At 41.2% G+C, this 144179-nt stretch overlaps 1 protein-coding gene across 5 annotated transcripts; it reads left to right on the top strand.

Annotated features, from left to right (window-relative positions):
• Positions 1-34524: 34524 nt before the first annotated feature.
• On the top strand, positions 34525-137289 carry LOC108885655 (chemokine-like protein TAFA-1). Of its 5 annotated transcripts, none has more exons than XR_007814330.1 (6): positions 34568-35549; positions 38054-38190; positions 119249-119389; positions 129540-129664; positions 130965-131056; positions 132220-133347. XR_007814330.1 is itself a non-coding variant. In XM_018680099.2 (5 exons), the coding sequence occupies exons 2-5, from the start codon at positions 38067-38069 to the stop codon at positions 135927-135929; spliced, it is 408 nt and encodes a 135-aa protein (XP_018535615.1). In that variant the 5' UTR covers positions 34565-35549; positions 38054-38066; the 3' UTR covers positions 135930-137289. The 5 variants fall into 5 exon arrangements, 3 of the variants coding, with proteins under 3 accessions (XP_018535611.1, XP_018535615.1, XP_018535612.1); XR_007814329.1 differs by lacking the exon at positions 132220-133347 and adding an exon at positions 135912-137289 and having other exon boundaries at positions 34569-35549; XM_018680099.2 differs by lacking the exons at positions 130965-131056; positions 132220-133347 and adding an exon at positions 135912-137289 and having other exon boundaries at positions 34565-35549.
• The last annotated feature ends 6890 nt before the right edge of the window (positions 137290-144179 follow it).

Genomic DNA, 144179 nt, shown 5'->3' with positions numbered 1-144179 from the left:
CACTGTGAAATATGTAATGTATGTTAATCCATCTGGGACTGGGGAGAGGAGAGCCAGGTTCTGAAGGGACAAAATGCTGGTGTTAGGAGAGAAGGAGACAGAAAAGAAGAGAAGGGAGGCAAATCGGTTCAAATAGGACACTGAAGGAGACCAGACGAGGGAGAAAGAGACATTGAGGAAATGATAGAAAGGTGACAGGCACATTCAGAAACAGGCAGACAGACACAGCCAACAGAGGGAACAGACATGGAGAGCCAGAATAGACAGATGGAAAGACAAGGGCACATTCACACTGCAGCTGAAAAGCCTTCCATTTTGATTTTTTCAGATCTGATATTTTCTAGTCAATGTGATGCAAAGAGCAGGCTGACGTCTGATGTTTTTTCCTTGTTTGAACCCATGAATCAGGCAAAATCAGGCTCTGATACATGTGACAGGCATTCGACATGACAGCACTGCCATGACGATATCAGTAAAGCATTTGTAATTCACCTGAGAGGGCTGACATAATGTTGTTGTCCATCTTGTTTGGTTGAGATAGATTTAAAGCAAGAACTTTCAAAAGAATAAATAGAACATTCATACTTTTACATGAAAAGCTGAGCAGACAAGCAATAGAAAGCACCCTTGCTCAGTTCAATCAGTTCTTTCCAATGGAATGAACAAAATAAGTGGTGACGAACGTTGCATCACATATTTGTACCACTGACCAACAACTGTCCTGTCCACAGTAGGGAAAACTATTGTAGCCTATTAGCTATGTTGCATGATCCATTTTTATTTCATGTCTTTTGTTAGCATATAAAAAGGGGGGTTGTTGTCTTTTCCAAATTTTAAAGAGAGAGATTTTTTTATTTTTTTTTTACCAAGTAGTGTGTTCCTGGCTGGCCAGTGGTTTAGTGTTTGGGTTGCCTACCATACTTTACCTACGAACACTGCAAACAGTCCCCAAATCACCAAGCTATAGAAAAATATTTTGGCAAGAAATAATGTATACATTATTTTTCATGCTTATGGCATAGTTAAGGTGCCTATGCATATAGTGGCCATACGTGGTGTTTGCCTCCACAGAACAGAAAAGGGCTAAGTGGAGACAGCAAGTGGAGACAGCAGAACCTGATATTGGTAATCCTGGACAGCTTGGGTTTTCAACCACAGTTAGTACAAGATTCTGATGCCAGTTGAGCACTTCATGAAGAACACAATACTAATACTGGGTAGGGCCTCCTTTTGTTGTTGATACAGCCTCAACTCTCTGTGGCATGGACTCCACAAGATGTTGGAAACATTCTTTGGAGATTCATGGTCCAAGGTGGCATGATTCCGCCTCAAGGTTTGAAATGCTGTGCATTCTGAGTTGCTTTTCAGCTCATCACACACAGAGCAGTTATCTGAGTTACCATTGCTGTCAGCTCCAACCAGTCTTGCCACTCTCCTCTGACCTCTGTCATCAACTGTTTCAAAAATACTCAAACCAGCCCATCTGGACCAAAAATCATACTGCAGTTAAAGACTGATCTTTTTTTTTTTTCTCTATTCTGATATTTGACATGGACATTAGATGAAGCTGCTGACCTATGGTTAAACACACATGCTCTGCTGCAACATGACTGGCTGAATGAATAATTGCATGAATAAGCAGGTGTTCCTAATAAAGTGCTTAGGTGAGTGTATATCACAAAGTAAAAGGCTAAATATTAATACATTTACTATGGGGACCATAGTTAAAACATGATGCTACCAGGTTCATATATGATGCATACAGGACAGTAAGTGTTGCTGGGACTCTATCATCAAAACTTACATTACATTGTAAATATCTATGATGAGACTCCAGCTATATCCTGCAAACTTAGATATTCCTGATGATGCTGTGAAATTGATATAACTCAGTTAGTTAACTGACATAATGTCTGGTCTGTATTTTTACTGCTACTACATGTTTTAGCATTTACAGTTATCCTTAAATTGTTCATTGCGACAGGGGAGACTGGGGTTTAGTGATGATTAAATTGGCTTGCTCTAAAGTGGAGGAACATGAGACAGAGCTAAAAATCACATAGCTGACCCAATAAGTAAGGAGCTTTCAGTTCATTAAAGGCTCAAAGTCAAATACTGCAACTGATTGAGTAGGAAAGTAGGATTAATATAATGTATGTGATGATTTTTTTTTTAGCAGTGATACTGTATATCCTTAGAATTGATGTGAGCAGCTATTCCAGAAACAACCAGATATGAGCAGCCTATGGTGTGAACACAGACACAAAGCGCTGATGGAAACACAGCTCTAAGGCTCCAGTCACATCACTCAGCCAACACCAGCCCTTCCTGTCTCCACCTATTGAGTGGGCGCGTGAGAGGCGCCTGGACTGCACCAGTAGCTGTGGCATCAGGTGGCCTTTTCTTCCCAGGGCCCGGGCCATACGATCCTTTCCTGCCGTCCTTCCTCCCTCATCTCTCCCACAACTGATCAGCATGCATGCTGTCGCGCACTGTCCGCCTGCCAAGAAGAGTGAGGGAGAGGATACTCTGTAATCTACGGCTGCCATGATGACTTTGAGGAGCCCAGTCGTTACCTCCCATTCCCTCTCACCTCACCCTCATCCCCACACTCGTAATCCTGGAGCTGTCAGTGGGCGGAGAGTTATGCTCTGACCAGGGAGAGGGCATTTTGTCATAGAGATGAAAAGTGGGGAAAAAGAATGTGGGCAGCAGAGGCCTATAAACTTGTTTTATTGCATTGCAGCAAGGCGCTTCCGTGGAGCACATGCTTTTAATTAATGATACCCCCACCTGACCCTTCGCTACTCGGTGCTGTACCTACAACAGCTGGAGTGCATCGAGCCTCAAACAGAGAACTGCCATGGCACTGCATGAACTTAGTGCATCCATCCTTAAACTGAACAAATGAAGCATAATTTACGCCTGCAATATTTGCCTATTATTCGCAGTATGATCATCCCTTCAGTTGTAATAAGTTATCAAAACTTTAAGGGCAGAATCATTATCGTGCTGGGAAAATTGCTCTTTATTCTAATCTGCATGTGCTGTAAAACTGAAGCTTTTGACCTTGATTTATCTCATTAATCTGACAGAACTCAACATTGTTTTTCTCATTTTAACTGTAACCTGTTTAATTCCCTGGATGTTATCATTCTATATATGAATAGTGCTTTATTATCATAAACGAGTACCTTTGACAATACAATGTGGAATTGTGAATGCATAGCTGCTTGTCAGACAGGATATGAAAAATACATGGGATCCAGGTAGGGAAAGTGCAGGCTAACATCAAAGCCATCACACAAAAGACAGGAAGACTGGCCGCATGAAAGATTGATGAGGCACTTAAAACTAAGATTAAAAAAGTATAGAAGAAAACAAAAAGGCATTTTTAAAACTTATCATGAAGAACAGAGGGGCTTCTCTTTCACAAGATAACTCCTGAAATATAGATTATTGGATTTGCGACCTGAAATGACCTGGTGTGTTGTATCAAGACTGTCGCTCTCAGCTGTGATGGTCCTTGATAGAGGGTCATGTATTATGTATGCTAGAGCACAAGGAAGTGGGAAGAGTTCTATGCCCTTCATTGTTTCATTAATCCTTCAGCATTTGATCTTAGACCTTTGGCCTGGGATCTTTGGTTCTATAGAGCGAGTATAAACGATCGAAAATGATATGATGACTAGGAGAGGGGGTGAGGGTGGGGTGGGGGTTTTGCTTTCAGTCGATGATAGTTCTGTCCCTCACAGCGGTGCAGCAAAAGCTTTTCAAACAATTAGAAAAGTCTGTCATTGATTGGACACATATGAGTCTCTGTTGGCATAAGATAGAGGCTTATTGCTGCAAGGGGCTTCTTTTAAAGTGTTCAGACAGTTTGGTGCCTGGTGTGTGAAATCTGCTATATCAATACTGAAATCTGAGTCTCTCGCTCTCACTCTCGCGCTCCTTCTTTCTCTCACACACAAACACTCACTGGGAGATGTAGGTAGGGCTAGATCAGTACCTGGAGCTTGAAATGTTGCTTAATTTTACTCGAGCTCTATTTGAACCTAATTGTTGTAACTGTGAAATAGAGAAGCAAATATTTTCCAGTTAAAGAATTTTTTAGCCAACCCCACAAAATGGTTCTAGGGATGGCAATGAATGCATGTTGGTCAGTCAGTCCACCTCTTTGGCCCAGACTGACATATCTCTGGATTGCCATGAACTTTAGAACAGACACATGGTCCCCCAGAGGTTGAATTCTAGTGACTTTGGTGATTGTCTGTCTTTTCCTCTTGTGCCAAAAGCATGTTGACGTTTTTGTTTTTTAGTGTTTAATGTCTGCAAGGATTGAATTGATTGTGATGAAATTTGGTACAGTTATCCATGGTGCTCAGAAGCCCCACCACGTTTTTTTTTTTTTTCTCAGAATAAATATATCCTCAACTCTTAGATGGCTTGCCGTTAAATTTGGTACACACATTCAGTCTGCCTGAAAGTAAATTGTAATTTTGTACTTTGTGATTCCTTGTCTTTTTTTTCTAGCACCATTATCAAATATGACAAATTTTAGATTTGTCCACTACTTTGGGTTGTGTCCAATTACCTGCAAAACTAACAACATTCCCGTTAGCTTCTATTGTACTTTGCCTGTAGTTCTGATTAGCACATGCTAACATGCTAAACTGAGATAGTGAACATGGCAAACATTGCACTTGCTACACATCAGCAGCTTACTAGTTATCACTGTGAACATGTGATCATTTTGGACATTAACATTTAGCTCAAAGCACTGCTGTGCCTAATAACAGTCCTGGTCTCTTGGTTTTGTCTATTGCTGTCCCCAGTTAATCCCCCACTGGCAGGTCCTCCCCATCTATTACTATTAAAATCCTGTCTGAGATTCATCTTTTCACAAGTGCTTTTAATTCCCAATGATTAATGTAACTACATAATTGCTTTTGATTTTGTCTATAATATTTCTTTTTAGCTATTTAGCCACTTATTTTATTTATTATATATTTTTAAATGTATTTAATTTCTCTGTGAAGCACTTTGGCCAACATTGGTTGTATTTAAATGTGTTCTATAAATAGATAAAATGGCTGACTTTAAATCAGCTTTGAATTATTAACTGTAACGAATTCATTCCGAGAGCCAAACATACAGAGAAGATCTATACTAACTATTTATATGCATGGTATTAATGAAATTGCATTTTTGAAATGCCCCGCTTTAAGTTCTTGGAGCATTTCACATGACATCACGCTGCTGGAAATATGCTGCTGTGCATACACAGTACATACAGTGGCCTGTGTGTGTGTGTGTGTGTGTGTGTGTGTGTGTGTCCACGCTGCCATCATGCTATGTGTATGTAAATCCCCTTGAGAGTGGAATTAGTCATATTAATAACAACTTTTTAATTGCATCAGATGGCAGAGAGAGGGAGATAAAAAAAAAGCAGTTATCCAACAGCCAAAGCTGGAATGCAGATCATGTATCTTTAATGAGCTCATGGTAAGATCAGACATCGAAAAGGGCTAAACATCTCTGGGATATTTAGTTCCTCTAAAAGCCACAAATGTTTTGGGTTATGAAGTAAACAGCAGTGGTGGCAACATCAGCGCACAGTGGTGACTCTGGAGGCAGGGAGGTTTGGCTGACTGTGACCTTTAGATGGCTTTTATATCACACAACAGGGGCTCCACTCATGGGGCTATTTCCAAAGGCTGAGTTTTACAACAGAAAGTATTTGAAAGGATACAAGAACACAAAACACACGTATGTGTTTTTTAATCTTGTTCTTTTGGAACACACACACACACCACACACATCAACAATTCTGCAGGTCCCGAGAGAAATAAAAGGCCATTCATTCTATTTTCAATATAAACATTATTTGAACTCACAGCAAGTATTCAGAGAACCTAAAAAAAGAGGAAATATGTAGAGGTTGTACAAAGATGTAGTCCTATAACTTGAAGGTTGTGTGTACAGGAAGATGTCCATGAATAATAAGCAATCCTGAATTGAACTGTACTTCCATTTCCTTTCATTCATGTTCTTTTAAATGTCAACAGTGTGTGTATGTGTGTGTGTGTGTGTGTGTGTGTAAGACCAAAGAACAGTGTTCTCAAGATTAAAAGTAAAATATGGCTATGTTTAATATTTAAAATACTGAAAACTAGGACTGGCTGCCTGATGGCACAATAAAGACAAAGATAATACAATGTTTTTTCTTCTTCAAACATTTTCTTGGACTTGAAGTCTTAGTAACTGCTGCAGTTATTCCCCCATTTATGAATATATTAATGCTTAAGCTTCAGTATACTGTACTGTACATGGAATATAATCATGGGTTGTAACTTATAGTAATTGTTGTCTTTAAGTGATATTCCACTTAAAATGTATATTTTGAGTAAACACTCACTACCCTGTAAATTTGAAAGGTGGATCTAAAGACTCTTTTGTTTGTGTCTTAAAAGAAAACTGTGGCTGTGATCAGTGTTGATCATTGAAGAAAACTGATCAAAACATCCATTAAAATTCTCTTCTCGCTTCTACTGAGTAATCCACCTTTCCTTTGTGCATCCATTCACTCAGTATGTCCCAGACATTTCACCAAAATATGAGCTGAGCTCATGAGAGGGAATGTGTGTTAGTTTGTGCATGTTCAAAGTCGTGAGAACTGCTCTATTCCAGCTTCTCTGTTTGGACCATACTGGATGCATAGATGGAGAATGGAAGTAGATTATACTGAAGTTTAATTAAAGGTTTCAATATGAAAACGTTGATATATGTTGTAATATCCCTTTAATTCTTATGTTTGAATAAATTTAATGTATAAACAGGGATTATATTTCAATGCCAAATATCAGTCAAATATTATGGTACATCAGTGTATTTATGGTTTTGTTGCTGTTCATGTACAGTTTGTAAACATGCATGTGTGCATGCATGGCCATGGATGTATAGTAGGTGCATCTGCATGTGTCCTTGAATATGTGTATTTATGATTACAATTGTGAGACTTTCTTTGGATTAAAAAGAATTATATAATCTTAGTGATAAAGTTGTTCCATAGGCAACAAAAACATCTCCAGGATATAATGCCACTGCTTTCTTTGGTATAATCAGAAACATATGTGATCACTTTGACCTAGATGAAACAATTTCAAACAGCTGCTAAGCCAGTGGGTTTGTAAGTTCTCTATCAGCACGAGCACAAATGTATAACCTTTTAAACAAAGGCTCACTTGCTCTGCCTCAGGCTACACTTGCCAGTTTGCTTTCTTGTCAAGGCAGAAAGGAAATGTACATAAGAGACAAGTGTGCCTAGATGAAGAAGAAGAACATTGGTGACAAGTCAAAACTCTGACAGACAGATGCTGAGAAGCTGATAGCATTCTATTTACATGTCTGGAATACACATTTACACATCAAACACTTGCTCAGTTTATTTAAAAGCTATGTGCTCTCATAAGAAGTCTTCTGTTTCCAGGAGAAAGGGAAATAAAAACAGGAATAGTGTCTTGTAAGCATACTTGCACGCAGGAGCAAAATGTGCCCAGTAATATGCATAGAAAGCTACGCACACAAACACAATGAGCTTGACTTGACAACAACAGACAAGCAAATATTTAGCTTTTATACCAGATCTTCACACCAACTTCGAGCCAAAGTCAGGCCATCTCATTGCTTCATATCCACCAACTGGCGCTGGCTGAAGACTGACAAATAGACTGAAGCTTTAGTTGCTCACAAATATAGCCAGTGCTATATAGGACTTTGTGGCTGTGGGATAAAAACCTCAATCAAATAAGTTTTTCTGTAGAATGTAGGGATTCTTTTAATCCAACTGTTTTTCATGAATATAATGTAAAAAATTAAAGATCAATTTTGAACAATGTACATTTTTTTTTATTAATGGAAGAGGAACAGATCATTAGATAAAATTCTTTAATGTGCTTTAGGTGTGCACTTGTCAGTCATTAAGGAAAAAGTTTCACTCTGAGAATTTTTTTTTTTTCTTCTGTGATTTAATCTCACTGTAGTGATATAGACAAGTTTACACACTTCTGACACACCCCGTGGTCAGAGGTGAAACAAACTTTCAAACAAACATTCACCCAGGGAGGGGAATGAAATTACACTTTAAACACATGAATACTTTTCTCGGGTGTTTGTTAAATACTTAGTTTGCATGAAGGCCATTTATCTATGCCACTTTTGTTCATTAATTAATGCATTATGTCATGTTAATTAATACAACCACACAAGTGTTACTAATGAAGCCAGCTATGAATTTTCTCAAATTAAAATGAACTGCACGGTGGGACAAATTGTTACAGCTGAGCTGATTTGGTGGGTTAACTTGGTTTTTACAGCACTTTCTGGGGCTGGAGAGTGTTGAGTATAATGCATCATTACCATTCGCCTCTTATACAGAAATACAGCGATTTATTTACTCAACTGGTCAAATTGCATTTCTTATGCCATTCTATAACACACTTGGGGTTTGTAAAAACACACCTTTTTTTATCATCCAGTACATTACAAAGGCAATAAGTTTGGAAGCTTTGTGTATCTTTCTGCCATATGTCTCTGCTCTGATATTGATTTCACTCCTGAGGCAAAATTGTTTTGGCACAGCATTCTTCAGCCACGGACTAGGGTGTACAAGTGTGAAAGCTTATTTTGTGGCCTGATGTTTTGCTTTTTAAGAAAAAAAATATATAACTCCATTTAATATTTGACGGTATAATGTAGTCAGAATTGCTGGCATTTAAAGACATCTTGGCATAGTACTTATAAAAAACATCATAGAAGGCATGACAGGACTATACATTCAAGTCCCATAGGATGCAAAATAGGTGAAAGTAACCATGTTTAAACACCTGAATGCCTGATTTAGCTGGAGGGAATAAGTACTGGCTCTCATTGTTTGTGTGCATGGGCTTATATTCACTCTGTTATAGAAAGATCAATAGGTTTTTCGTGGAGCTGAGCTGCAGATATCATTGCATGGGCTCCTATAGCAGACAAAAATAATCAAATGTAATGTGTGAGTCAATGTAAACAATCATCTCTCTGACATTTCTGCAGAAGATGCCCTTAATCTACAGCCTTAACCGTAAGGAGGACAATAAAGCTCGGTTAGGTAATGTTCCCCTCATGCATGAATGCTCTGACATGATAGGAGAAAAAACCTTTGTGACTAACTACAGATCCATCTTCTAATGGTATTCATGTATGTTAGTTACAGGAAAACATGCCTGGCGGCCATCGATCCTAAGCCAATGAACCCGGAGGCAGAAATGTCTTTATTGTATTTCACCTGAACAGGCCTTTCATCTTGCTTACAGTATTGACAGCACAGAGGGAGGGAGAATGAGACGTAGAAAGAGAAAGCCAGAGAACCACTTACTCTACCCCAATTTTTTTCTTATCACTTTATCCACATTCTTCTTAAGCACATCTGCATGCAAGAGGATATTACGTGTGACAGTCCCCGAGTAAACAATGGGAATATTAAGAAGTTGTTACAGTACAATTCATTTGCACAAAGAGATAAAACATCTTACTTGTCTTATATAAAACACAGATCGAGAGAGTGGGAGACAGAGAGAGAGAGCAAATAGAGGTTTTATTGCAACACATCCAAATATATCCAGGCGATGTGTTACCAAATATGCAGGACCTATTTATGTCAGTGAGCATCAGTGCATCCCACTTACAGACAGAAAGTGCTGCTTCGACTCCTCAGCACAGCCAGGCGTATGTGTGGCAATGCATGTCACATACATACGGGAGACAGCCTTATTGTTTGGAGAGCTGCAGCCACCTTTTAACCCGGATTATGTGGCTAGATTACACCCCTAAACAGAATCTCCACTTCCAAGGCCAGAAGACACTAATGCGTAATGACCAACTCAAATGACCCATGACTGAACTGAGAGGAAACAAGCCTCCAGGCCAGACAAGAATCTACTGAATAGTTCTTATAGTTTGAGGCATTCAATTATTTTCCACTTAGTACAGTGATGACTATGGGAAAGTGGAAGCAAAGTTTAGTAAGACTTCCAACTTCTATGTGTAGTATGGTCGGAAAGTTTGGTGTTATCACATTGTGCTTAAAGATAGTGAGGTGTTTGCAAAGGAAGAGGGGGCGGGAGGGAGAGATAGCGAGATTGGGTGATTGAGGATGGGGAAGAAGGAGATTGTGTCGCATACAAACTCTCTCTGGTTCCTCGCAGGTGTGAAAGAGAATAGCAGCAGAAGGAGCACAACGCAGAGACGTCAGGCTGTGCTGCTCGATGCTAACCACTGTTGGCAATGAAGGGGCCTGACTCCTCCCACCCAGGCTCTGGGGCCGGGGGCCTCCCAGGAGGCTGCTGCTGATTGAAATGGAAATTCAGGAAGTAATGCTTCAGAGGGAGGAAGTGTCTCGCTCTCCCTGCCAGTCAGTCTGTCTGTTCATCCTGCGGTGCTTTATTACTGTCACTATCTCTTCGTATTAACCCATAATCATTCATGGCACATAATCACTTTCAGCATGTTCGGCTTCGAAACCCACGTGCAAGCGCCAAAATTTAAATGAAAGGTAGTTTTCTGCAGATTTCTTTTTAATTAAATCAAAACAGGCTAGAGCTTGTCGCCTTTGTCAAACTCAAAGACTGAAATACTGAAATTGATGACAAGAGCAAAATGTGTCATGACTGCCAAGATTAATTAAAATAATCAATTATTTTTTTGTATAGAGCTTAATAAGAATACAGTTTGAGACAGTTCCTGTTGATCCAAAATAACAACTATAATCATTCTTTAGCCAGCCTCATTGAAAGCCCATAAATGTTTACAACATACTATTAAGTCATTTACTGAAGTCTATAAACTTGTAAATATATTGTTGCTGCTAATAAATAATGACTCACTGCCTCTCAAGCTACTCAGGAAAAATCTGTTTATATATTTATCTTTATGTTTGTTTATGGCTCCTGGCAGATTACACATGCAAAATATCAGAAACAGCACAATAGTTTTTTTTTTCTATTCACGCCTACTTCTGTCATTTCTATGTTGCTGTTAAAAGGCAAGATATCAAAATCTTTAAATCTTTGATTTATGCAGCCCTAAACACTTTAGAGAATAAAGCAACCATGGGCTAGCAAGAGGTTTGACAGTGCAGCCTCAATACAATGTATTCAGTCTGTGTGTTTGAAAAGGTCATTAATGATGGGCACGGACCCCTCTGGTCGAAATGCCGATATCTCTTCATAGGGCAAACAGGCCTGAGCCAGTCCCTGCTGTGCCTCTCTGTCAAACCCCAGTGTGTGTCACTTTTCAAACAATACCAAACAAAATCACACACGTCATCCCTCATCTGTTTTGTTATAAAAGACCAGAGGCCCACAAGCACTAAAGAGGAGAGGAAAAGGGTAAATTATATGCAAAGTGAGTGGAGTAGGGGGCGGTGGGTTCAGTAAGCTGCAGCCTTGTTTCCATAGTGAACAATATGACTCTCTGTTTGAAGAGAGGTAGTGGACAAAGAGAGCAGGTGAAGTGAGGAGAGGAGGCGGGAGCAGATTGGTGCTACCCAGTAAGTGGAGTTTTGGTAATTTAAAGGTGAAACAAGAGGCTACAGCCATGCTAGCACCTCTGTGAGGCTGTACTTATGCACCATGGTACTTTGAGCTAAATGCAAAAATGAGCATACTAACATGCTCACACTGAAAATGCTAATGTGCTGATATTAAGTAGGTATAATGTTTGCCATGTCATGTTTGTTATGTGAATTGGCATGCTAATATTTGCTAATTATAGCACTAAACACAAAGTACAGCTGAGGCTCGTGGGAGTGTATTTACATTTGCAGTTATTTAGACATAAACCAAAGTATTGGACAAACACAAATTTTGAATCATAGTTTTGGATTGCATGTTATACCTTTATTAGATGGCACCATTAGAGAGATGACAGGAAACGTGGGATAAAGATGCAACAGAGACTCCCAGTCATAATGCTATGGCTCCTCACAAATGAAAATTCTTACCTAATGGTGCTAGATAATGACAAGGGAGATATGAATGTATGTAGGTTACTAAATTTTATGACAATCCAGAGTTTTCACGCAGAACCATAAATGACGACCTCATGATGGCACTAGAATATAAATTATTGGATCTCCGAAGACTTTAGGATTCATCCTCATAGAACAATGAATGTCTGTGCCTGTACCTGTTGTTTGTGAAAGTCATATAGTTTTGCCATTTCAAAGGCAATATATTTGTGTATCTTTTAGCCATATGTCTCTGTTCTGATGTTCTGATACTGATTTCACTCTTAAGGGTTTTTTTTTTTTGCACAGCATTCTTCAGCCATGGACTAGAGTGTAAAAATGTGAAAGCTTATTTTGTAATAGAAGTAAAGAAGATATTTCACAGGTTAAGTGAAAACTCTAAGGACCCAAGATCACTCAAATCAATGTGACTTATCCTCTGGGGACCATGAATGTCTGTACAAAATTCTAAGGCAACCCATCCAACAGTTTGAGTCAGTATCAAAATGTTGGACTGGCCTACATTGCTATTCCCAGAACGACACCACTAGCATGGCTAAAAAGCATCTCTGGAACATTAAAACAGAACTAAATTTGTCCTGTTGTTTCAACAGCAGTCCTCTGACTATACTTAAATATTTGGTTGGGTCCTGCTACTAAAATACAGTCATTTAAATGCTGTTATATTTACGGTGATATGTAAACTACAAGCCAAAAAAAAAGGTATTTTGTTGACCTGCAAATCCACAGATGAAAAATACTAGTAATTTGAATTCCGTGAAACTTTTTTAACATGAAAGGAGAAGAAAGTGTTGTGTGCAGTGTCCTTGAATACAGCTCCATTGATATTTACAGCTCTGTCAGTAAGCTTTTTCTAATGTGTGTTTAAGGTCCAGGACATACTGTTCACGCTGTCTTATTGGATCAATGTTTGACTAGATTCCCTGGTTTCCCTGGTGACATTTCATTATGAAAAGCCAGCTGTTAACATCAGATATCATGTTTCTGTTGCACTTATTCCTGCTGTTGTTCATTATTGAGATGATAATAATAATAATAATAATAATAATAATAATAATAATTTGTGATGGAATTGCTGGCTGTGGTGGTGATGGGTGACAATAATAGTGACAATAGTAACTTTTGATTGTACATGATTTAACACATTGTTGTAACAATCTGCAACCTTCTCCTATCAGGAAATGTTTTGCTTGCCGATCTATGGCAAACAAAATGGTAACTGATCATGTAGCTACATAAGGAAAACATTGGTATTTGCATTTAAACACTGTCATCTATCTCTAAGAGAAACAAACTATGCAGGAATTATACATTTCAGGATTATAGTACCAATAATACTAATTTATTTAATTAAAAATAGGAACTGCTTGAACAGTGATCAAAAAAAGAAAAAAAAAAAGGATATCATCTGCAGACACTCAAGCTGTTAAAAAAACTGTAACTGAAGAAATAAAAATAAGATTTGCCAGATGATACCTCCTAGCATCAAGGAGCACTGCGGAGAGTTTTGGGGTTTGCACAAGTCTTGTCATGACTGAGGGTGCTTTACCCTGCTTTCTTTTTTTCATGAACTTGTACCTGATATTGTGAGTTGATTAGCACTCACTAATAAACAGTTGCAGTTTAGTTTTTGAAGCTGCCAAGATCACAGAATAGAATGTGACACCCCCAAAAATAAGCACTCACACACGGGAGCAATTTTCACAGAAGCTCATAAAACTGATGAGGTGTTAGTGTATAACGAAATTAATTAGCAAAAAGGCTAAGAGAGGGGTGATGGTGAGATCGACCTAAAGTACAGAGGCGGAGAGGATGGGTCGGGGTACAGATATAGCATCCAGAGAAGAATGAAACAAGGCAGCGGTGAGGGGAGAGAGCTGAGGGATAGGAAAATCAGCATTTCAATTACATGAAAGCAATTGTTTTTTATCTTGAGTGCAAGTTAATGAAACTAATTAGTCTTTGCGGCATGAACCCTCTGGCACGTCAGATAATCGCCAGAGGCTTAGATAGTGCCAGTCAATTTTTAGCTTACTGCAGTGGGGTGGGGGGGGGGAAAGCAAACAAGGTCTTATCGCTGCAGCAGGCATTACACCTGGGGTTTACATCAACTTCAAGACCTCTTTTCACCTTTCCAGGTTACTTGCTGGCCATTTACATGAGGTATCCACAACATAATACTTCTCTCAACTTCAAGCCTTAGAGTACGTAAAACAGTTTAATTAGCATTTGATTGAGAACTCACCAGGAAATTTGAATATCTATCTGAAAGAGTATGTAGCAGCCCTCAGGAAGCCAAAGCCTCTATCTGCTTTACAAAAGTGCATGTATTGCTATGCAGCACAGGTAGACAAAGAACTGCACATTGCTATATCACAATAAGTGTATTAAAAAATTCACCAAAAGCCTGATCTACCCAGGAGAGCAGACACCTGCAGTGGGCTTGTTTGTGTGAGTCACAGTGTCTACGGAGACGGTGAATCAGAATGAGACAAGGTTTTAGTGCCGTGAAGGAGACCAACAGACTAACACAACACACAAGGATAGACATATTATGTTGAGGTTTTATCTTGGAATGCTCTCAAATGTCTCATAAGACAGCTGTCAATTTCACATCTTACAAGGGTTCAGACGCAGCCCATCAAACAGGTGTTATTTTCATAGAGGGAAGGTCATAATAAAAGAGACACAAAAACTATGCACAAGGCCAAAGTGTTCCAGCTTAACAAGGATCTAAGCAGAAAACTAAAGGTTAGCCACAAGGTCTCTAATGATGGTGTTTAGTCATAGAATAGGCCATGAGAGTAACACAGAGAAGAGAGAGCACAGGCCACTTCTCACATCAGACATACTGAGTGGTGGGAGCTGTCCATGGTCCTGAACTCAGACTGAAACATGAATAGCAGTTGGTGGAGAGCTGTCAATTGACTGAAATGAACCGTCATGCACAGAGGCCATCTTTTAATGGCAACAAAAATAAAACCAGCTGAAACAATAAACCTTTCCTTTGACATCCAACATGAACTTCAGTTTATACCATATTCATAAAACAGCTACATGCAAGATTCATGAACAGTTAATCTCTACTGTTGTAACCCAAGTTCATCTGGAATGTTGAACCATGTTAAATATGCTTCCAGCAAATATTTTATGCATTCAGTTTAATTTTAAAATTGATGCTCACAGTGAACTTGTTCAAAGCTAAAACAGGCAACAAGAAAAAGCACTGGGTGATCCGAGGAGATTTAGAATTTAACTGAAAAGGTCAGAACTTTGTGGAGTTACAGCGATAGATTGCTCGCACATTGATCTGACAAAGCATCACCTTGTGTTTCTTGTTTTAATACCAACTATTGATTGACTGACCTTCATGTATATAAATGGACACTACCCTCAATGTGGCCAGCATGGATTATTTCCACTTATATCTGTTTGTCAAAGCTCTCAGAACCCCCAGCTTGTCAATCAATAGTCAGAACTGCATGGGGATATTTCGATCCACATAAGAAAGTAATGAAAAACAGTATTAAGTGAATTGGCTTCAGTCATATTTTAGAGTGCATGGGAGAAACAGCTGTGCTTTTCAAGGCCTTTTATATAACAATTTTAAAATATTTTAAAAGTTCCAGTTCTTTCTTATCAACAGAGGCTTATAGCAGGTAGCATCTATATTAAATTATAATCAGTTTCAAAACACTAAGCAATAGTTTAAACGTGTTAAATCTGACTGTCTTCGAATTTGAAGTTGATTCATGTAACCTACAGTGCAGTTGCCTAAAATGCCCTGCTTTGATTGGACATGTCTATGGAAGCTGAAGTATAGCTTGTGAAACGAGTGCTTTTTCAAGAGAACTACATAAAAACTTACAGAGAAAAGTTACTGAAGATATTTGGCTGTAGAACCCGGTGCATGGGATCCCAGAATCTAGAGGGAGAGAGAAGTTTGATGGTGAAGTACAGAAGCTCCAACTAGGTCAGAACTATTCCTGGTCTGCCACCATATGCTAAAAGGTGCTCCAGTATGCTGGCGGTTCTGAGTGGAAGAATATCAATGTGGCTGCAAATTCATCAGCTGGCACTATGGGTATACAAACCTCGGGGTGTTTGCTGCATGCTCAGTGCAGCCAGTGTCCAGCAGCTGGTCAGCAATCCAGCTCTCTGATACTGGATACTGGCTATGTCTGGCTAAAACCCAGTCTCACAAAAAAGAGAAAGATAGCCAGAATTCATATACCAGAGGCTAGCTGATTTATCAATTCTTTGAAGCTGCTATTTAACAATGCGGTGCTAGCTGACTCAGAGCTTATTCCACATCATTACATCAGGGAGAAAGTATCAGAAACATGTACTAAAATCTCTGAAAAGCTAATTTCAACTTTATCTCTGGGCTCGATTCATGTTTAAATCTGACATTAACCTAAAACCCCTGCTGCTGCTCCATCTCTCCTTGCCCTCAGCTTTGAAACACACACACACACACACACACACACACACACACACACAAAAGGATTGGATCGGATGAGACTCGATGAGTCAATAAATGATATTCTGGAGCCTGGGGCTGCAATGTGAACCACAACCTGGTTGTGTACAGAAGGCATGAAGAGGCGGCTTAATACCAGGCAGCAACTTTGTATGACAGCTTACAACTGTGTAGGTACATCTCATGAATACATTGTGGTTCTCTACCATTAGTTATTAGTACTGAAAAGCATGCATGGTATATAATGTACTGCACATTGCATTTTCTCTCTTGAACATGAACAACAACATAAACTGAAGCATCTGTGTCCCGGAGATACCATTAACGATACATTGAACACATCACTACACAACAGCCATGTGACAGAGGAACATGCCACCATCACAGCACCTAAACATCCTCATCAGCCCATTGTTTTTCCTCTAGGTATCTCTGAGATGTGTCCAGGATCTTTAATTAAGTCAGTAGTGTCAGGAGGGGATGTCCATATTACTCCTCTGACATTTCAGCTCCACTGATATGGAAACCAGAAGTGCACAGATTCCATTACGTGTGCAGGGTGCGTGGCGGCAGAACACGGGGCACCCGCGGGATTCCTAAAGTGGCATTTCCTCGGCCTGTCATATCCTCTCTGCAAGTAATGAAATCACTTTGGCTCCCTCACTCCTAACTCAGCACTGTCTGATATATTGTAGCATTGTAGATCAAAAAAAGAAGGAAAAAAAAATCAAATCGTTTAATGTGCAGCAGGGGTAGTGAAAAAAGTTCAAATTTAGACTTATGTTGCTGTTTTTGAATGAAACAGCTTTCACTACCATCATACAGGCTATGATTAGATGGGAGATATAGCAATTGCTTAATTAATGAGGTGTTTCCACCAAAGAGATCTATCTGTCTCATATTTTACAGTCTTGTTTATTTCCATGTGAGATTATATTCAAAGCACTACTTCTAGCTAGACTCCCACAAAGTGCAGCACACCTGACTGAGTTCTCCATCATTCCCTTTTCCAGCTCAACTGCCTCATTAGAGAAATGCTCTCCTCACGGCTTCCATTAAAGGATAACATCGCCCGATTTCAGCTCCATTAGAAATCATTAGATCCTCACAGCCAGGGTTTTTAATATTTCCAGTGGAGATTGTTTCACAAGTACGATTATAGAATGGCTAAAACCTGTATCGTGTTCCTGAGGAGGAAAGGTCTGATGCACTGTAATATAAAAAAACCCCTGGTTCCACAAAGACCTGCTTAAGGTTTCTGAGTGGAGTCTTGTCTTTGTGTGTAAAGTCCCGACCAATAAATGAACCCTAACAACACCCTCCTCAGACGAGAGAGGCTGTGTCAGCCAAGCTGTCAGAGGAGCAGCTGGATTCTTTCTGAGCTGAATCTCTTGAAGACAATTGAACACTTTGTGTGCTACCTCACAGGAATGAAGCTTGAAGTGGGATTATCTGGTTATCTGCTTATGCCCTTGATATCTGCTATGACTGACTCTACTGCCAAAAAAAAGGAAGGAAAAAAAAAACTGAACTGATGATGGCACAGAAAAGTACAGGAGAAAGATTTCTGTGCTGCCACTGAAGCAAAGGCTAAAGATTGGGTGCTATATGGGGTGTAAAGAAAAAATTCCTTCAAATCCTTCTCCTGGAAATAAAACAAAAAAGCTGGTGCTAACTCCTCAAAGGCAGCAACAGCACAAGATAATATGCACTCTTCAAGGCCACAAGTCCTTGTCAGAATACAATAACAAAACCCTTAATTTACACCAAGTACAGACATATTTTAGAACTATGGCTGCAATTTGCAACACACTGTTTTACATCTTTGCAGTGTACCTACAAGACGTTACTAACAAGTCAATAAAGGATGTCAGCCTCCTGAACCTGCTGCTCAGTACCTCAAATATTCTCTACAAGGTGAGTATAAATCTATCATTCTGTCCCGTTTTTACATGGAAAAGCTCCGTCTAGGTTAAAAAATGGGCTGTCGCCTCAGCGTCCTAAATTTCACTGGGCCTCTGCCATATTTACTGTGTGAAATATAATGCAATGAGATGTGGCTATTAGAATGGCTGTAGCTCTTTTTGATCAGAGCCCTCTGCAGCACAGAGCTGTCAGCGGAGCTCCATGAGTTTTTTATTGGGTCGGAGATGCACAGCTCATCGGGGAGCCGGAGTAGCAGATAGATGGATCCTATGGGGATCATGTACACAAGTCCGACACAGACAAGCTCAATAGGTCTGGATGCTTCTGCAGTGTTGCTTTAGTTATTGTTTAACAACCCGTCACAGTGTGAAAATGGTGATGAACATGCACTAAACTTTGTTCCCTCCTGTCTGATCAGAAAAGATCAGACAGGAGGGAACAAGGCACCCTGAAGGCACTTAAATATATTATCAAACACTAACGTTTTAAATCGGCTGTTTTCGGAACAGGGTTTTGCACATAGAACTTTCTAATAGTGAGAACTACTTTTCTATTTGGAATTATGAGGCTCTATCTGCCTAAGCAGGATGAAAAGCAAGTATTTTCTTTAGTCTAGTTTTCACTTAGTCTTACTTCATTTTAACATGCGTAAACAATTCATCAATTACTGCTCTCTGCATGAGCAGTGTCATCACAATCTTTCATGCATCTTTCATGATAGCTAATATCAAAATCAACTTTTCACTGAGGTCAAACGAGAGTTTTACTAAATGAATTTGTTGTTATTTAGCTTCAGTAACAGTCTTACAATATCTGTAAAAGACTCACCTGTTGTGAGGTTTCAAAATATCAGATTTTGCACAATTGTATGATCTTGTATAAAAGATGCTCCTGTGTACAATGCAGACACTGACTGGTGCAAAATGTTAACTTGTCAATGCACAGTTTCATGTGAATAAATAATTTTTGATAAAAATGTCAAAACCTCACAATTCTAAGGCCACAAGTGTAAAAACGCCTGGAGACACAACCTCTATGTTAACATACTGCATTTTGTGCGGCTCATTGCATGACAGACATGTCTGTGACAACACAGCAGCACCTTCCATTTCTTTGGGGATATTAACAGGAGAAGAATAAGAACACAGGCTGAACCGAATAACAGTGAAATAACTGGCGAGTTCTCCAGCCCAGATCCAGCTCCATTGTGCCAAGCTGACATTGACGGAAGCCTCGAGCCTTCCTATAAGAGGAGCTTCTAATATCTCGCAGCCTGCTGATGACTGTGCCCTTTCTTCCCCTTTTCCCCATTGTGTCCAATCCACAGATTCGATTTACAGGCCTTTAAAAATGATTCAAACTTTTATTGCACTGCTCACTGAACAGAACAGCGCTGAAATGAAATATAGTAGGAACAAGGCAGACATATTTTATTTGAAAGTTTTACTCACTTCTAATGTCACAGCTGGTACACAGTGCCAGGTCGGACTTTCATTGTTTTAGCTTTTAAGCTCTATTTTACTAGGGCTGTTAGAATACATTTTACTATTTTTACAGGCAAAATGGGCAGGCTGACTTTAAAAGGACACTGATATATAGTAGACAGTTGGGAAAAGTTTTGAATAAAGAAAGTGCTTTGATCATTTCCCTGTGTTCTCCCCTATCGCCTATCTCCTTTCTCCAGATTAATTGGATGAAAAAAACCAAGGCCACACAGTTGCTTTGTCTCAGCAGGAAATAGAGTAAGGCTCGATATAGATTCATTTGAGACCAGATGCCCAATAATGCACAGTTATGATGCATTTACTTACTGCACTGGAGGTGGGGGAAGTGGAGGAAAGCGGTTTGAAAGTTACCTCTAATGGCATGCTACCTTATGTATATTAAGATAATTATTCAGACCTCACATTGTGCAAATATGCACAAATTATTCTAGGGACAGCATATGATATGCAGCCTTGCCCAGGGGCACTGCATTATATATACAGTAAGTTAGCTATGCATAAATGTATAGGGAGAAAGAGGTGGGAATTGGTTGGTAAATGGCAGGTAGTGAGCAATAAACACATTTCATCACCCCTCATCATGGTGCAGCACTGAACTCACTGATCTGCTCACATGTAGAGGACACTAAACCACACTTGGGAAATCATCTTTGAGCTAAAATGTCACCAATGGATTTCTACATGTGAAATGGGCAGGGGGAAATGAATGTTAAGGGAAGAGGACAGTCTTGAGAGGATTGTCAGCATGGATTTCCTGGATTAGTATTTAGGGGCACTGGTGCGGAGTGACTGAAGCTGTGTTTGTGGCTACACGTAGATAATTAATTAAAAATGCTTGTAATACACCCCGCTCTGTTTCATAATGCCTACGGTGATGTGATGTTGTGAAGGAGGAGGTTATCTGAGCAGACCATGCCTGGAAACTCATTTCATTAGGGTCGGCATAGTCTTGGGCCTTTGTATCGTTTCTCCACATCTCTCTTACTGTTACCATCTGCCTCCCCTAAAGATGCCAGACCACGTTTCTTAACAGTCTCCAACCTCCACCACTTAAGATTCATCCCATTAAAGTCTAGAGCAGTCAATTTACCAGCATGCTTTAATAGATGAGTCAGGAGGCAGGACTTAGCAGGAGATTGGAGCTGATTACGCCATTGTTCTGTTCATTTGCACAGACCCCAGTTAATTGACTCCTGAGCAGCGATCCATTGGACACACACTATCTGCTGCCAACCTGCTCCTGACCCCACTCACAGCAGGGAACAAAAGAGCAGCGCTTGTTTAAACAAACAGTTTGTTTTTGTCCGTGACACGTGTGCAGGTAGTTGTTTGTGTGAGTAAAATGGAGAAAGATGGAGAAAGAAAGAGGAGGAGAGGCAGTGATATGTATTTATCTGTTGCAGAGATAATATGTGAGACGAGTAACGGGAAGATGAGAACAGCAGCAGAAAAGTGAGAGATGAGATTAATGCAGAGATATGAATGTGCTTCATATAAGTCAGCATTTGATTCATAATGCTATGAAAGGAGAAAATATGTGATGAAAATGTCTAATTCTCTGATGATGCATGGACAGCTGCAGCCTCTTATCTTACCAGTTGTTGCTCAAGATGTGATGGATACGGAGATTAAACAGCAGAACTATCACATCGTATTTTGCCGCAGTAAGGTGCTTTCCTGCCTGTAGACTTTTTGTTCTGGTCCAGTTTGTGTTCACACTGGCTTTTTCCAAACTAACCAAGAGGGGTCCTGCATCGTCACTGCTACAAAGACCCATGTGGGGAGACTCTGTGGCTTATGCGATATGTATCCCCCCTTTCGCAGTTGGTCCTGGTCCTGTTTAGTCTGCACAGTCTGAGTTCAATTGTCAGTTTTCATACCAGTCTGATAACTTTCTGCTCATTCAAATTATGTCATCCACTGCTAAAAACTACTGATTTGTTCAGTGACAATGGATGATTTGGAATAGTCAGCTCACTTTAAAGATTTGTTGTTATAGAATCCCTCATACATGTACTTATTACCTCTACAGTTTAAATTAACTGTACACAAAGCACAAACGTATCAGAGTTGATTTTAATTCAATCAGACAGATTAGGTATGACAGCATTTTTTTTTTTCTTCAACCCAACAAGCAGAGGTGTTTATCAATTCACAAGTGATTAGAAATTCTTGCTGACTGCAGCTCTGCCAAGTATTGTGTTTTTCACTCTTGCTTTCAATCTGAAAACATATCATGCAGTGCTGACAATGTTGCATGATTGTGTGGGATTTCAGACTGAGCTCAGGAGCCCCTCACCTGAATTTCTGCCAGGGGTCAAAGGTGACAGATGAGCTTGTGACAGGTGAAGCAGGCACTTGTCAGCAGCTGTGCCCCAGAAATAGACGTAACCATGGTTAATTCCAAAATGAACATGTCAGCTCTGGAAACCTGGAATTACCCTGCTATAGATATGCCATCTGGAGAAAAACTGCCGCACAGTAGACTGCAACAACAACCAAAACAATAACACATCTCGTAGAGTGATACTGAACGATGTTGGAATCGATGTAGTTGTGCTGAGTCCAAATATTTTCCACAACTTTTTTAACATGAAGCATATATCTAGGATCAGCGCCGCTGCTTAGTGACTCAGTTTTAGAAGCAGGGCATTGTGTTTCACTCATAAATGTTTTAAATCCAGCAATATTTATGATCATCCACTTTTATAGCTAATCTATAGTAGAACCATTAGGCATGCATTAGTGAGTGAAGTATATTTGACCTAATCCTGGTCCTCATAGAGAAGTCAATAGCCTGCATTAAGCCTGCCTAAATAAAACTATGGCCTGGCAATGTTTTTGCACCAGTCACTTGAGTACCACTTTCAAGACTGTGCCTCCACCTCCTGCTAATTGGGACATTCATAACTCGAACATGATCCCTCTGTGACTATTTTAAACCTCAGGGACACAGAGGAAGAGGCAGGAGAGGAGGAACGAGAGACAGACAGAGATAGAGAAAGAGAAAGATGAAGAGAGATAAAAAAAAACAAAAAACAAAAACAGGGACAGACTTATTGCTACATGTTGAGTAAAAGGAAAAGTGACCATGCTTCTAGAGCCAGTCCACTTCACAGTGGTCCCAAGAGTACAAGCATCCATCTAATTACCTCTCCTTCAAATGACCTTTATATTTATGACTTTAAATATTGTTTCAGCTACTGCTGGATTCTTAAAATACTCTGAATGGGTTTATCAAATTTGTATTTCGATAATTACATCAAAGCAAGGAGTAAATGCATAAAAAACTGGATTAGTGGCGCCATGGCAGCTTCTATGAAAACAGCCTAATAGGCAATTTGGCGTCCTACTGAGTACACTTCTAAGGTACAGACTAAAATATGAATACAAGTGTTTCATATACCACAGTGTCCCTGTTTTGCTAGTTACTTCTGAGCCATACACAACTGCTGGATATAACAAAAGGTCCAATCCAAGCATTCACAAAGGATGAAATCTTCTCTCCTGATTTTCACCCTTGAGAAGAAAGAGAGGTCTGTCAGCGTGGTCCCACCATCTCTGCTTTGACAGCTGTGCTGGTGCAAACCAAGGCTGCTGCAATATTGTAGCTTTGGGCGTATGTGCTGTGTTTGTGAGATAAATGGCAACACGTGGATGACTCTCCACAACACTCCACCTTCTTTGTCACCTAGTCAAACTCTCGGGCTGCTCTGTCTGGCTGAGGTGAATGGAGACACGAGGGGTGGGGAAGGCTGTCGGGAACCGTTCCCAGCAGCCCTCGGCCACTGTGGCTTATCATACCCTCAAGTGTGTTATATCTCCGCTGCTCTCATCATGCCCAGGGATCTACTAAGAAGTACAAAGAAAAACCTTCAGTAAAATGATAGCTTCAGTTCAACTAAAATGTGTCACTTAGCTTCCTTCCAAGAAAATGCACCGGATAGGTTTTCGGTTATGGCAACATTGTCGAGGCAGGCTAATGAGAAGAGACATGTTAAACTGTTTAAGATGCAAATGTCCTTTGCATTTTCCCCAGTTTTTAAATGGTTTTTCCCAGTGCTTTTAAGTGGTTTGAGACGTTACATGTCTACAATTTGAATCCAATTTATAGACATATTGACCCATGAAAATCACATGCAAATGGGATCAGTTACGTCCAGGTTAAGTGAGCGATTTTGGCAGCGGGTAAGAACTTTATGGTTCACAAATAGCAAATGGATGGCTGGACGAGGCTCGCTTCAGTCCCCCTTTCTCTCTCGTTCACTCTTCTTCCTCAATAACTCAGCCTTGGCATGAATATAAATGGAGACTGGTGAGGAGCAGGGACTGGGTGCCGGTGAATGGCTTTCTGCTCGGCCTCCGACAGCAGTGCTACCCTAATGGGTTCAGCCTGACTGGATTCAATCATGTCCCCTGATACCCTCTGAAGAGGATGCAAATTGTCAATCAGACCTCTTTCTCCCCTTTCTCCCCTCATGCTTCCCCCATCTCTTGTTGCTGTCTTCACCTCGTTCCCTGTGATCATCTTGCCATCATTCACCTTGCTCTTACTTCCAATTTTCTCCTCTTACAGCCTTTTACATGTTAGCCCCGCCTCCTGTTTTCCTGTTAGTTACTGACATGAACTTCGTCCAGGGTGAATGAAATAATGGAGAGTGGAGAAGGTCACGTACAAACAAAACTCATCAATTCATAGTAATGTGCACTATAATGGAAAACACTGCTTGTCCAGAGTGCAGTTTTGAGTGTTTGTTCTACATGTAAGAGTCCAGTGGCATTTTAAATGAAAGGCATCCTTCCATTCTAATAATGGGGAGATAAACAAAAGATTTTACATGAGCATTTCAATTATTTTGATTTAGAGAAGAGGGGTAGCAGGTCCACTGACTGAATAAACACTGGACTGCCCAGTAAAAATGAACGATTATAATTATGTTTTTATTTAATCTACCCATTTTTGGTAAACAGCAACAACTAGGAGGAGATGACATGTTTTGATTTGTAAAGGTTAATATATTTATTGGATTGCCTCATAATGCAATCATGTTGCATTAGCTTCATGTAAAAGCAATCAGACTGTGAAAGCTGTTGCTGGGGGGCAGGCACAATGAGAAGAAAATTAAACATATTTTCACACTGAATGACAACTTAATCCACCCTGTGGGCTACAGGTGCACCCAGCTTCCAACTGAATGCAAAGAACTTCCTGATGGGTCTCATTAGTTTGAACTACTCAAGCCACAAGACAAAAGGGAGAGGCATGCTGGGCCTTATGGCCTAATGGTTTATGAAAAGTATGTGACTGGTCATACCTAAAGAACAAAATAGGTCATTTCTCACTGCCTTTCAAAACAGCGTAAATGTGTGTTTTCTGATCTAACACCCCTTGAGTTAAGGCTAACATAATTTTAAGCAGCTGATAAGTGGTCTCTGGTGTCACAGTCAACCATGTGGCATGCATCATCTACACCATCCATGTATTCCAACCTCTTCCCTAAAGGCAAAAACAGATCTTAGATGTGGCACAATTGCATACAAAGTCCTTGGAGAGACAGAAGTGGGTGCAAACATATGCAAATGTATACTCTAGGTGGCGCCAATTGAGGTGAAATGTGTGTGTTAGTCGAAAACAGTTTCAGCTTGGGAGATTTTGATTATCTTGAGGCTTTCTGTTTCTACTTCATTAACAAACAGACGAAAGGAAAAGGAGAAAGACTGAAGAAAACTAAAGTTCCTGGGAGCAGTCAGAGTTGTCACACAAACAAACAACAACATTTGTTGTCTGTGTTGCTTGCTAACTATAGCTGACATCTAACTGCTAACTGCTAGAATCATACAGATATTCAGTTTAGTTTGTTTTTATTTTGTTTGATTTGATTTACATAAAATAAATTCAGTTAATAATTTATTGGTGTGGCAAATATTACAAAATGATAATGCCAAAGCAATTTTATCAGTGTAAAACCAGTAACTATGATTTGTCATCTGTTAATAACTGGCAGATTTTTTTTTTTTTTTCATGGCTAATGAGGTTCAGGCTGATGAAAGGTAAATTGCTTAACTCACTTTCTACCATTCCACTCCTCACACTGTCAGAAACATTCATTAACATTCCTCCGACCATTTAAAACAGAGTTGAAAGAGAGCAAGATGGTGCTGACATGATCGATGGAAGGGGTGATGCACTGCAATTAGCCGTGATGAATTGCAAGACTCTTTAGATACTCTGTAAATAATTGATTTTAAAAAGAAACATCAGATGTAGGCATTCCAAAACTACAAGCATCAGTGTCAGTAGGTGATGTATGGAAACCCAGTTAAGAGCCCATTTCCCTCCCATTCCACCAGGAGAGGAGAGGCCGCAGTAAATAACCACTACATCGCCAGAGGGGGAAAAGTAAGAGAGTACAGAGGAGTGGAGGGGAGAAAATCCCCTGTACTCCACCTCTGCTTCCTGCTTACGCTATTTCATGCATTCATGTTTTGCCTGCTTCCCTCTCCCTCTCCCTCTCCCCTTCCATCTCTCTTCTCTGTGTCTCAATCTCCTTTGCTTTCTTGCCCTCTCAATCCTGCTTCTTTCATTCCTGCTTGCCTGGCGGACGATTGCTGAAAAGGAAGGTGGAATTGGATGCCTCCCTCATAGCGCTTTCCTTTGAGACTCTTAGGAGATTTTGTTTTGTTGGAGAGAGTTGCTATAGCTCACTGGCTCGTCGTCATCCAAAACATCAACTGTCTGTCATGATCAGCTATGACCCTTTAGAGTTCTGAGCATTCAGATAACATGCTTCTATTACCCCATTCACCTATACACCTGTGATACGACACATGATGATTCATCTGTGGCATACTACAGTAAATATGTTTTCACTGATGCTTTTCATTTCCTGTTCTGATTGAACTGATGAGAGAAAATATGTTTCTGCCATTACATGCTCCTCATGGCTGTACTTAGCTCCTGGATTAAATTGTAGTCGTTATTATCCAGATTTGGTGAGTCAGTCCAACAGATGTGTGCTCCGTAATGCTGCTTTCAAGTGTGGCTGAGTCATCCCTAGTACCTCTCAGTGAGAAGTTGGAAGTCCCTCTCAAACTCCACTGAACTGTGATAGAAAATGCAATCCTTTGTGGGTGGAACTCTGGGTGTTTGGCATTCAGTGGCTGAATTTTTCCGCAGGGCTTCACCGCCACTTTTGACAGATCATAATTGTCAGCAGAGGGAAAACGCTGAACACCCTTGTCTCATGGCTGATGAAAAAGGTCACCTCAGTTCCTCCATATTACCCTGACCTGCCGAGTCACGCGGCGGCAGCTGCTGCTGTGGCTGTAACGGCTGACAACTCAGTTGAGTTCCGACCCCCCCCCCCCCTTTTCGTCTACAGCAAAGCAACGGAGGGTTTAATCCTTTCCCACAGGTTGAAACCATCTCTTCTCTTATCTCCCTCTCTTTCTGCTTCTCTTTGAGTGACGGACAGGCAGCTTGAGCCGTTATGGAAGGCAGCCAGACAGGTCAAAGGTGACTGAGCAGAATAATCCCTTTATGAAACTCTTCTCCCCTGCTGAAGTAAAGCTGGCGTAGGGAAGGTCAGTGTGTAGGCTCTGTCCCTCCTCAGCATCAGCCAAAGATTGTACCGCTCTATTCACTCTCTTACCTTGAGAAGCACACAGCTGGCTTATCGCCCTGGAATTGGCTGTGCGGCATGAATGCAGCAGAAGAGAGAAGCCAGATGAATGTTTGAATGGAGCTCGAGTGTGAATGCCTTACCTGTTTCGCTCTATCTGCCGCCAGCTTCTCTCTATCCTCTATCTCTTGTTTCCCCCTCTCTTACTTTTATCTCGGCCTGTTCTTCCACAAATTCGCTAACCCTACGTGCGAGAAATCGAATCTGTCTCTTGTCTGTGATCTGTGTGTTTTTAAGATGACGAGTGTGAAGAGTGGGTCTTGTTGAAAGGGATTGAGTCCTTTTGTACAGGTTGGGATATGACCACACTTCTTTTCTTCTTTTCTACATCAGCTTTCAGTCGGTTTGAGTTTTGTTTTGCAGATAAAAAAACACAATAACAATTTTGTTGCTTTAAAGCTGTGCTAATCAATATTTTTTATGAGTAATGTGAAAGGGGTCGCTTGTAATGATGAACCCACGGAGAATTATTACACAACTCTGCAGTCTCTCTCAGCTCTACAGAGCAATTTAGCCTCTTTCTGCTCATTATTTTGGTTTTTAGGGCCCAACTTCACTGTTTTGATTCACTCCTGCTGGGCTGATCTACCCTGTGTCCAGCAGTATTCAGCTGTTTTCAACAATAAATCTCTGATAAAACAACCATATGCTTCCTGCTCAGCACCAAATGACTATATAATAATATTAGTGAAGCATTTAGAGTATAGAGTATGATATTTATTGCTACTCCAGCACATTTGTATTTGTATTAACAGCAAAGGTTAAATGTGTAGTTTGGCTTTGGAAACTAAGGTTAGGTAACTGAAAAATGAGAATAAAGTTTTGGTGTTGGTTAAAAAAAAGAAAACTTTATGGCAAAAATAATAATAATAGTAGTAGTAGAAAATGTCTTAAGATGTAAGTCTAGTCACAAAATACATTTCTTTTACTTTTCACAACTTTTTACTGCAACTTTGCTGTTTTGGTTCACTGTGTTGTTTCCAGACACAGCAGGATGTCAGGCGACTGTTTTCTGTGGAAAAGTCAGTACCAAACATCAGACATACAAAGTTAGCGAACTCGATGGTGAACACCACAGAGGAGGATTTAGTTGCTAAAGAGCCGTATATATATTTCCTCCAGGAGTTGTCAAATGAATGGTAATGCTGCTCCATGTGTGCTGGTGCTTTATGAGGTAAAAATACATCAATGTCTGCTTGTTCCAAGGCCACCCAGGTGACCAAAACAAACCAAAAAAATGAATACATTTAAACTTATGATTATGAATGTTTACAATGTATAGAGAATTCATCCAATGTTTTGTCACAGTTCATTGTTAACTTTTGACATTTGACTCAGGTGATCAGTATTATCAGTTTTTCCTCACTCTGACTTCTAGATTAATGTTGCGTTGAGGAGCATTGGCAGCTGTCATTCTGAGGAAGCCTTGAGCATTTACGTATCTGCTACCTTTCCAATTTGAAAAGTGAAAGGCAGCAGCTGCAGTTTTTTTGTCTCCTTGTTCTCATCAGCATCACTCTTTTTATCAGACTTTTTTTTCTCTGTCTCAGCAGCTCCCCTGTCTCATCAGTTTAATAGTGGTGTATTGAGCAAAGCATTTCCACAGGTGGTCTCCTCGGGCCAGAGCCCAACCCCACTGTCCCCAGTCCAATTACAGAAAGAAGGAGAGGACATTTTTATTGGTCTGTGAGGGGACATTTCCATGGCTGCCATCGTCTCCTGGAGTAGAGTCGTCTAGCGCTCAATTACTCCTCCATCCTGAACCGGCAAGGGAAAGAAAACGTCCCCTGCTGAGACCTGGTGAGTCCCAGCGCATTACCAGCACAGAATTTCTGACCTACTTCAAACACAAAAAGCCCACAACTTATTTTCACTGCTACCTACAGTATATGATTGAATATGTGGTGAGTAATATTCCCTAGGAGTTTGGGTGGAGAGGCACAAACGCGCAGACTCTTTAATAACATACAATACATAAAAAAGCACTTAAAGCTATTTCAATGAGTTTGAGTGCAAAAATGCCATAAGTAATAAATTAGCTCAAAGGTACACATTAATAAACAAGTGAAAGCAAATATGATAACAGTAATAACTATTGTTTGTGTAGCGCCTTACAAAACATAGGCCTCCTCAAGTGCTTTAAATTCAAATACACAAAAAACTGAACTCATGCCAGACTGGAACTGTGGTACTGTATGCATATGATTTGGTTATATTTTCTCCCTAAAGTGCTCTTTCTTGACAACATGTATGAATATACAGCATGTATAGAAAAATGGCACTGACTTTGATTTAGTCACCAAAACAGTAATGAAATAACTAGATGTAAAAAGAATTGAAAAATCACGTTTTCCTGATTTCTACTTAAACTGAGCTAGTCTTAAAGTGAGCAGTGAAGTCTCATGTCGTTGGGTCAGCAGTTTACGAATGATTTACCAGGATGACAAGGACAACATCAAAAATAAACTGCTCAGTGGTTCACTTGTGAATTTTAATGTTGTCATTTGATGTGAAAGCCTGGCTTCTTGGGGCTTAGTAGATGCCGCTAGGTATAAAATGAGTAGTAGACTGACAGTCACTTACAATAAAACCACGGGGATGCTTTGCTGTGTGCCAAGTTTTACAGAGCTAGCTTACAGAGCTAGTCATATGTTCATCAGCATAAATATGCCTGCATGCCAGGCAGTGATAAGGAACCTGCTATATATAAATCTATATGCAGATAGAGAACAGCAAAATTATGGAAACAGCACATAGCACTTAAAGCTACACACATTATACATCTTAGATGTGGTGATCCTGGTGCAGGAGTGCATTTCTACATTTTAAGAATGAGCAACAGAATTTCTTACATTTGATTTTTTAGTTTGAAGTGTTTTTGATTTAGAGTACACCCTGAGCACCTGCCCAAAAAAAGTCTTTAGCAGAAGGCAGTGGCAGACCACATGCCATCAGCCATCAACAAGAAGAAGCATACTGCTTTCACACAAGCAGGTGAGAAGTCTCAACCACAGTCCAAGGTGCCAACAGGTGTAGTCACTGCAGTGACCCAGCAACAGCTGTGTCTGGACTCGGACAGGTAGCTGGGGTGTCCTGACACAATTACTTTGGCAACGCTGGTGCCTGGATGAGGGCATACTGTCAGAAGGCTCAAAGCAGGTGATCATGCTCTGATGATGACTGTGCCCTAGGAAGATTGGATTTCAGGAGGCCCACATATTAAAGGAAGATGGCCAAATATCAGGGACTGGTGGACCAATGTCAGAGGCAGGAATTGGTATCCACAATGGAGCCTCCAGATGACTATGGAATACATGATTTGTGGAGTAGGACTGTTGGGACACAAGTCTGGGTCTGATTGCCTTTGATTACTTGGCTCTGGTGAGCCTCAAACCACCTTATGACCCCAGGTTACACTTGGAAATAGCTGGATTGTTGTTGTTGATGTACAGTTCAACAGTCCAAATTATTGTTTTTTTTTGTTTTTTTTTTAAATGGTTAAGGTACAAAAAGCACTCAGTCAAGGCAGAGCAGGTGTAGTAAAAACTATAATTTCCTTGAAGAGAGACAGGCATACAGTCTACAGTCACACTGCTGTGTGGGGGTAGTCAGATCTGGCCAACAAATCGAAAGGGCTATGGCAAGCAGGTTGTGACAACAAGCACTGACAAAACACAACTAAGGCTCAAATGCTAATGCTAACTACGCCCTGCAGCCACTGGATAATGAAGGGCCAGTACAGCCAGCCAAGAACAAACTATTTGAACAGACCTCCTCCCTAAGACTTTATAAAGTGCTATAATATCACATGACTTACGCTGTTGTTATTGAACATCAAACACCAGTGAATGAAAACAGTTCATTTCTAGAGGAGTGAAGTGTGTCAATGACTAACTGACTCGAATTTGCCTCTTGATGAAAATGAGAAAGTAATTAGAGGCGTGACAACAAAAATCATTTGTGTTTATGGTTATGAAATAACAATTTGCTCTCGTGGAACTGTGTATCACTTCCTTTCAGAGTTCATAACGACATGTTTATTTTCACAGGATCTTCTAATGGAAGAGAGAAATGCTGAAGGTAAAGCCTGATAGGTTTATGTGTGGAGAACTGTATATCCACTAACCGTACTTTTTACACTTAAAATTCTCCTGTTACACATCGACAATATCCACAAAGCCAGATTCCCTCAGTAATGAACACCTGTGAGCAAAAGCAGAAAATAAACGCTCTGATAAATGTGAAATAAATTATTACCATAGATCAGGCTCCTTCGTTTCATTAATCATCTTCTTCCCTTCACCATCCACCAGTGAGCAAGAGTTGCCGCTGCGTACTTCCAAATGAATTTTCTCCGCCTGCCTTAATCTTTCCTTCTTTCTTGCTATTTTCTTTCTCTCCCTCTGTCTTCTGCCTCTCTGTGTCACTCTACCTTTCTCTCTGGCAGAATGTTTTATGCAGTGAGTGTCTATGGAGAGTAGGTTTACTAACACAACAACTCCCCTCATCAGATGAAGAAATGCTTGGTTTGCTCCAGTGAGAAATGTTGAAAAGTATGCAGGAATAATAGTGGACGAGGGCTCATTTTTTCTGTAGGAAAGCAGAAGGCTGCTGGGGGGGCTTAAATTGGTATTTTGTTGCTGCTAGCGGGCGCATATTGAAGCTTGTTGGCTGCAATGGAAGGAAGAATTTTATTAGCCAGAGGGAGAAACAGAAAGAAAGCAAATGACAGAATGAGAAAGAGAGACAGAGAGCAGGATAGAGATATTGGCAAACGCCGCTGTTTAACAGGGCTGCCCAGATCCAAACACAGAGTTGGCCAGTGATTGGTCGGTTGTGGTTAGGTCTTGGCACAGGCTGCAGCAACAGCTGTTTGGAAATGATGGAAGCCCCCGAGAAGGGAGACAGAGAAGAGAGCGGGACCATGACAACAATCCAGAATTACTGTGAAATTCTGTTGTCCTGGTCCATTCTCCCAACGCAGCTCAGACTGACGCAGAATGAAGAATAGGAGACCGCAACAAATCAACAACAGGGAAAAATTAAGATACAAATGGGAGACTTGTGTTGGTACTGCACATTGCCGAAAGGAACATGTAGTAATTGGATGCCTTCAATCTTAAGTTCTCCTCGGAGGCTTGTTTGTGGGCCTGTTTCATTTCACGCCTTCATCTCAGTCCAATGGGACAGATCATAAAGACATTAAGTGCTGAAGACAAAATGAAATTCAAGCGTGCATGCTATTAATGCCTCCTCACAAAAGGAAATATCAACAAATATGCACAAATACAAATAAGCCTATTTATTGGTAATCAAGCCATTTTGTATAAATGTAGCTTGACAGAGTAGAAACACTAATCAATGTGGTAATTACTCTGCAGTTCCTGCTTAATGTGAATCTGGTCACTTAACATGTGGTGTGCTTTACCCAACAGAGATCCAGATGGCAGCTTCGCTATTCATAACGGCAGTCCCATCAGGTTATTACAGAGCTATGTAAATACAAAGGACACAGTGCAAAGGCAAAAACACACCAGCACATGGCTAAAAAAACACATCAAAGAATTACTACTACACCACTCCTTCTTTTCTTTTCTTTTTTTGCCCAGTTCTCAGCCATAAGAGGAGGTCTCTGTTAACAGCTACTATTTTACCCACTCAGGCACTCACATCACACTTAGAGTAATCCTACAGAGGGAATAATAAATCCCCCCCGACATCTCTTCCTCCATTTTGTTACGCTGTGTTTTTCTACATTCAGCCCCTCTCTCCCCTGCAGATTGTAACTCTGTGGGGCTGTGTGCATCTGGCTGTCAAATCACACTATGGCGCATAAAGAACAAGCAGAAGTGATGGCAGCAGCAGGGATGGGTCCAGGATGCCCTGTGGCATGGCACAGTGACCAGCGATTTGAGGGCTTGTTAACCATCTCCAAAATGCCACCTGACTGGATAAGTGGATAATGACAGCCAATCAGGAGCCTGATCATTTTTTTCCACAACAGCTCTCTGAGACTTACTTGGATGTACTATTCACACAAATCATAGCATGTGCAGAAAACAGGGTGCAGTTAACGGCTCCAAGACAAAGTTTACCCGGATATTCATCATTAAGTTGATGTGTCTGTACTCCCCCACAGTATCAACACTATCCTCATTGTCTGCAAGCTTATTTAGCCCCTCAGCTGTGTATTGTTGTGAGCAGCAGAGAGTTCATTTTCTGTGAAATGTCAGACTGAGTGAGTCAGCCATGGCAGGTGCGTGGGATTGGCATATACTGTAAATCTCTGGTTAACAGCATAATGAGTTAAAGGGGAGCTCCTCCATATGGAAAGGAAATGTGTTGGAGGGAAACATACTCCACACAAACAAGACTGGTTGCTTTCACCTGCCTGCATGGCTCAGGTACAGTAGAAACACACACACACACACACACACACACACACACATGCATATGCCCGCCCACACACACACACGCGCATATGTCCGCCCACACACACACACACACACACACACACACACACAACCAGACAAGCGTGTGCATACAAAAGACAGTGGATGTCTTTCCTTCAGAGCTAGCAGATTCAGTTTGGGAGCAAGTGACACAGGGATGCTCACAGACTCTTTTAGGCTGCCACTGCAGATGCAAGTTTGTCTCAGTGGTGGGAAACATCCAAAAGGAGGTTGGCCGTAAACACAAACCCTCACTCATCACCACAAAAACAGGTAGAAAGAGCCACAGCCAGCTCGTAATGGGTAATACGGTGATTGCAGAGTTTTGATGAGCCACTCTGCCTTGTATTAAAAGGGCTGTGCTTGTAGCGTATTTCACTGTCGTCCCACAAATGCTTGAGGGGGATAAACTAAAAGAGGCACACTCAGTCATCCTCCTCTACACCCTCTCCAACTCACACACATACAGTAGCCCACATGTGCCCATGGATACACTCAGACACATGCAAAACGAGCTGAGGGCTACACTTGCACGTCTCCTGACGTTGTGGATGGGAGGTTGGGATGTAAAGCGGGATGGGTTAATAAACCATGCTTCATTTGCTGATGAAGTCTTGATGCAGGAGTGGGCAGTCTTGCTTTAAGACATGTGATCTGACTCTCTCTCAGTTCTCTCTCTCTCTCTCTCTCTCTCTCTCTCTCTCTCTCTCTCTTCCCAGCTGGGCTACATTGTAATACACACACACACACACACACACACAAACACACAGAGACACACGCACGCACGCTTGCTCACACACTCGCTCTGCCTCTCTGACACAGACTCTACTTAGTGTGTTGGAGAGAGCACTGAGGCTCACACTATCAGCACAGCTTCTCAATGGGGGGACGCAGCCAAGAGCAGACAGAGCAGTCATTCCACTGGAGCCTTCCGCTGCACGCGTGAGGAGGAGACGACAAGTGAGGGGCGTAAATTAGCTCCCTGTCATCACAACATAGGAGTTCTACTGACGGAGAGGAGACACAGACTGAAGGAGGGAAGAGGAGAAGAGATCTGCACGTATGTGGCTGATACAGCAGTGACATGATCAGCCTGCCATCCCTCAATTCCATGGCCAGTTTGTGACACAGACCCCTGGGTGTTTTGCTTTTGGTGACTGTGTTGCCAAGGATTTCCAAAAAAAAAAAAAAAAAAAAAAAAAAAAAAAAAAAGAAACAGAGCAGCAGGGGTCTGTAGGAGGGAATACTGAGGAAAAGAACAGCATTTTGAGCTCCTGTTGTGCGGTGTCTGGCTTATCAGAGTACTGGAATTTGGCGCGGGAATCCCTGGCTTCAAAGTATGGATGGATATAAGACAGAGGAGTGAGTCTGCTGGGCAGGCAGGCAGGCTGTGATTCTGACTGAGCTCCTTTTCCTCCTGAACGCACTGCTCAGGTAAGGGTGTGGGACTTTCGAGGAATACCTCCAGTGTTTGGGGTGGGAGGGGGGGGGGGGTGGTAGTGGTGGTGGTGATTTTCTAGGACAGCTGTATCATAAGGACACACTTCACCACAAAAATGTTGCTTACAGGAAAATGTGTTTGAGCTGAGTAAAGCTGACTGGGCTTACTCTGTGCGCAAGAACTGAAATAGGGAAAGAGCCTCTACAAAGAAACATCCTGTGCATGTTCTTTGTAACCACGTTGTGGAAGTTTAAAACATGTTTAAGTGGGGCACTCATCTTGACAGCATTCTGAAACACACACCCGAAGTGCATCTAATACAACGAAAAAAGTTCAGATGGCAGCCTCTGCTATGATTAGACGTCTCTATCATCCTCAGTGGTTTATTCCTTTATGAGGGTGAAACACGCACGGTTTTCTGTGTCATGGTTTAAGTTGCCTCCAGAAGTAGTGCAGGGAACCAAACGGGTCTCATTCTGTTAAATCGATGTTGCACGCAGGTGCACGAGTAGGGCAATTCGCCTGTAGGTGTGTCTGCTGTTTTTACTCTTCGACCGCATTTTCCACTGTCTGACGCTGGATTTAACAATTACGCATACGAGGAGCCGTTCTGTCCTTTTACGTGACACACACAAAATCGAGAGTAAACTGCTTCGCATGTGTTTCTCGTCGTTTTTCGCATGGAGAACGTGATGGATATTCACCAAGGAAAGAAAAAAAAAGAAAGAAGAAAGAAGAAGCTTACTTGCGCTGAAGAAACGAGGCTTTGAGGACAAGAGTTCGGTTCTCTTTTCCTGAAAACTGCCATGTTTTTTACTCTGAAGTTCCTTTAAAAAAATGACACTGGTGCTCGCTCGTTTTATTTAAAAGTCTCTCCGTGCGCTCACCGCTGGTAAAACGCTGCTGGTAAGAACCACATACTATTTTCGGCTAGAATGCCTTCCGATAACCGGGAGGAGCTCAGGGTCTCTAAATGCAGCATGCAGTTAACTGTGCAAGCGAAACCGAATTCAGAACAGAAATATTGTGTGGTTTAAAAAAAAAAAAATAGAAGAAGAAAACGTACCCATGGGACCAGTTCACATTTCCACAAAAAAAAAAAAAAAAAAAGAAAAGAACTCGCGGATTATGTTGGATTTAGTGCAGGGGTGGGGATTTACAATGTGCTGTTCATAATTATATGCCTTAATTTTCGCTGAATATCAAGTAGTCTCAATGTCACTGAGGGCACAGAACACACGGGCAACATTTAGTAGCCTAATGGCTTTAATCTCAGATGCACAGATGTTCAACACACAAACTAGTCCAGTTTGAGCAAGCAGTGGCTTTGGAACTGTCTGGAAATAACACACTGGATCAGGCCTGCTTTCATGACACTTTTTAAATACGTGTCCACGCAGCCTCATCATTCAAAAGTGAAATTCATTATTTTTGAAGTATGTATTGAGCAGACTCCCCAGGGGCTAAGAGTCTGCTTTATATTCTCTTGTGTTTTCAGATGTGGCAGAATCCAAAAAAAAATTAAAGGAGTTTTGGATTCGCACTTGTTGTATTAGAGCGTCAGATTAACACAGAAAGTCACAATCTTATTGCAAAGTGAGAAATGTTAAAACAAGGACATCTTGAGATGTCTGAGTGACACAGGTGAGAGATTTAGGTGAAATGTTCCTCTTAAAACAGATCATCAGACTAGGTTTTGTATATTTTTCCAAACAGTCATAAAGAGCCTCACCGAATAGAGACGTGCAGTTTGAAAAGTCTGAGGCAGGGAGCCCTAAACACACCAAGCCACAGTTTGTTTGCAGGGGTCCTGAATGTGAATGAGAGAGGCACTAATAACACCTGGAAAGGAGGAGTGCTTCATTATTCAGCAGGAGCTAAGGCCTGTCTCCATATGCCGGCCCTCACCAGCCATTAGGCAGTCACTAAACAAATCTGCAAAAATGGCTGTTTGTGCTCAGAAACGCCATCTTTTACGAACTTTTTGCAATATTCACGGCTCCAGTGATGTTGTTAATGGCACTGTAGTTTTCATGTAAAAGATGACATGGCTTGTTAAAAAATGATTAGTCTGACAAAGAGATCACAGCAGGTTATTTTCCTCCCTGTGCGTTTCATCCGTTATTGTGGTGCAAGTCCTTCTAGACAGCAGCAGCTTTGGACAAGACAGATATTGACGAGATTAAATTTGTGTTTGATCGTTTGTTTGAGTCTTTTGTCTGCAGGGTTTTTTCTCCTTGAAGCCTGTCTTGTCTTTTTCTTTTCATCCCTAGTGTTATTATAAGAAAAAACCTGAGTACGTACCTGTAAATAAATCATACATGTCTAAATATTTCTAGTTGATAGCACAATATTTCAGAAGATATGTTTGTTTCTTTTGTTTGACACAGTAAATTAAAACACAATGTGTGTGTTGTAAATATGTATGGAGACACGCTGTAATACAACTCCTGCCCTGTTCTCCTGTCCCCCCCCCCCGCTGTGTGTTGTCCTGCAGACTCGGCCTTACCATGTCCTGGTTGTTGGCCATGTGGATTAGCCTCGGCTTCCTGCTGTTGTGCCAGGCCACACTCTACCAGACCATCCAGCAGCACCATGTGGCCCGGCCCGGTCGCACCGACATTCTCACCCTGGGTATGTGTGCCTCTTTGACAGATTTCAGCTTTCACAGCACAGGGTTACAGTGCGAGACGTTGCCTTCTCGATGGGGCAACCCTCCTCAGCTTTGGTTGTTTAAAGGCAACAGCTAGAGACTGCAGCAGTATGTCAGAATGATTTGCCACAGTACAGTACTGTAACATGATGATTCACCATGCTCGCAGTCATGCAAGATAAGGCAAAGGGGAAGACTGCTAATTGTGCCGCTAATTGCATGATACATACTCATACTCAAATCTATCTGTATACATTTTGTGCTATTTGTGGAGATAATGTAGTTGTTAGACTTTGGCTCTGTGGCTGAGCTGCACGCTTGTGTTTAAATCTGAACGTGGAAGTTCTGTTGGACAAAGAGCATCTTCAAACATTGTGAGTTAGCCAGTAGCAATAAGATTTCTGTGTGCAGTGACGAATTCTTGACTATAGCACCCTGAATCTAGCTGGCAGACTGTTTCGAGTAGGACAAGCTGTAGGCAAAAAATCCCTATTACAGCGCTGGTAGCCAAGGGAGCTTTGATCACTGTGGTTTAGATGGAAATGACAATTATGTTTCTCTCTTTTGCACTGGAAACGTTCGGCAATTAAGCTTGACGCCTTCTGCACTGAAGGGGCAAAAGGGGAGGGTAGACGCCGAGGTGGTTCTAATTCTCTGATTATGGAAAAGCTTACCAGCATTGCTTATGGTGTATGTGGGAGTGTAACAGGGAAGGCAAAGGTTTTTTTCAAGCAAAGCAAAGGCTTTCTTTAAGCTTCTAACAATGAGTGTGACTCCCGTGCTGAACCCTCGTGCAGAGTGGGGCTCTCTCCGGAAGCCAAGCGACTGTTAAACATTGATGTTATCTTCTGCTTGGTTCTCTCTCTCTCTCTCTCTCTCTCTGTTGCATTGCTGAGCTAAAAGACAGTAATTGAAGTACAGAAAGAAGAAGAAAGCACAGCATTGCATTGTACATGCTTGTGCTAAACACTAGTGACTTTAAGCAGCATGTCAGAAAACTGTTTTACTTTTGCTGTAGAACAGCTGACACATGAAAATTACAGCTATGATAGATAGAAGGTTAGAAAGTATCCCAGTCCTGTTAATTGGAACAAGAGGATGAGGGATGAGCGACAGAGAGCTCAGAATGAATTTTTAAAGGCTAGCTTCCAGTTTTTCTTGTTTTTTTCTTTCTTCCTTTTTTTTTTTTTTTTTTTTTTTGTTTTTGACTGGTTGGCAAGTCGAGCTTGGTGCCAAAGATGTACAAGGAAGTGCAAGGCTCAGTAAGTGTCTTTTGAATAATGCAGTGGTCCCAAAGGGGAAGAAGGGGGGAAAAAAAAATAGTCCCCCCTCCCTCACCTCCAACCACCATCGCCTGCATAGATATAGAGGAGTCATCCAGGCAAAGGGCGGTTATGGCTGAGAGTCCTCTGGAAGGTTTCCTGTCAGACAGATCAACTCACACACTTACTGCATACGACACTAAGGAGGGCACGGACACGTACATGCCTGTAAATACTCACAAACCATTTTCTCACTGAGGCCATTATGGGGTGGCATTTTCATGGGTCCCCTGGGGATACTGGAGCTGTGTTTAGGACACGTCAGCGCTGAGAGAATGCAAACTTACATTGTGCAGATGGATGATAAACACACACTCTGTCGATTTGATCTTTTTAAAGTCTCAGATTTCATTTACATTACTGGACTGATTTAGGCTGGGCCACTCAATTTTGACTAACGGCACAAAGAGATAATCAAAAGAGAGATATTACATAATATACCAGCATTCAGTGAGAGTGTTATTTTAGCACATGTACTCTCTGGAAAACTTTTAAAATCAAACAAACTGTGATTTATGACAGCCATAATTGCTGCTGGCAATCATGATCTTAGGATGTGTTATGATATTTCACAACTGGGCACTCAGAAAGAAAAACATTTCTGCCCTACCACCCACCCCCACCCCCCGCTGCTCGGCAACTGTACAATTTACTGTATATCATGTTTTTTTAAGAGGATTAAGCTGACATCAATCTTACTCAGCCGTGGAGTGGCGTTAACCGATTTAACCAGAACTGCTCTCTCAGAATTGAAATGCTATGATGAATATTTGAATTAGAATTGATTTTATAATTTGAGAAGCTCTCTGGTTTCATTGAGGCCAGAGCCCTCAGATATAAATAGATATGGATATGTAGGATGTAGCGAAAAAGAGATGTCTTGCCTCAAAGAATCCATCGGTTTTCATGCTTTAGTGTTTTCTGTAATCAAATAAAAGATGATGAAACAGTGTGTGATGTACTATCTGCCATACTGGAAATTAAGTTGTAGGGTGATTTCTTTAATGAGGCATATGCCTCATTATACACATATAATATACGCGGTTGAAAATGTGTTTTGTGCTTCTTTGACTCACACATCCACATACTGAGATAACTGATTAATTATCTTTGAAATTGCATGACGACAAGATATGCGAAGCTGTTTACCTGTGCCTTGCACTCTGGCATGACGCTGTGCTACTGTATTGTCTTTGGACAGTCATAAGTCTTGAAGTGGGATATTGGGTTGGTATATTGTGAGAAACCATGTCCCGAAATAAATTTTTGTGGATCTTGGCATGCAGCCCAGCTGACTGACTGAGAGCCTGGACGGTACAAAAACTCACAAACCATCCCACATAGACAAAGATACACAGACAAGGGGCTGTGTGGGTATCTAAGGAGGGGAAGTGAAGGTCATGTTGAGGTAGGTACAGATGTAATCCCCTAGTCTGTTGAAGCATCTAACAATGTTTGAGAAATCAGCTTATCTGCCTCCTGCAATGGTGAGCTGACAGTGCATGCCAACAAAAAAAAGCTAAAATATGTGTCTGCAGAGATAAAGTTTCAAAATCACATTTTTTTCTTCCCGAATGTTCCTGTGACAAATCGGCGTAGTCACCGCTGAGGCGGAGATTGAGTAACGAGTTGCCTGACTGCTTCGTCACCTGCTCAGGAAGCGGTGCTGCTCCCTTTCCCATGAGCCCCTGCTTCACACAGCCGCACCCCCCCCCCACCCCTCCCCGTCCTGCTCATGCGGCCGAAGATTGATGGCGCCCTGATTCTGGGCAGCCAATTCTGGTCTCTCAAGAAATAATCCACTACATTGACAGATGAGCTGAATGTGACATGACACACACAAGCCCGGCTCTGCACTCTCCCCACCTGCCAACACAGCCAGCACAAGTGCTCATTGCCAAGTCTGCTGCGGCACAAACCAGGCCACTCTTGACAGTGCATAGTATTGGACTCCATCACGAGTCAGTAAAAGTGCAACCAATTTACATTGTCAGTGCACTACTGGCAGTAGTTACTGTAGATTTGATGTCTTCTATCGTTAAAATGAAAGTACTCCCCAATGTGTTGTCTACTCATTGTAGTACAGTATTGTCAAGAAGCTACCCTTAGTGGGTACTGTATTTATTTATCCTTGTTTAGCTGAAGTATGCATACAGTAGCCATGTTCATAATGTATCAATACCCAGAGGGGCAGTCTCAATATAACAACACTTTAGCTGCTGCTTTGTTTTATTATGACTATGACAGGGCAGTTTAAGAGTGTCTCAGATCTAACAGAACAGCATGATTCCTGTTCCAGGTGCAACTGTAAAACTATCTCTACTAGCCTGTTATGCTTTGATAGCCGTCTGTTGCTGACATTTTTTTTTTGACCGTTTTTTTTTTTTTTTTTTTTTTTTTTTGTCAGCTACAATGACAAGGCAGTACAATGTATACGTGCACCATTACAGAACTGTCTGACACATTATTAAACCACTTATGTTGTAAGTTACCTGCTGCTGTTCATTTGAAAGAATACCATAATCAAAGGCTGAGATGAAATGTGATTGAGCACAGACTGGCAGCCATAGCCATGCTGATTTTGCATATACATGAAAAAGGTTGCACATGACAGAAAATGCCTTAAGAATAGCTGCAAAGGCCGATTGCTAATGCAGAGGTGCTGCTGTTGCGTTTTTATCCATTGATTTGAGATGGCTTGTAAAGTCTAAACACAGATGATTGGAAAGCATTTTAATGAGCTCATTGTTCAATGTGCCATGATGCTCCCTCAGTGTAGAAAACTCTTTGAGGTGGAAGAAAACATGTAATTACTTTGATTAGCCAAGATGGTCAAACAAGAGCAACAGTGCATTCATAAGCAAGGATGTGTCTGGTAAATATAAAGATGCTTAAAAAAAACAAGCTGTCAAAATACTGAAGGGCTGCACTTTAGCTTCATGTATCTATTGAAGCTCCAGTATTTTAACTTAAGATCTAAGGATTGGGGTTTTCTGAGGAGAGGAAAATCTGACAAGATACAGGGTGCTGAAATAAACCTTGATTCAGGATAGCTGTCTTTATGGTAAATGAGGACAGTGTGGAAGTCTGGAAGCCATACATACGCACAGTACGAATTGATTTTTTTTTCTCCTGCTCTTTCTTTCCATTGCTGCGCTGATGGCAGCTTCAGAAGATTGATGATTTTTCTGGCAGTGTTTGGGAATGTTAAAAATTAGCTTCACTGGCTCACAAACTGAATGCACACACTGTTTTCAACTTGGAACTCATTTCCATAGTTCTCAGACTCCTCATTACAATAACTCAGTGTTAGTGGCAGAAACACAGAAGTGAACATGCACTTTTTTCCAACACAGTCATCTTCAAAGCTGTAATCTTGCTGCTTTGCTTCTTCTGTGGAGGTGTAAGCTTTTACAGTGTGAACGGCAGATCCATCCATACTATCCGCAAGAACAGCTTTCTATATAGGCTCTCTGTGTTTTTGTTTATGCCGTTAAATCAGCTTTATTTACATCCCCATTAAACTGTGGGGTCTAATTAGTGTGAGAATTGATGATGAAAGAAAATTCAATTAAATTACAGTCACTTGAATGGATGATGCCGTAATCATATTTTTGTAAAGTGGATGAAGAGGAATTGTGAGGTGGCAGCACTGGCACATGTGGAAATGTAGCAACATACTGTAGAAGCCAAATTTACCTGTTCACACACCCACACGCACAAACACAAATATATCCAAATCATTACTGCCCAAGGTTGTGGAGTATCCAAGTTTGCAGGTTGACTACAAATTCACTTGTGTGCATGTCATGTAAAACCATCTCCTTCAGAAATTAAACTATAGAGTGACGAAAATCGTAAATTGTATATGACGCAAATTTAATTAGAAACATTCATTTTATGGACATGACATCTACAAATCCTGCCTTTTGCCAACAGAGGAACTGAAATCCTATAATCTACCTCCACATGGGATTATAATTGCTTTGAAAACTGTGGGCTTAGGTGGAGAGCTCATCAGTGCTACGTGATCGCTCTCTCTCTCTCTCTCTCTCTCTCTCTTTCTCTTTCTCTTTCTCTTTCTCACACAGCATGTCCTTCGAGGTAATGAAAGCAACCTTTCTAAAAAACTAGGCAATAACTGCCTGATCATTCAGGTGCCGAGCAGCACTCTCTCCGCGCTTGGCCTCTTCCCCCGGCCCTCCATCCTCTTGTACCCTCCCTCCTCCCTCCCTCCATCTCCTCGTCTCTATCGGGCCCCTCAGACGATTTGTCATGGATCAGATGAGACAATTTGTCATGGATTAGTGCACTTAAATGTCTGTGTGATAGTGGAAGCAGTCACTGGAAAAGCTTAGGAATCCTATTACACTGCGTTTTATGGCCAGCGAGAAGGGAGGGAGGAGTGGAGGTTGAATTGGCAGTTTCTATGGCCTGTGTACCATTTCTTGACTTTTTCCTCCACACATAATCAGATATTCACTTAGAGGTAAGCTCCACTGAGAAAGTAGATCAGAAGTTCTAAATTCTCTCTTCATTCACCACCTGCTGCATATGTTTCTATTTAATTGACTGTTCACTAAGCCCTGCCACCTTAGTTACCACTGCTCTGCCTGCCAAACTTTCTGTTGTTCATGGCACATTAATAGCATAAAGTGGTAACAGTGACAAATGTGCTACTTGAAGTTTGCAGTAATAATTAAAACATGGGGTCTTTGATTTCAAACAGAGGTTTAAAAAAATAAGCAGGCTTTTTGTTTCTGGCTGACTATCTTGGATTTTTTTTCAGCTGAAATGACAATTATCACCAGCTGATTTAATAAACTGTAGCAAGCTAGCACAGGATAATACTATTACAAAAATATACTTTTGTTATGCTTCAATCACACACGGTGGATAAACATTTTTTTCTAACCTTACATAAAGTAATGTCATAAAAATTTAGCTACTGATGCACTCCTTGCCTTTAGAACTAATGCGAAACCCACTACCGTGGGTAGTGAGCTAGTTAACAGAACATGCTAACGTTTGCAGTTTATTTTAGTGTAGGCAAAAACACAGATTTAATCATTCCTTATACTTTTGTGTTTTTGGTTTTGTAAAAAGGTGTAAAAGACACTACTTACCAAACTCTTTTGATGCAGGTTATAGCTTCTTATTTAAAAAAATCATGCACCCCACTTCTGCATGCGGAGAAATCTAAAATTTGATTGGTCTGTCCTGCTTAGTTACGGTTGCTAAGCTGTGATTGGGGGCGGTGTTAGTAAACAGTCAATTAGGATGTTATTTGCCAGAATGTTTGACAGCATTAAGTGAGTCACCCAGTGAGAAATTACCTCTGTTTCTCTCACTGTTTCATATTCTGTCTCAGCGAACAGATTCCATTTCACCTGTGGCAATATTGCCGTGTCATTAGTATTTATTTACTCAGCGGTCTTTCTCATCACAAGCCTTTAAGTGAATGTACTCTAGTGCATTTTCTACCTCCTTGAGTGAGATTAGATGGTGCCAGATTAGGTCCTATTCTTGTCTGATCTCAGATAATTATGTCAGGCAGAGTGTACAGGTGCTGTTTACAACAGGTGGCTCATTCCCCCAATTATTTTCAATAAATTGACGACTATGAAAATAGACAAACTAGTCACACAGCGCGAAGTGTGTCCAAACAAACCAACTGTCAAGCAACACCTTGAGATGCATGTACTGCAACCTATTTTCATCTATGTAAAGTAGTCCAGTGTATGCTTTTTTCTGTCAGATTTTTATTCGAGCTCCCTACAACACATCCATTTTACACAGAGCAACAGAAACTTGCTGTATCATAGATCATTACCATCTTTATTCATACAATATCTTATGCAGCTTTTCTATCACCTTTAGGCCCCTCAAGCCCTTTAGTGGCATCTCACTGAAGTGAAATAGCTTGCTTATGTTAATGGAGCAAAGAGACAGTGCCAGGTAATTGTGATGCAGCAGAGCTACCTCGTGGCATCATTTAAAACCACTGCGGGGGACAAATGTTACTCATTGGGTGTTTTGTTTGCAGAGGACTCACTTTGCCCCAGCAGCTCATTTACCCAGTGGCAGCCAAATTAGGTTGTCTTAACCACACTACTAATTTACTTTCTAAATGGTTTTTCTTATATATACTTATATATACAGTAAATCATAAATTATTTTGAGCATGGATTTTTGTGTTTTGATCTCCACTGTCTTTGCCATATATCTGGGTTTTTTTTATAGTGCCAAGACCAGGTGAATATTTTACTGAAATAGACGAAGATAGAATCATGAATTCGAAATTTCAGCTTTAGCCTCCGGTTTGAACTGATCAATTCCTCAATCACTGACATTTTAGCCTCTGACATAATGATGGTTAAAAATCTATATTTCTACTTTAAAGCCACTATAAGAAATATGGACTACGTGACTACTTGTGAAAGAGATTCTCTCTCTCATCCTGCCGTGTGGTGTAAACTAAGGCTAAAAGGAGCGTGAATATTGAATGCTTATGTTACTCTGGCCAAAAAAATCACTTGGTGAAAATTTAAAGTTCATTCTTTTGTTTCCCATCATGTAACATGAACTCAACTCATTTACATGCATTCACAGAATGTGTGAAAACCACTTCACCTCAGCACCCTGTGTGTTTCAGATTTGTTTTCACACTCCTAATAACATGAAATTTGAGATGCATATATTCAATTTGTTGCCAAGGTGACTTGCCTTCTCAGTTCGAATCATTCATTCGAGCCCTGACAGGGGCCAAAAATGGATTATGGGGTTTGGAATTATGGAAACAGAAATCCTCTTGCTTGAATATGTCCCCACTTGTCAAACTTATGATTGAAAGTCTGTCTAAATTTTCAACCCAGGGTGCTCTGTCAGCATTAGCTGAGGTCTATTTGTCTTGTCTGATGTGTCTGGATGAATCTATGTGGCTGCTGTGCCAAGGCAGCACTGTATTGTCTTATCACAGCTTTATCTGACAGCAGACACTCTAATAACGGAAGTTAGGTTGAGATGTCTCAGGTAACCGTTCATCACTGCTACACAGAGTAAGACAGATCAGATGGACACAGCCAAATGCCTGAATAAATAGACAGGATATTTTATTTAATTTCTGTGTCAGCCATGGTGTAGTGGTTTTTGCACTATTGTGTATTTTGCATTAAATGTGCCAGTCACTTGTACTGTACATAGTGAGAATGGTGACAGACTGTTGAAAATGTAGGAGGACAATTAGTATCCACTGGCCCTGCAATGTATCTTCATTTGCCACAGTATCTCCAGCACATGTCAGGTTCACTGAACATGGCTCAAAGCCCTCATACCTTCCTGCTCGATGCCTGTTGGCCAGGAGAGTGGGAGAATGAAGGATGAGGTGGCACCTGCATGTGTCTTTCTGTAGCCTAATGACCCAGAGGAGCGCTCTCTCTCTCACACACACACACACACACACACATACACACACAATCTCCCTCCTCACTTTTCTACCCTTTGTCGTTCTCCGGACACCTTGTCTGCCTATTAGCCGCACAGCTCATCTGCCTTGGGTCTTATCCCTATCCTGTTCTTTTACTCACAGACTCCTCCATATGTCTCTTTCCTCTGTTGCATTGCCAAAAAAGACATGTTTAACTTCAATTATCTTGGGAGACTGAGCAAATCTGGCTGTGCATATTTGCAAGGAAATATTATTTAGAACCTCAGACAGGCTCAGGCAGGCTATGTAGGATTTTCTCTTCCTCATCTCACGTCCCAGAGGTTTAAGTGGTATGAGCTACTAGGCTTTTCCAACAAAAAGACCTTTTGACCCGCTTTCTGTAAGTTTTGTGAGTCGAGTTTAAATGAGGATTAATGCCTGCTCTAAGGAACTTGTTCAACCTTCTCCCTGAGGGCATCAACTAAAATATGAGGATGGCATACATGTGTACAAACTAAGAGCTTTACTGGAACAGAGCTGATAGAGCTGAATACCTTTCCATGTGCCGTCTTTGATCATAACATCGTTTCCCCGTCCTTGTGGATTTCAGCCCCCTCCAAGGCATAAACTGTGAGGCACGCATGCATGCGAAATAAAAAGTGCCGGTAACTGTGCTGATGTATAACTGGATCCCTCACCTCATCTTTCATCAAAATATGTGTTTTGTCTGTCCTTGTGGAGTTGAATCCACATTGAGGCCTGTGAGCTTAAGCTCCTTCATGAAAGACAAACAAAGATCACTTTTTTGTAATGTTGCCACTCAGCTTTCACTTTTGTAGGACATTCAGTGTGAACTTATTCATTCCGCGCATCCACAAAGGGGAAGCATGGGGAAATGAAATGACATTTCTTTGCCCATCATTTGACTTAAAAGTGAACTGTGCATGTTAATGGATATTGTCCATACCAGAGCAAATGCAAAAGAAGGAAAATCATTATGTTAGATATTCATATTTAACTTCAAGATGCATTTTATTATTTTACTTGTTTCATGCTGTTAAAATTATTTTCCTTAGACAAGCTAAATGCTGCTTTATTTTCTTTTCTTACAAGCAATTTAATATATTTTCCCATACTGATGGCACGCGCTCCTGTATATGTGGGACTTGGTGTAAGCGTGTAATGAAAAGTGCACTCAGAGCTGAGCCAATGTGCTCTGCTCTCGTCAGGATCAAGGGCTTTAGTTTCGCTCTCAGCAGATGCAAAGAAGCACAGTAACAGTGTGATGTTTCGCTGAAGAGAGAAGCAGTACTTCTGGCTCACTTACTGTATATTAGCTTTTAGTATTACATTCCACCTCTTCCCCTGTATTGCTGGGTGCAAGCCTCGCGTAGAGCTGCGCTCCCATCTCAACACGACTTCTCTTAGGTGCAATCAAAGCGGAAATCTTTGATTTAACCATGAATAAAATACAGAAATGTTTTGTGATACATTCAGTGGAGTGAACAGCACCTCTGTTTAGCTTGCATGCTACATTTTTCTTTCAGCTTTTTTGCAGAATTTCTGTGTCAGGCAGAGAGCTGGCAGAAAGAGATGAAGCTGGCTCTATCTCAACACTCGTATTAGCCACAGCCACCACTATTATTCATTCACTATCTTAGCCACTTATGTTGTACATCCACACCTTTATCTGCTGTCTGATTGCAGAATGGATATGCACATATGCTGATAGCACAATATTGACATGACAACACATCACATAAACATGACTCGTGGCTTCAACAGTAGTTGTAGCTTCTCAGAGTTTGTAGAGGAGCTGTGTACATGCTGTCAGGGCAGTCACACCAGCCTGGGTCTCTGTGCAGCAACATGTTGCTGTAGTGAGGTAATTACAATTTTGGATGATTCGCATGAGAGACATTGTAGTGTTCTTTTTTTCCCCCCTCTTGGCTCTTCAGCAAATGGGAAATGTCACCCACAGCTGCAGCTGGGGTAGGCTTAAGGGGGTACATATTCAAAGAGCTACTGTATGACTATTCGTTCCACTGGTGCAATGTAGCTGACTGTACGCACCGTAGGGTAGGGGAATAAACACTAAAAAGCATGGTGATAAAGAACACAGAACAAGACTCATAAGAGACCAGAGGTATCAGTTTGACTTGAAGAGTATCTGTTTCTGACTTGGTTGCTATCGGCCCTGACATTGTGACATCCACCCATCCAAAATTTAAAGAGCTGTGTGTGTTATGTAGCTGTTTGTGTATCACAACACTGTGTCTTTCATTGAGATGTGCAGGTGGAAAAGGCATTATCTCCACACAATCACCCACTTAGGTACAATAGCGTTGTCACAGTATCAACCTTGAACACTCTGTTAGATTGTTTCTTAGACTTTTAATAACTTGGTGTTAGATATGTGTCATACACCTTCCAGTTCTACGAAATACGAACAGACATCCTTTCTTTTGTTGACTTGTCTTACAGTAGAAGAGCAGTATCATTTACAGTTATACCCCATTTACTTCTGTTCATGTCGAGTTTATATAACCAAAATAATTTTACAATGCATGCCACGCACTTATCTAATGCTGTGTCATTATTTTTATTTTTTTTTTATCTTCTGTTGCTTTTGCAGGACAAACTTTACAATGTCAAATCAATCTTGAGATTAACTGCTGCTCTGGCTCACAAAGATGCCTCAAATAAAGATAAAAGGATGAGGGAATAAAGTTTATGACAGCATGTTTGAGAAGGGTTATTGCTTTCGACTGAGACTGTGCCGCTGCATGAGAGACTGTAAGCACAGTGCACCGCGGTCACAAAACATGTCAACAATCAGTGTGAAGTTTTGACCTGGTCTGTCCCCAGCTGCTTGGGCCAAGATGGGCTCTGATTTCTTTTCATCCTCTCCTGTTTGACTATGTGCGTGTATGTTTGACTTGTCTATTAATCAGAGCAATGGAGTTGAAATTGATAGTGTTTACTTTGTTAGAAAAGTGTAACTTAGTCTTGATAAAGGCGAGGGTCATTAAATTTTGCAGTGGTCTGGTCTGGTTAAAACTACATGTTTGTCTGTATTGATTTTGGCTTTTTTGGGTTTGATCAGTGCTCTACCTGAAATATTGTCTGGTACAATTAAGGTCTGATATAATATCAGTAGAGTGTGGCAAATAAAATTTAGGATAATATTTAACCACAACAGTAATGCAGAAGGAAAAAAAAAAACATTGAGCCATAAGGTTTTTCAAGCAAAACTGCTTATAATGGTTCTATCTATTCAAATGTGAGAATTTGATCCTTTCTCTTTGCCATGCATGATCATAAAGTGAATATAAATGAAGAAATCTGAAGACATCTTGTTCACTCTTTTGCTATATTCTAACATTATATTGTTTGATTATTCAGGAAAGTAATTGGCAGATTAATTGATAATCAGTAGCTGCAGCCTTAATTGATCTACAGTAATTTAAACTAAATGGTTAAACATTTTATTTCTATTGTCACTCTTATCCAAGCATATAACACACTATTGAGCAAGATATTCGACTGTGTCAGTGTTCCTAAATGGTTAGAAAAGTCAACAGTTTATGTGAAAAATGTTTCACCTCCCATCGTCAGAATAGGATGAAGACACCTCGAATTTACTTGAGTACCACTTCAGTGCTGAATCACTAAGCAGAGAATTTCTAGAGCCTGAGGGGATGAAAGCAGTTGTCCCTAACAGATGTTATCCAACACCCGCACTGGAGATGAGGAGACCTCTTTCTCACTCTCAAGCCAGAGGTGCAGTGTGCCAATGTTAGTAGCATAGGTGATATTAGAAGGTGAATACGAGCCCCTCGTAAGGTCTTACAGGCTCTTGTGAACACACCATCTCATCCTGAGGTGAATTGGATGAGAAGAGGGAGTACAGATCTTGGCTTTTTCTGCAAGGGCACTTGTAATAGGTGTCTTACACATGGGACAGCAGCGATAAAACAGCCTCATATTCCTTTTCATGAGCAAGAGGGGATTATGTAGTCTTAAAGTAGGAATGTGGTTCGCATACTATACACGTGAAGGACACAAATCAATACTAGGGGCATAAATTGTAGGTTTAACATTGATGATGGTGTAAAACATTTAAGAACCATAAGGTAATGACTTGCTAATCTCTCTAATCTCTTATTGTTAGCCAAGAAGAATGCTTGCGTCTATGCTTTGTGGCTGAATATGAGAGAGGAGACAATTAGAGTCATGTTTTCTATGGATGTTGTTCAAACCTTGCTGCCAGTTGGAGGAGACAGTAATGTGTTTGAACAGTGAGGAAATTTGGCCGATCAATCTCGCATCCCCTGTCCAGTGACTACACTACCATCGATCATCGTTTAGCCATTACATCTCATTCCCGGCAAGATGCTAGCTGCCACTGCAACATTTTCCTCTGGACATTTGCATGTCTGGCTGGGTCCACCTGTTTGTATGTGTGTGCCTGTGTGTTCCAAAAAAGAAGAGGAGAAAGAGAATAAGCTTATGTGTATGCAAAAGAACTAAATAGGATATGCTTGCATGAGCCAGCCAACCAGCTTGCTGTGGTGCTGCTGCTGAAGCCCAGTCAGACAGATGGCATCCATTTGATCAGGGAGATGCTGTAATGGTGGGCCAGGAGGAGCTAAAAAGAGGCTGTTATTGGGTCTTCATGAGCAGGCAGTGAAAACTTTAACCTTTTTTTAAAAGCTTACCTTCTTTTCCCAGACTGCCACACTAATGTGCTGGCTGAAGTTCCAGATCGTTATCAGAACTGTCTCAGAGCTCACGGTGTGTATATTCATCAGTGTTTGCATATGGACATTACCGTCTGTCTGTCCAAACTTAAAGGGCAATGCCAGTGTTATTTAATCATTTCACCACTATCTGCAAAACCTCTTAAGAGGCTAAATCAACAAAGAAATTCAACTGTTCGACATTTGTCTATGTAGCCACAATTTGATATAGCTTCTGTATCTGTGCCAAAGTCAGCTATTGTTGCCCCCTAAAAAAAACCACAAAAAAGCCAAAAGCACACAAAATAGCCATGCCATAGTGTGAGTGTGATCAAACATGAACAATGTCATTTACTCTGAGACATTTGCAATATCTGGAGAGTAGCGCCTTGTCAAACTGAGCATGCTCAAAAACCTGGTTTTTGTTTTTACATCTGAAAAGAATGAAGTCTGCTGGCATTGTTCATTGCTTAAGTGATGGCCCACATGGAGTCAGTATTCAGTATGGTCAGTCTTGGCCAGTATTACTAAAATGCTAAGTAATTACAAGAAATCACGTCCATTCAATGCAATTTTATTTGTTTTCAGCCAAAGCCAGTGAAGAATGAAACTGATTAATTTGAAAAACAGAAATGACCATTTGACCAATTAAACTGTAGTGAAAGGTCCAGGTTAAAATAAACAACTTCAACAAAAGTCAGTACAGCCCTAATTAGTGAGATTCTATTCTATTATTATTTTGTGTGTCTGCCTTGATTTTTTACCGATTCGACCCTCCTGCTCATGGATGATGCAAGTCTTGCACAAATCTGTGGAGCTCGCACAGATGATTCCTTTTCAGCTGCTCTATGCTGGAGCTCTATGCTCTATGCTCTATGCTCTTCCGATTTAAAATACTCCAAAGGTGGTGTTCTGGATTCAGGTCAGGAGACATACTTGGCCAGTTCATAGTTTTCAGTTTCTTTCTTCTTCAGCAGTGTGTTTGTTATCATTGTCATAGGAGTCATCTTTTCATCCAGTGTTAAGGTATAAAACATTCATAGTGACATCTATAAAAATCATCTTTATTTTGGTTTCATCTGATAAAAGAATGTGCTGCCAATATTCGATCAGGCTTCTTTCCTGTTCTTTGGCAAAGGTTAAGCTTGCGGTTCTGTGCAGTTGTGTGCACAGTGGTTTTCTTTTTGGAGGCTGTCTGTTAAGGCTGAATTCACGCAATGTCCTCACTGTCTGATCAGTCACTCAAACACCTTTTTCCACTAGAAAATAGCAAATTGTGTCCGGTGCCATTTGCCAATTGCGGCCACTGCACTTTCCATTATTGGTACTGACTTTGATGGCCCCTGACATTTCTAATTGTGCTGCCCTGAGGTTGACATTTTGCCGTTTTTTTGGTGAGATGTCTGGATTGCCATCAATATTTGTTTCACTCTTTCATGTTCGTCACCAGATTAATTTGAATCACTTTGGTGACCCTTTCATATTTAATCCAGCGCCATAATCAAGTCAGAAATTCAGTTTATTCTGTACTGACCAAATACTTGTTATTGTGTGTACTTTGTGCAAATTAGCCACTAATAGCACACTAGCATGCTAAGCTAACATGTTTAATACAGTTCCTTGGTACACATTAACATGTAAGATGCATTTAGCCCAAAGCATCACTATGCCTAAGCACAGCCTCAGTGAGCTGCTTGTATGGCAGTAGACTCTTAGTCTTGGATGATGACTACGTTGTATGGCGTAGAGCCATCAGAGTCTGGCCATACACACGCTACTTGTTTGTTGATTATTCCATCGTTGATTTTGGTCTTTCAATAGGATTTGTTGATAGTAATAAAAGATAACACCAGTATGTATGTACAGAGCATGCTGGTTTCCAACCTATTTCTATGATTGTTTAACAGATTTAAATAGACCAGTTTATTCCTTTGCAAAAGTAAAATACCAAGCATGATAGTGTTTAGTAACGTCGACCAAAAAGCTTGTTTTCAGTATTTTTCAGCACTCCTACTTATGCAGATGGTGTCCAACTTATTTTAAAGGTGTTAGATTTTAATGGGAATAGTTTTGCGCTACATTGTCAAAATAGTTTGCTCTACTTAATCAGTCCAACACCGAGCATATGCTAAGTACACACAGACTTAATCTCTGTACACACATTTGATATGAGATGAAAGGCAGCATCTTAAGCACAGTGTGTTTGATTTCACAGTGAACACTGTGATTGTCTCCTCTTCCTTTTCTCCCTGTTTCTTGTCACGGGGCGGAGACATTTTCAGGATCACATTTGGTCCCTTATCTCGTCACACTTGCAAATCCATTTTTAAAAGGTTAGACATTAATGGCAAGATTCCCCTCCTTCCTCCTCCTCCTCTCCCTCCCACTTCGCAGATATGAGATTACACATTTCACCCTGAGCAACAGACAGAAACTAATCCGGGGTCCATGTGAGATATTAGGCCTATGCTTGCCGTGTGGCTGACAGCTCTGCAGGGCCTAGTTTTGATATTGGGCATGTAACAGGCCACTGTAAAAAATTCAGCTTCAGCTAGGCACTAAACCACACACAGATGCACACGCACGCACACTACCCACACACTTGCTTTGGTGTGTGTTTAAATGAAGACAGAAAAACACACTTGAACTTCCACACATACAGACCCACAGCAGATGTCTCAGCCAAGTGTTGAAAAACTATGCCGCATGATTTCAAGTATTGCAAATGTTAAATAGCAAGATAAGCACTGGGCCTATCAGAGTAAGTGTGATAAGTATCCCATTAAGTGCCCCATGGCTTCCACTTTCTCTCTGAATCAGTGCGTCCTAAGTGGAGAAATTAATATTTAATGCCTCTAGTGCTACAGACACTTCTAGGGTGATTGCATCAAACTCACAGCAGGCTTGACAATATCAAACTAACCTTTTGACTGATCTTTGGCAGCAATTGGCTTATCTAAAACTTGAAATATGTTTTAAACCAAAATTCCCTCACTACTGCCCTCATTTCAGTGTGTACACACACGACTGCATATATTTACCTACGGTGCATGTATTATATACTTGCATGTCTGCTATTCTTCATGTATGTGAGAGGCATGGTGCTAAATGTGTTCACTTCTGTAGACGTGGCAATTAGCGGCTTAATTCTCAGAGTGACTGCTTTTAACAGCCCCACAATCAGCTATATTCACAGACAGTTTGCTACGTAATGACAGATAGAGAGGTCATGCTGATAGGAAATGTTACCATTGAAACAGGGTGAAAATATTTATAAAAAATGGCTTAAAATGGAAATTCATTGCAGTTGTTTGTAATTAAGAATTATTTATGTGTAGAGAACCACCTGAACTGTTGGCAGTTTTTTCCATTGACTGTTTTCATTTACGACCCTAATAACGGCAGAAGTATCAAACACACCCTCAGTATTTAAATATAAGTATCTACTGTTCATTCTGCTTAAATGAAATACAGACTGGCCTGCAGTTTTAAGAGCCAGGAGGGAATTTACTCAGCATTCATCATGCATGTCCAATTAATTACTATCCCTCGCTTTCTAAGGGTATCATAATTCAATTGCAGATTTGAATTTTAACATCAAGAACTTGGCCTTATTAATAAATTACCACCACACGATTTGGATGACTTTGAACCAGCATATCTGTAGTTTGAATAAGTCAACACGCACAGGGTTTGAAAACACAAATTTTACGTTTGGCTCGGGACGTGAGCACTTGCATGACATTGTGTGTGGATGTTTTTGTGCTGAATCACCCAGCAGCATCTGACATTGAATTATTTAGTTATTTATAATCTTCCAGCCATGTTTTTTTTTTTTTTTTTTAGTTTGACTTGGAAGTAAACAAGGCTTGTTGACATGAAACCAGCCTCAAAACAGAAAGACAAAAAATATGAAATTGAAGCATGTATAATTTTTTTTCTTTTTCCCTCATCACTTGCTATATTAAAAGTTAGAGCAGCATGTAACACTTGCATATCAAAAGCAGCAAAGTCTCAAGCTCTTTCTCATCCCTGAGCTCAGATTAAAAGCTGTTCACTGGATGTACAAGATCATATCAGCGACACTACTTGAGATTTTGTCGTCTGTGGACGTATTTCATTGAGACCCAGTCATTCAGTGCGACGCTGATGAGATTAAAGCGTCTTTTGTCTCTTTAAAGAACAGTGCGCTCCCCGCACAGGCCTGTGTACAGCATAGAATAGGTGTCAGTCGGTAGACAACCAAGTTTCTATTGGGCTTCTGTTGTGAATAGAGCTGTGAGCTACCACAGTAATGAGTTACCGCATGTGTGTTTGAGACACGAGCCAACACCCAGCCAACCTTGTTCACAGAGCGAAAAAGGGGGTGTGGAGTGGTGGCTGTCAGCTTGTGTGCTTAGACCCTCCATTCACACCAGTCCGCTGGTCTAAATCCAATTCATAAGCCCTTAATGGACTGCACAAATTGTCTCTCTAGGATCTTAACTCGAGGAGTAGACCGACTAAGCAGGAACAGAGTGGAAACATATGGTGCATAGTGTTGAGCGCAGCATAAAAAGGCAAGGGCTGCAGAAGTGATCATTAACATGTAAAAACATCAAAGTTTTTGTATCCATAATTGAATGCGAAATTTGTTCTCAGCTCAGAAGAATTACTGGCTTAGAAATCAAACTTTCACTCTGGAGAAAGTCTAATTCACACTGAGCAACAAAGCTAGATCAAACAATTAGCATCAATTAGTTTCCCAAATTAACAGTACGTCATTTTTCGGATGTGCTGAAATTCACAGGGAAGGTAGGTGTGTCTGTATTGTGCTTCACATTTGAACCTGTGCAACAGTCACTCTCAGGGCTGAATGAATATGTGTGTAACCGTTGCTTGTGTGGCTCAATGTCACTGCGCACATTTCCAGCGCACATGCACCTGCAACTAAAATTACAGATGGCATGTTTCAATAGCAATGAGCGTCTGTCGCAGAGCAATGTTCAGTGGCCGGTGAATTCAGCTGTGAGCTTATGGTGGAGATCTGAGAGCTATCCTTTCTCCTAACATCCATTTGTTCCCTCCATTTCCCTGCATTTGAACATGATCACACAGCTCATAGGGCTCAACAGCAGCAACAACAACAACACTAGTAAATTGTCACTCATTTACTCAGGGGCAGCAACACTTACCGGGCACTGTGTTCAACTCCATCAGGCCTTTGATCCCATTTAGTGAATGGTTTGTGTTTATGTACGTGTGTAGAATAGATACCAAAAAAAAAAAAAAGGATTTCTCAGACAGAGTCGGGGATTCTCTTTAAAAGGTGCATGATATCAGTGCTTTTAAAGAGAAGCATTTACTGTAGAAACCTTATTTCGATCACACATTTTAACTCCTTCGCCTCCACAGTGTTTCTTTTTTTTGGTTTCTCAGCTTGGTTTGTTCACACTCGCTCCAGCTGCCGAATTAGCGCCCCTCTGACTTGTTTCACTACAACTGATTACTTAGCACAGTTCAGGAAGAAGAGTAACACAGGTGGTAGAGACTCACTTTGTCTCTTTTACTCTCCTCTCTGTGTTTTAAATGGGAAGGAGAGTGGGAGAGAATGAACCCATCTGCGCCAAAATGACTCATCAGCCCTTTTCCAAGGTTGATAACACAACCCTAACAATCTGGGAGTGCAAACAGTCCCCCAGCTACTACTGCAACCACATCACCTGTTGTCAAACAACATGCAGTAAAATCCAGCCACCTGTCAACACTAGCAGCTTGGCAAGGCAGAATTTTTTTTTCTCCTTTCTTGGGAAAATATTTCAGCTAATAATGCAAAAGATAAAGTTAAACTCTTGGATAATGTAATTTTTTTACCCTGTTATTAGGCCTAACAATGATTTTGTATTGTGAACTGAACTTGTTCTAGCTACTGTATTATGAGAATCAATCTAATCAGTGAGTTTTTCTCTTAAAGTAATAGAGCTTTCCCGTCAAAGAACCTCTCACCTTCCCTTCTCTGCACTCTTGGATGTGGCTTTCCTGACCTTACTTCACACTCCGCTTGGCTTGACACACTTAAAGGCTTCTCTCCATCTATTGCCCTACTCTCTCTCCCTCTCTCTCACACCTTCCCTCTCCCCGGTCCCCGACATAACTGAGGGGATGATCATGATTTTTTAATATCTCCCACATCTCGGGACTCCGTGGGTCGAGGCGGAGAGTGTTTTGTGTGATCGATGTTTTCCAGTCTCTACATCTCGTTTTAATCAGGATATCATCCCCCCCGCTCGGGCCTGCTGAGACAGGTGTGCCCTCTCTTTTTTGCTCTCTCTCTCTCTCTCTCTCTCTCTATCACCTCTTGTCTTGCACTTTTCCCTCCACCTTTCCCTGAAGTGTGAGGATGTTATTTAAGTCTTCACTGTGAAGAGGACTCCCCAGGGTAAAGGTAGAGAGAAGGTGTATGGTGTGAAAAGATGAGAGCTATGACTCAGAGGTCAGTGACGTGACGCAGGGTGCAAGGTTAAGGTCGGGGTAATGCACATCTATCGAACTGAGCAAATCCTGTGAACCAAAATCACTAGATTTATCTGTCATTCTATTCACCAAGCAATGCAAATGCAAAAATGCATGCGAGTCAGAATGCTAAAGTAAAAGCAAAAGCCTGAGGTTTTAGTTTCTGTTCACACATGCTGCTATAACACCACACTTAGAGGTGCAAGGCTGTCATATGAGGTGTGCATTGGTAATTAAGAGGCACAGAAAACAAACAGACTTTATTCCAAGTCATATTATACCACATAGGTGATGTAGTGGTGGCTGCAGCTAAAACTTCTTTGTCATTTTTGTTTTTCCCCTATTCCTGTAGCAGAGATTTTTGCTTTTTGTGGATTCACTTTGAGGGAAATATTGTCATTTTAGGGATCAGAGCGGCAAACCGTGTACAGTATAGTCTATCAGAGTGTTTTCACTTCTCCGGGTCTCTTTGCACCCTGGTGTGGGTTGGATCAAAAGCGCTCATCAGATCAGAAGGATGCCAGAGCAGGCCTGAACCCACGCTGCAAAGGTCACGATTCACTCCATTATTCATCAGGCTCCCATGCTAAAGCCAGGGAGTATTAAGAAAGAAAAGAGACGGGGAGAGGAAGAGAGAGAGAGATCGAGAGATTGATTTAGAGAAGCGTCCCCCTTTCTACACCTGTCCTCCCACAGAGACCCCTGCCAGAAGTCCTTCTCCTTTGCTGTTCCAGCTCTCCTGTGTATACGGAACAAAGGAAGGAGGCAAAATGAATGAGGGCACCACAGAAAAAGAGAAGCGAGGAGAGCACCCTCCCTCTTGTGTGGCCTGACCCTGCTACCTCAAAGACCCCTTCTCTTGATTTAGTCATCTCTCCCGTCCCCCTACCACCACCCCTCTGAGATAGAGGACCAAAACAGAGAGATGCCCTTTATCTCCTCCCAAATATGACACCTACTTTGCCACCTTGATGTCTGCAGCTCCCAGCACCACTTTGCTCCAAGACCCTCGACCACTGACCAAGATGAGTGAACAGAGAGAATATTCATGCTCATGCCTTCCCCACCATCACCAGCAGCAGCAGCTGCTCAGCACCCAACAATCACCATGTCATCTCACCCCTCTCAGTAAAGCATGTACCTGTTATTCTTTGTAAAGAACAGAAAAGAGCTGAAAACACAAAGCTGGAGATGGGGTGAAAAAAAAAAAAACACATTCACACTTTCCCCGTGAAATCTAAATATGACTGGGGCCCTTGTTGTACATTCTGTTCAGCTATTGTATTCCCCACGGAGCATATATGCCGTAGCTGTTCCTGCTTGTTCAAATTTTTTAATTTTTTTTTTACACGTGGTGGCATGGGCTCTGCATTGGCCGTCAGCAAAGCTCTCTCTAAACAGTGACCCGCACTATCCAGCCTGTGTAGAAATCCTGACATCCTCGCTACCCAGGGGAATGTTTCAGGAAAGGAGCATGAGAGGTGAGATCTATAACTGAACACATATCACTTTCTTCTCCTCAACCGCCCCCGCTATCTCTCCTATCCCGTCAACACACCACCTCCGCAGAACAATGAGAGAATTCTGTGATCCCCCATTGTGCAAAAAAAAGCTCACTCCCCCACTCAACTTTTTTTTTTTAATAGCAGCATACAGTATCAGCAGAATTACTGCGGCTCAGCTTCGACGCTGCAGCAGCCTTGCTAGAGTGTGTCAAGCCCAGAGGGGTTTATGTCTTTGATCTAACACACAATACCCAGTGTGTGAGGAGGGGGGAAAAAGCGTGCATATGCGTGCACAGTCTTACGCAAATGAGCACACATCACAGCCGCAAATGCTCATGCAAACGCATACACCTCTACAAGCGCACACACAAGCGAGCGGACACACACACACGCATCCCCTTTGATATAGTTCCAGGCTTTTAGTGGGTGATTAGGAGAGGCGACCCAGCTAAGGTCTGGAGTGATAGGAGGAAGCAGGAGCCTGCTGCTCTTTAGTTAGAGGAAACCAATACTCTGTCTGTAGATAGAGGAGTAATTATGCTCAAGGGTTGAGAGAGGAGTGAGCATTTTGGTGTAGAAGCCAACGAAAGGAGGAAGAAGAGGAGGAGGGTGAGAAGACTGTGCTGGGGGGGTTGATTTCAGATTCCCCACTGTGTCACCCCCACAGACAGCAATTAGAATTCCTCTGGAGGGACTTTAGTGTGTGCGTGTAGGCCAAGCCTATGTGTATTTACATTATGGTGCAGGGTGCGGTTGTGCATGTATTCATCCGGTGCTGCATAAATGCAGTCGAGGCTGCCGCTGCAGTGCATGCACATGCGAGCGTGCGCACACTTGTTTACAGAATCCACTCCAAAACTTGTTGGTGGTCTGAGGGCTATGAAATATTAATGCCCCTTCTCTCTTAATGATTCATAAATTGTATTCCGATACTCGCCACTCTGCTTCTCCTCGCTACTTTCCGCTCCTTATAATTGGAGCATTGGCTTGGTCAAAAAAAGAGAGAGAAAGAGAGAGAGAGAAAGAGGTGTGGAGCATGAGATGGAAATCAAGTTTTCCTCCCTCCTCACACATTTCAGCAGGCTGCATGCAAGTGCTGAGGGATCATAATGTCAGTAAATGGTATTCATGAACAAATGCTCTCCCAGGGAATGTGTTTTTAGCATTCACACCAACACTGAACTACGTCGTGTGTTTGGCTGGGGAAAACTGCTGCAGACTGCCAGTGACACCTTACAAAATATCAGCTTCAGCAGACAGGAAATGAGGGAATGCTTTATTTACTGTAATAAACCCTCTATTATCAGGAGAAAGTTTTTTTTCTTTTCTCTTTCTCCTCGCGTTAAGATATGGTGAGGCCTCACTCTAATGTGTGCTAATCTAAAAGAAACAGATTCACATTATGTTTGTTTTATTTATTTATTACCCGGCATCGATCGGCGCCGCAAAATCACCACTCGGGACTAAATGAAAAGAAAATAAGCTTCTCACTCTATGGCTTCTTTATCTGCTGCTTCTCTTGGTCCCCCAGACTTCACCTTGCCCTCTTGTTGATTCAATAACACTTTATAAGATGGGAACATTAATATTAGGATAGGAGAAAATCTACAATGGCTGATGCTCTTTCTCACCATCATACTCCGTTGTTAACGCTCTCATACACACACACACACACACACACACACACACAGGCATAACTGGCTCATCTGCAGGACCAGCTGGATGCCTGTTTGCAATAATAGGTGAAGTAATAAACCATGGAGCTCTACTTATTTGCCTGTCTCAGTGTAACTCAGAGCTGATTGGCTTTAGCATGGTGACATGCTCTCAGTGAGAGCATACAGTACATTTGTGCTTTAGATGAGCTTTAACATAATCTCCCTCATTACATACACACACACACATGTAATGAGGGATAAGCTGCTAAGGCTTTTGTAGCAGGTGGGCTGCCAGTCTTTTAGAAGTAGAGGAATCAAACAAACATAAACACAGCATGAGAAAATGGATGATAGTGACTTGCACAACCATACAGCCCCTTGTCAGTAACATACAAGGACATTTACAAAGTCTTCCACGTATATGTTCAGTCACGCTCAGCTTCACTCAAGGATTCATCAGGAATAATCAGTACAGCTGGAATTCCTTCCTATATCGCTCTCATGAATAAAGAAAGCACTTAATATTACTGATCATCAATCATTTATGCACTCGAATGTAACTGTATCTCATCCTCCATATCTCTTGTATATGGAAGACACAAAATTCTGCTCATCTAAATGTGATTTTTGGGGAAAAATAAAGCAACTGAACAATCAGTCCAAAGATTTAACAAGAAGCACTCAATAAACCAGGGCCAAGTGGCTCCTCAATCACCTCAGCGAACTCCTACTGACAACAACAAAGGTCAGTTCCCCTGAGAATCTATCAACATGGCCCTAGATATCTTTGCAGGTGACAGGGGCTTTTTTTCCTCTGCCTGAGCTCACACTGACCAATGACTAATGAAGATTAATTCAGTATGTTTTGGGAATAACAACTTCCAGTAGCTAATAAATCCTGTCTGTGCTGTTACACAGATAGGCATAGACAAAGGGACAGAGAGACAGACAGACGAGGCAGAAAAAAGGGAAGAAAGTGCAGAAAGAGGGAGCAGTAGGGTTGCTGATGTTGGCCTTCCCTCCTCCTGCTGCAGATGTTTTCCTTGGGATAACATAGAGTTATGTGGATCAGAGGTCAGGGCTGGGGTGATGCGCAATAGAAGAATGTGATGGTAGTTGCTGCAGAGTTGGAAATGAAGTAAATTTCACAAAGAAAAAAAAAATGGAAGGAAATATTGATATGGTTTGGTGTGCAGGTGTGGCAGCAACACATTCAGCTGCTATAATGAGCACATCACCAGTCTGTCATCACACTACGTATGTCAGTGCAGACCGAGTAGCCTCCCACTTGTTCAGTGTTTTCATGATAATGTCACCCACACACAAGCAAGACAAGTTAATGTGGCTGCTATGGAGGAAAAAGCACAAGTTGCTACTGACAGTGAGGTAATGATAACTATTAGGCATATAACATACGGTTCATTTAACACATGGCTGATTTTCTTTAGGTTTGTGGGTGTGCATGGGGCTGGACACAGTAAGCCATTCCCTTCATTTATATAGCAGTATTGTCTTTTTACATTTATTTTGTTTTAACTATTTTTAATGAGGCTAACAACAGAATCGGCAAAAAGAGAACATAGCTTTTTATCATTGGGACAAAAGTAAAGGTTGGCTGTCCACCAGCATGATGCAACATGGTGACATTTTTATCATCTGTACTTATGTAAGCTGTTCCTGAATACAGTAGGTACAGTTCTATTTCTTATTGAAATAACTCACTAAACTCTTTTCCTCACAATTCATTCTTTTTTTTTCAAAGAAACACAAGATGTGCGTCTGCACTCTCCCAGGCGTACAACACAGATAACACACAAGTCATTAACTGCCCCCACATTTCCCATCTTTTCCTCTCAAAATGAGACATGGTATGTTCTGAGGCATGCAACCATCTCTCTTCTTCTCAATCTAAGTGATGTATTCATCTTTCCACCCACTCTGGGGGTATGTTGTGATGGGTGGAGACATGCGCTCAGGGCCCCCAGGCCCTTCCACATCTGGAACCTGCCACTACCGCTCTGTTCCAGCAGGCTCGTGAGCTGCCTTGGTGACCACCACAGGCCACCCCTAATCCCCCGCCTGTGTCATTGCCATCTCCCTTTGGGTTGGTGAGGGTACATCTCCGCCAGCTGACATGGATGCTGAGCATGTTTATGTATCTGTTGATTCTAATAATGTTCAGTTCAGTTATAGGCCAGGCTAGACGGTGGTGGACCACCATAATCCAACTTGTGTTGCTCTCTGACTCGCCTGTCACACATTTCAGTACTGCCAACGCAGGCATTGAATGAGCATTGTCTGAGCATTGTCTGTTTATTCACTTGCCTCAGGGTGTTCCAGCACAAGCTGCTGCACAGACTGTAAATGCCTTCCCCACTGTTCCTGTTGTTACCTCCCACCTCTATCCATGTCAATATGTCATATTTATAGTATGCACTGCACAGCACAATAGTAAGTGGTACGCTTTTGATTAGACTGTTGTCTCACTGTAATGCAGTTTGATGCTATGTATAGAGGGGGAATCGAAAAGGGCCAGTCTCCCAAGACGTCCTTCACCACCAAACACTTAGTCTGGACTGATATTTCGCCCCATGTTTAAGATAGCAGAGGAGAGAGAGGGAGAGGAGAGCGGAGTGGGGATGAGAGGCAGGGAGCCGAGAGGAGTGGAAACCTAATAGTGAGGGATGGTTCCATGACGTGGCCCTACAGAGAGAGACAGCCCTCCATCTCACTTATCTCCTGTTTGCTCAATTTCCTCTGTGTACGACAGTGCACCTGGGGTCTGGCTGCAGCCTCCCGATGCTCTTCAGCGGCAGCCCCCGCAAGATAATAGCCAATCCTGCTCTTCCCACTCCCAAATCAGACAGGGCCAAAAGACCTTGTGCTTTGTTTAAGATTTCCAATGAACAAACCCATGTCCCTGTGGCGGCAAGCCATTACAAAACCAGACAGACCTATATCAGACTCCTTTCTGTTCAACTAATAGCACAGAGAAAAAAAAAATAGCTCTTTGGTCTCAGAACAGAGGTCATGTCAACTAAAAGGGGCTATTTGGCTATTGTGTTCTAGACGATTACTTCATGGATGATAAAAAAAGAAGTAATCCATTATGATTACCTTGAAGTCAATAATCCAGAGTCACCTCAAATCAGAGCATTACTTACAGTGTGATTGGCTGGTAAGGGCGTGGATTGTGTGAGCGACACAATGCGCTGATAATAGTGATAGCAAAGCACTCTGTATACAAAGTTACAGAGCTGCCACTAATGCTTTGATGTCCTCTACCATTATCCTCCCACTCAACACCATGTCTTCTTTGTGTTTGTTGAAGGAGTCAGATGCAATTATCAGCCGGCTCTTGCGGCTGTGTCAATCAGTCTCCCGTCTCCCAGATACATAATTCCTCTTTCAACTTGGACGTCATATCTGTCATTACTAAAACATGACAGCTGCCTCCTATGAAAGGTAGTCACAAAAGGCTGAAAAATGGCAGATAATTGGATACCTTTTGTTTGGACATTCATGTCCAGAATAGCTGTGAATGACTTAAATGATTGGCAAGCATGATTCTGAATTCAGCAACCAGTTTCATCACTTTCGGCCTGTATTTGCAACACTAGCTTAGATCTTTTCATTGGTTGATATAAAATGCTGATGCTCAGTGTGCCTGTTGGCCTTCCTGCGGGGTGCCAAGCTGATACTTTGTGTAGACAGATCTGTATTTTACAGTGTCCAATAGTGTCTCGGGCTCACTGCAGCAAAGACAGACCAAACAGATAGTCCGATACAGCATACAGTAACATCCCAAGGGTACGCTCTTTCTGGTCAAAGAGGAAAAGAACCGCAGGTGAATCGTTAGGAAACCCAAACCCTTAAAAACCCAAGCGCAAATCAATGAGCGGAGCTGCCTGTAAGGAGCGCACCAACCAAACAGTCTTCGACTTCCCGATTGCCCCGCTATCAACATTTCATCATGATGTGACGGGATGAGCAGCACGCTGGGAAAACCACTTGGGCCCTGTCCGTCATGGTTGAGACATACGAGCTGCCAAGGCTCCTTAGAGATGAAAACAAAGATATTACCTACAGGCACTCAGCACTCGCACACATAGGCAAACTGCACACTGCCACTCAAGCACACATTCAGATATACAGTCATGCTCGCTAACACGTATTATTATGAGCAACAGAACTATCAGAGCTTGTAAGCTATAAATTCATTTGATATGAGAAATCCGAACAGAACAACTGGATAATCAGCAACACCATGATACGCAGCTCCTCTTTCACTGCTCTAAAGTACTTCCACATTTTCTTCTCCGTCTCCTTAGTTGTCTACAATAAGCCTCACTCTAAAGGAATCCAATCTTAATATGTAGCATACTAGTGAGGGCTTTTAATGTCTCCTGTTTCTGCACTCTAAAATGCCAAATCATTGCTAACCTACTTAACCTAGCACCTCCGGAAAGGGTGAGAGATTACAGCAGACTTTTATCCCTGTAGTAGAAACCACACTTGCCAGGGAGAGGAACGGCCAGGGTGTTTTTTTTTTTTTCGTTTTTTTTTTTATCTTAATAGGCCCCTCTCTAACTAATGCTCTTAAATGATAGATTAAACAAGGAGACTCTTGGTGGTACAGAGGGTGGTGGGGAGATCCAAGAGATCCGTGAGTGAAATCAGAATGAGAAACACATGATGAGGGAGAGGGAGAGAGATTCGAGCAGGAGTAGGAAATGCAGTCTGCTGGAGATGAGTCTCAGCACAGCAAGTCATTTAACACACAAACTCTAAATAATGCAAGTTTAGACACACAAACGCCTCATAATGTTAACCAAGATGCTTTACCACATGCTGTCCTCTTGCTAATCCATGGCCACTTAAGGGATGAGCCCACAAGCCAGGTTGGGTATAATTGGAGACAGTTTAAGCTTTTATGGTACAGTGGATGTGGTTCTTTAAAAGTAAGGCCTCAGAGTCGTCCCTAGAGAGCCGCCATTAAGAAGAAAGTGAAAGGAGGTAGTAAGTTACACACAGTCAAACCAGGGATCATAAAGAAACAGATGGTGCTAGGCTGCCTGTTTACACTACCAGTCTTGACTGCTGGGACATTAAACACACCCACACTGGTATACTCACAATCACTCACATTAGCATGACTCAGACAAGAGAATTGGGCAATGTCAAGAGAAAGTTGAGAATGCTTTTTAGCGGTAATGGAATGTCTAGCCCAATTGTAAAATGCAACAACATATCTTTTTTTTTCCCATCCCACTGCTCAGACACAGTTTAGAGATGCCGCAGTCTTGTGTCTTGGCGACAGTAAGGAGGTGTAAGTTAACTTTTTTCACGTTGAAGAGAGGCACTTAACATTGATGTGTGCATGCTGAGATATTTGCTGGTTCATTTACTTGCAAGTGGACATGCTGTGCTCTCTCATGTGTGAGGCGGTGCGGTGACTGTGCCGGGTTTTTGTGTGTGCGTTTGCACACCTCTGCCGAGATGCATATTCATGTTAAATGTTGTTCACTTTTGCATACTGATGCATGCGTCCTTTGTAACTGCAACATTTCAGTGCAGTACTGTGGTTACAAACCCTCCCTTCCGACCTCCTAAATGCTTGTTCTCATTCAGTCGGCGATACTCGGTCTGTCTGCGCCTCCCAGCTCATTAAATGTGCTGGTCTCTTTTGCCTCACAAGTACCGTTATCTAAGAGATGAGCAAACACACAAATAATGACTCATCTACATGTAATTATATCAGATTATTGTCACATTACAGTCATTACATTTGATCGTTGGCCTCCTTGTTATCATCTGTAATCTATGCAATCCCCCATAACTGTCCTGTTGCTTTTACTTTCTAGAAGGCATCTGCTTTGACACAGTGTTACATACAATTAGATATAATTGGTGATGTTTCATGAAGACCTTCTCCTCTCAAGAGCAGCCTGATGATTACTTATTGAGATACATATCTTTTACGATGCCCAGCCACTGTGCCTGAATGTGTCACAATTTATTAGTCAGTCCGGTTGTCACACTGACAATCCTCCCACTCCAAAGTGCACGAATAACTCTTGATTATCCAGTGAGGATACTATGAATTTTCTGATGCCATTATGCCAAGACGAGTCCTTTTGGAGACAAGGAAGCTCTTGTCTTGTGTAATTTGTTTTTCGAATGATTGTTCAGGGTGAATTGTAAGAGAGAAATATTATTGGATATCATGGTGAAACAGAAAATTGCTGACGGAAAGAGAGAAAGGCCAGAGAAAAGAGGGAGTGCAGAGACAAGAGCATGTACTCTATAAATGTTTCAGAACAACTGATACTGATATTGATCAAATGTTTCCCCGTCTATGTCAGATAAAAGTCAACACTTGATCTGGGTTTAAACATGAATCACCCTGCACGTGCAACCTGCCTCTGATCTTCTACATATTTAACATCAACACTATAGATTATAAACATCTAAACTTGACTCGTATGCTGGGTCAAGAGATAACAATATGCCACCTTTTATACTTAACAAAAAAGTGTAAGAATACCCTGACTTTGCTCTGATTGTGCAGTCATGGGTTCAGTTAAAAATAATACTTTGGCAAACAAAAGCGTTATTAATCCCTGTTACGGCTGCAGACTGCCGCTTTTGTGATAGTTGAAAACTAGAATCTATTAGACAGCCAGGCCTTGGAAGTGTAATTAGGCAGCTACCTGGCAAAATTCTCTCTGATGCCAAAGTTTTCAAAGCCCACCCTTTCTTCAAAGCAAAGGACCCCTGAAGAAAGGAATCAATTAATTCATTATTTATTATTTACCGACTATACACCGGGATAAACAAATTCTTTTTTAAGCACCTAATGCAACCTCTAAGCTAGGCTCCTCAGAGAGTAAACAATGGCTGGTTTTAGCCCTCCATTCCTGCATCCAGTCTCTGCATTTCTTTTCTATTGTGCTTGCTGCTCGCTGTACTCTTTAAGCTGCAAATGTTAAAAACATACAGTATGTGCTGCAAAGCAAAGAACGTTGTCTCCTGCTTGCAATTATATGACTTATTTATAAGAATGTGAGAGGAAGAGGGGTATTGGAGGAAAAGAGATGAGTGGGGAAAAAAAGTCTTGGCACCATAGTAAGAAATGGCAGATTTGACTGACTCACCTTTGGGTGAGGGCCTGGTGGACACTGGGTGATGCTAATATCGAGTGACAAGGCAGCCCACTGGCTAATGAGAGCTAACAGGGCGTCCCCTTCACACGCCTGGTGCAAATCTTGCTTTCACTCCATGCATACTATGTCACAGAAATATTTAGAATCTCATAAAGAAGGCATTCTCATTTCAGTGTGACATGCTTTGGAGCACATCACAGATTAGCCATAAATCAGTTTTTACTGTATTAATATTTTCAAACCTATCTGGGCATAGCTGTTACTGTAGCAAACTTTTCAGAATGCAAATAATGAGGTTGTTTAATATGATTATTGTGATGTCAACATGATAAATGTGTTACTTATTAGATGTTCCACTTGCTATCTGAAATGCCATTGGTAGCAGCAACACGATAGAACTTAAAAATATAGAAAGTAACAACATATAAAAACATTATAAACCTCCAAATTAAACATCAGTGAAGTACTGACCCACTCAGAGTCATTAGAGATGAAGCAAACTTTGCCAAGTCAAGTGAAGTCTTTTAACTACATTAGTCCTCACTCAGTGCCTATTCCCAGGTCTGCTGAAGAGTCATCTGAATTAAGTCATATGCAACAAGCACAGAGCAAGTGTGGACTAAAGACACATACACAATACTCAGATGTCACCTATCACTTCACATTCAGGCAAGATGTGGATATGCAAGAGAGTTTGCACATATGATTGTGCACGTTTTATGTGGAATTCTTTTCATGTCACACTGTAATTTGATGATTCACTGCACATGGAAACAGCATGAGTGCTACAGAGAGAGTACATGCCTCCACAAATGTATGTTCTAAAGCCAGCAGGATTTGACATGATTGCTATCAACTCTCGCTGTAGAGAAGCTGCAGCAGCAGCAGCAGAGACAGGAATAAATCACTCTTTATAGATGATTCACAGATGATGGATTAAGTATTCAACATCTCAGGGAGAGTGCTGTTATTGTAAATAATGACCCTATCAACCTCCCGCATTATGCACAAAACCTGTTCTTCAAACATTGCGGCACGGCCAATGTTGTTATTCAACATCAGTAGAGCTGTCACTTCGCTGGAAATAAAGCTTCCTCTGACAGCCATGCCCTTATTGCCTAACACTTAATTAGCTAGAATCTTTTGTCTGCCATCTGATTTCAGCAGCTACTGAGCAATGAATATTTTTCAGAGGAGCGTCCTTGGGCCTGAGAAAACACTACACCATTACCCCAAGGAGTCTTCACCTGATGATTTCCCAAGCTAGAAGCAGGGCAAGGTCCGGCAAAACACAATGAGAATTCTAACATATAAAAATAACTCTTTATTTACTTGACCCTAGACATTGATTAAATTCTCATCCTTCTGTCACTAGTTGCCAGGGAAGTGTGTTATAATTGTTGCTCTTAGATGCTGAGAGCCATGCTATGCTATGCAGTGCTGCAGATTCTATGCACAAGGGTTGAGGGTTGCCATGGAGACAGATATCTGGACTACGTAAGTTATGATTTATCAAAACACCCCCAGGTATGTAGCCTAGATACTTGAGGCTCTCAGAGGAAGAAACTCCTCAGCTACACAAAGCATCTGGTCAGTCAGGAATGGATTGTAAATCTGTCACAGACTTTGCCTTTGAGACACTTAATATCATATAAAGGCTACATCCTGGCCATTGTGAAGTATACAACTTGCCATGTTCTTGGTGTGTATATTCTGCTAATCTGGCTGAGTTGTGCCAGTAGTGAGAAGTCAGAGCCATGGATAATAACGGGAGCAAAATCTGTCACGACTTATAGAGTCTGAGTCGGCTCAGGGGCTGTAACCCAAGTGAACCGAAATCATTACGACCTCTCGGACCTGGCTCTGCAGAAATAAAGCTCCGTGCTCAGAGCTGAGGAAAAGGAGGTCAGGGGCCAAATGGTGGCTGGGGAACGGGTCAGTGATTACAGTAAGAGGCCCGGTCGCTTCATCGATCCCTCGGCTCAGGCTAGAGCGGGTGAACGACTGGAGCTCTCACAGACACTCAGAGACAAAAATGGAGCTGATGCAAGGAAACGGGAAGACATTGGGGGGGGGGGCAAGGAGAGGCCAGGGACACTGAAGAAGCAGAGGCACGCACTATGAAGTCTTTCCAAATGGGCGTAGGAAGGGCCGTGTCAGCAAGTGTTGTGTAGAGACAACAAGAAATGTGTGAAGTGAACCTGAACTGAGCACCCCTGGAGAAATGCTCTGTTCTTGGTCTAGTGGTAAACTAAAAAAAAATCCTTAAATTCACTATATTCAGTTTGCCTATTGGAGTATTTGTGTACCGACGCATACTACATAGAAAAATAAACTCTACCTAGACATGCTAAATACTTTTGACTGCACCAAAACTTTAATTACTTTCAAATATGGCTGTGATTATCTAGCTTGCAAGCATTTCTTACTGAGAATCACAGACTAATGTAGTCCAGTAATCACAGTGAGTAGGGCTTATTGAAAAGCTAATTGCCTATTAGGCTCAACTTGTTGCCTTGGATTTTCCTAGCCTGGTTATGAGGCTGAGGACCAAAGGGCTTGAGAAAAATATGAGGCGATGTTTTCAAACTTCAGAGAGAAGCTGTCAAGCTGTAATGGAAAATGCCAAGTTCTGCAGTGATGGTTTTACACAACCAGAGCAACAGAAAATATTTATAAAGTTCGAGTCACTCCATCATGCTCTGCCTCTGTGAAGACAGGAATACAACAAAAGTGCTTCTTTCTGAAATGCTTAGACTAAAGTCCATATTTTATAGTGTGCATTGAAATTTGCATATGAACACATTTTAAAAATATGTAGCAATGTGAGATATGCCCCAGGCTAAGAATTTGCCATTCTGTAAGACAAACAGGTTTATACCATCTATGCACACTAAAACAAAGAGTATAGTTCAACTCAGAGACACGCACACACATGCACACGGTGGACAGTCTCATCAAATTGTCCACCCACTCCCCCATTCGGCCCCACTTCTCTGTACTATTATTTTCCTTTCCAAGCCTTCCTCATCCCAGTCCCCATGGAGCCCTCACAGTCATTTTACCCCTACTGAGTTAATCAGAGGTGGAGGCTACAGCAGTATACCTGCAGAGTTTACACTATAATCTGTCTAAACACACACACATGCATGTGCACGGCACACACACATACACATACACTGCACCTGTACTTGTGTAGGCTATAATCAGGCTGCTTGGCTATCTCCTGGTGTGAGTAGAAGAGAGGGCTGGACCAGGCAGCCATGGGAGACTGTATTGCACTGATGATGGCCTGAGCGGTAATCACTGTCTGATGGTACCGAAGGGGCCCACTCAGGGCTAGGCTCCTGGCCCTTACACCCTAGTGCTTGACATATATTATACCTCCCCAGCCACATCCATTGTAAAAATGAAAATTGATGTATTCCGTGCTTCATTCACCTCCTTTTTTCATTTCACACCCTGAGATATCTCTGCCATTTGATTCTGTGTCACTTAAGGACAAGAAAGCAATTCCTGAAATTGTAGATTACCATGCCTGCCGAGTGATGGTGTTTAAAAACAGCCACTACCAATGTTTCATCCCAGTGCTCGCAGAAAGCAACACGAATTTGAGCCAGAGCCACCCCCAACTGAATGCTCGTGGGGGTGCTAAATATAGAAACTATTTTCCATATTTCTTTTCATCAACACCAGGGCCATTGCCCAGCATATCATTTTCTCATCATGCAAATTGGCAGAAACTTGTACCATTTGCGTTGTTCATCTATTTGGCAGAGACAGCTTGTTCACTTGATGGGACAACTTCACAAAGCTAACTGGAGGTTTCTGCTTGTTTATTTGACTTCAGTATAATGCATTGTAGTGGAAACTGGAGATATATGAAAGTGAGAAACAAGACTGAAGGAAATTTGAATGTGCGTTTTGAAATGTAGATGGATATTTATGTCCTTACTGGTGCATTGGCATGTGAAGAATAGAAGAGAATACAATTTGAGTCTAAATTAAAATGGAAATAAATCGGTCCTGCTGGGTAAAAACTGTCGTTGTGATGAGACTATGAACAAAACTGCAAAAGATCCAAGTTGAACAGCTATTATAAACCACACAAGTCCACTGCCCCTCATTGTTTTTGCATGGCATTGTAGATATGTGAATAATTCAAGCTTCAGTTTCAACAATAAACCCAGAATAATTATATATTCATTGTGGGCAAAGAAGACAAACTTAAGCCAACTGCCAGAGCCGCATGATATTAAGGGATGGCATACAAATAGCATATAACTTTCATGTTATATCTTTGCATTTTAAGCTTTTCACATGACATTTAAAACCATTTTAGTTGGGGTTAGGATCACAGTTAGGGGTTATTTAGTAGACAAATGAAGTGCTGTGAAATGATGGGAAAAGCAAAAAAAAAAAAATAATAATAATTAAAAAAATAATAATAATAAATAAATAAATAAATAATAATAATGCTTTGTGATAACACAGGAAATGACTCAAGAAATTACTATGTTAATTATATGCCATTTGGTTATACCAGGCTGGCCAGAGGCTGTGAAAGGTAGTCTGAATGCTTTTGGAAAAGTATAAATAAATAAATATAAATAAGGAGGCTGATCTGGCAGAGTGAAAAGGGGTGGAAAAAGGAGGTGAAGTTTGAAGAGTCTTTAGCTTCCTAATGGATCAGATCTGCTGCCACTAACCACACCTGTGCTGTCACCATCACTTCTCTTTAAAACTTTAAGAGAGGGGAACATGTAGCCAAGAAGTCTGGCTGTAAGCACTACAGGATCTCTGCTTTGTTGCGCACTTACAGCTTTAGGGGATTATGTGCTTTGGGCGGTCTTTAGGTAGCACATTAACTCTAAACAAAGGTGTACTAAGTGTTAACAGATAAGGCAGAGGTATTGTTAAAAAAACTTTAAAAATTTAAACTTAAATTTGCCCTTAAATTTGTCCTTTTCTTGGCCCTGCTACTGCAGCAGCACTTTTACAGTGGTTCAGTCAGTTCAAACCAGGGTCATGTAGTGCATAGGGAACAGCATTGTTACCTGCTGAATAATCCAAATTTCTGCATTTCTTGTTGTATTGAGAGTTTTGCTCTGTTTCTTCTATTCATACATTAAATATGTTTTGACAAGGTTTGTTAATGCTGGCCAGGCAGTGATGGAAGAGGTACTGAGAATTTTTTTCTTAAGTAACACAGTATAAAAAGATTCTCATAAAAGATTTTATGTAAATACAAGTAAATAAGAATAACAAGTAAAATGTTCAAGTATCAAAAGTAAAAATGCTTCCCATGCAAAATGTATACTGTTGTACATCGCGGGACCTTTATCACTGATGCATTTACATGTAATTTGTCAAGGTGGGGCTACACTTAACAGCTTGCTATATGTTGTTGGCTAGTTTTATCTGTAATAACATCATACCTTATAAATTGATGTGATTTAAATGGAAATCTTATCTGAAAAGTAACTAAAACTCATAAATGAATGCAGCTGAGTAAAAGGTACTAATATTCTCTTCAGGAATGTAGAGGACTAGAAGCAGGATAAAATGGAAATATTGAAGCAAGGTAAAGTACAAGAACACAAAAGTTGTTCTCAAGTACAAAGTTTGAAGGTCATTTAACCTTAGTTACACTCCACCACTGGCACTAAGGCTGCTTCATTTTTCTGTTTGGGCACGTGAGCTGAGGTTTTCTGTCAAACTAAGCCTTGACAGCAGGTGTTTATGATCAGTTCTGAATCACATTGTTGCTGTTTCTCATGTGTCTGTTGATTTCAGGTGCTGACTTGCAGCTACAGCATTTATTTCACAGGAAAAACAAGACATTTCCAGTGAATACTTAGGTCTTTGGTTTGATGATGGACTGCATTTTCAGGATGCAGTGAATATGAATTAATAAATATGACTATGTAGCATGTATGTCATAAGTCAAGGACAAATTATAGAAATGCAAAAATGTGGTCTATGTATATAACATCTGCAAAAGTTGTCTGTACCTTATTCAGTAGGGAACCCTAGGCGCAGCAGACTTTTTAGCCTCTAAAGATGTCAATAGCATACATAGTAAAAGCCCTTTGACCAAGACCAAAATTTTATTCAGACTCACGTCTTGGAATATATTGCTATTCCCCACTGCAGAACATACTTTTTACAAATGCCAGAGTCTCAAAAAATGTTGGATCAAAATCTTTAGTGAGATTTTTTATTTTTTTCCTAGGCAAGTACATTTTTTTGACATGGGTGAAGTTGCCACAAACAGCCATACTTTCAGTGTGAGAAATCCCAGCATAGAAAAGAGTGTGCTCAAGTGGAAGAAAAATGTCTCCAGGCATATTTTGTGAGATGAATGATAAAATGATGCCCAAACGAAATGTATGTATAGTTGCATAGTGAGCAGAAATTACACTCAAATTGAACCAAAGTTGTATTTTCTCTTCCTGTGCGTTGGTCTTGGATGCTCATCTGACATTTAATACGCAGTGATGTGTGTGTCTTTGAACATGCAGGGGGGGGGGAGCAACACTTCCTTCTCCATGTCTTCACTTTTAATTACTTGTGATCACTCATCTCATTTCTAAAAGCATCTATTCGCAGCACCACAGCTTGACAAAGACAACAGCAGAGATGATGCTCTTATTGCAGGGATAGAGGAGAGAGGGAGGAGGATGAGTGTGTGCGTGTATGTGGTATGTCAAGTCAAATTGTTTTTACATTTCATCTTGTTGGCTCCTTATCTATTCAACTGTTTATCTGCATCTCTGCTGGGGTATGTGCAAGCCCCTGCCGCGTGTCTCTGTGTATGTTTGTGTGCAGCAACTGCCAAAGTGAGGAGGCAGGCAGCTTGCTGTGTCAAGGGCTGTGGGGGGAATGTTCAAACCTCAGTCAGCGGGGGATTGCGTGTGAAATACAGATGTTAGAAATGGCTTGACTGTTTGCCTATTGTTATCACTGCTCTTTGGCTAAGAGAAGAACAGTCTTGGGTTTTGACTTGACAAGGGAGAAACAGAATGATAAATTGTCCCACCAGCTTTCATCCAACCCACCGCCCCCAAGTCTCCTTCCCCCCACCCCCACCCCACCCTGCAGTAGATAGCATAAAAAAAAAAAAAACAAGAGATTACAAAGTTATACACAGACAGCTACACAATGAGCAGAGGAGATAGGAGTCCCCACCCTATTGTCTCACCAGCTGCCACACAGAAAACAGGGCATGAATTAATAAGGCAAAAAGACTGTTACAATACGTTTTCTTTTTTTAAAACAAGCGATTTCAAGGGGCTGAAAGGAAGAAAGTGGAGGGACTGACAGATAGAAACAAAGAAATGTTTTCAGAGTTGTGCATATAAAGCCAGAAATCTGCATGTGTCATGATGAAATTAAGATGTTAGAGTTGTATAGAGTGGAGCACTGTGTAAAATTCTCATGTAGTTGAGATGTGAGATTTGAGATTTATGCACCTCATGATAGCGATTGTTTCAACACTTGTTTTCCACTGCTGTTTATATGTTTATATGTGAATCTGAAATTTTATAAAGATTCTTTTAACTTTTTTTAAAAAAATAATTTTAAAGTCACTTGCCATACAACACAGATTTAACAGATTTAATGTGTGTGTGTCTGTCACACGTTAAGGAGTCATTCCCTCTGTGTGTTATGTACTCCAGACTCAGTCTATGACCAGACTGGCCTTGTGAACAACAGGAGATCACTCCATCACTGTCACATCCAAAAATACACCCTGACTGAAGACGTGTGCTATGTCAGGGTCCGCCACCTGCTGTGTGTCTGTGTATGTGTGTGTGTGTGGTGGTGTGTGTGTGTGTGTGTATATATACACACACACACACACACATATATATGTATACCCATATACCAATTAGGCAGAAGAACAAAGAAGTCAACTCTCTGATCTCTCCTGCTGAATGCTGACGATGGGCAGTTTGGCTACAGCAGTAATTAAGTCCAGCATATAAATTGCTCAACAAAGTAACTTGTAATGTTCCACTGTGAAATTAGTTCACACATATAAAGGTTTAAAACACATCTTTAGCAGATATGCCACTGTTTGAACTGTTGTAGTGTAGCCTCTGTGCAGGCTGACACTGCATAAAAGAGGAGACAACAAAACAAACGTGTTTGGCAGTAAAAATAACATAGAACACAGAGTGTCTTGGCTAATTAGAGATGTGGTACACAACAAAGTTAGGTGTTAGTCTGAAGGTGGACATATCTGTGTACTAATTAATCTGCAGAGACCACTGACATGGTTGTGACTGAAGAATCTCTACATTTTCAGGCAAACGTACATGAACATATGGAGAATGTTCCTATAGTGTGTCTTATATTCTTATATACTCATAACCCATGTCACTCACATGAACCACACACTGTACTTACACACACACACACACACACAAAAAAAAAAAATTAAAAAAAAAATACACAACTGTCAAACTGCCATCCACCTTGCTAAAGGAAAAGTAAAAGATCTAAATTTCTCCACCCTGACCTACAGGAGCACTCTAGTTGATGTGTAACATTAATTTCTCATGATGTCAGTCAGCTTTCATCAGCGTTAAACTTTAGCATGCCCACGAGATAACCGTCCGGGACAGACGTGGGAAGACACCAGAGGGCTATGTGAGAAGATGACTGTCCCCGCCATTCCATTGCATGGCATAACTCCCCCCACACCTAACTCTAAACTGTACCAAAAAAAAAAAAAAAAGAAAAATGGTGAAACTTATACATTTTAATATCTTCTGCCTGGATGCCTTCCCCTGGCTTCGTGGTCATGTTTCCCAGAATGCCTTCACTGGCTTTCCAATTACAGTAGAGAACAAAACAGGAGATGGAAACAAAGTGTGTAATGGAAACACACATTGCCTGCATGTGTGTGGGTGATTGTGATGGTGTAGGTGTGTGTCTTGGCTGTGTGGTTGGTGCTATATCTAGGTTTCTTTCACTGGTATCTAGGGGCGGTATTTATTTCATTATTATATAAAACAGTGATGTAAAATATTATGTAAATCAAATGATTATAGGTTTTACAACATACACTATTGTATGTAAAGACACGTATGATGGTTTTAAAAATGTACATTTTGTCTCTGTGTATAAGGTTTTCGTCTAAAGCTACTCAGAATTCTGCAATGACAATGAGGCTTTTTCACACTGCTTTTCAGTGTGTGCAAGACAGTGAAACAGCTATATGTCTGAATATTCAACAGACATTCAGTGCGTGTGATGAAGCATATGAGCAGACTGGAATTATGCAGTGAAAGTACTTTCTTCACTCTCCTCTAGGTTCCATCATAATAGGTTTTATTCTTGTGCAGATTAAAGAGTTGGGGCAACAATGACACAGAATTTGACCTCGTACTGTTGGTAGCTGATAGCTCCCTCAGGAGCGAAGTAAAAAATCGTTAACCAATAGCAATGCGGTAGATGGAACTTAAGACGCTGTCTGTAGGGCTTAGCAGTTTCCCCTTCTCACTTAGTACATTGCCTTTGTAGGCAGGGTAGCATCTCCATCCATCATGCATCACCTTTCGATGATAGCATGGCCTCCACAGCCAGCTAGTTTTACATTATGTATTGTGAGCCAAGTGGTCTTATGCAGGCTTATTGCCACTAAAGGAACAGCCAGCGCCTCTCTCACTAAAAGGATTTTTATTTTATTTTATTATTTTTTTTTGTCTGTCTCACTTGTTTGCCTTTTTATATTTCTATGAAGACGAAGAGGCTTTTAATCTGCCCAACACATGCTAGTGCTACACAGAGAAAGACCTTCACTTTTCTAGTTTATCATTGGTTCAAATAATCCAATTGGCCATGGCTAGACAGGAGCAGAAAGATGTCTCAGTGTTATCTTACAGTGCTTTGGGTTCTGAACTTCAATGATTTTTCCTTTTGGGTTGTGTTGGAGAATTTGCTTTCATCTACGCTGGTGATGGTATTGGTTTATTATGGGGCTAGAATAATACTTGAAAATCATTCCCAAATGCCTGTTTTTCCAGATGGAGGATTTTGTGATACCCTCAGTTCACAGTTGAAAAACCATCAATGAGCCACACAGAGTAGGGAAGAAAATCTTTCTTTGTTTCTGGCTGCTGTTGAAGAAGTCTTTGCTGTGGCACGCAAAGAAGACGCAAGAATCACCTCACCCAGTTTCAGTGAATGACTCTGTAAAAAGTGGTTCACCGCATATAAATATTCAGACAACGTGCACTCCCCATAGGGATCTGTGTGGACTATCAATATGATGGATTGGTCTTTGCCTACTGGAGAAAAAAAATAATTACTCAAAGCAATAATTACACCAGCCCCATGCTGAATTGCACAATAATCAGCAGAAGATAAGATTTCATTGTCAAAGTGTGGAGGTGAATGACATACACCTTGAAGAACAAGAAGGGAACTTCACAGGTCATTTATGTTTTCTGCCTCTTTTAATCTTTGAATACTGTATTTGACAACGTAGAGGACAATAATGACAAATAACTTCATTCTGACTCAAACCACAATCTCTTCCTAAACCTCACCAAGCACCAACCTAAACCTAACTGTGTCCATTCATTCTGTCATCCAGTCATGCATCCAGTTTTTTTTAGGGGGGTGGACTTGTTGGGAGCTCATATGGTCAAGGTTAACTCACAGTTCTTACTTGAATCTATCTGATTTCAGGTCCCCACATGGAAATGCATGTAATTCAATGGTCCCCAGTCGATGGTCCCCCAATGAAAACACTGGTTTCTCAATTGCTCTGTAGAAGTCAATGTTCCCCCTGGCTGGGCAGGGCCAAATGTTACAAGCACAAATCATTCATCCACTAATTAGACCCGAAACTTGTAGAGCAACCCCTAATTTGGTCAGAGTTGTCAGCTGGCAGTTATGGCTGTTGGATAATTGAGTAAAAATGTGAGCGATTTCCAAATGCCCTGCCACATCATTACAACCTCTTACAGTACATTCCTCTGGTGAGCTGTTGGCCTGTTGTGAATATTAATGGTCACCTCGCTTGTGTTGTAGAACACTACACACAAACACACACACATTTAGTTGTTGATGTGTTCATTAAACCACTGAAGTCAATGACACCAGCAGATTCAGCAGTCTAATAATCCCTTTAATGGGAGAAAAAGTGATTTGATTGTGACTTTCCAACTGGGGTTTCCGTGCTTTGGACCTGTGTGAGCCTGTTTGTTCATGTATGCGGGTGTGCAAGTTCATCCTATGGTGGAGTTAAGCCTGTAGCTATAGTGGAGAGACTAGCAGTGCTCGAGTAATTAATTTATCATTGAGTGACCGTTAAGCTGTGGGGCAGAAGCTTGCCTGTCTTTGATAAACAGATAGGAGCTGATTTATGTGGAAGCCCAGGCCATGTGCACTTAGCCGTGCGTGTTTCTCTGTCTGCTTGTTTCATTTTGGCTGACATGCATGTGTGCGTGTTTATACATAATGCAGTCTCTACAGTTGCTGCCTCTAGCTATGCTTTTATTTATATTCTTAAGGTCTTTGGAGTCTTCCTGAAGTTGTTTCATAGTGAGGAGATCCATCAAGTCGGTAGAGGAAAAACAACAGAGTAGCAGAGGTCAATTGAGAGTACGGTGCACATCAGAGGAAACAATGGTTGTTGAATTATTGAGTCTTTCCTGTCCCATCAGCCATTTGTCCTAGGCCTAATGGGTTTCTTCTCTAAAAGGTAGTGTGTGTGAGAGAAGGGAAAGAATTTACTTTTCCTTTTTTTTTTCCTGATGTTAAAAAAAGGAACAAAACTGGGCTCTCCTCTTTAAGAAAGGTGGCTCCTGCCTCAGCTTGTTTAAAAAAGCTGAATTCAAAATGAACTCTTTTCAGTTTCACTTTCTCTTTGAGTTATCACATTGCTTTGAACTAATAGATTTTTTGACAGCATTATTTATTCAGAGTAACAGTGCCTGAACTGGTCCTGAAACACTTGAGTTTACAACCCTGTGGTGGATGGGGATCAGGGGTGGGGGCAGAGAGAGAGAGAGAGAGAGAGAGAGAGAGAGGGTGTTTTCACCGCCTTCACATACACACAGATATGTAGTGAAAAAGAGGCATTGACTGACCAGCTGTCTGACTCGTTCAGTCTGCAGTCATAGAGGAGTCTGTCTGTGAGCTCCTTCGATTAATCCACACTTCCCCGGGCTGCCTAGATTTAACTCTCATCACACTGCTCATCAGTCGATATGAACTCACTGCACACAAACATACACCTATCTGAACACACACATCAGAAATGTGTCCAGTGACACAGAATGACAGTTGGTAGATAAACAGTCGCCCGGACACACACACACACACACACACAGACACAGGCTTCACACCTTTCTGGAGCATGTGTGCTCCTGTGGGTTTTTATTGGGTGGGCCGCCATCCAGCCATGAGTTCAGGAATCTGTTCTGTCAGCTGGCAGTCAGGACTCGGCAGGTGTCTCCTCAGCACAAAAGCGAAGTCAAGGGCCAATAAACAACCACAGCGGGAGAACCCAGGGCCAAATCAATAGCGAGACCGTGTATTCTCCCTGCACTGGATGTAAGATCTTCTTAATCACATAAAAACTTGCCCGCCGCTCGCTCATGGCAGTACATTCACACGCACCTCTGCCTCAGCGACATGGAAGTGACACGCCGTGGGCTGCAAATGTCTTCTTTGGAAACGGCGGCGTCAGTCGGTAACGCTCGCCCAAAACTACAGCTGTTGTTTCCCAGTGTCTGTTTGGGCGTGATTGCTGTCAGGTCATTCAAATCAACACATGGCAAAAACAGCCCTTTTTTCTTGCACTTCCTCTCCCCCAGTATTAGCCGCTCATCTAATTCGCTGAACCAGTAATATTTCATCTGGTAGCATGCAATGTTCTCAAATGGAAAGTAAGTGTTTACGTCTTATGGGTTGAATGCCATCTTGCAAAATCTGCAATTCCTCCGTGGCTGGAAATGAGTGGAATAGATGAATCCAAATATGTTGGAGAGTCAGTTGGCGGGATGAAGTCTGACTGAGCTTTGAGTGACTCACAGTGAACTCAGATGCACTCAGGCATCTGGTTACTATGCTGATGTTATTGAAAATAACTCTTTTAGCTGTCTGCATGTTAACTCTGAGTTCTTATGGAATATGAAGTGTGGTTAGACTCATAGCACAAGGAACCTGGCACCTAGATATCAAATAAATCATGCAGTAACACTAGCTTTAAATAAGGCATAGGGATTGTTATACAGCCTTTCTCACAGTTATCCAGCAATAAGAGGGCTAACTAAAGTTTTGTAGCACAATATATTTGGAAATATAAAATGAGAATCAGGGTGCAAAATGCACCTAGCTTGTAGAGCTACTGATTGATTTCTGCTCTAATTTCAGTGGTTTATTTTTAGACAGCCTCAAAGACTGATTTGTTTCATAGTGTTGCCAATGCACGAATTCATTAAACCTGCTCTTAACTTAATAGCAAGGATATAACAGCACATTACAATGAGCCTCTTCCTCAGGTTGTTGTTGCTCCTCTGGAAAAATAATTTTATAGCCTTCATTAAGGTTATCTCCCTCCCCCACAGCTTTTAAGTTTCACACATTAGTTGATTTTAAGCGTGGCTGGAAATGTGCTTTCCCTGACCGTTTCTTTAGTCTCTCTTTCCAGAGGTGCATGTACTCAGATATTGGTGCTGTATCCATACACCACACGCACCCCCAGACTTCAAAGATGCACACTGTCAGCAGCAATCAGTGGACCAGAAGATGTTAACCAAGCATAGATGGCTCCCCTATAGATTCCAGTAAAAAGTGACACAGGGTTTTAGCAGCCTTATTGCCGTATCTTCAGCCTAACAGCTGGAGCAGACAGAAGTCAGCCACTGTTACATTAAGACAGTCAGACCCAGCATCTAATGTAAATACAGAATCAATTAATAATACAGTAGAGTATGTGGTTGGATCATAAACATAGTCATAATACAAAGCTATAGCAGCAGTGTGTGCTGCCTTGTCTCATGATAGCTTTGCATTATGTTTATGGGGTGGAAAAGGCTTAACTCATGTGGGCAAAGAGCAGCACCCAAGTGTACAATGTTCACACCCTAAAGTTACCTAGAGTTCATCTAGTAATTAGCTTTGCATAATGACGATTATTTTGTGAATACTTTGTATGTTAATCAACTCTGATCAGGTGAACTTGGACCTGCAGCTGTACAGTGTTGTAGATTACAATAGGTCTCTCTGGTATTAACCCTGAGGCACAGAAAATGTTTCCCACTGCTGGAGAACATTTCTAGTATATTTTTTGTCAGGGATGGATGACCTTTTATGTTTCATATTCTATATCTTTAACTTTAGGATGATGTTTGATAAATCTACTGTAGATAACAATGCAACATCTTGTAACATCTTATTCTGTCCACACATGAGAAGAGACCTGGAAACACAGACCTCTCTGCCTCATTCTGCACCAGGCTGTTTGAACAATCCATTGTGTTGAAATGATGTGTAATAAATCTACCAGAGGAATAACACGAGTAACATAATTCACTTAATTTAAATGAAACAAAAAAGTACCACTTAAAATTTAACACAGTTTTGATTCCACAGATGCAACTTTCTTGATCAGTATAGATCCATGTCAAAAATGTTTTTTCTTTCACACAGAAATGAAACATGTCAGTTTTTCATCTTCTACTGCAAACCTATCAATTACATCTGTAGTCTCACAGTGCTGAAAATATATTTGTGTATTTCAGTCATTTTACAGAAAATTAGTATCAACATAAGATACAGACTAACTAACTCATGTTTAGATAAGCAGCCAGTGGTGGTGATCAGTAATTTTTGTCATTTCATTATCCTCATACCAGCAGAGGACTGCAACATTTCTCAAAATTTTTGCAGCAAGCTGTTTTAATAAAAAGATACACACTGTCACACACTTTCCTCTGCTTTTGTTCTGTTAGGTCAGGCAGTGACCTTCATCAAGACCCATTAGCTTAACTGTCAGCTGCATTTCATTTTGCAATTCAGGACCAAAAACATGAATTATTGGCTTGGCTCACAGGGCAGTCGTGTAAGTGCCTGAAACTATTACCCCCTTTTTGTATGTGCTGAATGGAAAATATTTTGGAGTGAGAATTAATTCTCAGTCCAATCAGCTCACAATTCTCAGGTCACTCAGAGGACATATTAACATTTGTATTTAGTTCCATTTTTGACATAATAGTAATTTCATCCCAAAAATTTGGCTTTTGCTTCAACTTCTATGTGAAACATGAAATCAGTAAATGTTTGACATGCTCTTAACCACGAAATATTCATCACTGACTACACCTTTTTTTTTATCAGTTTAGTCTGTCAGTGTCTGAATCACTATAACACCCCCTGATTAATTTTTAAGTGGTAACTCTACCTTTTAATATTAGAGCTGCTTGTTAAAACTGCAAACTGTGGACGTAACATCACAAAAAGCCTCAGTTCCTAAATTTAATGCTATGCAGAATACATATTTTATATTTTATATACAGTATTCATGGGTGAGAAAATGCTTTGTGGATATGAGCCAAGTACTTCTGAGGTGGCTCTTCCGAGAACAGAGAGTGCAAAAAAAAAAAAAGAAAAAGAAAAAAAACTAAGGAACATCCTCTGTGTGGAACCTGTTTTACACATCATTTAACTGAGAAATTGTGTTTCTTTTTCAACATATCTCAGCAGCCATTAGTGAGGATTTGCAGCCGCTTGCTAGAAGTTTTGGTACGGCAGCATTACAGCCACATGGCTAACCGCTGTTATCACGACTTGGGATCCACCAGAGCCCAAACAATTACAAGGGCCCGTGTTCTTGTGAATATGTGTCACATTAAATTTGCTGTGACAGGAAGGAAGGAGGGAAGTAAGGACAGAAATGCTGTAGGGATTAATGTTGAGCTCGGGAGCCCATTTCTTCGAGGCATTAGCTGCCTGGTGGAGCGCTCAGGGTCTGACAGGGAACTATGACACAGCGCATTGAGCCATTTGGGAGTGTTACAACTGAACACACACACGTTTTCTCGGACCCCAAGTGTGTATGATTGTAAGCTGCCGCACAGATCACACACCTAACACCTGTACCTCAGAGAGAACAGATAGCTCTGAAGTACTCAGAGGGCTCCTGTGTGTCGATACACATGGCCAATTTCAGCTGCATTACCCTGTCTGACACACCTTTAAAACTTGAATTTTCACTCACAAAAAATAAAAAAGTGAAACAAATGAATTATCATAATGGAGTATGAAATTTTAATAAAGAGAAGGAGAAGACATATTGTCAACAGGACCCAGGGCCACCAAACAGAGAAGAAAAATAGAGGTTGATAAATGATGCAGAGATGCATATATCTGCCCACTCCCGTCTGTGTTGTATGTAAATAAGTTTGGCCTAAAGGTTTGGTCTATTTGAAGGGACGGAGCTCTAAAAACAGGCCAGAGGATTTCAGATTGGTGTTTTAACGCTGTGACCTTTGAGTGAGTTGAATACATGCAGACAGCAGCGTGGAGCCTGATGAATAGCTTGGGTCTTTTCCCAGCTGGGAGAGCAGATGCTGAGAGGAGAAACGGAACATGTTTTTCTATCCTCCTGCACTCGCTTTTTCTCCCAGCTTCTAATCTTATATTAGAGATGTGGTGAGAGGGGGCGGGTGGTTGGTTGGAGGGGTGGGCTCAGGAGATGACACACTATTAACTCTCCTGGCGTTAATCTTAATGCCTCATGCTAGAGGACTATACACAATCCATTTTAATGCAATTAGCTCTTGCCAGGAAGGATGAGTTATTCAATGGGAGCATAATTGCATCCTCAAGTTTTTACACTGGTTCATTCCAGGGATGTAATTACTTTCATACATGGTTTAACACGTGGCGCCACTGACACATACAGTATGTACACACCCTGATGCGCTCATGCAGTCACATTCACAGTCATATGAAATTAAGTCGACAAGCAATATATCATGCAATTTTACCTGATTATTCAAAGTAGAAAAGTAGAATTGGCCAGCATCAGGTTTCATCAGTGTTGGCATTCACATAGAATTCCCAAGCAGCAGACCCAGACACAGCAGGTCTGGAGATTGATGGGGTGGCTTCGGCTGTGTTACCCCGAAGTGGGACAAGTATGTCTTCCTGCTGTCCTACAAAGCCACCTAGCTTCTTTGTATTAAAATCAGGATGACAAAAGCTCCAAACATTACCCTTTGATATTTCAGGGGAAGATAAAGTAGGATGCACAATACACACGCTGGCATTTCTCTTTCTTGGTCTGTTTACCCCTTCCTCTCTCTTTCCATCATCACACTTTTTGGCTTCAAAAGTCTGCTTTGTCTAAAGTATTTCCAAGAGACTTGGCAATGCCGTCCTCATTACATCCCCCTACCCACCCATCTCCTCTCTCTGTGAGTTTTCTGTATATTTTTCTCTTTTTTCTCTTTTAAAAGTTCGTTATAGTCGCTTGATTAGTTTTTTTTTTCCCTTTATGATATCTATATGTGACAGATGGGAAGTTTCAAATGAGACTGGTGCACGATTAGTTCAGGTTTGAAGTTGCTTTCTCAGAGTTGATTTCTCTCTCCCTTATTGATAATAGACTTTGAAAACATGAGGACATTGAAAGATGATGACATCTTGTTGAGAGCTATTGCAAGGATGATACAAAGCACAAAGACTAGTTTCTCAAAACTTGATAAATTCTCTTGGTGAAACGCTAAGTCCCCATTCCCTCTTGTTCATACTGCAGTATATAACGCAGAAGGAGAAGATTGAAGGCTTACAGCATTGTCCCTGTGAGGCCAGTGCTTAACCAGTGATGTCTGTGTAAATAAAGGTTCTGTGTAATGGGGAGGGAGCGGAGACATAAGCCCAATGAGCTGCCGCAAGGGAAATTGTTCCTCTGCTCGAAGTCTATAAATAATGGAGATGAAAGGGAACTGGGGCTAGAAATTATGTTGAGTGGCCCTGGGCAGCCCACAGGCCCCTGTCAGGGCCAGAGGGAAGCGGGCCTTTCGTCCACCCACAACTCCAGTCCCAAGCCTCCAGTTAAATTTGGCAAGACAGCAATGTTCAGCCATTTACAATGAGGGGGCTGATCAATTGTTATGCAACTGTTTCACTTCTACCACTGTATTTTATTGAGGTAATACACAACTGTGCAAAGAGAGCAACAGTACTTTGTTGCTTTTTAAAAGCTTACAGGGTTTGTTTTGACATTCAGGAGCCACATTTAGATAAAAATTATAACAGTTATGCAAGATGTGATTAAATCTTGTTTATACTATCATGTAAAAAAGAACATGATCTTGAAGTAACTCAGACAGCCTTGGAATGGTCATTTCACCCAGGTCCTGAAGGGATGTTTGCATTCAAACCCTAGTCTCTAACATGGTTATCAAAGATTGGGCCCCCTGTGCTCCTCTGATGAACTATGTGCCCTTTACAGGTGGCTCCCTCACATGTCCCCCTGCGATCAACAGTAGCACTATCCAATTGCACTGACCCCTCTGTGTGGCAAATCGCTGACAAGCAGTTTTTTCAGGCAAACTCAACATATTTCCGATCATTGCTCAAGACCCTTAGAGTGCTTTACCGATCCCCCAACCCATGCAGCACAGATGACCTTTACTGCAGAAAATGGAAACCCTCTGGTATATGGACAGATGTTAGAGCTGCTAAGACAGAACAGCAGGTGGAGGTCACTGATGATGGGAGGGATTCACACTAAATTCCTCAGCATATAAGGCACAGTATGACTGGCACCTGCACACCTTCAACCTTCAGGTAGCTGGACATCTCATCCCACACGCAGACATGACCTCTCTCTTTCAGTGTACCACACACGTTTTGTCCAGGTAGGTTGTAATGTCTTGGCACTGGAGCATCAGATGTCTGTTGCTGGGTTCAGACTGTAACCTACAGTGGACCACACATGAATGCCTACGACACACAGTTCAGCCTCAACAATCTTACAGTGCCTCATTGCCTGAATCCCAGACTGTGTGAGCCTGTGGAAGTCAATGTATTGACCTGCTCTTACAGCAATGTTCCTCTTTTCACCCATTCTCTTCTCCAGTAACTGCCAGGTTTATTGAGGATATAGTTTACCCCTAAGGTGAATGAAAGCTGTGTGGATGCATAGACATGCAGTAAGGGTGTGCTAATATGTGTGCATGAGCATGAAAAAATCTTTTCTACCGATTATTTCTTCAGCATCCGTTGCATTTCACACTGAAAATTGGCACAGAGGCCCAACACAAGGAGAGAAATTTACATGGCTGGTAGTGTGATTCTACATAATAACCCTCACCGTAACCCACTTCACTGGAGAAAACTGACGCCTAGCCAGAGCTAGTGTGTCTATTATCGTGCTCTCTCCATGCTCAGGCACGTCTCGTGATGCAGACATCCCGCCAACTCATTTATAAATGATCTGAGAGTATGATACAGCCCTAGGAAAAAAAAAAGAAAAACGTGTAGCTGTCCAAGTGAATTTCACTGACACGGTGCTTTATATAGAGCAGACTGGACTTCAGAGTGGAGAGAGCGAGAGAGAGAATTCCGTTTGGTGTTGAACTCCACTGTTGTACCTTCAGGCTACAGCCGTGGACACACAAGTCCCACTGTGACATCCATTTCATTGACTTGGTGCTGCAATATTTACCATTCTATTCCATCCAGCATGCTGTGTAAAATACACCTTTTCCAGTATTTGTCTCCCATACTAGGCCTGTGGCATGTAAAGCATTTCTCTGAAGGGAGCTGACTTTCACCATTTCCCTATAAATCTAGCTGTGTTAATTTTCAGCAGCACATGCCTGTGTAACGATAATACTGTTAGTGCCAGCCATCTCTGGAGAAACTATCTGGAAGTGGAACGCTCTTCTCATGTTTTTCTCTGAAAGTCCCAGGGAGGCATGTTGGGAATGTGACAGTGGCATCTCTTGTAAAATTGCTAACCCACAGCTTCAGCTTTGGCAACTATATTAATAAACAAGCTGCTACACACATTAGCAGATCGACAGTACCAGAATAGAACAGAATGACAAAACGATGAGCATGGAAGTGGAAAAAAAAAGGCAAGCTCCAAGTCCCTGAAGAAAACACCCTGGTTAAGTATCAGAAAGCTCTTAAGAATGCTAGAATCAAATAGTTTTCCGTCATCACTGCAATGAAGTAGTAGTACTCCACAGTCTTTTCTGTTGTTGTTGTTTTAAATGTGTCAAATTTATGCCCTTATCTATGTATTTTCTACTCTTCTCCTAAACACTAAATTTACATCTCCTACAATTTTGTTCCCACCACATGAAAACTTCCACCTGCTCTCTTGAGATAATCCTTAATGAACTCTTTCAATTTATCAGTGGCCCAATTTGTGTCCTAACATGCTCTTAATTAAGAGTTCACTGATAACTGGTCATGTTCCTGTATCTTGTAAACAAATATAGTGTCCCTGAAAGCAGCAGAAACCACAATCAGCCAATATTATCTATTATCTGAACTACTGTAACAGCTGACTGTAACCTGTAATTGTGGACCTACAGTTCTTTAGCAGCACTACTTTGCTCTTACAGCCATGCGCCATCTACAGGCAAGTAAAGTTATAGCTCCAGCTGTTTGCACCACCTTGAGGCAGAGTGTTACAGTACATTTTTTTTTTATAGCTGAGGTAAATAATGGCTCAGGATGTTCCTGACAAGTAAAGAAAACATTTACACCAATGAGCCAGAACATCACAGCTATCTCTACCTAACATGCTGTTTGTTGTTCATGTGCTGCCAAAACAGCTTCGACCCCATGAGGCATGGACTCTACAAGGCCTCTGAAGGTGTCTCGTGGTATCGACATTGTTAGCACGGTTCGTGGTTCCTCAGACCACTGTTAGGCCATAATGGTTTGGCCCTTGTCAAAGGCTTTGCACCTGCCCATTTCCCTTGCATTATCATGAGAACTGAGATGAGAACTGTTCACCTACCATCTAATATATCCAAGACCTTGATATGTGCTGTTGTTACGAGATAATCAACGTTATTTGCTTAATCTCTGCGTGGTCATAATATTTTGGATTATTAGTGTATAAAGCAGAGCAAAGGTTAAAATTAAGGTCATTCTAAATTTGCAAGCCTACTAGTCTACAACCTGCTTGCTCTGAGATTCAATTGAGCTGTCTTCTGTTAATTTTTGACAAGGCAGCGTACCCCAGAGTAAAGCCAGGCACATTAACCTTGCCCATCCTCATGCAGCATCTGCTGCAGGGCACCCGCCATCAAGGCTGACCTTCCACCAGAGGTGTGACGGGTCCTCTGTCACACCTCACCCTCACAATTTGGTGCTGAGGATGGATGGGCTTGAGCCCCAGTGCCTAGGTGAACTATAGTGAACCCTCTCTGCCATGGTGCTGCTAGCTGCCAGCCCACCAGCTGACCAATCTGAAGCTGACAGCTACCTGGCCCAGACACAAAGCTGGATTAGGCAGCAGAGAGCTGCCAGCTCCCTTCTGTACCAGTACCACAAGCCTTACGACAATTACTCGGCAGGTCTCTTCTCTTCCTGTATGAAATCAGGCCCACCTGCAACATCTTCCAACAGTGTAAGCTTGAGCAGCCTAGAATACATAGAGATTGTATAAACAGTTACTTAAAATACTCAAGGTGACTCTAAGGTGGTACCCCACTGCCTACTGTACTGCATGGGGGATGATCAGTAACGAGTTGCCGTGATTGATCAGAGGCTGTCATGGGGACATCAGCTGGAGCCCAGCCAGTGATGCTCACCAGCAACCTCAACCTGCACCACGCTGCTCACTACATCAGACACTACATCAGACCTCCAGAGCAAGAAGATTGAAGAAATCCCACATACTGTTATTTTTGGTTTGTTTTTCAAGGCCAGTCTAGTCTGCGCTGTCACAAAATTTTGACTGTGATGTGTTCAGCTACTGCAGTGTTAGTGTCTATGTTGTGGCAGTGTATTGTGGTGTTATGCTTTCCATTTGCCGACTAACTATATGATGTGGTAATTGCATGGAGCCACAGATAATAACAGCTGTGGAGATTGTTAGAGGAGAAACACATTTTCCTTTGTTTTCCTTGTCAGCTCTCTGCTGCCTTCTTTTTGCGCCATTTTACTTTTTTCCCCTTGTTTTCACACTTTTATTGTGTGTGTCTCTCAGGAGTCTGTGTTCATAGGCACAGTAAGATTGCCACTAAACGGACTGCTGGTCTCTCTTGGTAGGAGTTAGAGTAGCCATTATTCAGGCCCTGGCCTCCTCCCAGCTTGCCTGGTCACCCATCCCCAGCTGAGTAACAATGAAGCCAGGCAGCAGTGGAGGGTCAGGGAGGCGAATGTGACAGGGAGCAGGCGGCTGTGAATATGGATGGAGGTGCTGCTGTGGAGGCGTAGGTGGTGTTTGGTGGAAGAATAGGAGGAGGAGGAGGGGAGCCACAGAGGCTTGGTTCCAGAGACCATTGCACGCCTGTCAGCGAGGTGGCAGAGCGGACAGACTTCCTATGCTGAGCTCTCTCCACTGAAGAACCCAGTAACGCTTAAACACCATGGAACATGGAAAAACGTTACTGCTCAGTGACTGCTCAGCACTAGACTACACATCTGAGATGCAATTTGGCCCAGGGGCTCAGCATAGTGAAGTGTAACTAATACAGGGGATAAATAAATGCGACTGCCTTTGTTTGAATTTTGCAGTACAAACCGCAGTTCAAATAAAAATCCTTCCCTTCACACTGAACATTTAGAGGAAATATTTTGCCCATAAAAATCACTGACCTAAAAGGCTCATCATACTAATATTCACTTCCATTTTGAAAATTGATAATGCACTCCTTTGGATCCAATCACACTAATGAAAAGGTTCATGGATGATGATGTGGGGTTTAACAATGACAGCAAAATTGCAATTCATGTCTCACCAGCCTGGATTTGGTTACAGTCTGTGGATACTGTGGGGAAACTCAGTTATTACAGATTTATTCTGTGTTGAGGATATAACTGGGATCTGTTGTTGATCTGAGCTCCTAAGAATCCAACTGCAAACCTAGCAATTATTGGCAAAAGTGATATGGACCCCAAGTGACTTGGGTTAGAGTCTTTCCTTGGAGGGAAACACAGTGACTGGGCTCAATTCACAAGGAGCTGATACTGTGTGCTGTGTGTACGAGTGCATCCACGGGTTCACTGAAGGGTTTCTCTGCTTATTTTTTTTCTGTATGATGCCTTTCTTCCTAAAGGTTAATTGAATCTGTTGACCCCAAAAAACATATTTTTTCTTTTTTTCAATTCAAGAAAAAAAAGAACATATTAGTTTCACTTCCAGCAAAAGCAAAAATAGACAAACAGAAAGCGATATGCCAACATGTTTTAGCCAGACTACATGTAGTGTTGCCTTGGTTCTAAAAAGTTAGCAAACCAAGTTTTTTTATTTATTGGTTATCATCTGCTGAGGTATCCTGCTTTGTAATCCCATACTGTGTAGTACAGACATAAACACACACACACACACACACACACACACCTTCTGCAAACAACCATACTCATAACTGTGTGTGTATAGCAGGTAGACACATTTGTAGTTGAACATTGGGTTTCCCTGAATTATGCTCCCCTCATCCCTACCATCGATCAGCACCTCTGTGTGACGGCAGGAAATCACATCATATTACTAGCCCTTCGCTAATGTCGTTAGCGGATATTGTTCTGCGGCAAAATGTGGACTTGCCCAATGTGATTAGGCCCTATGATGAATTTGCCCTGTTGTTTGGAGACCGTTAACTGACTAGAATGATTGACCTGAACCAAGAGCCTTCTGAGCATTTATTGATGTTCCTCGAGTGTTATTCCTTTAATGACTGCACTCTGATCATTGCCAGCTTTATGGCTTGAGGGAAGCCAAGTTGAGTTAGCAAAGTTAGACTAAATGGAGTTTTAGAGGTTCATGGTCACAAAACAGGGTTACTGTGCACACATGTGGTTTGGCAGTGTTTACTGCAGCTGGAGTGTTTATCCTCTGGATTGCTGTTTTTAGTGAAGGTTTGTGATGACTGTACGGGCTTTCAGATAGGTAAAGGAGAGCCAAATGCCTGGAGGGCACAGTTTTTGTACATCTGAGGATGTTAGGTCTCTCCTGGGGTGAGGCCTGGCAGTTTTAGCTAAGACAAAGTGTCACAGTACACCATGGGTCCTCTAGGTTTATTTTCAGCATCCTCGAGAGGTACAAGAAAGGGGAGAGGTCAGAAGGTTGAGAATTACCCAGAGCTTCAGAGGTTTTTCAGAGAAAAGGGTGTTTTTTGTCTGAAACTGTCTTTTCTCCTCCTTACTTCTTTGCACGGTATATCTTCCACTATGTGGTGCTGTGTTTGTGTGTCTCGGTTTGTGCGTACATGCTCATGCAATAGCCTACACCCTGTGTAGGTGGAAGTGTGTTCTATCAATCAGGGGGTTATCTGTGCACTCAAGCAGTCCCAAGAGTCAGACCCTTACCTGTTAAATTGACTCCCCCTGGCCATTTTGGCAGAGAACTAGGGAATGGAAGGAACCATAACAACACTTCTCAACAGAAGATGGGTAGCAAGCATACACTATCACACACTGTTCAGCTGAATATAGCTTGGATGCATGGCGAAATTGACATATTTCAGGTTTTAGTTAAAAAAAAAGAAAAAAAAAAGAGGCATTTTTCACTTATCTTAGTTTGTCAGCAAATGAACAATTTGAGGTTGGAGACCTTTGTTGCATGTTGTTCCCTAGCTCTCTCTCTTTCCTTCATTTCCTGTCATTGCTCTGCTGTTGTCTTCCTAATAAAGGCACAAAATGCTCAAAAATACTTTAAAAAAAAAAACACTGAAATGTTTTGCTTTTCCAGCTCATTTAAAAACAATAGTAACACCAGTTTCTGGCACCAGTTTTGTCAGCCTTTGTAGGTGGACGTGGGGAACTGCTTGATGCTATTGTTATGTTTTGAGCTGTTTGAATTTTGTACTGACTACTGCAGTCCACTGTTAATTAAGAGCCAGACAAGCTCAGTTTATTCCAGCATCTGTGCTCTTTAAGTATTTCAACCCACATGGCATTTACATACATATGATCGTTATTATATATAGTGAAGTGTAATTCCAGTTTGTATAGCACTGTCTGCAAACACGTCTTGTGAAAGATGTTTGAATGACTCACAGCTTCAATTATCATCCATAATGTCTTTTTTTAAGTTAGCAATAACATTGTCTGATTAGTTGGGAATGTACTTTTCTCAACTCTGTGTTAAACTAGATTGTTCAATTTTTCTCTATGGTACCTGTGCAATGTACATGTGCGACAGCTAGGTCGTGCCATAGACAGATGCTTCCCATTTTTATATTTTTTTGCTAAAAGCAAGAGAAATGATGGGGAAAATGATACAAAAAAGAAAGGGGAAATTGACTGTTCAGGTGAAAATTCAGGTTTATTTATTAACAAAGATCTGTTACCTTCTGCATAACAATGCCCAGATCTATTCATTTTCCCTACTCTGCTTGAAGCTTTGTTGCATATACAATAATCTGTGTTCTTGGTATTATCTGTATAATTGTTTGGTATATTCCAGGGTTATCAGATACATGTCCCGCAACTGTAATGTTGGGTATTTTATCATTTAAGCTATTTAAATTCTGTCTTGGGCAGCACAGTGGTACAGTGGTTAGCACTGTCAACTCACAGCAAGTAAGTTCCGATTCACCAATGGCTTTTCTGTGTGGAGTTTGCATGTTCTCCCTGTGCCTGTGTGGGTTTTCTCCAGGTACTCCGGCTTCCTCCCACAGTCCAAAGACATGCAAGTTAGGTTAACTGGTGACTCTAAATTGCCCGTGGGTGTGAGTAAGAATGGTTGTTTGTCTAGATCTGTTGGCCCTGCGATGGACTGGCGCTCTGTCCAGTGCGTACCCTGCCTCACGCCCAGTGTCAGCCGGGATAGGCTGTAGCCTCCCCGTGACCCTTAAAGATAAGCGGTATAGATAATGGATGGATGGATGAAACTCGTCATAAATTCTGTAGGTTAACAAACTCCATAAACAGTTTGTACAGTGGATAACAGCCCCTCATGCCAAGCTGTTACAGTTCATATGCTTGTAAAATTTGATTCTCACATGGCAAACTCTTTTCTGTATGAACACTGCCCACATAACTATGAGAGTGTGTCTGGCCCAATTAGTTGCACGTTATCATGCAATTGTGGTGTCCTCAAACACCCCCCTCTCACCCACACACACACACACACACACCCTGTTGACAGCGCCTGCACAACATCCCAGATGTGATCGAGCTGCATGTTGATTTGAAAACCACAGTCACCATGTGCTGACTGCCCACACAGTGCAATAACCTCCTGCCTACAGGTATACACACATTTACGAAGTCAAATTGTTACTGTGCAGAAGGAAGAACAGAGCAACACCGTACATGCATGCTTCAGCCTTGTTATACAGTACATTATAGACATCATGTAGCATTGTGTACATAAAAATACCATATGAAAGCAGTGAATAAGCTTAGCTTAGTGAGCCTTGGTGACAGCCAGGGGCCTTAACAATAGGACTCGCACTCAACAAGATGACAAAATGAGAAAACTGAATACAAGCCACTGAAGCTCAGAAGCACATTATTTATCACTTGTATTCTTAGTGTTTAAATGTGCATTAGTAAACACTGTCCAATTCAATACACAGGCCATTGTTGCAAAAATCATTGAATGTGACATTTGTTATATATTCATGAATATATTACACCAATGATGAATGCATGTATGCCTAATGATGTTATTCAATTGCAATGTATCATAAATGCTGTCATTTCTCTTATTTCCCATGTTCCATAAAATATAAATGTTAGTTACACACAGTGTGTTTTTGCATTTTGCTCTGTCGGTTTCAATTGTTGCACACACAGCAGGAAGATTATGGCTACTCTAACAATGTAGGGATTGGATAATCCATGAATACTTAATAAGTGTCTGGTAAAAAATGATGTAATGGTGATGTAAGCCACTGAAAGCCATTAGTCAGAAAAGTTAAACCTGAAGCATTTTTTTCTGCCCCAATTCACCTTTTTAGTAGTATCCTTATGAGCCTTCTTTTTGCTTCAATGGTCTGTGTATATACAATATAGTGAGTATGTGGGTTAATTTGTGCTTGTCTGTGTTTGTGTCAGGAATACTGAAGTGCTTTACATGAAAATGAATACACAATTTGCTCATCCTATATGATGGACCAGGACAAGGGCCTTTGGTATTCACTTTGAATGTCTGTTCAACACTGATGTCAGCCTTTCAACTGTTGGAATAAAGCATCAGAGATCTCTTGCACAGTAGTTCTGAGCTCTGCCATACATTTGCATACAAGGATCTGAGCCTTAGCGGAGCTGAATATATCACTTCATGACTCACTGTACGCACAGTGGCAATCCTTTGATCCCCATCACTTTGAGTGTTAGATGTGAGACACACACACACACACACACACACACACATATGCAATTGAAGGCATTTGGCCCCCACCACAGGGGATGCTGATGCACTCAATAGAGCCAATTAGAGAAGGAAGCATTTAGTGATTCATGCAACATTTGACACATCCCAGTGGATCTCCCCTTCCCATTTTTCCTCTCTCTCCCTCTCTCTCTCTCCATTCCCTTTCTTTCAATCAGTCTTTTTGTGTATGCGTATGTCTCTTACTGGCGGATGAGAGTCCTGTTCAAGTCCATTAAGCAGCTAGTGTGCCTCAGTTCACCACAAATCATAATCTGCTCATGGTGAAGGGAACTATTCAGCGTGGATGGGACTTGACGCTAAAGAGTCACATTGAGTTTAAGTGAGGGGCAGTGTGTGTGTGTGTGTGTCTAAATTATTTGCATGTCACACCTAACACACAACTACTGTCCTCCCAACATTACTGGGCAACCAATGGAAAATACACTCATGTCACCTCTTGAGCATGTATCACTATTGTGCTGCAGACATGACATTTCTTGGCACATGGATGACTGGTTTTCAATCTTTTCCACTCCTAACTCCTAACATGGAGTGTGTCAGGGCTTGCTCCTCACCTCAGCAGGGGTTGGGGTGGAGGTGGGGAGGTGTCAGATCAAGAGTGCGGCGCAAGGTGGGATGGTGCAACTTACCGACTCTGTGGTTTTCTTTCTCCCACCCCAACCAACTCCACCTCCCCCTGTGCAGACCTCACAGTAGGACACAGCAGGACTTGTCAGCCACCACTGCAGCAAATGTTATATTGATAAATCTCACCCGAATTCAGATGCGACAGGCCAGCGTGTCACTGCAGCAAAAAACTATTCCCCACGTCTCCCAAGTCAACAAGATGGATCTATTGCTGTGCTGGTTTAGTCAAAACTGTTCATGTGATTTCTCTGTTTTTGGAAGCTTGTTGCAGAATTTTTGTTGACTGGTAAGAAGAATTGGGAGTGACTGACATAAAGTGTAGAAAGGTATAGAGGAAAGAGATTGAAGGAAATACTGAGGCCAGTAAATTGATCCTGTGGTCGTTGCCTGTTTTCCTCTTTTCTTACTATGACCCTCTTTCTGTCTTCCATCCTCTCTGAGGCCATCATTAGCATGCATGAGTCCTCCCTTATTCTGTGCTCTTGGGGAGGCTCTCACCCGGCCAGTTCATATTTAGTCTCCTGAATGAAACATTCATAACTCAGGTATGTGGTCTTAAAAACAATGAGTGCTACTGCTTCAGAAGGGCCTGCATCAATCACAGGCCTGGACAAGCCAAGCATGAGACAAAAACAAGCGCCCTTGTCAAAGTAATTTGGGCTCACCTCGGGGACAGCGCGAGGGTCACAGACACAAGGGCTCGGCAGAGGGATCCACAGGAACTAACAGCATCATTTGCATTTTCAGGGGCCACCCATGTCTCAGTGGGATTATTATTTCTGCCTTTCAGCTTCTTTATCTCTTAAATACACAGTCCTACTGTAGTGCAGCCTCATGTTAGCGCTGCCTGGTTTATTTTCAGACTTCAGCCTCCCTCTGTTGTGTAACCTACCTCTCAGCCCCCGCTATTTTTCACAACACATTAGTGCTGAATTATGGGTATGCATCATGTAATTATTGAAGAAATGCCCACAGTAAGGCTTCCCCAAGAGACTCAACTGTTGTTATTCCTGTTATTATTATCATCATTAGTGCTATCAGCTTGTCTGCAGAATAAATATTCTGGCTCTCAATTGTAGGACAATTGCTGATTAATCCAGTACAAACAAGGCGTTGCAATTTGCGCCTCAAGAACAAGCACAAAGAGTTGCTCTCTGCTGCAGTAACCTCCTCTATCTCATTCCACATCGGCCCCTATCCCACTCTCCCTTGTCTTCTCCAATGCTGTTGAATCTCTAATTAAACCACTAACAGGAGAAAAAGGAGGCACCCTAGGATGCTCTGACCACCCAGCGATAAACCTCTGTGGGAAACTAACAAGAACCCCCTCCTCCCACCACCAGTTTTCTGTCATCTTCACTGCTTCTCTCACTTACAGTCGGACACGCAACTATTTGCTTTGATTATATTAAACAGTGCATTTCAATTTGCGGTCCAATTGAGACCCTGTCAGACCCCCTACCTCTTTAAATTTCACACCCCCCTGGGTTTGCTCGTGTGAGTAGGAAGAAATTCCACATGGGGGGGTGGGGGGGGCACTCTTGATGTCCAGTGTGCATAGAAACCTCAGAGGAAATGCAGATACTGCTGCTCTCATTAAGTGGTGAACAGAAGACACAACTCCATGCATGCTTTTCCCCTCTTCCTTGTTCCCTCTCTTTCAGTTTTTGAAATATAACAGCTGCCACATTTCTTAGCATGCCATCCAGGTGCTGTTTGGATGTCTAAAGGGTCCCCAGTGCTGGAGAGAAGACTGAGCCTCAAGGTCTTCTCTGCCAATAAAAAGAGTGAACAGGTGAAAACAGAAAAGGGAAATTAGTCGCAGTCTGCTCTGTCACACACGTGCATTGGCAATTGCCGTATCCCAGAAGAATACACACATTCTCCACATTGTTTGGTGTTAAAAACACAATTTTGAACAAAGCGAAGCAAAACAGGGGTTATATTGTACATACTTGAAACTGTCTGGTAAAGTGCCAGCTGGTGCATGCAGTCCGAGCTCTTCTTCCAATGAAAATCTGTTCCAAATGAGAGCTGGTGCACAGCTTCAATCAAAAGTGAGGACTAGAGCAATGTAATAATAGTCAGTGAGATTCACTCAAATGTAGAGGGATGAGTTTGAATTTTGTACTATATTTGTACTGTATGTACTGTGGCTTGAAGGAGGTACCAGGTCCTGTAATTATTCCTCCTCTCCATGCCGGCCATGTGGTGATGCCTTCATTATGTGACTATGGTGTGTATATGTAAGGTTTGAGGTCAGTTTTTTGTATTAGTGTATAAGATTCTTTAAGACCATCATATAGGTCATAATGTTTTCTAAAAATAATAGCTGAATAGTTGAATGATTCTCTATCATGGGGGGAAAAAAATGAAAAAAAATTGGTAAACAGTAGGTTTTGGTAAACATTAGTTTGAGGGGCTGGGATGCACTGGGGATATTTGATGTGTTCCTAAAATTCTGGCTAAGGCTATGCTTATATTGTAGTTGTATTGCACTGGAAGGCATCACTGAATGGTGAAAGGAGAGAACTGTAGTAAGATTTAAGACTTAGAACTATCTGAACCTATCCTTTCAGGCTGATATATAACAAAGGAACTGTCATGTATTATTTTTACCTGACATAATCATTAATATGCATGTTTGATATATACACAGTATGTGTCACAAATAAATACACCCACCATGTGTTGGCTGTTATTTTCAGAGCCTGAATATACAATATCTTAGTCAGCATCATTGACCATTCCTGTTTCCGTGCAGGTTGCATTCGTGATGCAGACGGATGTCACCTTAGATTGAGTGTAGGTGTTCAAATGTAGGTGTTATTGAAAGAGGAGAGGGAGGGAGAGGCAGAGTGGGTCCAGTTGTGACAAATGTGAGTCAGCCACTGGAAACGGGGCTGGTTACTGCTGTCATTCCTTCCTTCCTTCCTTCCTTCCCACCTCCTCCTCCTCCTCCTCTCCTCCTCTTCCTCCTCCTCCCTTCTCTTCACCTCTGTGGGGATTTAGTTATTGTGTATTTTCTCTCCTGTTTGGCAGGTAGTTTTGCCTGATAAATGAGCAGCATTTGAATTGAACAAACAGAACGAAGAGAGGAAATTGCATTCAACAGTAAAAAAGTTTCCTTATCCTTCTCGTCTTTCCATCCTCATTCTTTTTTTTTTGACTCATCTTTCTTTGCCTGTAACAGTTGACTAAGATAGGTGACAGTGTTTGGTGTGTGTGTGTGTGTGTGTGTGTGTGTGTGTGTGTTGGTGGTGGTGGGGGAAATGGAAATGTTGAGAACTGGCACCCACATACTGTACCTGCTCTCAATAGAAGAAGACGGTAAAAGCCGCTTCCCCACCGATGCCAGAAAACAGACTCATTTTCTTGCCGAGATGAAGAAAAAAGAAATGTCTTTCAACCTGCATCCGTTCTTCCATGCTGAGAACAAGGGAAGCTTTCAGCTGAAGTGGAGTATTCAAGAGAAAGAGGGAGAGAGAGAGAGAAACAGACAGGGAGGAAGAGAGAAAGCGAACGAGGAAGAGAGTGCAGTTCGGGAGCCATTTCATCACTCATTGTGTTGTGAGACCGTCCCACTGCTCGGGCTCAGCGATGCCAACTGCTCGGAGGAAAGCGTCCTGCTGAGTGCTGTCTATTGGCTGCCACTCTGAGAAGATTTGAGGCAACATAAAATGGGCAACTTTGCATAATGCTAACCTCATTTCCGCCGGAGAAATTTTCTCAGCTCTATAGTGAAGTCAAACCCCGAAGAAAAACTGCCACTTTCAGCCTTTTGGACATTAATGTTTCTGCTAATGGGGCTCAGTGTCTCTGGACTGAGCTGAAGTTAAAAGTACATTGTCAAACCTGCAACTTGACAGCGTTTCAATTCCAGTCACTTTTCTCTGACTTCAATTCAAACATGGGACATTACAATTGAATAGCAGTTTCACCACTCTGGGTGATTTCCCATAGTGAAAATTATGTTTTGAATAATGACTCAAACAATAGTCACCCAACTGTGTCATGACCCTGTTTCCTTTGTAATGGGTGTCAGCATTTCTTGCTCCAAATTCAGTTTTCTTTTGTTATGTTATCTGTAGGGCATGCATGTGACTTAGTCTAATGTTTCTTAAAGTGGCATGTTTGTGTGCAAGCAAGCTTCTGTGTGTGACTGGTGTGTGTGTGTATGTGTGTGTGTGTGTGTGTGCGTGCGCACGCGCTAATTGCCCCAGTGAAAGACAGATTCCTTTGCAGTCGGAGCTTATCCCTGCAATGTGACCCCTAAGTCAGAACTAAAAAGGGTCACTAGCAAGAGACCTTCATTATGCCACAGCGCCATGCAAATCAACCATACTGACGAACTGCAGTGCCTCACAAAAAAATAAAAACCACCTCTGAAAAGGTTAGAAGGGGCCCCGTCCGCCTGTCTCTGAGTCGTCCTTTTCCAAGGTGAGCTCCCCAGCGCCATCATAATTGAAAATTAAGTATTTGCCGCAGTATAATTAAATGGTGACCTTTGAACTCAAATGAGACCTCAGACACATATTAAGAGATTAGGGGGCTCGGATCTATTCACGCACACACGCCCCCCCAACGCGCGCGCACATGCACGGTCACAAACACACACATGATGACAAGGTAACAAACGGTGACAGCTTCTTAATTATCACGCCACCTAAGTCGTTAAAGCACAGCCTCCTACATCACCTTTCGATTTCTACAGCCCATAAGTTCACGGAATATCTCATTTATTTTTAATTAATTATCAGATTGCACCATAAAGGTGGCAGTAATGACAAGGAAGAGGGCTAGACAGCTCCTCGGGGGCTACTTCCGGGGGCTCAATTTGTGAACTTTGAGTTTTGGGTGAGGAGGAATCAAAAAAAGTTGCTCTGTGTGTAGTATGAAAAAAAAAAATCTATTTTAAACTCTGTATTTTTGGAACAATGTGCACAAACAGTTTTAACTACACCACAAATATTTTTACAAGCCATCATCCAGCATACATGCATATGTAGCATCCCAGCATAGCTGCTTGATCGAAACAGACTAGTCAGGGTAAGGGCTTCTGGACCATCTTTTGAGTGCTCACTAAGTAATATTATTTTCATTTACTGACCGCTCACTAACTAATGTCTTGCTTCCAATTATCTCACTCAGCAGAAAACTGTGAAATACTATTATTACTTTCACTATTATAGATCCCTAATGAGTCATAAATTAAAGTGGAGGATATTTTTATATGTGGAACGGGGAGAAAAATGCTGTGAGCCCTTCTCCCATTTCAACAAATGGAATCATCAGTTGAGTTTGGTTGGCATAAATCTTTTAGCAATGTTAATATAAATATGATTAATGATTATGGATATAAGCATTCTTTATTCATACAGACTTAGTTTGATAGGGCTCACTTAATTTCACTTCAGTTCATTTCATTTCCCTTCCATCTCACCCTGTTCTTTTTCAGATCCTGATTGCTTCAGTACTTCACTTTTGCAAAGATCACTTCAATTTATTTATATTATCACAAGATAGCTGTGTAATACTCACTGATATGCGCCACTTGCTCTGCTATTGATGTAGTATTTTAAGTTTTGTGGGTCGAATGGCAGATGGACTTCAGTCTAGTAATAGCATCATTTAAGTGGGATCAGCACAAAACCATAACACTCTCATCAATCCCTTTACACAAACTGGGAGGGGAACGTTACGTGTGCTGCTTTGAGCTCAGCAGTGGTTTAAATTGATTTGCACGCAGTGTCTCCTACTTAGCAGGAGTAGAGGTCTGCATTTAAAAGAAATCACAACAGCTCTTAATCTCAGCTCTGGACGAGGGCAGAGCAAAGGCAATCAATAGCATTAGAATGTAGTTCTTACTCCCACTTATCTTTGTCTCATTCTGTAATATAAGGACTAGAGAGAACATGAGCCTTGAAAAGACTCAGTGCATAATTCAAGCCAAATGTCAGCAAGCTATATGGCGATGTCAGGAAATGTGTTTTGGCCCACAGTCACTCAGGGACCCCTCGGCAGAGCGCAAGATCAGCCGTTCTACCGAATATCCCAACTGGTTGCTTCAACCAGAGATTGAGTGAAATCTTTTGATATCGACTGGATTTTGGACTTAAGTGTTTTTCCTGCGGCTCAACCTTATTCACTGACTGCATGGGAAATATTTCAATGACATATTACACTTCATTTTGTATCTCTCGCCTCTGTCCACTGCTGTATATAGCCGCCTGCGCACCAGGGATAAATCACTTCCCAGCCAGCTTATTACATGAAATGAAGGAATTCATCATGGTGACAGTCGGCCGTTGCAAGGCGTTCACTGTGATTTATCTGGGAGAAATTGATTGATTCATTAACACTGAGTGAACGGTGCTTTGCTGTGGGGGCAGCACAGCGTACCTTGCCACATGCCGCTGTACGTGTTGAAAGAACATGTCTCCAGTATGGGGGGGGTCTTAGCTGGGCGTCCCCTCTAGCAGCATACAGGGACTCTTTTGTCGCCAGCTCAGCTCATTACCTAGCCACTGTAGTCAGTGGCCCAGAGCTGGGAGCCAGTACTTTGTGGCAAAGTACAGAGCGTTCCTAATTAGTTCCTCCATATGCCTTCTAACACAGAGTGCTTTATAATATGACAAGATGGTCTGACTTAATACTATGGGCTCGAACTAGGGTCAAAAAAGATTTTGAGCTTATAAAGTGATGCTCACAAATAATTCCCAGATTTTGTAGTTGTAAATCAACCTTTTATAAATCTGTAAAATAAATCTGTCTGCACGTGTAGAAAAGATGTGTATTTGTAAAATGGACGACAGCACGGGCTCTTCTGTGACCCAGGTGGGTTCAATTATATTTGATGATGCTGTAGAAAATAACAGTAAATGTTTATGTGCTGTGTGCTGTGACCTGTGGTGGAGATGAAGAGAACAGAACCAGCTGGCCTCTTATTTGACATAGGATTGCCATTGTCCAATCAGATTCAGGTGTAAAGAAAGGGCAAAAATTCATACTGGCTTCACACACAGTGTGGGAACTTTTCTGTTTTGTATCTGCAAACAGAAGTTCACAGAAGCACTTCTTCTCTCTCACTTTTTTTCTTTTGTAACCTCACTACTGATATCATTTGTACAAATATAAATCTCTTCTACTTTTCTTTGTATAAACTTGAATTTCATATGCAGATTTATTTTACAAAGTTTACAGATTTACAACTACAATCTCTGGAACCTTGGACTTTGTGAACATCATTTCCCAAACTCAAATCTTTTTGACCCTAATTTGATCACATATAACAGAGCTTTTTCCCACTGCAAAGTCAGTGCAGGTAAAGTGCACTGGACCAAATGACTTCTGCTAGTCTGGCTGTCGCAAGTTAGCAACGCTTTTTACAGGACAATACAGTACAGTATATACACTGATCGATAGTTCTGCTCATGTGAGATGACAAATTTCTGTGTGTTCAACTTTCTCTGTGTCCCTCAAAGTTTGTATATTCACTTTGATGAGGAAACTTTGTGTCATTTCCAAGGCTGCTCTGTTCCAAAAGAGCATGACAAGAATGATGTGTTTAACAGTGTTAAAAGAGAGGTTTGACGGGTGATTTCACAATAGCTAATGTTAAGGTTTTTTTCATGTTTCCCTTTTGGTTCTCCTCCTCTTGAATTGTCTGTTATGTCAATGTTAGATCAGATAAGCTTTAGTCAAAAAAGAAAAGAGCAACTCCTTCTCCCTCCCTCCATTTGATTGCATCAGTGAAAAAAAGATCTAATGGTTTCCTCAAGTGTTGATCTGAGGTAGTGATTTTGATTTAAGTTAAGAGTTTTTCAGGGGCCTTCAGATTTTACATAAATTGTTTAGCAATTGAAAACTTTCAGGTGTTCCAGCAGGGCTGACCCATATTCATGGTCCTGTTTGTATCCTAAAAGAGGAGCAAATAAACATGGTGGGAAAGTTTTGTTAAACTCTGTCCTCTAAGAAAAAGTTTTGGTTAAAGTTGTTACAAGGTCAGTGAGAGACCCAGTCTTGATGAAGAAAGGAGAAAAAAAGGAATGTACCTTGTGATGAGTTATATGAGGAGACTCAACAGTATGGCAAGCTTGCTGGCTGGCAACCTGTTCCATCTGTCTTTTTATTAGACTGCCTGTTCCTCCGTCTCTTTTCATCCTTTTCATCTGCCACTCTCACAGAGCTGCGACTGAGGATTATTTTCAGTATCAATGAATCTATTGATTTTCCACTGTGGATTAATAAGTCACTTAATCAGTTTCATATTAAACCCTGACATGTCAAACATAATGACAAATTGTTCCAGACACCAGATCCCGAATTGATGACATTAAAAATGCTATGTGTAAGTTATTGCTACATAACCAATGTTAGCACTGGTTTAGATACCACGAGCTTCAGCCATTTTTGTCGTTACAAGACAAGAAGTATGCCAGTGCACAAGAGAGTGCTACCTCTTCTTCCTGACTGAGGACAGACTAGGATGCCACCGTGAGTCACTATTGCAAGGTGGTGTTACAAAACAGGACAGGCAGGGGCTTGCTGGATGACATGCTAATTTCAGTACAACAAAAGATAGAATAGAAATAAAAGCAAAACGGGAGGCAACATTGGGGTTGGAGACCGCCTTTTGTGAAGGTTTCTTCTAGATTGGTACGTAAACAACGTAGCAATAGCAAAAACTTACATATAGCACAATAAAATGTCATATTTTTTTCTACTAGCACAGATATAAAGTCTAATGTCTTGGTAAATTTCTTAAATATCAATAAACAATGAAGTACGGCAGGGACAGAATCTCGTAACTATTGAAATCACGAGCAAAACTACGGCAAACATGTCCCAGGTTGTATGAAACCTGAATTTCCCTGTATGTGATGAACTGAATGTCAAAATTTATCAGTTTGGAACTTGGTCGCATAGATTCTGGAAGAGATGCTGCTATGCTGCTGCACTTTGAGAGTAGACAGAGAAGGTAACTCTGCGAAAGTCAGGTTAGAAACTAGCCTGAAGAATACACTGCAATCTGTGTTTTCTCTGTTCCTTCGCCTTATCTGAGCCCTCCAGCTGATGCCAGCAGAGGTGTATAGGCCAGAGAGGGTGTGCCAAGCTCTAGCTATGACGTCATCAAGAAGCTGCACTATTGTCAGAGGGCTACATGCCAAAATTTGAAGGTGATTAATTAAATTCCAAAGAGAGCAGGCGGGTCTGAAGACATTTCTATTTTGAAAAGAGTTGGCATCTGCCTCAGCCTCAGCAACCCTGAGAAAGACAGATAGGAGACTTTTAAAACACATTCTAACAAGCTGCCATTGTATTTCGCTGAACAAGTCTGTCTGGTTATGAACATGCAGCAGTTTACTGTTAGAAAATGCCATTAGTTGTGAAAACATGTAATTAATGGACCTTTTCCAGAAGAGTCTGTGGAGATAAACCTAGGAGTGTCATAGTACAGTAACTACTGGGGATTTACTCTCCCCTTGTTGTGATCAACCATCTGTTGCTGTCCTTGAGAGCTGCACTCTAATTCGATTTGTGTGCAGGAAACAGCTGGCAAATATCCTTATTGCATTTTCTTCCATTTAGAGTGCATAGGTGTTGACAGATCGGAGCAATAATGTGAAAATTAATGTACAAATTACTCCATGATGAAATTAATCAAAAAAACACTCTTTGCAACAGTGTCAAGCAAAAGACAACTAGTAACAAGTCCGTTAGCTACCAATTAGGACCATTTATTTGCTGGTGCTGAATGTCTCCTGTGTATGATTGACTTAATTGCAATAATTACAGCACAAAAGACTAATATTTATCTCTAATCTTTTTATGTGTGTGTATATTGCCATAACACGCCCAATTTTTATACCCTTGCTTCTGCATGTTCTCCATTGTGGCATGCCTCCCAAAGAATAATTTTATGGGGCGTATATAATAAGATGCATTTTTACTGCAACGGCTGCCAGTCAGTAGGGCCACTCAGCCCCAGTGACCTCTGGTTAGTGACCTGGAGTAATGAGAGCCCGTGCACGGTGCAATCTGCCCTCTTCTAACACGTCACAGTTCAGTCTGGTCAGATGCTATACCTCCCTTGTGCGCTCCACTGTTGGAGACGTCTTTAATGAGATAGAGACCTGAGCCGTGAGAAGGGAAGGCAGGCAGGGAGAAAAGTAAAATGGAGACATTCTAAGACAAGTATTCGAGTGAAAGATAGTGTTGCAGTTTGTGTGCGTGCGTGCGTGCGTGCGTGCGTGCGTGTGTGTGTGTGTGTGTAAGAAAGGAGTTGATGAGTCTCTAACAAGCGGCTTCATCAGAGTGAAGAATGAGCTGCCAAGCCGGATCTTTCTTTTGACCTACCTTGGAGAGCAATGGATGGATGGATGGACAGATGGGTGGATGGATGGATGGAGGGAGAGAGAAAAGAGAGAAATAGGGAGAGCATCTACTGAAGTGCTGTGCAGAGGCTCCTTTCTTCATTGCCTGTCAAGGCTGCTAGTCTGTCTGCCAGAAGACAATCACTTATCTTCTTGCTCTGATCCCACAGTCACGACTTGGAGCACCACCAGTACACAGGCAATGACCAGGGAAATGATGCAAAGGATATGATGGATAAAGAAGATACACACGGTGACTGCTGCTTTTGGCACCGTACCAGCCATATCTCTTCCTAAGTTGATGTGTTGTAGAGAGGGGGACATTTTTGCAAGTACAGTCTATATACCAGCATGGGAGAGTAGTTAAGGAGGACCTTTATGTACCTGAAAATTGTGTTTAACCTTATTTTTCACCCGAGTAAAATATTCACTAAATGTCAACACAATTCAGTTTTCTCCAATATATTTATTTTTCTTTGAAGAGAAATTTTCCCCGGTTGCTTTCTTGCTCCCCCCCCCTTCTCTTCTCCCCTCTCTTCGTCGCAGAGCTCAGTGCATGCATTGCTCTGGCATTAGTATGCACACTGAATTCAGTCACACTTTGATGTGCAGCCCCATGATTTCACAGTCCACCCTGGTGGCACAGATCAAATTTACAGGTATGTAGAGGCAAGACTGATGAGGAGATTCAAGTTTTCATTTCATCTCTACTTAGGGTTTCACAGTTATGAGACAATACAATGCCTAAGGTGCATGTGCTGTATGTGAATATTGGGCCTCAATATTGATACATTTAGTTGGTTGTTTTTTGTTTTTTTTTTCACCATAACTCTGCGTAAACAAGTTATGAGGCAATAGAAAAATGAATGCAAACTATTATAAAATACTGAAGTCATTCTGTCTCTGTGTTTCTTTGCAATTAACTTAGAAGAGAGAATGACCTTGAGAATCAGCGTGGGCACGAGTTCAAAACAAAGTCATGATTCTAATCTTTATAATTAATGGGTACAAGAGCCTGTGTCATTCATTATTGCTGATATTTAATCTCATAGATGGGGGATAGTTTCTGTGACTGAATCGTGGCATATTTCAATTCATGATTGATTCCTCTCTGCACAGGATTACAATGGAAGATGAAGTAATCACTCTCCGTCAAAAAAGAAAAGAGACAAGAGTTCCAATATTCAGGAAGTCAATTCAGTGACCTCCCAGTGTTGTGCTATAGGAATCCAAAAAAAAAAGTTAAAAAAAAAATAAAAAGCTTTTGATCACAATATTTTCTCTGCACACAGAGAAAACATATGACTCATAAGAAAACACTCATAATAAATACAAAGTATTGATTCAAAGAGATGTCAATAATATGGAAAGTTTTGTTGTTGTCTTCATCTCTGTGGGGATGGGAGATGGCGCCTTGTTAATGATAAACTCGTCAATCATTTTTTATAATGAATCATCTCGCTCGTTGCTGCGGTACGTGGGTTCATTTCTCTCTGTTGTGGCCTCAACAATAGAAACAGATGAGACTGAGACTCTTCGCCCATTTGTGTTACCACATCAAGATGTTATCTCCAGCTTAAAAGCTTATCAAGCCGACAGTAATGATATTGAGTGACTGAATTGTGTGTTTTGATGGATATCACTGCGAGTAATCTGATGCCAAATTGTGTTCTAGTCCTCATATTGTTCCGATTTTAGAGTCTGCAAATAACTACGCTCCCTTCAAAATCTCTCGTCTCATACATGCACAGGCATTTGTCATAGCTGCGATCCTTCCCCACAGGTAAAGAAACAGGTTGAAAACCCATTTTAGTGCTCTGTGACACAAAAATAGATTATCATTGTCCAATGTCTATTTGGCCCATAGTTAATCTGATGTACATTGTGTTCTCTGTGCTGTATTTTCAATAGTCTCTATTCTGTCTTGACAGGATTGAGAACCTGACTCTAAAGGTATCAGTGCTGCTTTATGATGAGTATAATTAGCTTCTGCAGAAAAGAAACACCACAAAGGTGGTGAGAATTAACAGTGAAGGCTCTTTCTGTCAAAGCACAGTCAGTGGCTACATTTACACTTTATCACAGTGAATAAGGAATGTATGGAATACTATATAGCTCTCTCTTTATGAATCCACTGTTGCCGCAAACTTATGGTCTGGTTATGCTGGAACATAGCTTGACTATACTACATATAGTCCAGCCATGTCAGAATAGATTCTCTCAAAGATGGGGTAATAGGCTCAGTGTATGTCCTTTTATATTGTAGTATCAAAAATATAACCTAGCTTAAAGCATGCACTGTATATGAAAAGTAACCATTATTGAAAATGTCCACTAATGAAATAATGGGAACATAAAGACAAATGGTCATTATCTTGGTGGAATCACCCTTGTGCCCTTCGTTTCATTCATGGATTAACATAATGATGAAAAAACATAATTCAAGTTATTCTTGAGTGTGTGACTTATCATCTAATAAGCAGGTTTTAAAAATGGCTGTTACCTGATCAATTTAAATACAATTTCCTCAGTCTTGACAGATTATAGCTCTTTATGACAGCCTCACACTGTCTTCTTCATAGTCCACAACACTCTCCTGTCCTTGGCGCCACCGAGAGCAAGGTCAGCTGCTAAATGCCACATCTGACATCGTTACTCCGCATTGTCAAACAGGAGCTAAGTGTTTAGCACATTGATTTTCCTCTCTTTTGCTCTTACTTAGATTGATCATCATGTGGAAGTCAGTCTTTGGGAAAGTGATCAATGCTCTGCCATACAATTATCATCTCACAAATGCGTCATTTAAAAGCCAATATCCGCTTTAATAAGGTGCTTAGCGGAAAACACTTTGTCATGCACATGTCAGGCAATGACACTGGACCTAAACAGAGAAAGCAGACACTGAATTGTAAAGCGTGCAATAGCTGTGAGCATTTGTTAGTAGATATTATGCATTTGACAACTCTGCATAATATTTAGTTAGCAAGAAATAGCATTTTGTGCATGCTTAAGAGCAGACTGCTTTAACTCAAACAGGCCTCAACCAGTTCCATGGCAAAGCAGGGTTATTCTATACAATTTTCTAGCCACGTTTGCTCTAACAGCCAAGAGTTACATGTTTGTACAACACATGTGCTTGTGCATTTAAAATGCTGTTTGTGCCTGCAAGTGTTTTCATTAAGATAATTATGTGAATAAATAAATAAATAAATAAATAAATACGAGAGCATATTAACAGATAGACTGTGAGCTGCAGCCAACTGTCTTAATGCTTAAAGGCAGTGTTAGAACATGCAAACATGCCAGTGAGAAGGATCTGAACTTATTAACATTTATTGCATATGGGGCCCAGTTATGCAAAATCATGCGACTCTCTGATTGCTCGGCTTTACAGAAAGTGGGCAGATTATTTGCACAGCAAAGTGCCCTTTCTCTACTATATACTACTCTGGGAATTTTTGCATGCATCCATAATTTGATGTTAAGTGCCTGCTGATGCATTATGCATGTTAGATAATGCATTGTGTGTAATCCAGGCAGACCTCGCCTGAACCTAGAGTGGCATGTCGTTCCAAACCCCACACGCAGAAGCCTCAGTATGGCGTGATCGCTGGTTGAGACAGCCACCATGCATCACACCTCCTCCGCTGTGTCATTCTATGTCACACAATATTAGACCTGAGACCAGACAGTAGCTACACCCTGTGTCGGACTTAACGGTCCTATATAGTATTTTGTAACTTTGCTTTTAACCATTTTCAGAACTTCTTTCCTTCGTTTACCTTTTTTTTTTTTTAGACGAGGTGAACTGAAACTCATGGGCTATATTCAGGCCATTTTCCAGGGCTCACAGCATCCAATTGTTTTCTCCCAAGGAATTTCACTTTTTGAAGGCTGCTCTATGGCCTCGTTCAAAAAGGCAGTTTTGTGATTTTGAATGGACAATTTAGTTGCTCATTTCACCATCCGAGTCTCATTTAGAGGGAGCAGTGACCTGTGTCATTTGGCCATTGGATAGAGGTCAGGCACCACCAACTGTACTACAGGGTGCAGTGAAACACAGGAAAGTACAGATGCACCTGCAGGCTTGGATTCAGTGGGTTGTGTTGGTTTTTAAAGACGCAAGATTGTACATACACATACACAGACACACACAAGGTTAGAGGAATAAAGTGAGAAACAAGTAGTGATAAATAGAAGTTTGCAGGCTTTATCTAATGTGTCTCTTTATTTAAGGGTGACAGCATACAGTAAATTCTATATTATAGTGTTTCTGGTGCTGCACTACACTATTTCTGGCCTCACCCTTCTGTCATGGAAATAAGATAAGCGGGATATAAGTGAAGGGACACAAGCCATCTCTCTGCTTTATTGCAGGATTTTATTTTGATACCACATTTAAAATGCAATGAAACCCATCTCCATACAAAATATAACTGTTGTGCTTATAAAAGAGTATCCAACAAAGTTATGCTTACACCTGAAAGACCACAGAAGTAGGTTACATCCTGCATATATTTACCATAATCGCCTCCTTTTTCCATTCATCTATGGTAACTTCGGAGAACTTTTAATGTGTTTTCTCCAAAGAGGTCTTTTTTTTTTTTTTTTTTTAAACCTGCCAGCTATTAGTTTTCATCACCTCTCTGAACAACCATGTGGGTAATAAAAGCTTGGATTGACATTTAAGCTATAATGGTTGTGAGCAGCCCTTATCCTGCCCCTGTCGCCCCCACCCCCACCGCCATTCACTGGGCTTGAGCTTGGCAGTGGGTCTTCTTGCGGCGGGCTGAGTCCATGACACGGAGAGTTATATATGCCAGGGTATTACAGAGCCCTTCTTAATCCGGTTTGTCACACTGCTCCCTCTGGACTGGGGTAATTTCATGGTGCTGAACTGGTATTGATAGAGCCTTGGTAAATGAGGCACGCAGCAATCGTTAACTTTAATAACCATAAAGATGTGAGCATTGGAGTCATACAGGCCCATGAGAGGAAACCCATACAGGTGATTAAGAATCGACCAGGGCTGTGGCCACCAGCACCTCGCATCTCTTATTTGTACTAATGGAATTACCTGTTAAAGATGTCAAGACTATTACCACACAATTGCTGTACTATACTTTTCCTACTCAGTAAACTGGAGCCCATTTCCATGTCTTCATGCATGAAAAATGCCTGTTGAAAGCAAGGTGCATACTAAGAATTTTCTTTTTACGTCTTACCCTCCACACACACACACACACACACACCTGTCTTTCTCCTCTTTTTTTCAAACCCATTCATAATAGGTTTCTGTATGTAGGACCCACTGTAGTAGAGTAGTGCTCAGTATTCTGTAAGAGTATAGCCAGATTCAGAGGTAAGCCATACCAACAGAGGGGAAAAACAACATTGATTCGTGTGACTCCAGTATAGCTGGGTCAGTGGTTCCTGTCAGTCAGCTTGAGCTCTAGAGTGTCTCTCTCTTCACTCCCCCACCCCCCACCCCCTCAGGTTTGCGGTAGCTCCAGGCGCTACTATAGCAGCTATGTCCACTTGTTTGTCTACTCCCATTACTCTGGGTGATGCTGCCTCAGGAGGAAAGTGAAATCCAGGCCACAGAGGGGTCAGTAAGAAACCAGCCTGAAGCCTTCACTCTGGCTGAGGTCATAGAAACCATACGGATCACTGCAACAGGGTGCTGATGGGCACTTGATAAATGGTGAATCCACTCCAGCTCCTGACACATCAGTGATGCATGGGTCAAAAGGTTTTTAGATTAGATAAATAATTGTTAACAATCCCTGAGATTAATTTGTTTGCTACTCATGAAGACAGCCCACGCTGTAAAACGTCCCAAAGCTGCCATTCCTTCCACTTTTTTAGATGTGTTCAGCAGCAAATGGTGCAAACTCCTCTGGTAGCCTTCCTCCTTAAGGCTGCCTTTTATTATTCATTGGCAAGAGTCAGCTCTCTGGGAGAGGGCTTCAAAGTGTGGACAAGAGGCTCTGGCTCAAGTCTTAGTGGACTTCCAATACTGCAAAGAACGATAAGAGGAGTTCATGGTGTTCAACTCTTTCTCTTGTGAAAACACACTGTCAGTGTTCATGTTAACACCTCCATTCAGCAACATGCATATCAGCATAGTTCTAATGTGGCTCATACACAGAAGTATGCACTATGCATGCAGTTTCTCTCTCTCTTCTACTCTCCTATTCTTGCCACTTCACACACCTCCTCCATACTCCATGAGGTGTGATTCAGAGAGCATTAGTACCACAGAAGTGATATACTCCATCATGAAAATATAGCACTGAGGTCTAATTCTGCTTCTTCCAGGGATTTCTCTTCACACACTATTCATTTTAACACATCCTGTTACAGAAGTAGAGGAATTTTAGCAGTAAATGAGGGTTGTGTAATTTCTGATAAAATATATAAACCGTATCAGTTGCCAAGGGGAAGGACATGAAAAGTTGTTCCCTGGCATTGCCTCTAAGGCCTCCATTTGGAACCCACTCTGCGGTGCTTTGTAACGTGTTTAAACATTATCCTAAGTAATCAGGGGGAGTGTTCATGAAGTTCCAGCTTGATGTTTAAGTAATGAAAAGCAAAATTCTGATGAGCATCATTAAACATATATGCAGTGGGACAGCTGGCCCAAAGCCACTTTGATGCCTTTGCCTCTTGAAACAGATCATTAATATCCTCCTTTTTTCTTCCCTCAAATCTGAAAAACATTAAAAAAAAAAAATGAGACAAACAGAATAGAGCTTTTTTTTAAATTTTGGACAAATCTGTCAACTTTTTTTTTATCAGTTTCAAACTGAGCATCATAAAAATGGGGTCATTTTCCATCATGCATGATTCCACAGAAAGGAATGTTGACAGAAATAAACCAACTCAATAAACAATCCGCCGTTTAATAAAACTTTGTGAGGGTTTGAATTGACTTGGCTGGCGCACAGTACAAAGTAACTTTGTTCGCATTGTACTGAAAGAGGCATTTGGCAACTGTGAGAGTCTCAATTTGTCTTCCAAATGTGCATCATTTTCAGCAATAATTTAAAATTCAGCTCTCACTCTGCTTCTTGAATAAGAACTGAGTGTCAGATTAACATTTCTCAGCTCTACACATGTCTACAATTATTTACTGACAATCCTAACCATAATTCCTGTTGCCATCTAAGATGTAAATTGACAATTAGAAGCACTAAGACAGTCGATGACTGTCAGGTACAGAAGCACTAGGGAACAGCAGCAAGCCCACAGAGAAGGAGGAATTACGAAGAGAGATGGACTGTGGTTGATGCAGCAGCTGCCTGTCTGGCAAAACAAAGCAGGCACTTCAACATGCAGGCGGGAACGGCTCATTTTCACCAGAGTATGCACTGATTAAGTTGTTATGACGAGTCCTTGAAAGGTTTAAGTTTTCTCGGCTGCTGTGTTCTTCTCTCTGCCATATGTCATTACTTAATAACTGTAGCAGTGAGAGAAGCAGTGTGTGTGTGAGAGAGAGAGAGAGAGAGAGAGAGCGAGAGAGCGCTAAAGAGAGTTTAAGAGAGAGGAGGTGACAGAAATGCTTGCTGATGGTGTGCCAGTGAGTACTGCTCCTGGCCACTCTGCATAGATTATAGCTGTTGACGCTGAAGCAGAGCCAAGGTGTAGCGGAAAGAGATTGTGTGTGTTTTTTTCTTTGTTTTTTTGTGGTGACATTGTCACGAGCACCTGCATTCATCTCTGTGTCAAAAAATTGCCAGATCCAGTGCGATCAGAAGGCAATAAGTTGCCGGTAGACTACGTTCTTTGTCACTCAGAAGATTAAAAGAAACTGTCTGTAAATCTGGAGTCTTTTGGTGAATGAACTGTCATGGGTTTGTTACGGTGACCTTGACTTTATGCACAGAAATAACATAGTCATGGGTTGCATGTGTAGCTCTTGATAGAGATTCATCTATGGATTTTAATTTTCTAAGGTTTACGGCACTGGCCCAATCATAAGATGACCCCATCCAACCTTCACCCCCCAACCCCTTTTTCATAACTTGTTTTTCAACATACAGTCACACTAGTCTTATTGGGCATGTTTCCCTGAGACACTATTAATCCAAGGAGGGGAAAGTTCTAATCCCTCAAGCCTTTTCTCTTGTAAAAGTCAAACATGAATAATACCACTAAAGCATCACGTAAATCCCACATCTGTGTAGTTTGTCTATCAGTCACATACTCATACACTCTTACTGTCAGGCTCTTAGAAGAGGTCAGAATGATTTTCTCTGGCAGTTAGCACTTTTTATGGCTGTCTTTTTGAGCCCCTTATCATATGTGACAGCAATAATTTTGACCAGCTTGACAGATGATTTGGTCCACAGTCAGGTTCTTCAGTAAAGCCAATGGGAGATGTTATTACTCATTTTCAGTCATTTCCTCCATGGCAGCAGAACATGTTACACAACCATTCAGAAAGTTCTGCAAGTTTAACTGGGCTAACAAAACACGTTTAAGGCTAACTAACTCTAAAAGACACACTTAAAGATACTCTCTAGCCTGGCAACATTAATGTTACAACACTCTCTCTGCAGCACTCTGTGAACACACTTTGACACAAAACCAGCACTTTCTCCATCCATGAAGATTATCTGAACTTGTCTAGTCCCCACTTCTTCAAGTGATTTCCAGAAAAAAAAATATTCTCTATACTCGGGCCAATGTGTTACATTTATGTCAACGTAAAAAGTTATGTATATACAACTATGCAACTGTGCAAAGTGCATGTAACTTTCCCTGGTCTGCAAATCTCTTTGTGCTCTGCAGAAACCACTCTAATATGAAGTGTGGCTTTGTATCTTGAGCCCCCATTCTTTCTGCCCCCCATCCATCTCCACATTTTACAATCTTCCCTCATTAACAGCTCCTAATTGGCCGTTGGGCTAAGCTGAAAACAATGAAGCATTGATTTCCTTAAACATAATCACCTCATCCAGTCATTTAATGGCTGCTGTCACTGTGGGCCACAGAGAGAAAAATGACCAGTCAATGGTCCCATCGATGCCCTTCACCTCCCTTCACCAAAGGCTAGAGTGCACAGCCAGCCACTCCATCTTAGCAGGTTGGTTTAACCCCTTTAGCTGCCTGACAGGCTCCAAGCACTACATCCATCACAACCTGCGCTGATGTCTGAAGTTGTCCTCATCCTATAATGTGCCAGAATGCACACACTGTTACCACTGTGCACTTGAGCGGAAAATATCCATTATGAAATACCACAAAATATCATATGCATAAATACTCAACACACGCAAAGTCAGACACAGATAATGGATGGTCATTTACCTCACCCTGAGCTTCCAGCTACCTGAATGGGATAATGTCTGGTCCAAGTGGCCATTTGTCGTCTAAGTGGCTCTCGTGACTGACCCAGTAGAGTCATCGTGAAGCCATTTACACTGCTCTCTCCACATACCAGATGGTTCATAGTGATCACGCCTAATGTCCACCTGGCTGATGGCTGGACCTCACCTCATGGCTGATACACATGCTGGCGTGTGCTTATGTGTGTGTATTAGGGATATTCCTGAAATCTGATGGCAATAATTCTAATCATCATCATAAAGATAATAATAATCATGATAATATGTCTTTTTCAAATTAGATATATTCAGTCAGAAGTTTAAAAAGTTAAAAATACACAATGTTTCACTGAAAGATCACTTTTATTCCCCAGTTTTGCAAGTTTTGCAAGCTTAAGCCCTTCAAGCCATGTTACTACTGCCCAAATTGTGCCATACTTCATTCAGAACATTGTTGAATGTACCTTTGGGCCAACCACCAGTTTTCACTTCTTTCAGTAAAGGTTGAAATCTCCTGACAGTGACTCAAAACTTGAAAACTGAAATAGCTGTCAAGGTGAATATCCCCAACACTTGTTCAGTCTTAGAGTTGTATTGTGCAGCCTTTCCTTTGTGATGGGCTTCCCTCTAAACTATAGTAAGTCTATTATGATAAACATGAAATATAATTCATTTATTGCCCATCCTGCATTACTTTTGGAATGAACCATGGCTTTAGTTCAGGTAGCAAAGTTGCACTCGTATCACCTGAATGGTGTCGCAATTCTGTTCATTGTCAGTTTCATTGGTTCACTGGTGCTTCCTTTGTTTGGATAACAGTTGACTAGTAAAAGCCAATCACAATCATACAATAAATTGTCAGTTATATACATACAATATAAGCATTCTGAAAAACTCATGCCAACACTCCTTGCTGCCACAACTACCTCCCTCACCCTAACTCACTGAAGAACCAAATGTCACAGATCAGGACCAAGTAACATTCAAACAAGTGATATCAATATCACTTGTACTGTATCAATATGAGGGCTGTTTTGTTGTCCCTTGTCAGATGTTGGCTGGTTACACCTCTGTAGTGCTAACCCGCAAATCAGGCATTGAGGCCAGCTGAGAGGATTCAACCCAATTCAGTATTCTGTGACGCAACGTCACTCCTCACTTATTCAGAGATATGCTTCAACTTGAAAGCAAGTCTGCAGGTCAGGAAGCTGTCGGTAAAATATTCAACAAGCCAACACATTGTGGGGTTTGGGGTTTTAGCACACTCAAGGGATTTTCTCCTCACTTTTATAGTCTGTGTTCTGCCTCCTCCTGCCCAGAAATATCTAACAACAAGCGCTGAGAGAGTGACATTAATACTGCACGACAGCATGGTCCAGCAGGACTGCAAATGTTTGCCTTTTAATCCAGGACTCTGGAGCCTTTGGTCTGGCCACGGCAGACATTGATGGGAATGGGAGAAGAAAACTGTTGCCAAACTTGTCTAGGCTGCTGGGAGCTCAGTTCCGTAATTCATGACCCGAGCCATTTTAAACATTTGCACAACCACCCCAGCCAGAGAAACACACACCGGTTGTTATCATGCCAGTGGAAGCAAATGCATCTTCTCACCGCAGCAGGATGTCCTCTTTAAAACTTAGTATGGCCAAGTGAAATGAGCCACAAACAAGATGGAATGTGGCATTTGGTTGTCTCCCCTTCTTTTTGTACTTTCTTTTTGCATCTTTTTCGTAGCTTGGAGAGGATAAGTTCAACCCTTCTCCTCTCCTCTCCTGTCCTCTCTTCTCTTCTCTCCTCTCTCCTCTGTCCTGGGATGAGCTCCAGTTTAATTGTTGGATGCTGGTGTCTGTTGCGGTGGCTGTCAAGGGAAGATAAAGAGTTTTTCCTGGGGCATAAGGAAAGGGGAGAGCGGTGATGGAGGGCCTCTCTCCTGCAGCTCCGCTGGCTGCATTAGCCCCACGCTTTATAATTGTGTGAAGGGGGCACTTCCAGTGGCTCCCTCATTACTCACTGGCCTGGCCAGTCCCTGGCAGCCAGACACACCTTGTCCTCTAGCTCTCTCTCTCTCTGCCTGTCTCACTCATTTCAGGATGTCCCTTAGCTCTATCACCCCCTCTCCCTCCCCTGGGCAATCCTCCCTATTGTTATTTTGACCCAGTACCGCCATTGGCGCATATCACCTTCTCTTTTCACAGAATTTTTTTGACATCCTCCTTTGTCAGACTGGGACCTATTGCACAGCATTTGCTATGACTGATGTCACCTGTGCTTTGGAGTTAATGCTTTAGTGTAGTATGGCCCTAAGACTGTATTGGCTCAGTCATGAGACTGAGTCATGAGGTGTCGGCCATCTAAGTCTAATGAAGCCAGGTCTTCACCAAAGAAAAAGATTCATCCTTTTTAATCATATTGACAACATATGGAAGATATCAAAAACGCAAAGACAGGCACATTAATCCATACTGAGTGTATGATGTGATCTTCATCATGGGCTGATTGGTATGGAGTGAGGACAGCTTGCACTGAGTGAGAGGCAATTAGATGGCATAATTGAGATGCCTCGAGGGCCAATCCTTTACACATACTTACAGTGTAAGTGCCCAATGATTGTACTGTAGCATGCCTCACATGATATAATGTGAGGTATCCTAATCTTTCATTCACATTATTTTTTGATTTTGATTTGATTCACATTTATAGTCATTTAATGAATACTTTCAGGATTTCTCTGCAGTTGCTTCAGTTGATTTTTAATAACATGTTTACTATTAATCTCTCATATATGTACTGACTATGTACCTCTGTGTCTGTTTGTCTGTCTGCAGAGGGAGGTACATGTGAGGTGATTGCCGCCCATCGGTGCTGTAACAAGAATCGTATTGAGGAGCGTTCTCAGACAGTCAAGTGCTCCTGTTTACCGGGGAAAGTGGCCGGGACGACACGCAACAAACCCTCCTGTGTGGATGGTGAGGGCAAATCATTTGTTTTATAATGGTGCTGCTGTTGACTGTTTATCAATATTCAGTGCCAGTGCAAGAAGTAGTGTGCCCTACATGTAGAGAGGTGGAACCTAATGTACATAAAAAACAAACAGCATCTAACATGTTCTTGTCTGGTGGCAGATTAAGTTCCACACTGCTTAGGTTTTATCAAAAGAACACCAGAAGTAATTTTTTCATATTATGTCAAATTATTTTTTTTTTTAAAAACAGGACACTGTCATGAAACAAAATTAGGATCTGATTTATTTTTTAAACCAAATTATATTACTTAAAATTATATTACTTAAAATAATAATAATAAATAAAGTAAACAACAACAAATTATTTAAAAGAAATTGAGATGAAATTAAGTTTTCTATGAGTATTATCGAAGGTCTGTGCACAATAATAATATATTATATATATTATAATATTACTTTGACCACACCTGTGTTTTTGAATTAGAAATGTCTTACTGACTCATTCTTCCAAACTGCAGTTTCCAACATGACATGTGCACTATCAACTAACATTTACTAACAATTAGAAATACACTTTACTCAAGTGTTCCCATTTTCTTATTCATTTATTCATTTATTTATAATATTTTACTTTTTACATGGCTACAAATATCTGACAGCTTCAGTTTAAGTTTTACAAATATAAACTGTTGCATATTAAACTATCCAAAAATGTAGTTTACAACTACATTTGCTTCACTTGTTTATGCATCAATACTGATTATAGAATGATATAATAATAACAAGTATTTTTATTATGTAATATTCCTACTTATACAAAGTAAAGAATCTAAATACTTCTTTTAATACTGAGCATTGCATATCAGAAATGAAACATGGTTCCAAGGTGAGATTAACACCAGGTATGAATTAATTATTTTGAAAACATTTATTTTTTAATAAACACCTCGGACCAAGACCTATAAAGCATATTCCAATATAACTTAATCTGCTGTCTCTCTGTGACATTTCTAATAACAAAAATACATTCAACCATTAAGAATCCAGTAGTGTTGTGCTGCTGGGCATCATGGGAAAGAGAGGATGATCCAGTTGGGCTGTTGAACACCTGAGCAAGGAGCACGTTGCAGATCACATCGCCCAGGGCAGCTGGGGCTGATGGAAATGAATAACTAATAAACACAAGTCAGGAAAGCTCCAGGCTAGTGCACCTGAATTACCTAAGCTGAATAAAACAATCAGGGAGAGGTAGTTCCATGAGGGAAAAGAAAAGCTGACAGGAAGCTCCAAGTCTACTGAGACAGAACTGCGATGCCCTCTTCACTCCATAGAGCTCATTCAATGCTCCTCAGTCTCGATCTTTTCACCTCCACCTTTGGCAGAGATCACAGTCATCTCTCTGACTGCCCTTTCACAAAGAAATGACACCTAAATGTCTTCATTACGAGGAATGTTACATGAAGAGGCCAGACAGGCCGGCTCAGTGGGCTTCACAGGGTTGGTTAGTCACAGCTGATGCTCAAGAAGATCCAAGAATATGAATTAGATATGATCCAAGGAGGACACAAAAGAATTTTCTCCTAGATGGATGGAAAATTACCCAAAACCCTGTAAAAGTTCTCAGTGAACAGCTGAATTTTTAATCCTTGGGTTTTGTTCAAAATACTGATGTTGTGTTTGCCCAGTGGTTGGAGAGATCTCCTGGATGAAACATTTACAGAGCTCTGACCTTGAGATGTAGCTTTTTTAGCTGACTGTGTTTGTCCTTGTACAGAGAGGCAGACAACCAGACACTGTCTCCTCTGCAGCAAAACAGACAATGTACTTTGGACTCCTTTTATATCCATTCAGATCGTGTCTTCTTCACTAAACACTGCCCAGACAGACTTTATAAAATACCTGAAAAGCTTAACATCAGACTGAGGCATTTTCTTGCTCATTCCTTAAGATGAATAGCACGACTGTAAAAATAAAAGGTGAATATAACTTGATACATCAGGCCTTTGATGAGAGAGCAGAAAATGCAAAGAAGTTGTGATCAGAAGTTGGACAAAGATATAGAAATCAAAACCTGAATTACACGGATCGAGGCATAGAGGTGGAGAGAGTGGAGAGGGTGGAGATGCTGTTAACACTTCATGCCTCTGTGCTTTGGACTCCCGCAGCGGGAGAATCCTCGCTGTTATTGTATTGATTAACAAGCACTTATAGAAGGAGTGGCGAGAAAATGGAAACGACAAGTCACTGAGCAGCAAGCCACGCTACTGTGCACATTACCGAAAGAGTTAAGGCGACCTGCCTTCTTAATAATTTTATTTCCTTCAGTTACTTGGATAGTTTTCACCTGCTTCAAAGTGAATCAGGCTGTTTGTTATTTATTTAACACTGAAACCACCATGGGATAAGGGCTGAAGGGCAGACGAAATAATTATGTGATTATTCATAAGAGCTCATTTGTAGTCGGAGGTGTCAGGCGTTGCAAACACACCATTTAATTAAAGGATTCTTTTTTTTTTTGCAAGTGTGGAAATGAACGGACACACAGGCGGAGAAGGGGGGCATTCCATTCAAGAGTTTTGATTGTCTGGGAAAGCTTCACCTGAAAGCACGTTTGTCAACTGTGCCCCCGCAGGCTACCGTTGCACTATGTGAGGGATTATAGACTTGTGGAGTCAGTGGTCTGGCCCCTCAGCAGCGCACTGGCCTGGCCCAGATGGAGCTTTCTCCCCAGGTCCCAGCATTATTAATGTCCCATCCAGATAAGGAACGATGCCGCAGCCCAGCTCATCTCACCACCCCCTGGGGGACACCTGCCGCCGCTGTACCATACACAGGTTATGTTCCCACAGAAAAAAAAAAAAAAAAGATATGAAGAATAGCCAGTGCCCTGATACAACACATCAGAAGTATATCTTCAGAGGTCATTTGGTTTGAACACACATACAGAGCCCGGAGGAACGAACGCTCCTTTATCTTTGGCCAAATTTGCAGAAACAGGCAGTCTCCCTGATGTGCTGTATTATCGGTCATTAGCATCAAACTCCAACATCAAAGCACATACTGAAGATCAGTCCTATTGTCAAGTGTTCGCCACTTCGTCAGTGTAGGCCGCATGGGGTTACTTCAGTTGCTATTGGTAACTGTGTTGGTCGTTATTAATATATGGGGATGTGACGACAGCTTGCGTTGGGAGGCGTCATGCTCAGTGGGGGTCTGCTGTCAGATTATCCCCGTGGTGGGAATTGATTATTAGCTTTGACAAGGAGAACTATGTCCCAGTTATGTCAAGGCCAACGAGGCTCTTAGTGAAGATCATTCCTTTTAACAAGTCAAACGCTCATATCTCTCCAGCCTCACCGGACCGATCACATGCACTCAGATTAGGCGCTCGTCACTGCACCACTGCCTTTATCCCTGTGTATGAGACGTGTAAGCCCTCAGTCACAGTATGGACATAGACACACACACACACACACTTATACAAATAAACACACATGAATATGCACTCATTTACTCAACACATGCATGCAGATGCCCTAATATGCACACATGCTACCACTTTGTGTTGTCATGTAGCTGCTGTAGCGGTAAACCCCTTCAACAAGAGATGCACGCAGATGCCTGCTCGCTGCTGATCACTGATGGGGAATGAACCCTTCTGTCTGGCTGCAGGCGCATATAGCCGAGCATGACAGGTTGTCATGGTACATTTGAGATACATCCGGGGGGAGAGACACATGGATTCTGCTTGAGGGGAGGGACAAGAAGTGCTGCAATTCTTCCACATACATTACTGGTCAAACAGGTTATGAGTGAAATCAGAATATCATTAGCATGCTAGAATAAGATATTGTCTTTGAAACATAATAGTTCCATTATAAGCTGGGCAATCACTGTTATCAGCAAGAATGTAGTTTATCAGAGTGTTTCCTTATTGGCAAAGCTTGTCTGTATGTGTTTTGTGCATACAAAACATATCGCATCTGCAGCGGTTTATTAGTCGCTGTATCTGTTTGGATCAAGTCCAATCTGGTGACACCCAAGAAAAGCCAAGAAAATATCTCATCCCTGTGTTATAAAATCTCTGCCCTCCCACAGTTTGGCTGTCATATTGTTCCACAGCCCCCCTCTGCTACTGTATCTGGTTGGCGAGTCACAAACCTGCTACAGATGCTGCCTGAGGGGATGGACAGAAGGAGCAGATTATACTGTACAATAGAAAACAATAACTCCTTTCTCTTACCGACAAATACACACAAAGACAGACACGAGGAGAAACTAACAAACACAGAGATCCTCCTGGGTCAAAAAAGATGTTTGTGTCTTGGCAGAAGTTGAAGATAATGACTGTGAAGTAGGTTTTCTCCTCCATCTTTGTCACATCCCACAGAGCTCTCACAACATTGGCGATGTGATTAGACTCTCAACCTTTAACCTGCCAGGAGAGGATCTGACCCTTAGCTGGGGTTGATAGGTGTCCTAAGTTTTCCTTTTTTTTTTTTTTTTTCCCCTGTCTCCTCATCACTCATTTTTTTAAAAACAACAACATATTTTCTTTCTGCTCTCACTACTGGAGTAACAAGTCTGTGGTTGTATTGAGAGAGAGAGATAGAGAAGTAAAGAAACATAAGGCAAATCTATGTCAGCTGTGTGGGAGATGCATTTTTTTGAGTCGCTTTTGTACTCACATAAAGAAAAAGAAATAACCGCACAACAAAAGGAGTCATTGTTCATCCATTAATAGGCACACATGTACACACCTACTCTCACACACGTGCGCACGCCAACTCCACAGACAAAAAGTTACATTCATTCACTGATGCTCAAAATGCTACAAAATTATAGTGTGTCATATTTTTAGCTGTAGTAATTTTGACCCTGAATTGTGACACACATACTCTGTTTTTTTCCCCCCATTTTGCTTTTTCCCTGATACATATTGTTGATGAGTGTGTGTGCAGCTGCACACTCAAGCTCGACCTGAATTAATCTGGGGGCCTGCCAAGTAGTAAAGCCTTCTATAGGCATTTTAATTTGAATTCAAAAACCATTCTGAAAACAATCAACTGAAAACACAGGAATTCTTCTTCAAGTTGGTGGGCTGTCCATTACAAATTCAGAAATTCATTACAGTTATGTGATTAGAAAGCCAAACAATATTTCTTGAATAGCTAATCAAACCCCGGCCCGCTCTTTTTCTGAGAGGGGCAAAGATTAATGCAGAATAATGACTATCTGAGGCTGACCTCAGGTCCAGGGTTCCAAGTCTCAGCCCTGCTGTAATTATACACTTGCTTCATTTGCTTCATGCTCCCCTGACCCTCCACCAGTACTTTCCTGCCATTGCACAATGCTTGCATTCATACCTCTGTCTCACTGAGATGGAGATGTGTTTTTTGTTTTTATTAACCACTTCACTGTAATTCTTCTAGTAAAGTGAGAGAGGGATCACTTGATTAATGGACTGTTTGCTTACTGGCATGATTATAGGAATGAATGATTGATTGGCTGTTTGTTTAGTTAACTTAGTAATCAGGGCACTCTGCAGAACACTGAGGTAAAACTGCTCAGGTGAAGGGGAAGAGAAAAAACACCCAGATGACCTGAATGAGTCAGTGAAAGAAAAAGAAAGTGGAGCTGAATGTGGGAAGTATCGATCCTTCACCCCAACCTGTAAATTTAAGCCAACAAATGGCATGAGATTTTGAAGCCTAATTGCTTTCTGCTCCAGATCTTGACTGAACGCGACTCATCTAAGTGGCTCACCAGAGACGAAAAAGCAAACACTACAGCCGACATGATTGAAAAGCCATTGTTTTGCTATGATTAAGTCCGCCAAGCGCTGCGCGGCCTGCTCCAAGTTAAAAAACATTAACTATTCATTGAGCCCAAAGACACGTATTCACATTTTGACACAGACAGAAATCAATTCCCTTCCTCATCCGTCAAGGTGTTCAAACATTCTGCTACCTGGCAGGGACGTGTCAGCGAGTTCAATCCATCACAGAGCGCACTCACCAGTGATCTGACAGATGCACTTGTAAAAGGTCCATCGCTTCATGTTTTTCAATCAATTCAAGTCCCACTCTCGGTTGTTTGTCCATCAAAGCTAAAGACTCCAGCCTGCTACACGGCCAACATCTTGAATCAAACACTCTTTCTGTCCTTGTTTGCTGATTATGCCAAGCCCATCTGTCATCTTTGACAGTGTACAGCAGCTATTTTATGGTAACATGTGAGGATCATGTTAATTGGTGTTGGTGCTTTAAATCACAGTGAAGGCTTTCAGCTTAAACAAATGGATGATGGTTAATAGTCAGGACTTAGGACTGTGGTCCACTGTACCTCCCCCCTCCTCCTTTACTTTCTAGCAGACACAGAGGAGGAGTAAAGTTTGCTGATGTTGGAACAAAGGTTATACCCTCTATGCTGACGATTGCTCAGGGAGTAGTTAAAGTAAAACGACTGTTGGAGGTCAGTGGTCACCAGAGAGTGATGCATGGATCCCGGCCCAGAAATGGCTCTTCTCCAGTGGTCAAGGTCAGAGCCAGATGTCCTGGCCTGGGTACAGCCACAGACATGAGAAGTGTGTGTTCACATGAGGCTTCACATGAGGTTTTTTTTTTAATCCTGGTAGCCATCAGAACAGGCATGTCATTAACCAAGTGTTGAGTTATGCTGAGATGAGCCTGCTGTCTTCCACACACTGACTGACTGAAAGAGATTTTTAAGGCAAAGATCAAATTTGAGCATGAATATTTATAAGATGTATTTCATAGTCACTGTCATTAAAATTTTAACTGTCCTTTTAGTACAGGATGGGAAGCTGTCAAGATATTAATTAGAGTTGAGCAAAACTGCATTTCTAAAGATGGTGGATTATCCACATTGTCTGGTCTGTGCTGTGGAATAACTTTAACAATAAGTTTTTCAACATGATGTGAACACAGAACTGCAATGATGTTCTAGTTTACAGTGACATATTTTCTAGCTGACACACTGCAATTTGTGAAGACTCTGGTAATTCATCTTTGATCTTGTGGGCATAATATCCAGATAAGGAGTCAGTGCTGTCTCTGGTTAGATGTTTAATTTCGAGCTAAAGAGCCTTGAAGAGGTAGAAGATACTTCACATTTCAACATTGCTCTTATGTTAGGTGCATAATGGAAAATGATTGACTTTCAGTCTGGTGGTGATGTCATAATATTCATGCTTGTACGTCCTTGTATAAAACTCAGATTAAAGGTAAACACAGGGAAATGTTCCTGCGTCAGCCGAGGAATTTGAAAACCTTCTGGTAACAAACTTTGCACAGACATCATTCTGCACATTGAAGGTTAAACATCAGTCAGTAGAGAGGGGATTGGGTGAAGTGTAACAATATAGATTTAATGTCCAATCTTATTATTCATGCTCAATGGCTTTGATGTCCATTCTTAGTAAGTCCACCATTTAATGAATAAGTGAATGAGGATGGTTTGACACATGGTTTTCTGTAAGTTTGAAATACAGCAGAGAGGAGAGTGGAAAAACTCCAAATTGTAGCTTTAAAATTTTGATGATTTTTCATTTGCTTTGATCCAGGAACACAGTGTTGGCACTAACCATTGAGCATTACACCATATCATGGAAATTACACTTAAACATATTTTACTGGCAAAATCGAGAACGGAACTATGTTAGCAGTCAAAACACACAATAAAAATCAATAATCCAGGAGTAGATTATTGAACTACCAGTTAGTATTCTGGCTCTCCCCTAATTCAAAAACATTATGCAGGAATTTAATGTTGGTTATCTTAGACATAAGTAATAGATGCAACAAATAATACTATCCAAAACCTCCCAGGCCCATGTTAATGCAGCTGTTCTCCAGACTCCTTGTGTATAAATTACCCATGCTTCATGTGCACACATTTCAAGGCACAGAGGGTGAGGTGTATTCAGTTCTGTGAAGTATAGTAAATATTATTCAACTTTCATGCAGAGCAGCTCTCATGTTTCAGCAGCTCGTGTGTGAGGCAGTGTTCTCATATTCTGCCTTGTTTTGCTTCCTTTTCTGTCTCTTTCCTGCTTTCTCACCCTGGTTGTATTTGAAGGAATTGATTTTTGTTTTGCAGGTATTACTTTACCATTTTCAATTTCAAGTGGATTCTGCATTCACATTGTTGAATATAAATCATCCTCAGTTGGTGGTATGATGAAAAACAACTTCTTGGTCGTTACCTCCCCCCATTCTCACCCTCTGCAGCAAGAGGAAGAGGCTAAACAGAGTGGCGGCACATCATCATCACTCGATAGAACTGATTAAACACATCTCCTCAAGCCCAGGCGTAATTTGCCACTTAACGAGGACTTCCTGCATAGTTACAGTGTTGCAGCTGAATGTAAACATGATTAATGATGTGAAATGCATATTTAGCCCTTGGATGGAGACAGAGGGAGGAAAAGCTAGATAGCAGGAGCAGAGTGGATGATGGAACAACATGTGGTAATTAGTGGATAAGGTAAACAGCCAAGGGGGAAGCCAAAGGGTGGTTTCACAGCTGGTTAGTGGACGCTCCCATTCTGGCATTCAGTATCCTTAGGGCTCATGGAGGGAAAAGGCAAAGGAGGAAGTCATGAAATGCAGCAAGTTCACTCAACAGCAGTGGGGTGTAACTCTGTGTCCAGTATTTTTCTGGAATATATTTTTGCGTGTGAGTGTCAGCTCACACAGAAGCGTAGCGCACTCTGTGCTGTGAGGGACTGCACTTTAACCGTCTTCTTCCAACAGTTGGAGACGGCATGTTGCTCATACTCACAATTGATTGGTGGTTGGCCTGTAACCTTGGCAACACAGGCTGGAAGGGGAAAAAATATTTTTTCCGAAAGGTTCAAAACATGGGTTTGGAAAAAGAAATGACACAAATTTAACTCATCACATTCACCCAATCCTTTGACCTTCACATGCTCTTTATGTCAGTGTGATAAAAGGAAAGATGTTCTTTGGAGATTTAAACAGCAAATTTGAAGAAAATATACTCTGTGCTGAAAAAAAAATTGTTGAGGGGAAGAGATGACTTATCATCTGAAAAATCGCTTTGAACTTCTCAGATTTGCTGTCAGAAACCTCACTCTTCATACGGAGGAGTGTGGAAAACAAAAAGTTTTTCAAATATCATGGTTAATAAATGAATCAGAACTTGACTTTGAAAGAACGGTTTATATTTGTATGCAATGGTTTGATTCAGAGAGGTTTAACAAAAGAAAAAAATACATTTCCACTACAGTGCTTTTTGACTTGTTATAAATAGTTTAAAGTAATAAAATAGGTAGGGAATTTATTTATTTATGTACATTTATTTATTTAACACAACCAATTGCACATATGGGCTGTGATAAGTTAATTAGAAGAAATTTATACATGTACTGTAGGTAAACACAGCTTATTTATTTATCTTCTACCTTCTCCTCACTCAGGTTACTCACCTTTGATTAAAGGTACTTTTTTGTATCATCTAACACCTAAGACATTTTTGAAGAACACACACAAACTCACACTCAGACACACCAGCACAGAGAGAGAGAGAGAGAGAGAGAGAGAGAGAGAGAGAGAGAGAGAGAGAGATCTTGATGAGAAGATGAGAACATATTTGTTTTTGTGAGATAGCTGGAGGAAGAATTCAGTCGATGTTAATGAGAGGCAATTAGTTTTGATTAAAAATGAGATTGCTCCCCTACATGCAGTGTAGCTATATCAAAACAAAATAATGATTAATTTCTGTTGGTATAAGACATTATTGTCAAGAGCAAAAAGTACCCATGCAGCAACGACTACAATCGCTCTGAGGCCAAAGAGGAGGAAAAACATTAATTTTAGAGACACGGTTGTGTGTTCCTCTGGAGGCGCTCACAACATGTGTAGAATATGTACACAAACTATGTTTACATGGGAGGCTTCTGCATGTATTCAAATTTTGTGATGATTCTGCCTACGTTTTAAACTTCTTGTATTTTTAACTGTATGATTTATTTTTACTTTTAATGCTCTTTAAGGTTCTTGTTTGTATTTGCATCTGTGTTGCATGCATACATATGAATATGTGTGTCAACAAGTGTCTGTGTGATAAACTAACCAGTTGTGATGCATATCTGTGCTCATCTTCCCCAGCGTCCATTGTAATTGGGAAATGGTGGTGTGAGATGGAACCGTGTCTGGAGGGAGAAGAGTGTAAGACTCTGCCTGACAACTCTGGATGGATGTGCTCCTCTGGGAACAAAATCAAGACCACACGGGTGAGACCTCACACATACTTACTGTGTGTGTGCGTGCACGTCCACACGTGTGCACATCCGCACACACACACACACACACACACACACACCCCTAACCACAAATGCGTCTACCTGCATCTACAGATTGACACTCACAATACATGTACAATACATGCCTGTTCTGCATGTGCACATTTTAACCCAGGCATATACGTGATTGCACACATATCCACGTGCCCACCAGCACACTCACACCATTCTCACACAGGTTGTGCCTAAAATGTCACTTTACTTTTTACTTCAGTCTCAAGAAATAACAAGACGCTTTGTTTGAATACTCTAATTAAATGCCTTAACAATGCTTGCCAACTGCCTGCTTCATTTTTAATTAATCCTCTGTCATTGAACAATCAAACATGCACTGTGTCAAACCTGTGGGTAAAAAGGACGTGCACAAGTAATACTGTTATCAAAAATGCCCTCTGTATACCAAGGTGGAGTGTAAGCAACCTAGCTAAGGGCCCATAGTAGTAAAGAAGAAACATAAAGCAGGCAGTAAACAAACAGGTGGGCTCTGCCTCAGGCCACACTCCTCTCAGAGATAAAGTTAACGGCCACTCTGCTTCTGCGCTGCCTTTCGGCTCTGTAAACTGACTCCGAATGCGGCATGCAAAAATAATGAAGGGAGTTCGGTCCTCGGAGCCAGCAGTCCAGCACTCTGTGACAGGGTGATCACATGATTTGTATTCATTTAATTTGAATCCCCCCCCCCCCCACCTGCTCGCGATCAGCAAACACCCCCCCCCCCCCTCTCCTATGTGTTCTCTTAGTGCTTGGTGACAATGACTTTGAATAGAAGCAGAGACTAATGTGATGGTAGGGAAACAGGGAACAGCCAGTGAAGGTTAGACCACACGGGGCTTTCCAAGGTTGTTCTGCAGATTTATATGCCAGCAGATAGACATAAAGCTTTCACTGGGCCCCCTCACAGCCGCCACAGGCTTAAAACTTTCAGAAAGAAGTTGATCGAATGGGGTTTTTCCAGCCTGCCAAGGTAAGGTGCAGTACTTGGTTCACTTTAAAGAATGCATCTCTAATTCTCAATTCAGTCCTTTGCACAATTTGAAATGAGTAAACTTTAAATGATCGTTGTTTTTAGATAACTTGGAACAAATTATTTTCTTCATATTAGTCAAGATTGTAAATTTTTGAACTAATAATTTAATCTAATTTAATCAAAAATCTTAAGAGGGCCAAAGGCCTGAAGCTGCTTTTCTACCCAATACACACGTGTCCTTTTTTCTTGACCCTCTCTTTGCAGAACACCCAGCCATACTCCCCTTTTTAGCTTCCGGAAGCAAAATGCAGAGGATGCGTCAACAGAAATTGAGCTGCATTCTTGCTTCTGTAAAGGTTAGTCTTTTTCTCAAGCTGTTCTGTGTTTCTGTTTTCCCGTCTCTCTCACACATCACTGTTATGCACTTGAGTGTCGGGCAGTAAGAGTGGGACCAACTCATGCTCAGTGGCTTCTCATTAACCCATATACTTGGCGCGAAAATAATCAAGTGTGTGTTTACATGCTGTGCATGATTAGGCAGGCGTGACACAAATACTGAGCGCACCGCCACCCACTGTAAATATTTATCACCCAGCACAGGCAGCGCACGCATAAATAAAAAGTAAGTTGCTGCGTTTTTCACATAAAGGGTGGCACATGTATCACTAAAATGTAGTGTGTGTGTGTGGGGGGGGAGATATGCATATACTGTAGCAGCTCATTCACTGAGTATTGTAGAAAGAGACAGAGAGCCAGGTCCACCCCTTAGCAGAACTCTGCTCTGTGATCAGTGTGTAATGGCAGGATCAGTCCCTCTTCCTTTCATTGCTTCCTTTGTTCCATGTCCTGTTTTTGCTATCGGCCGCTGTGTGGACTTGATTACAGTGCCTTGCACCGGTCTGCCAATCCCATTAGGCACTAATCTGTGACATGCGACTTGCTCCTCTCTGTGTTTGCTCCTAGTTGTGTATGCACACACATGTTTGATGTATTTTGATTTGTATGTGTTTGTGCGTGTGTGCTCACATGTGTGCGCGAGACCCCCGGGCAGGCCTCTTCCCTTTTCGTTGTGTGGCTTCTTATCAGAGTCCACTTGATATCCTGATCCCCCTCTGAGGGTCTTGTTGAAGCAGCTATCGGCACACAGCATAGCCCACAGGCTACATGAAAGGCCTTTTATCCTGCACTCTGCTCTCTTTTTTAATCAGCATTCCTCATTCACCTGCCTCTCAGGCCAAATTGCCTCATTTGTATTTGTTTCGTCACAAGTCAGCAAGCCCACAACACACCATTGTTTTTTTTGGTTTTTTTTTTTACTCCCAGCCATTTTATTTCCTGCAGGTTTTCATTTTGCTCTGAAAAGTGTCGGTGAAGCGCAGTGAGGCAGGCACGCACACATGTTCACCCACACACAGACCTCATCTCCATGTTTCATAAAAATTGGCATGAATAGTAAGAAGCCAAGCAAAGCCAGTGCCTGACACCCATGTTTCTTCTTTTCTTTCTTTATGTCTTTCAGAGAGGGAGCCCTTCATTGCCTGTTCTGTAGCAGCAGACAAGGCAGGCCCTTTTGTTTGTGGAGGTCACAGTGAGAGCAAGGCTGGGGAGCACCTTCCAAAACACTCGCCCACCATAGATCTGCATTACCCGCTCCACTGGCTAAATAGATCAATCCATCTCTGCTCCCTCCAAACAATTATACACCTTAAGAGAGAAAGGCAGAATGAGTGAGGCTGTAATGAAAACATCTTTTCTCTTACTCGTTCTTCTCCCCTGCTTTTGATGATAGTGAAAAGAATTATGTTCATTTGATAACCTCACTATTTGTGTGTTAGAGTGAATATGAATGTGTCTCCAGTATCAAAGCAGGAATGTCATACATACGTAACACGATCCTCATCAGGCATTAAATTAATTTTAATGGCTTTTTTTTTGGTAATTTCACACTGCAACATAACCACTTATTCATGTGGAGTAGTTGTTTTAACTGTGTAAGTCCACAGCAGTTCCACTATGGAGTATGTAATTGCTCAGATTAGCGAGTGCATAGCATTGGACTCCAGCGAATCAGTTCTTTCACACCATTATCTTTTCACACTTTATAGTGTGCATCCCCTCCATCTAGTCAAACATAATTTACTTGCCACATGTCCCTTATTAAAAGGAGCAGAGGGCACTTTTTCAAGCAAAATAACACACTGTGACAAGGTGTAGCCCAGCTGTGAGACAGTTTCAGAGCAAAAGTGACCTGCCAGCAGATGCATCGCCATCTAATTTGTCAAATCGGACGACCGCATTCTGCAGTTAGTCAAAATGAACGCCAAGCAGCCATGTCACATACAGTTCAACCTCACAAAGAAAATCATCTGTTTCACCTCTGTGCTTGACAACACCTCTCCTAATCCTCCTCCTCTTTCACTCCTGTATGATGTCATCGCGAAGACAAACATAAAATTATATATAAAACTGCAAAACTAAGGATAAATAATAAACAGCATTTTTTAAGTCTGTAAGCTGCCCAGGTTGTCATCCTCATGACATTTTTATACAGGTTTAGGGTGGAGGAGTTCATTCCAAGTGCTACTGATTAATTTATACTCGTTTGCTTTTTCCATTGTCAATGTCACATTAAATGGATCTTGATGTATTTTGTTGTCTGGAGTCTTCTGTTTTTAGAGGGTGCTCTTTAGTGCTGTTTGAAGAGGTTTCTCAGCTGGCATGATTGATTTGCGCAGCACTAAACAAAAAAGGGGGGAAAGGGTAGGCTGTGTTTGCACTAAATTCTTTTGCTAAGGCAATTGTCCTTGGCTCCTTTTACTAACTGAAGTCTGAGTAAATTGCAATTTAATGCGGCCAGCAAATTAGAATGCAGATGGCTTAGTTCCAGCAAAGATGGGACAGGCAGGAAATCCTTGAGCAATCCGCTGCTACCTGCTGCACTGTTCATTTGAAGAGACAGAGGACAAAAAAGAACAGAGGACACTTTTAGTCTCACACACACACACACACACTCTCACGCATGCGGGTTGAAATGACAGCATTTGCATACAACCCCTCTTCTCCCGCTAACAAACCTCTGGTGGATTGTGTCTGAGACAGAGAGTGAGCCGTAATATGTAACCTGTTACTGCTCTTGTTCTTGCAGAGGTCATTCTCTGCTCCAATATCTTGATATATCGTCATACAGTAGATGATACAAATGCAAATGCTGGACAGATGAGCCCAGAGAATTACTTTGTTTAAGGATCATGAGAGAAAAGAGCAAAAGAGAGATGCTGTGATAAGACCTGGAGGAGAAATCAACATGTTAAATCAGAGATTTTGAAGCTACTTTGAGCACACGAGGGAACAGCTGCAGCGCAACTACCTAAGCAGGCATGATATAGTCAGTAAAGCAGAATGCATGAGTAATCTGTATGTCAATTATGTGTTTCTTTTACATGGAACTGCAAGATAGGTCATGTGCCATTTGTCTTAACAAGTTATTTGAGCTTTAAAAAAAATAAATCCAAATTTACACCGACGCCTCCCTTGTTTCAGAAACTTTCTGGCATCATAGACACGTACAGCTGTCAAAGCTGTGCAATCCTGCAAATATGTTATTTTAGTAGTAGAAAATGTTATGAAATGATTAATCTAAATTCGGATCTGCATCTGCATCAAAATACAAAAAAAAAAAAATGCTCATTCATTCAATTAAGTGTATTAGTTGGATCCACCAGAAACAAACAGAACTGAAAACATACCCATTCTGACAAAAGGAAAGCATCAGAACTGTAAACGATACTTTATTCTTTTAAAATAAGTTGATCTGGATTGAAAACTGGCGAACTAATATCACTGCATTCAGTTTTTCAAAGAATAGTTTATGACTCTAAAATGAACTAAATGATTTGATTGGAATTAAGATTTTTTGCAGTCTATCAAATCATGTCAAATTAAATGCAATCAACCAACAATATAACTGCACTGCATTATGTTGTCTGTTTCATGTTGATGTTAAATTAAACTCAAATTATAATGCCTGAGAGTCAGATTGCTCTCTGAAGCATAATCCCAAAATAATACACTCTACAGTAGGTGAGTACAGGTGCACACCAGTCTACCCACAAAAAAAAGTTAATAAAATAATTTGGCTCTCTTGCTAGCATGTCCAACATACTGGAGCTCTGAGACTCTCTATTGATGTGTGCTACAACTCAAAGAGTCCCAAGCAGCACCCTTCACAATCAAATCCACACACCTGGCTACCACCTGCCAAGCCTGCTGGAAATGTCATGGCTGTATTTCTTAGTTGAACAGGATTATGGGATCTCTAATTGGCTCCACAGCATGCAGGTGACTTCATAATTTTTTTCTTTGTAAAATCTTAAAGCAGTAAAATAACTGGAAAATGTGGGAAAAAAAAGAGCCAGTTAAAGAAATATTTACACGCTTTGGCTGTGTAGACGGTCATAGGAGGGCAGAGAACTCAACTGCTTTAACTATTGTAGACATCATGCACACAGTTTTTATTGAGCCTCAGGTTGCACAGGATGCTGAAAAGCGGGACATTCAATAGCAGTCTCAAGGTTGCACAATGTACCATTGAAATGTGTCCAGGTCTGCAACTGAGGCTGAATAAGAGTCCCTGAACCAGAGTCACGGAGAGACAGCTCAGACTCCACAGCGGGGGCCCCCCGATCCCATTTAGCAAAGCCAAAGTCATTTTATCAGGTTGGAGGAAAATCCTCAGCTTTGATTGGCTGGCCTGGTATGAAGGTGCAAATGAGGGTTGGGGGGGGGGGGCAGGCGAGCTGGGGGTGGAAAGGATGTGGCTAAAATAGTCTGAGATAAAGTCAAAAATATGCCAGAGTCAACGTGTGAAGCAGACAAACACAGCATGGAAACACACAAGCTTTGTTTTGGTTTTTTGTTTTTTTTTATAAAGCTTTTTCCTGATATATCCCAGTATACCTATAAATGCCAAAAACACCTCAATTTTCAGCGTTGTTTCCACTCATATAAGCTGTCTGTTTTTAGTAGCAGCAGGAACCAGGAGGTGAGACGGGGCTGTACAAAGCCTCCACAGTTCAAAAGACTCCCCTTGTTTTTGAAACATGCGAACGGAGCAATTCTTCAGGGTCTAATCCTCGCACACTTGTATGCCTTTGTTCTATCTAAGTGTATGTGTGTTTTCTCTCCTCTCCTCTTCCTCCTCCTGTGTTGCAGATTCATCCCAGGACCTAACAGAGAGCTCCCATTGCAGGGCTGCGTGCCAGGCTCTTCCCCTCATCTACCCTTTCTCTTCCCACCAAACGGACTAAAACTATTACATCCACGGCTACTGACTGGATTACCTGGGACCACAGAAAGGATATCCACCCAGATAAAACAGCTTTGCTCGCGTGGTGCCAAGGATTTGAAACCAGACTAATCCCCTGTTTGATCAATGAGCCCCATGTTGGTGACTCTCCTCTTCCACACAGCTGTGGCCAGTTACCGACCTACTCTCTCTCTGTTTCCCTCTCTCTGTCTCCCCCCTCAGAAACTGAAACAGCTTAGCAGGGGTTATTTAGAGGTTGTTAAAACATCATTTGAAGACATTCGCCCCGTCTGCCTGAAGGTAAACGGGCTGAGGAGCTTACATGGACCTCAACATAGGATCCACAGAACTGTGGGAGAGAAAATTACCTTGATATCCTTTTATTTCTGTGTGGAAGACATTTGTATCAGACTCAGTACTTTAGCAGGATGGCTTTGCTGTGAAGACATGGATGAGATTTAGCTGAAAAACACTGGATTTTCTGTGAACACAACCACTAGCAGCCTATAATGCTATAATGAAGAGTCTCTAGGAGGCTTTAGCGTCTGCTCCCATGGCCTCACCTTCACAATACACGATGGACATTTGAATTTGACTTTTATTCGTGGGCATGCCCAATGTAAATTCATGAGCAGTTAATTTCTTTGTATGTAAGATAATTTGTGTATATATACATATATAAATACATTACATATAAGATGACAGATCCAAGAAGCTGAAAAATATATTTAAGACTCTATTAGGAGCTCCAAATATTGATCAGCCCCTGAATATAATGCAGAGGTTGTTGTCCCAGTACGGTGTGTATAGGACTGCTTTGCAGTGTATGCTTGCATTGGAAAAAGCCACAATGGAATCATAAAAATAAGTCTTGGTCACTTTCGTCATTCAGCAATTCTGTTGGTTAAGCCAGAAAATGCTTGTAGTTTCTGTAAAGTTGAGGAAAACACTGTATAGAACTGCCTCACAAAAGACAGCAGCACTAACAACAACCCCTGAGCTTTCCACTTCCGATACATTAGGGACTTAGAACAGCATCAGGAAAAACTGGGACCATAATCGGACATTTAGTGTCTGTTTCAGCTGTGGAGACTGGTCATGGACCGACAACTTTACTGTGTTTGTCGTATAGATCTCCCTCTCACACACCAGAGAGAGATGATTTATTCAAAATGACAGTGAGAAAGTATTAGTCACAATGGAGAAACATATAGTTATCCCCCAGTAGATATAAGTACATTACAGGACAGCCTTATGAGAAATAAAAATGGTTTTCTATACTGATATGCTGTCTCCCATTCCTTCATATGGTAACCGATATTTTGAAAAATGTTCCTCCGATGACTATTTGATATGTTGTAATATGTGGGTGGAAGATCTTGTCAAGAGTTTCATTTATATGATATGTTAACATTGTGAACAGAGTTTATGCTTGAGTAAACAAGCAATCAACAACAGCACAAGGCGAGTATGAAAATGACTTACGGGCAGTCAAACACACACATGCTGTAAACACACAAACAAATCTGTGATGCTTCATTTCTACAATTCCCTTGGTGGCAGAGTGGATTTATCAGAACAGCACATTCAATTCATTCACGCAATTAGAATAAAGATTTCCAATATTGTGCCAGGCGAAATTCCAGATGATTTTCAATATCAGCCTCCTCCTCTCGGCTGATATGAGATTTGTTTCTTCTCCCAGTGGACGCACTAGTGTACATTCATCATTTAGGATTTTGGCTAGTTTCATGGAGCCCGGTGCCTCGCTGAGCAGTCACAGAAGGTATGGGGAAGACAGATACATCAATCTCCCAGTGGTCTTGCCAGAATCATGAAGGAATATGCTAAGGGAGAGAGGCGAGAGAGTGTGTTTTTCCCTCTTCAATGAGCCGTTCCCGTCTTTGTTTTCTCATATCTAATAGGATTCACTGTCCTGCAGTCTTATTGAGCTTGTGCAAAAAGAAAATGAGTCAGGGAATGAGTTTATGTGTTTGTATGAGAGTGTCTCTGGGTGCTTTTCTGTTGCTGCAAATGGATACATGTGAGCATATGACTGCATTTGTCTGTTTTACCATAGTTCTGTGTGTATTTTTAGAGCGTCTGTGAGGCAGGCGTCCCACAACGACACACTGTGAAGATTATCCTCAAATTCAATGCTTGTGTAGAAAATCAAGGGATTTCTCCCTCCCTACTTATGCAAGTTCTAAGTGGATTTTTGCTTAAAAGGTGCTTGGGGATCAGAAATGGAAGAGGTGCTTTTTCTTATTCTCTTTTATGCACTCCTTAGCTCTATCCAGAAATGATGGAGTCATGCTGTGGAGGAAGGTCCTGCTCCATTTTAGGCAGAGCAGAAAAGAACACAGCATGAATAGATAACAGGGGCCGGGTCCTCCTCCCTCTCCACGGCGCTGAGCAATCTCAAAAGTGAGACATCCATCAAGCCCTGCTGACCTCCCCATCGACACACAGAGACAGAGTCATGTCCACATCATGCTGAACGGCTAATCAACGCCTGACAGCAAGGACAACCTTTTTCATGCAGCCAAGACGTGTGCAGAAGATATTGGACGTTGTTTATAAAACTTGCATTATTAACTTCCAAGGGTATCTCAAGTAAATCCTAAACTTTTGCCCCGCGTAGAAGTTAAATGCTTGGTTGCTTTTAGAAGCTTTTAGTAGAAGCTTCCATGACTCTTTGACAGCACTTCCTGTCTTTGCACTTTATCACATTCATATTCTTTAATCATTTTGCACAGCAACCTGTAATTTGTGGAAAGGGCACACTCCATACCTGTGGGGGCTTTGCGGTTTGTAATTATAGTCATTATGGGCATGAGTCACTGTGAATGTCGCCTTTACAATGAACATCCACTGGAGCTGGACAACTAAGAACGTCTCAAAATCGTTAATGACACTAAAACTTGGTCTCAATGATAGCTGTTCAGTGGCTTCAGGCATTATTACCAGAGGCCCATTTTCCATGAAATGTAATGATATCAGACAGTCTTTTGTTAGGGTAGATTCTTGATTAATTCTTTTAATCACTGGACATAAGAAATGGGAAAATTACATGTCATTATACACGTTATCGGCACCATTGTAACTAACAAGTTAATGAGGAAGATGTGATCCTTTACAGGACACCACAGTCATCACAAAGATCAAAAAGTTGATGCAAAGAATCCTACAGTTACATTTGTGCAACAGTTTCTTAAGATTGTAGAACTAAACAAGGTCAAAGCAGGAAACGACATAGTGTTGAGTGAAACACACCAGTGGTCTGCTGCAACACTGTTGTTCATAACGAATGAACACTCCGATGGGTACACAATACATCACTGTCCTAGTCCCATGAAACTGCGCCATGCCCGCCAACTACCAATACACTTGTCAGCCAAATGACTTGCCAGTCAATGATTGTCAGCAGCTGTCATAATGATAATTTATTTCTCTCCTGCTTCTTTACTATTATTTCCTCTCCTGTTTCAACCCAAAACACAGCAACTTGCAAGGGGTCAAACAACGAGATCCATCATGTTCTACATGATCGCACAAGTGTTGAGCACGACAGGTCTTGTCCCACCAGGGGCACCAATGTCGTCACAGACCAGCCTTCCCGGGAGATTTCAGACTTCACACTTTCCCATTAAACAGAGAGCATTTTTCACAGCAGTGTCTCCACACAGCCGGACCGACATCAACACACTGACTCTCACTGAGCTGTTTGCCACTTGAGAATGAATGACCAAGAGCTGGATTTGGAAAAGAGAGGGATCAGGTAGAGAAAGGAGGTAATACGTTATTCCAGGCCTGAGGGGCGTATACAAGCATGCCATGTACATTTTTATAAGTCACGTAGGTTTAGCTTGAGTCTCATTCCACCTTCAACCTGTCCATTTCAAAACAGCACAAAAAGATATTGCATAATAATACAGAAATGTACAGAAATACTGGCTTTCAATCATTTGCTTTCATGACCTTTTCAGGAGTCTCTCTGGTCTACACAGACAGTGCGAACAGTCTGCTGTTATCACAATGGCACCATCACAAAAGGATAAGGACACTCAGCCCACCACACAGGCTTAACATACACTTGACTGTTGAAAAGCACAAGAACATATTTTGTTACATACCTGTATACTGACTAACCAGAAAATAGAAACCCCCGCAGTGCAGTAAAAAACATCTTTGTGTTCTGGTATTACATTGTATTACATCATATGGGTTTATTGACTCCCTGGTCACTCAGTGCATTCACTTATTTATTTATTTGTTTATATATCTATCAAATATTCTCACAAAATATGTTTAAAACATCACCCTGAAGCAGAAAAAATGATAATAGTATATTAGCAAATTTCTTGTGTGCAAAAGTATATAATGTTTATAATAACCAGGTACAGATTGTAATTTGGCATTTTTTAGTGGAGGTCAAATGAAATTTCATGCTGTCTGTCCAAGTTCTCATGGAGAGTTCACAACAGCAGCCTGGCCTTCAGGGCTGCCTGCCAGAGACAAAGCACCGGTCCGTCAGTCCAAACCTGCCCACACACACAGTATGCTGCAGTGAACTTATCTAAAGTTTGGACGATGGAAAGGATAACTAAAGCATTTGTCTTGCCTACACACTGACCAAAAAGTTTTTCCATGTCACTGGGTCCATGCGATAATTTCTCTTTCAGTCTCTGTGAAGCTGCCCGTGTTTAGTAATCTATAGTTTTTACTCTATAAATCCAAGTACATATTTAACTGATTGAAAGAAACCTTCAAGTTGAATCTTAAATTATCTCAAAGAGGCTTCACTGCACTCTACACCAACAATTCACAATTTAATTCATGAGACACTGATGACTCATGTATGACTGCCACATGACCTTTACAGCTCACATGGCCTCAACACTTTTGTCACAATTGTGACTGACCCAATGACTGAGACTCACCACCAGTCACAACTAATCAAGCATCTAGGATGGACTGGATAATGTCCTCAAGACTAAAACAGTAGGTCTTACATAGAATATAATGTTGATAACTGAGACTCTTAGATATACTGCTTATTCTGTTTCCGGTTCATATAACCTTCATGTCTCCACTGTGGGAGGAAACTACAACGCTTGAAAAAAAAAAAAAAAACCCCATCCAGACACAGTGAGAACATACTTTCTTCCAATAAAGTGACAGTGCTCAGCACTGAGTCACCATACAGTTCTAAGATTCCTATGGCATTAATCCACAAAGTAATGTGGAAAAAAGAGCGATATAAAGAAAGTCCCTGTGTTTACACTGGTACACCATGATTGTCAACCAAATCCATGTTTAGTATATGACAAGCACATGTTGGGTTCAGGCATAATTCCTCATCAGGCTAATATTATTCTACTAAGAGACAATTTAATGGATTTAAACTCTCACCTCTTTCACATAAAAATTGTCAAGATGAATGTCTGTATTCATTCATTACCCAGCTTGGTCTGCTCTACATTATATCATGCTTCAAGGACTTTGCACTAAAAGTCCTTTTCATCCTACTGCCTTTGAAACTGAATCAGTGTCCTTTTTCATTAAAACATATCACAAAACTCCAGACATGAAGCCATAACAATTCATAAAAACCTTTGAGCTTTATATGATTTTAAAAAGAATCAAAATAACAGAAAAAAAACGCAGTATAGAGCAGAAAAACAGACACTGTTTACACAGGGAAAAAGTTAGCTTAATCAAAATTGACATTTGGTAAATTAATTTGAAACAAATGTAATTTTCTGTCTCAGTGCAACATGTTAGCTATCACTGCTAAATATCATGTTGGAAAACTTTCATTTTGCTTTGCAAAAACATTTACTAATAACAACTGGTACACTGAATGTGTAGATGTGGATTTTACCTACACTGTAGTGTGTAATGTATTACGTATGTCTCTTATTTATTTAATCTGTGTATAAACTCATTACTCTCTGTGTCTCATATTAACACACTGATGCAGCATTGTTAGAAACAGCTCTCAGCAGAGTCTTTAGTCTGGGTTAATGGCAAAGATGATTGTCTAATAGGTGCAGGATGGAACTGCTTTTCCCAATTCCACCCTCAGCCAATGAGCTGCCTCATTCTCTGGTATGCAAATGAGAGGTACAAGGGCAAGCAGGAATTGTGAAGGACACAGTTTTTGGACCTGGAGGAGACAGAGCCACCCTGGAGGGCCAAGCATGCCTCATTTAGATTCAATACTATCATTTCGCTTAGGCAGGTGAAATCTAAGTGCCATGCTCATACTCTGTACAGTGCCAAGATCACGAGCAGGCGTTACTTACTTAAGGTACTGTAAGGAGACAATTGTGTGAGAGGCTATCAAACCAGAATTTAGTGTAAATTACCATAATGTGCTATCCTGGCCCTAAATGTATACAACTCACAGCAGTCTACTCTGTTTGGCAAATCACCATAACCCACCATCAAGTGTACTGACACACAAGCAGACAGAGGGCAGTATGCCTTCCTTTATCTAAGTAGCCAGTATAGCAAACCTTTCTGCTAGAATGGAATGTTAACATGAGCATGGTGCAGAAATCAATTTAGATGTTATTCCCACGACAGTGCCTGTGTATGACTGTCCAGGGTATTTCTATTTTGTATTACCTTCCCCACCTTGTTTTCCCCCAAGCTATCATCCCAAATAGAATGGTGTCTCTGTCTCAAGGCGATGGCCATTGATCCACATTGGAAGTGAGATACTACTGCCTGAGCCATCACCACAATGCATTTTATTTGTCAGACTACATTGATGAGTGCAGCTAGACAGGCAGACCACGCAAAAGGTTCCGCTGTAACACAAGGTGCTGTGTTATAACCAGCCTCCATCCATCACAAAAGAACTGCAAATTGCCCACGTCATTAAATCATGTTGCAGCAGCTCTACACATAACCTGCATTTTTTTTATGATATGTTCACAAGTATAAAAAGAACCCATCAGAATTAGTCTACATAAACAATATTATGTAATAGCCTCTCACATCTCATAAGCATGGTATTCTGTTTGATGTCAAAGGGAATAACAGTTTGGAGGACTGCAGCACAATATATTGTATGACAAGCCTTTATGGTCATAGTTTTGACATACTACATGATGACTGTAGAAAATCTAGCTGACATAAATTTAAAATGGCCATGATGCCTGAACAAATATAGGTCCTGAAAACACACAGATGCATAAGAATCTATGCCAGAAATCCAGGATGCTTAGCAAAGAGTGCCCAGTTCACTCTTTGTCCCTCATGGATCTATTAGGGAGAAATCGCTGTCCTCTCTCTGGATAGATGCAGTCAACAAGGACCTCTCACTATTATCTCATATAGAGTAGTTTTATCATGCCTCTGCACCAGCGACAGCTGTGGCCAGAAGCATAATGTTTTCAGGTTGCTTGTCCAACCATCCATTCTTGTGGATGCATAAATGTCCACTTTACCTCAAAGACGAACTGATTATAAGTCAAGAATTAATGCACTCACTTTGACAACATTTCACACAACTGTCTAATAGGATAAAATGATGATATCCAAAAGGTCAAAGGTCAACTTCATTGTCATAATGTTATACAAAATGTGTTTCTGGCTACCATTCAGCACCATAAGTCAGGAACACAAGGGAAGATTGTGACCAGAGGCAGTAATTCTAGCTTTCTAACTACACTGGCACAGTTTCACTTGCATAACTAGTTACACTCAGTCACATACAGAAGAATATCCAATATGAATATTTTACACTAGAACAGCTTCGTAAAAAACACTGTGGTTGATCAGAGTTTGAAAAGTGACTTTGTCAACTAAGTGACTTATGTAGCACAAGTATTTTTCTGTATTAGCTTCTCTGTTGTATCATACTCTCCCTGACAGACAGCAAATAGAAGACAAATAGGCTTATGTATACATAATAACTGTAGGTGACACAAAGCTGTCATAATGCAAGTCACTGAAATAATATATATATATATATATATATATATATATATATGTGTGTATATTATATTTTTTTTTAGTTTTTTTTTTCCCTCAGTGACTTAATATATAATATTAAGCGAAGCTCACTTGACCAGTGATATTCATCTAAGAACGCTATAGAGAAGAATAATATATCAGAAGCAGAGGAGCTTGCACTTGTCTAATATTGTGTTGGTGCT

This window comes from Lates calcarifer, linkage group LG12 (assembly GCF_001640805.2).
Source record: "Lates calcarifer isolate ASB-BC8 linkage group LG12, TLL_Latcal_v3, whole genome shotgun sequence".
Classification (NCBI taxonomy): domain Eukaryota; kingdom Metazoa; phylum Chordata; class Actinopteri; family Centropomidae; genus Lates; species Lates calcarifer.
The sequence above is the reverse complement of the archived record's forward strand: the minus strand, read 5'-3'. Positions and strand labels throughout refer to the sequence as shown.

What these genes read in the sequence shown, in the direction of transcription:
- LOC108885655 (XM_018680095.2), top strand. Translation starts at nt 38,067, where the DNA reads ATGTCCTGGTTGTTGGCCATGTGGATTAGCCTCGGCTTCCTGCTGTTG. An exon ending in CACCGACATTCTCACCCTGG is followed by an intron (nt 38,191 to 119,248) that starts GTATGTGTGCCT and finishes GTCTGTCTGCAG; the next exon opens with AGGGAGGTACATGTGAGGTG. An exon ending in CAAACCCTCCTGTGTGGATG is followed by an intron (nt 119,390 to 129,539) that starts GTGAGGGCAAAT and finishes CATCTTCCCCAG; the next exon opens with CGTCCATTGTAATTGGGAAA.